The 144,179-nt window shown below is 43.5% G+C and overlaps 4 protein-coding genes across 20 annotated transcripts in view; 2 read left to right on the top strand and 2 right to left on the bottom strand.

Annotated features, from left to right (window-relative positions):
• The window catches only part of LOC129703753 (ubiquitin carboxyl-terminal hydrolase 47-like), a 36,770-nt gene extending 16,396 nt beyond the window's left edge, over positions 1–20,374 (bottom strand). Inside the window, exons 1-12 of one of the 6 annotated variants that reach the window (XM_055646458.1) lie at positions 19,916–20,374; positions 19,629–19,678; positions 17,641–17,740; positions 17,045–17,160; positions 15,752–15,840; positions 13,621–13,752; positions 10,036–10,131; positions 7,261–7,398; positions 5,269–5,310; positions 2,648–2,774; positions 2,050–2,081; positions 204–332 (exon numbers count right to left, since the gene is read on the bottom strand). In XM_055646458.1, the coding sequence (XP_055502433.1) occupies positions 204–332; positions 2,050–2,081; positions 2,648–2,774; positions 5,269–5,310; positions 7,261–7,398; positions 10,036–10,131; positions 13,621–13,752; positions 15,752–15,840; positions 17,045–17,160; positions 17,641–17,740; positions 19,629–19,653 (1,026 nt within the window). In that variant the 5' untranslated portion in view covers positions 19,654–19,678; positions 19,916–20,374. Of the gene's footprint in view, positions 1–203; positions 333–2,049; positions 2,082–2,647; positions 2,775–5,268; positions 5,311–7,260; positions 7,399–10,035; positions 10,132–13,620; positions 13,753–15,751; positions 15,841–17,044; positions 17,161–17,640; positions 17,741–19,628; positions 19,679–19,915 lie in introns of those variants that run through there. The other 5 variants (XM_055646457.1, XM_055646454.1, XM_055646453.1 and 2 more) reach the window with 5 other exon arrangements.
• A 16,797-nt stretch (positions 20,375–37,171) lies between these two features.
• LOC129703752 (ubiquitin carboxyl-terminal hydrolase 47-like) lies at positions 37,172–83,998 on the top strand. Of its 12 annotated transcripts, none has more exons than XM_055646443.1 (28): positions 37,175–37,498; positions 37,841–37,879; positions 38,704–38,818; positions 42,249–42,364; positions 45,398–45,486; positions 47,536–47,667; positions 52,216–52,311; positions 53,626–53,763; positions 59,339–59,462; positions 59,589–59,647; positions 60,100–60,231; positions 60,337–60,463; positions 60,589–60,620; positions 63,233–63,367; positions 63,470–63,596; positions 63,722–63,753; positions 65,084–65,210; positions 65,336–65,367; positions 67,069–67,204; positions 67,311–67,342; positions 68,028–68,151; positions 69,557–69,588; positions 70,292–70,415; positions 71,829–71,860; positions 78,147–78,272; positions 80,254–80,276; positions 81,130–81,185; positions 83,349–83,998. In XM_055646443.1, exons 1-28 carry the CDS (start codon positions 37,378–37,380, stop codon positions 83,486–83,488), a joined length of 2,598 nt encoding a protein of 865 aa, XP_055502418.1. In that variant the 5' UTR covers positions 37,175–37,377; the 3' UTR covers positions 83,489–83,998. The 12 variants fall into 12 exon arrangements, with proteins under 12 accessions (XP_055502420.1, XP_055502421.1, XP_055502418.1 ...); XM_055646442.1 differs by having other exon boundaries at positions 60,097–60,231; positions 63,236–63,367; XM_055646441.1 differs by having other exon boundaries at positions 60,097–60,231.
• Positions 83,999–90,633: 6,635 nt separating this feature from the next.
• Positions 90,634–118,808, bottom strand: LOC129703751 (ubiquitin carboxyl-terminal hydrolase 47-like). The gene is made up of 15 exons (XM_055646440.1): positions 117,178–118,808; positions 117,008–117,098; positions 116,318–116,414; positions 115,987–116,129; positions 113,452–113,543; positions 111,006–111,137; positions 108,944–109,039; positions 105,914–106,051; positions 103,361–103,402; positions 101,116–101,244; positions 100,468–100,554; positions 98,571–98,702; positions 96,412–96,464; positions 95,932–95,987; positions 90,634–91,281 (listed from the first exon to the last, which is right to left on the bottom strand). Exons 2-15 carry the CDS (start codon positions 117,045–117,047, stop codon positions 90,737–90,739), a joined length of 1,782 nt encoding a protein of 593 aa, XP_055502415.1. The 5' UTR covers positions 117,048–117,098; positions 117,178–118,808; the 3' UTR covers positions 90,634–90,736.
• A 7,008-nt stretch (positions 118,809–125,816) lies between these two features.
• LOC129703750 (G-protein coupled receptor 55-like) lies at positions 125,817–133,615 on the top strand. The gene is made up of 2 exons (XM_055646438.1): positions 125,817–126,402; positions 129,555–133,615. Exons 1-2 carry the CDS (start codon positions 126,381–126,383, stop codon positions 130,430–130,432), a joined length of 900 nt encoding a protein of 299 aa, XP_055502413.1. The 5' UTR covers positions 125,817–126,380; the 3' UTR covers positions 130,433–133,615.
• Positions 133,616–144,179: the final 10,564 nt, after the last annotated feature.

Raw genomic sequence — 144,179 nt, 5'->3', positions numbered from 1 at the left:
AGTGCTAGTGTATGCAGTGATCATTGGATGGCGTGGACTAGGTGCACTTAAGGGATATATCTCTAAAGTCTGCAGACTCTAGAAGCTTTGTGCCATTAATCTATTTATTTCCTTTCTCTCTCCATTTTTCACATTCCAGAGCACAAACCAAAACGATAACCGTCATAGAAAATACATCATAACAGCTTTGCTGACATAGTTACCTGCTCAACAGTTCTGTCATTAAAGCAGTACCAGTTACCATCTTCAACTGATTTGATTTCAGCGTAATAGTGTCCACCACAAAATCCCCCAACATGGTGCCAAATTGCAAACAACTCATACTTTTTCTCCTAAAAGAAAGTACGGGAACAAAAGATGTAATTTCTTGTTTTGTGCAAGATGAATTTCCTGAATGTTGATTTTTAACTTTTCTTTGTTTTCATGGCTAGAATTCCTAGATTTACACACTCTAACAGGACAGTTAGTTGTAGGTAGTTGAGGCCAGTTCATTGGCTATATTTAAGGGAGTTAGATGTGGCCCTTGTGGCTAAAGGGATCAGGGGGTATGGAGAGAAGGCAGGTACAGGATACTGAGTTGGATGATCAGCCACGATCATATTGAATGGCGGTGCAGGCTCGAAGGGCCGAATGGCCTACTCTTGCACCTATTTTCTATGTTTCTATGACAGCGACAGACCAGGGATAGTTTTAAACTTTCTAAGAGGATAAGGCATTGACATTACATTATAGCAGTGCAAATGACTCTGCTGCTGCTGCTGCTGCATTGCAGAACACAGCCAAGTCCTGGAAAGTTAGCAATGGATAAGTATCCATTTAAACTCAGATGTTACCTTTGCTAAAAGACACATTATCAAAAACTCCAGCCACTCTCTCGTGAACTGTACATTTCCAACAATTTCTACTTTTATTATGGTATATTTTATTTTTCATTTTCATTTTATCAAATGTTTTAGGCTCACAGTTATTCAACAAAGTTGTCCTCAAACCTTTCCAGACTCTCAGGCACATGTTTCACACAAAAAAAGACTGATTGAGGTTGAGAAATCCCAGTGTAATTCTGAAGTATGATTGGTGTTGGTGGGAAGTTGCTCAGGTGCTGCACAAAGTCAAATAAGTTTTGTAACAGAGAATCAGAGCAGCTAACCTGTTTTATGTGTTAGTTGGAGAATGAAGACGGGCCAGAAACCAACGAAGCTCAATATTCTTCTTAAGATACTGCCAATGGATCACTAATATTCAACAATGATACCTTCAACACGCCTTGGGTGAAATCCTTGGGGACTCAATTTCCAGCAAAGAATAAGCTAATTTATATTTATATTTAGAGTCCTAGAGTCATACAACATGGAAACAGGGTATTCAGCTTATCTCATCCATGCCGACCAAAATGGTGCATCTTCCACCTGCCTATATTTGGCCCATATCCCTCTACCCATGTACCTTTTAAATGCTGTAATAGCACCTGCCTCAACTACCTCCTCTGGCAACTCACCTCCTCTGGCAACTACCTCCTCTGGCAACTACACCCACCACCCTCTGTGTGGAAGAAAACCCTTGCTCCAGGTCCTGCACCCGACACAAATAACCTAACACCACATATATACAACACCACTTACAGATTCACATATTTCTGACCGAGAAATAAATGGGCTCCAAATATTGTCGCAGCTGATAGTAAATTCTGTACCGAGTACCCTGGAGTCTGGGATGCCCTGCACTCTTATTACAGATCTGTACACCCAGAGTCCTGATAATAAATCAAACCTGCCGTGAGTGTCTACACATACAGCCCCATCTGCTACCAAACTCCACATACACAGTTAGTCCAGCATGAATCTATAAATTGATGCTATTTATTCAACCAAATGTGTAAATTTCTATTGACGACCCACAATGTTCAGAAAATGGATGGTGGGGAAAGTATGAACTTTCTGCAAGTAATGTAAAATGCACAATACATTAAGGAGGAGAAAGGACAAGTTATACTAGGAATTATAAGAAGGTAGAAGAGTAATAGCCTGCTTTAAATCTTTTCAGTTTTCATACCTTTTCTTCTGAGGAATCTTGGTCTGATTGATCTTAAGGGACAATAAAAGAAAGATGCAAGATAAATGATAGAATAATAGTGGAAACAGGCCCTTCAGCCCAACTTGCCCATGCCAACCAACATGCCCCATCTACACTAGCCCCATCTGCCTAATTATGGCCCATATCCCTAAAAAACAACCCTATCCATGTACCTGTCTAAATGTTTCTTAAAAGTCACAATAGTACCTGCCTCAAGTACCTCCTCCGGCTGCTCATTCCACACACCCACCACCCTTTGTGCAAGAATGTTATCCTTCAGGTTCCCATTTAATCTTTCCCCCCTCATCTTAAACCTGTGCCCTCTGGTTCTCAATTCCCCCATTCTGGGCAAAAGACTCTGCATTTACCCGATCCATTCCTCTCATGATTTTGTACATGTCTGCAACATCACCCCTCATTCTCCGCGCTCCCAGGAATAAAGCCCTAACCTGGTCAACGTCTCCCTACAGCTCAGTCCCTCGGGTTTTAAAAAGTCAAGAGACCAGCGTTTTTTTTGTAATAGGCGTGCTGGTCCACAAACCAGGCCAATCATTTGCCCCTAATGGTTTCAACAAACCTTGAACAACCTCAACCTTTCTCCCTTCACCATCCACAGCATCTCCGGCTTGCATTGCCTGAGTTGGAGCGAAGGACCGGTCTCTGTCAGTACTCTCCGGGCAATGAGTATTCTGGACATTATTCTCCTGTGTGAGAGGGTTATGGGGAGAAGGCAAGAGAATGGGGTTAGGAGGGAGAGGTAGATCAGCCATGATTGAATGATTGATGGGCCGAATGGCTTAATTCTGTTCCTATCACTCTTGACCTTATGTCAACGGGACCGAGTTTCTGAGCAGAGAGTAGGTATGTTGCAAAACTTACCTTCAGCGGCGCTGCAGTTCTGCCGCTGCCCGTGTGCGTGACTTTGGCGCCTTTGAGAGGGGGGCGGTTTTAAAACGCCGTTTTCTCTCGGCTGTTGAAATAGAGGTTGTTCAGCCTACTTAGTTGCTGATGAAAAATCGCTGCGAAATTCGTTCACTGCAGTTATTTTTAAACTAAATTGGGTTATTTAATTGTTATAGTAGGTTTAAAAATTATTCTCTAGAGCCGTGAACGCCGTCAATAGGACGGATCTTATGTAGGGGACAAGGCAAGGTCTGTTGTTTATTTTTTACATTAAAAAGGGCTTCTTAAGATCCCTTTATTCAAAAAATTAAGTTGCGAATACATGACTTGGGGGCCCCATTCGATCCCGCAGTATCTTTCATGCCGCATATGGGCTTCAAATCCACTGCAATGGCAACGTTCCAAACCATCGCTTTCGAGAAAAACCCACTCGCAAGCTGATTTAAATGGCCATTAATTTACAGCAATTGAACATTAAATCCCTTTCCATTTGGCCTATAAATTAATGTAAATGAGATTTAAAAACCATGTTTTATTGTGAATTCCTGTGTGAATGTTCTTTGGACACTTAGGCTATTTAAAAATGTTAATCTTTTCTTAAGAAATGGATAGATGTTTAGATCTAGTAATTGAATTTTGGAATTAGCTACAATTGGGTAACTAACTAATTATATACTTTAATTTCAGGTAATCCAAGTAAGATTGTTTAATATTTGTTTCAGAATGCTTCTATCTATAATAACTGAAAATGTCTTTTAGTTCTCTTAATTTTTTAATAAAGTTATGGCCATTTCACTGTCCACGATCACAACTTTTGTGTTGTCAATGGAAAATCAACAGGGAACAAGATGCTAATTTCTGAGTATGAAAATGGCCATAACTTTGTTAATACTGAAGATATGAAAGTGAATTTGGTGTCAAATTAAACTTCTGTTTATGTGTTATCTGATGGGATAAATTTCAGACTTGATTTTTAAAATCTCAAAATGTTTTAACATTGCTACATAGAGCTTCTGCTCAGCCTGCAACATGAAGCCTCATTTCAAACAAGGTATTAGTTCATTTATATTGTACTTACATTTCCTATGAAAGGTCCTGCAGTCAGCACAAACACTTAATGCCAGATTTAAAGCGGGCACAATCAAAGTTTATTGTTGACACAAAAGCATTTGACACTATTTCACCCAGATTAGACATGATAAATCTGGTATCTTAATTTCCATTTTACAGGCTGTGATCAGGTGCCCAATAATTTAACCCCCATCTCCACCTTCCCATTGTGTCTATGAATGGCTCCCTTGTCTGACAGTCATACCTCCCACCCACCAAATTGCTCCACTATTTAATAAGATGATGGGTGATCTGATTATAACCTCAACTTATTGTTCCTGTCTACTCATGGTATTCTTTGATCCATCTGTCGATCAAACATTCATCCATCTCCAACCCAGAAATGTTCAAGAATTCTCCCACTATCTCCTGAGGAAGAGACCTCCAAAGACCTGCAATCCAAGTTAGGCTTATCAACTTCTTGACGTGTATGATTCTCTTGCAGATCAGTAGAGGTACAGTGTGTAAACAGGCCCTTCAGACCACCGTGCCTGCACTGACCAATGTTCATCCATGCACAAGTTCTATGTCATTCTAGATTTGCATCCTACTCACAAATTAATCTACAAACCTACACATCTTTGAATCGTAAAACCAAATTGGAGCACCCAGAGAAAACCCTTGTGGTCACAGGGGCCACATTCATACTCTTTACAGACAGCACCCATAGTCAGGATCGAACCCTGGTCTCTGGCGCTTTAAGGCAGCATCTCTGCCGCTGTGCTACAGCATTGTCCTATCTTCAATGAAGTGAACCAAATCATATGTTTTTTATAAGACCACTGTCACACACTTTTAGATGGATATTTAATGATAAAGGGTCAAATGTGTCAGACCCATGAAACTGAGATGAAATATTCTTTAACGAATGTTCTAGCATGCTCAACTTTGGAGGTAACAACCTGTAACTGTCAGGGTTTTAGCTGAAATCCATTTGGATCCATGTTCTAAATACGATGATTAATTATGATAACAATCATGATGTAATTAGCCTCAACGAGAATGAAATAAAAAATATTATACGAGGCATTTTGCATTGTATATTTTATATTGGCCATCTATACAAAGATCAAATCTTTAGAAAGCTAATTTGACTTCATTGATTTGTCTAAACTATATATTGCAAGTTTCAATCACCTACCTATCACACAATTCATATTATTTTTCTTTCTGCTGTTTTCTTACCTTTCCCCTGGTTGCTTTGAGAATCCATTCATTGCAATTCTCCTGTATACACAGTGAAAGAAAAACTACAATGAACTATAAATTTTGGCCATTTTAAATATTGATGTACACCTATTGAGACTGGTGCTAAACAGACATGATGAGCAGGTGCACAAAAAAGCTGGGAGAAACTCAGCGGGTGCAGCAGCATCTATGGAGCAAAGGAAATAGGCAACGTTTCGGGCCGAAACCCTTCTTCAGACTGATCGGGGGCGGTGGTGGGCAGGGACAAGAAAGGAAAAAGGAGGAGGAGCCCGAAGGCTGGGGGATGGGAGGAGACAGCAGGGGGACTGAGGAAGGGGAGGAGACAGCAAGGACTAACAAAATTGGGAGAATTCGATGTTCATGCCCCCGGGATGTAGACTCCCCAAGCGGAATATGAGGTGCTGTTCCTCCAATTTCCTGTGCTGCTCGCTGTGGCCATGGAGGAGACCCAGGACGGAGAGGTCGGAGACGGAGTGGGAGGGGGAGTTGAAGTGCTGAGCCACCGGGAGGTCAGCTTGGTTATTGCGGACCGAGCGGAGGTGTTCGGCGAAATGATCGCCCAACCTCCGCTTGGTCTCACCGATATAGATCTGTTGACATCTAGAGCAGCGGATGCAATAAATGAGGTTGGAAGAGATGCAGGTTAAACACTCTGTCGCACCTGGAACGATTGCTTGGGTCCTTGAACGGTGTCGAGGGGGGAGGTAAAGGGACAAGTGTTGCATCTCTTGCGGTTGCAAGGGAAAGTGCCCGGGGAGGGGGTGGTACGAGAGGGAAGGGAAGAATTGACATATTTGTTGCCAGTATTATTCACATGCTATTGGGTTCAATTGACTCCAAAGGTGAGGAAGCACAACCAGCAGTTACAACCAAAGATGAATTTCTCCTTTAAAATTAATTTCATGTTGTGCAATATAGAACAAGGAATGATTATAATGACATTGTAAACTGCTAGTAGATGCCAACTTATGGCAAATGCACCACATCATGCATCTGAGATAGCTTTGCAATTGACAAAATGATGGAGCACTAAGGTTGTAGCCACATAATCCATTGATGACATTAACTTATTCCTTATCTGACCCAATTTCTCCCACAAGATAGAGTGCATGAGGCAGCATGTGATGCATTAGGCAATGCAGCCAGCTCACACCTCTAGTAATCTGGACAATGCTGGCCTCCAGTGCAGTCACTGTCGAGGATGCAGCTTCTCCATTTATAATGTTGGTTTCTCTCAAATGCTCCCATTTCCTCTCGCATCACAAAGATGACCAGGTGATTGAGTTAATTGACCACCAGTATGGGTGAGTGGTCGGAGAACAGAGGATTGTTAGTGACCAAGCATGAGAGGATACGTTACAGTGCAATAATGAGAAGTATTTAATACACGGGATATCTTTGAGAGGTGATATAAAATCAATGGGCCAAATAACCTCCTCCAATGACAAAAGGATCGATGAAAATGTATGAACTGGGATACGTATTGGTCTGAATTGTGCAGGTTAGTCTCAATGAATCAGTCCCTTGTATAGAAGTAGAAACCATATATAATTACAGAATTATGGAGAAAGTATCACGTGCTAACAGCAAAACTAAGTCAAGTTATAGCTTTCCAAGATGAAACTGAATCTTGTGAGCCAATAATATGTTTCACTGATAAAAAAAGTTAAAACTCCACGTGATGCATCGTAGTAATACCCGATGATAGAGTTTCAGCTGGCCAGAATGGTGGAGGTGAAGAATATGGAACATTTAAAGAATGTATTAAAATGAACAATGACAGACACTGCCAACTATTATATGCAGATGATGCTTCCTATTGCCTCTCCGCCCGATTCAGTCACAATTAAAGTACAAAAGGAGAATAACAATGAACTGAAAGTCACTGTGCATTTCCTCCAGTAAAATAGAAATTTACAAGCGTTTATACTAAACTATTAGCACCAGTAACAACGGCAAATGCCTTACCTGGGATTTATTAAACTCAATACTTAGAGGCAAAGTGACGCTATCGTGAATTTTCTGATATCGCATTCTGTCGCCATCAACGTTAACTCGTTTTAGTTGGAATGTGAGAATCTTTGGCAAATGTTTAAAATAGTATCTCTGTAAAATATATGATGGAATATGTGTAATACACAAGAAAAGAAGTCTCATAAAAGAAAGAGATGATTCTAACTTTTGGAAATCATGAATTTGTTAAGTTGACGCAATACTGAAAGATAGTACAGATTAGTTTAGTTTATTGTCACGTGTACCTAGGTACAGTGAAAAGCTTTTGTTGCTTGTTATTCAGTCAGCAGAAAGACAATACATGATTACAATCGAGCCATTTACAGTGTATAGAGATTTAAGAGTGCGTAGTGATTGTAATATGTGACTGTAGATCTGCTTCTGTGGCTAGCAGTCAACTCGTCACCTAGGTTGGGCATCTTGGAAGCATCTCTTTCAAATTTCTAGCATATTTCAAATACTACATTAGTACGTATGAGGTTCTAAAGAATTATCAGATTCAGATTCAGTTTCAGATTCAATTTTAATTGTCATTGTCAGTGTACAGTACAGAGACAATGAAATGCATTTAGCATCTCCCTGGAAGAGCGACATAGCAAATGATTTGAATAAATAATGAGAGAGAGAGAGTGAGAGAGAGAGTCAATTTAATTGTCATTTGGACCCCTGGAGGTCCAAACGAAATGCCGTTTCTGCAGCCATACATTACACACAAATAGACCCCAGACACAACATAATTACATTTAACATAAACATCCATCACATAGCTGTGATGGAAGGCCAAATAAACTTCTCTCTCCACTGCACTCTCCCCCCCCCCCCCCCCCCCCCGATGTCAGAGTCAAAGTCATAGCCCCCGGCTGGCGATGGCGATTGTCCCGCGGCCATTGAAAGCCACGCCGGGTGGTGCGAGGTCGCACACCGGGTCTTGATGTTGGAGCCCCCGGTGTGCGCTCGCAAAGTCCGCGGCCATTCCAGCCGCGCGGGGCAGTGGTGTCAGGCCCCGCTCCAGGAGCTCTTCGACCCCGCAACTCGGGCGGGAGAAGTCGCCGCCGCAGAAGCCCCGAAAAGCGGTCTCCCTCCAGGGAGCCGCGGGCTCCCGGCGCCGTCGTCCACAGACCCGTAGAGAGCCTCCGACTCTCCGGCAGCAGCAGCAGCAGCAGCAGCAGCAGCAGCATCAGCAGCAGCAGCAGCAGCAGCAGCAACAGCATCAGCAGCAGCAGCGCTCCTCCACCGCTCCGGACTCGGCCTCAACGACGACTGAGACCCGACGAGAAAAGGTCGGGTCTCCAGTGCAGGGAGAGATTCAAAAAGTTTCCCCCCCCCCCTCCCACCCCCCACCCCACCCCCACCCCCCCCCACACACACACCCCAACATAAAATAACAAACACTACATAAAAACACAGACAAAAATAATAAAAACGCGGACAGGCTGCAGAGGCCGCTGCTGGCCAGAGCATCGCCGCCTACCAGAAAATAATAATAAGTGTCGGGGGGGGGGGGGGGTGGTGATTGGCAGTCACCGAGGTACGTTGTTGAGTAGAGTGACAGCCGCCGGGAAGAAGCTGTTCCTCGACCTGCTGGTTCGGCAATGGAGAGACCTGTAGCGCCTCCCGGATGGTAGGAGGGTAAACAGTCCATGGTTGGGGTGAGAGCAGTCCTTGGTGATGCTGAGCGCCCTCCGCAGACAGCGCTTGCTTTGGACAGACTCAATGGAGGGGAGCGAGGAACCGGTGATGCATTGGGCAATTTTCACCACCCTCTGCAATGCCTTCCGGTCGGAGGCAGAGCAGTTGCCATACCATACTGTGATGCAGTTGGTAAGGATGCTCTCGATGGTGCAGCGGTAGAAGTTCACCATGATCTGAGGAGACAGATGGACCTTCTTCAGTCTCCTCAGGAAGAAGAGACGCTGATGAGCCTTCTTGATCAGAGTTGAGGTATTGTGGGTCCAAGAGAGGTCATCGGAGATGTTGACTCCCAGGAACCTGAAGCTAGAAACACGTTCCACCTCCGTCCCGTTAATGTGGATGGGGGTGTGCGCGCCGCCTATCGATATCAATATAAATATCCCCATTTCCTCTGTGAATTTACCACAATAGACAATAGGTGCAGGAGTAGGCCATTCGGCCCTTCGAACCAGCACTGCCATTCAATGTGATCATGGCTGATCATCCACAATCAGTACTCCGTTCCTGCCTTCTCCCCATATCCCCTGACTTCCCCATCTTTAAGAGCCCTATCTAGCTCTCTCTTGAAAGTATCCAGAGAACTGGCCTCTGCTGCCCTCTGAGGCAGAGAATTCCACAGACTCACAACTCTCAGTATGAAAAAGCGTTTTCCTCGTCTCCGTTCTAAATGGCTTACCCCTTATTCTTAAACTGTGGCCCCTGGTTCTGGACTCCCCCAACATCGGGAACATGTTTCCTGCCTCTAGCGTGTCCAAACCCTTAATAATCTTATATGTTTCAATAAGAGACCCTCTCATCCTAAACTCCAGAGTTTACAAGCCCAGTCGCTCCATTCTCTGAGCATTTGATAATAACACACAATATAATAACACACATCCTATGAATGATGTACATGCTTACTAAAGGGCTTAAGGAGATGATTTCACATTGAAATAAAGTTTCCATCCATTTAGTTGCTCCAACTATTTCCTCTTACCCCTAAGAGTTAATGTTATATTGAATGATACAAATGCCTTCACAGCACTATTGGAAGCTTACTGTTTTTGTTTTAGTCTTTGTATTACAGTTGTCACAGTAACATGCATTGTCATCTTCCATAGTTTCTTCCTTCAAAAACTCCCGAAGAGCCATTTCCTTAAAAGGAAAACAAGAATTCAGAAAATTCCCCCTGCATATCTACTATGCTGGTGTTTAGCTATTTACATTGCCTTTAATGCATGCAAGAGCTACAAAATCAGATTGTTGCAGTTCCTCATCATCATTCATCATGATGTATATCTTGGAGTAATGAAGTTAGACCGGTTTACGATCGCTTACCTCTGTACAAAAAATTAAAAACATTTTTTTTTTAAATCTTAAGGGGTTGTACAGGCTAGATGCAGGAAGATAGTTCCCGATGTTGGGGAAGTCCAGGACAAAGGGTCACAGCTTCAGGATAAGGGGGAAATCTTTTAAGACCGAGATGAGAAAAACATTTTTCACACATAGAGTGGAGAATCTGTGGAATTCTCTGCCACAGAAGGTAGTTTGAGGCCAGTTCATTGGCTATATTTAAGAGGGAGTTAGATATGGCCCTTGTGGCTAAAGGGATCAGGGGGTATGGAGAGAAGGCAGGTACAGGATACTGAGTTGGGTGATCAGCCATGATCATATTGAATGGTGGTGCAGGCCGAAGGGCCAAATGGCCTACTCCTGCACCTAATTTCTATGTATCTATGTATTTGTGCCAGATGAACAGGTTAACAATAAACATTCTGCATAAATGAAAATATTAACTGGCTTTATTTCAATTGTTTTATAAAGGGACATCAACATATTAAAGCACTGATTCAAATCAATGAAGTGAAAACGAGAAAAGAACTGCAGTTACTGGAAATGTAAAACAAAAACAGAAAATGCTATAAATCCTCAGCAGGTCAGGCCACAACTGTGGAAAGAGAAACAGAGTTGATGTTTCAGGTTGGGATCTCTTTGCTAATCCTGGCGATCGCTCTTCAATCTGAAATGTGAACCTGTTTCTCTCCCCACAGTTTCCCAAATGCTGAGTATTTACACCATTTATTTGGTTGTGTTTCAGCCCAATTAAAAAGTTGTTACCTTTGTAATATTAAATGACTATTTCATTGGCTGCTTGTGAGAAACATTGGAACTTAGAACTTGGTTTTCAAATTGAAGACATCTGGAGTAAAATACAAGAAGGACTAGAACCTTCAGATCCCTTTGTGTGGCAACATTTTGTAATCTCAATTAATAATTTGCTTTTTTATTTTTTCTCCCAAAGTTAGTAATCTCACATTTTTACATGTGCTGTTCCATTCTGCCAACTTCTTGCCAAATCATCGAGAACCACCAAGGTGCTGCTATTGATTAAGGAGTTCAAAGGTATTGACATGGTGGCAATGGGTGAATGGTGAACTGTAAAATTCCGACCTTTCTTTCTGTCCTAGAAATTAGGTGCCTCCATGGCCATTCGGCCCTTCGAGCCTGCACCGCCAAATATGGATCAGGCTGATCATCCAACTCATTTCCGTACCTGCCTTTTCTCCATACCCTCTGATCCCCTTGGCCACAAGGGCCACAAGGGCCACAAGGGCCACATCTAACTCCCTCTTAAATATAGCCAATGAACTGGCCTCAACTACCCTCTTGGCAGAGAGTTCCTCCCCCACTCTCTGTGTGAAAAAAGTTCTCCTCATCTCAGTTCTAAAGGATTTCCCCCTTATCCTTAAGCTGTGACCCCTTGTCCTGGACTTCCCCAACATCGGGAACAATCTTCCTGCATCTAGCCTGTCCAACCCCTTAAGAATTTTGTAAGTTTCTATAAGATCCCCTATTGACCAAAACTGCATAGATGCAGGTGTGGTCTCACCAAGACCCGTACAACTGCAGTAGAACCTCCCTGCTCCTATACTCAAATCCTCTTGCTATGAAAGCCAACATACCATTTGCTTTCTTTACTGCCTGCTGCACCTGCATGCCTACCTTCAATGACTGGTGTACCATGACACCCAGGTCTCGTTGCATCTCCCCCTTTCCCAATCGGCCACCATTTAGATAATAATCTGCTTTCCCGTTTAAGGGCAAAATGTATAACCTCAATTTACAGGGATTATATTGCTTCAGTTATTTTTTTTTTCTTCAGCCTATCCAAGTTACTGGGCCTCCTCCATGGACAAGTGAGGCCCACCGTAAATTGGAGGAGCAGCACCTCATATTTCCCTTGGGCAGTTTACACCCCAACGGTATGAACATTGACTACTCCAATTCCAGACAGTCCCTACTTTCTCCTCCCCTTCCCAGCTCTCCCTCAGCCCACCGTCTCCGCCTCTTCCTTTCTTCTTCCTGCACCCCCACCCTCACATCAGTCTGAAGAATGGTCTCGACCTGAAACGTCGCCTATTTCCTTTGCTCCATAGATGCTGCCTCACCCGCTGAGTTTCTCCAGCATTTTAGTCTACCTGTAATAAAGTCAAAGTCACTTGGAGGTAACTTGTAGATAGTAGATTTCTCATGCATCTGTTTCCTATGCCCTATTAGACTGGACAAGGTGAGGGTTTGTAAGGGCTGTAGAGAAAGCTACAGGGATTCATTGCTTCAGTTATTGTTTTTTCTTCATTATCCAGTTACAGGGAAAAGTTTACAGTGAGTGAAAGATTTCAGGAAATCAAGAACAGAAAACTGTTCTGAACCCGAGAATGTTATATTTCTTTAAAAAACTAAATTGTACATAAAATGTATTATGAAAATTTATATTAGGCACTTTGGTGCCATATGACTGTACTTACTTCTAATAAAATAATTTAAAAAAAAAAATAAAAAATTGAAAGGACAAATTATTGTATTGTATTGTATTGTATTTTAATGACCACACTCAGATTCAGATTCAGATTCAATTTGGGATTGAAGTGTCCTCTAGACCTGTATAGACTTTCTGACTGTCCCATTATTTAAACACAGCCAAGTCCATTTTTATCTGTACAGCTCCGAAAAAAAAAAGAGACCATTTCATCAACATAATCATATAGGAGATAGGTGAGATGAGAGCATTTGAAGTTCCTCTAACCTAATACTTTCTGACTGTCCATTTAAACACCATCCATTTTAAAAACCGAAAAAAGACCAAGTGTAGATTGGGTGATCTTAACTATTTTCCCATTCAATATAACAAGCATGTAGAGAGTCATATTGTAAATCCCTGCAGTTTCTCAGTATTTTAGTCTATTTGGATCATTTATGCACCATTTCCACTGAACTCCACAACATAGAAACATAGAAAATAGGTGCAGGAGTAGGCCATTCGGCCCTTCGAGCCTGTACCGCCATTCAATATGATCATGGCTGATCATCCAACTCATCAACCACAGAACCAATATAATTGTCTCACACGTGAAAGAATAACTTGAATGCAAAATATATAGGACTAATTTATTGGTAGGACTCGGAAGGAACTGCAGATGTTGGTTTAAATCGAAGATAGACACAAAAAGCTGGAGTAATTCAGTGGGATAGACAGCATGTTTGGAGAGTTTTCTCCAGAGATGCTGTCTGACCCGCTGAGTTACTCCAGAATTTTGTGTCTATTTTCCGACTAATTTATTTGTTTTGTAACTTGTTGCGACTTACCAAATGTTCAATCTTTCGTGAAGAGAAGGCTGAGTGAACGAGTAGAGGTAAATCTAGGAAGGGACAGTCAATCTGAATAAGGTTGTTGCAGCACGAACACTTCAAGGATTGAACCATATTCATCTGATAAAACTGGAACACATTGTCTAATGAGCACCAAGCCAGCGATCAGTTACAAGGTTTCCTGCAATACCGATTCTAAAACAAATTCTAAAGTTCTATCCAATCTTTTATTGAAGGCACTGACAAACATTTGATTTTTCTTGAGATATCGAAACTATTTTGGTTAGTTAAAAGCGCACATTGTATCTGGGCTCCAAAATAACTTGGCCTGCCAGCGTTTTACCTGTAACCAATGGCGGACTGGGTCTAAAAATATTGGTTGCCAGGAGACAAAGGGGGCCCACTTCATCAGGGGCCCACTTGATATAGGGGGCCCACTTCATCAGGGGCCCACTTGCCATCGGGCAAGCTGACACCCCTGGCCAGTCTGCCACTGGCTGTAATTTCACAGAGTTTACACAAGGTTTGGAATGACCCTGCCATTCCTGGCACATCCTACATTGCTTGATACATTGGAGTTTCTGCTGACCCTTTACAAGGACAATGACATGGGCATGGTCAAAGCTGTGGCTTTGCATGTCAGGATGCAGTGTGATATTGGATTTGGTAGCGGTTGAACACACGTGAGAAGGATGGTTTGTCCAGAGTGAAGATCAATGCTAGCCTCTTCCTTGGTAGATAGAAATTAGGTGCAGGAGTAGGCCATTCGGCCCTTCGAGACTGCATCTGTGGCTTCACTGCATTTAAATTGTTGGATCACTGACTTCGGGTAGTAATGTTTTATGCAATTACTTGATGCATTTTTAAAGACATTGGTGACTAACCTTTGGATTGCTTTTACTGGGACTAGCACATGGTGGTCAACTTTCTAACACTTTAGAGACAGACAGGTGCCAAGTGTGATATGGGCTCTTTAGTTGCTTTCCGAGAACACACGTGACTATCAATTCTAATTCACAGAGTGAAGATTAATGCTAGGCTCTTCCTTGGTAGATAGAAATTAGGTGCAGGAGTAGGCCATTCGGCCCTTCGAGACTGCATCTGTGGCTTCACTGCATTTAAATTGTTGGATCACTGCCTTCGGGTAGTAATGTTTTATGCAATTACTCGATGCATTTTTAAAGACGTCGGTGACTAACCTTTGGATTGCTTTTCCTGGAACTAGCACATGTTGTCCAACTTTCTAACACTATAGAGACAGACAGGTGCCAGGGAGCATATCTACTCTTATAATGGTCAATCAAATGAGGTGTCCTCCCCCTGTCAGAATTGGATAGAAATCAATGGCATGTCCAAAGCTGTCAATTGTGCCTGTGATTAGTATCATTTTAGGTGCTGGGTTTTCCTGGGGTGGAAATGTCAAAGACTAGAGGGCATTGCTTTATCGTGAAAGGAGCAATGTGTAAAGGAGATGTGTATAGGGCTGTTTTCTACAAGGAGGGTGCTGGTTGCCTGGAACGTACTGCCAGGGGTGGTGGTGGAGGCAGATACCACAGTGGCATTTCAGAGGTTTTACATTGGAACATGGATATGCAGGGAATGGAGGTGTATGGAGCATATGCAGGCAGATGAGTTTAGTTTAGCTTGGCACCTTGTTCGACAGAGACATTGTCAGCTGAAGGGCCTATTCCTTTGCTGTACTTTTCCGTGCTCTATATCTTTCAAATTTACAACTTCGACAATCCCAAGAAGCAGACACAGTTTCTTGTTTTATAATTAGCATCCTGATCTAATAAACTAAAATACTGTACATAATAACTATAGACCGTTTCAAAGCAAGAAAATCATCTAAAAAACTGTATATTTTAAGTCTAGTTATAAAACTGATCATTGAAAATCAACAATAAAATACCATCTCTCTGGGGTAATTAATAAAATAAAAACTTATTGGAAATCCTTGTGAACTTTCATTTCATGATGTCAATTAATATACTTTGAACATTATTAAAAAAGAGTAGTTAAAAATGATTCAAAATTGTGAACATCACAAACATCAGTCCAGATAAATGAAGACTGAGTCAGAAGCTAAAATAATTTGTCTGCAAGCAACTCCACAGATCCATTTTACCTTCAGAATGTTTTGTTCTGGTTCCATTGCTATATGCAGCTTGTTAACCATGTTGCGGAAACATTCCTCAATATCATGCTGTTGATAAACTGAAGAGCAATTGTTAGAAGTGAGCATAGAATTAGGAATCATAGAAATTAGGTGCAGGAGTAGGCCATTCGGCCCTTCGAGCCTGCACCGCCATTCAATATGATCATGGCTGATCATCCAACTCAGTATCCCGTACCTGCCTTCTCTCCATATCCTCTGATCCCCTTAGCCACAAGGGCCACATCTAACTCCCTCTTAAATATAGCCAATGAACTGGCCTCAACTACCCTCTGTGGCAGAGAATTCCACAGATTCACCACTCTCTGTGTGAAAAAAAGTTCTTCTCATCTCGGTTTTAAAGGATTTCCGCCTTATCCTTAAGCTGTGACCCCTTGTCCTGGACTTCCCCAACATCGGGAACAATCTTCCTGCATCTAGCCTGTCCAACCCCTTAAGAATTTTGTAAGTTTCTATAAGATCCCCCCTCAATCTCCTAAATTCTAGAGAGTATAAACCAAGTCTATCCAGTCTTTCTTCATAAGACAGTCCTGACATCCCAGGAATCAGTCTGGTGAACCTTCTCTGCACTCCCTCTATGGCAATAATGTCCTTCCTCAGATTTGGAGACCAAAACTGTACGCAATACTCCAGGAGCAGGCTTCCGAGTCCCAATAGTCAGTTTTTCACTCAGTCAGACCATTCTTGATCTCTGGTTCAACCCCAGGTGTCTGTTTTCTTTTCCTCGTCATCGATTAACATAATTGATTTAAAGATACAACATGGAAACAGGCCCTACAGCACAGTGAATCCACACTGACCACCGATCTCTTGTATACTGGAATAGAGTACACAAAGTCTTTTTCCCAGGGTTGGTATTCACGACCTAATGGGCACAGGTTAAAAATAAGAGGGGACAGTTTTAATAGGATCCTGAAGAGTGAATTTGTTACACAGAGGGTGGTGGGTATATGGAACGAGCTGCCAGACGAAGTGATTAAATAAGGCAGGTAGAATAACAACATTTAAAAGCATTTGGACAGGTAGATCGATTGGATACATAGAGGAATATGGGCCAAATGTGTCTCTTGGTCGGCATGAATAAGTTGAACCAAAGGACTCGTTTCCATGTTGTACGATACTCAGACTCTAACTGACAAATGGGCAACAAACTCCCTGACAAACTAAGAGTTGTAGATTTTTTTTGATATATGATTAATAGATACATTCAGAAATGATAAAGAGATATACATATTTAAAACTTACCATTCATTCTCAAGAGTGTCGTCAACTCATCTGTCCTCAATGAAGTATTCTCACTGTCTCCTAAATTGCTAAATAGGTTTTGTAATGCATGTACAAGCGCGGCATCTGATTTGGCACTAGACAAATATGGAACGTGTGCATTTAAGACAAATAATACTGCTTGCAATTCAAGAACAATCTAATTTATTATTTTCCAATGAAGATATCCCAAGTTCATCAGAGTCTCTGAAGGGTCAACGATCATAATTAAATTGCACTAGGCCATATAAAAAAGGTCAATTTTCTCATCTCAATAAATATTGTGAAAAATGTCATTCAAGTGAAAAAGCACGAAGACCAATTCTATCCTTACTTGTTTCCCCGTAACCTTCTCCTCACTCACTCTATCTATCTATCTATCCTGTTTCTCCTTCCATCCATGAACAATGGTGGTAATGTACAGATACAACTGACCCACACACCTTTGGGATGAGGATAAAAACAGGAGTTCCTATAGGAAATCAAGCATGAGCCAACCACACAGAGAGGACGGGAGGTCAGAGCTGTGTTGCAGCTGCAATTACTGCTTTCAGTTGAAGGATTTGCTTACTACCTACCTGGTAATGCATTCTCTGACCTCTGGTGTCATGAACCATGTTTGAAGCAATGTGTTCAGATAACACGTGGCGCCCTGGTTTTTCAATCCAACAAAGTCCTCTTTTTAAAACAAAATATGGAATTCAAAGGAAAGGTTGATTAGATTCAAAGTATTTCCAAGTCAATATGAATATGGCTGATTTGCTCCAAGCCTCATCTTCATTACGACTCTAGCTCCCCAGGTCGTTATCTTTAAGGATCAGATTTGTTTCCATTGGGTCACCTTTTACGTTAAGATATCGTTTAGTCTTAAATATCAATCTCACCTTAAAAGTCACCAAACCAGCTCCCAAAATAACCATATAACAATTACAGCACGGAAACAGGCCATCTCAGCCCTACAAGTCCGTGCCGAACACTTATTTTCCCCTAGTCCCATCTAACTGCACTCAGACCATAACCCTTGATTCCTTTCCCATCCATATACCTATCCAATTTATTTTTAAATGATAAAATCGAACCTGCCTCCACCACTTCCACTGGAAGCTCATTCCACACCGCTACCACAGCTAATGTCCTGCCAATTATGGTTAAAATTAAACTCTGAATATCAACAACCAAATATGACTCATCTGCAGTTGATGGGTGAAGATATTGTATTCCCCAAGACACCCACCCTCATTTCCTTTACGTAGTAGACACAATAAATGCTGGAAAATCTCAGTAAAGACCCAGACAAAGTATCTCGGACCTGATTATTTAACGGTTTCTCTTTCTGCCAATGCTGCTTGACCTGTTGTGTTTTATCAATATTTGCTGTATTCATTCCAATTGCCACAATTTGGAGTGTTTGTTATTCCCATTTTGCTTATCCCTCCCAAGTCCATTTCCCGGGGGGTTGGTGATGCAGAGGAGAGCATACTGCGTTTGTACGTTCTCCCCGTGACCTGCGTGGGTTTTTCCGGGTTTCCTCCTACACTCCAAAGATGTACAGGTGTGTTGATTAATTTGCTTTGGTAAAATTGTAAATGGTCTCTAGTGCGTGTAGAATAGTGTTAGTGTGGGGGATCGGTGGTCGGCACGGACTCGGTGGGCCAAAGGGCCTGTTTCCGCGCTGTATCTCTAAACTAAAGAATAGACACCAGATTTAGATGAAGAGAGGCCACTCCCAATCCCTCACCCCCACGACTAGAGGAAGATGGTCCACCAGATTTACACCAATTTGCAGCCGAGCGTAGCCAATGAGATAAGGGGATGGAAAGCCATGCGTTTATTTATTTATTTATTGCCAGTGCTAGTGTCGAGTTATCGGCTTAAAACACTATTACTCTGAAATGGAGGGCAAGGAAAATGACTGAAGGGTTGTTTAGGGACTACAGTGCGTTGTGGCAGCATATGAGACACAAATATGCCTTGCTCTGTGAAATCCTTGCTGGTCAGAAGCCTCCTTGCAATAGTTTGGGGATATAGACACTGACAAGTCCAGAAAGTATAAAATGTGTGTGGAGTTTCTAGCTTTGATAGAGATCCTGGAGACTTATAACATCATAAGTGATGAGAGAAGAATTAGGCCATTTGGCCCATCAAGTCTACTTTGCAATTCAATCATGGTTAGATGTGTAGGAAGGAACTGCAGATGCTGGTTTAAACCGAAGAAAGACACAGAACACTGGAGTAACTCAGCGGGACAGGCAGCATCTCTGGAGAGAGGGAATGGGACCGTACTAATCAGATTAGTCAGATAGCATGTTGGCACACTGAAGATCAGGGAGCGCCTTAATAGCAGGGGAGAGGGGAGGAGAGGGGGGAGGAGAGGAGGGGAAGGGAGGGGAGAAGGGGGGAGGGGAGGGGGAGGGGAGGGGAGGGGAGGGGGGAGTTTTGGGGGATGTATATTTGCACTTTCCATGAACCGTGTGGACCTGAGATGTTGTTTCCTCTCTCTCCCCGCATCTGCTGCTTGCTTGCTTGTCGCGTTTATGAGTTTAACCCGCTGCTTTTCACAACTTACCTGATTTATCCGAGATGTTGCCCATCGTTTTTTTTAAAAGTTTTCTGCAGCTGTAAAACATTACCGGCATAGTTGTAATAGCTGCGCAATGCCACGACAGAGAGAGAACGAACACAATATATATACATATATATATATATATATATATATATACACACACACACATACACGGCAGGGTCGGCTCGCGTTTATTCACACAGTTACACTCAATCGGAGCCAGGACTCCCGCGATTGTTAACTCGGCGTTAAAATGATTTCTCTGGAGAGGTGACAGTGGAGTTGTTTACCTGTATCAGCGAGAAACATCTACAGTTCGTAAACTCGTTTAAATCAACTGAATCAAGCAAATATATTTGGAAAATTCGAGCCACGTCGACTCGTAGTAATCTGGTCTAATTCCACACTCATAGAGCAGACATTTATTTTTCTCTCTCGTCATAAAGAAATCGCCCTTCAAATGTAGCTTTCTGTTTCCACCAGGATCGTGATGGAATTTGTTTCTAAATGAACAACAGGGCGTTTGTTGTCGAAGTGAATTTAAGTTTCAGTTTCCTGGAAAAACACAATTATTCAGGTCCAGGTTCAAAGTGGAGAGAAATCTTGTAAACTGCCGCGCTGTTAGCATAGACCGTAGAACAGTACATCAGAGGACGAGGCCCTTCGGCCCACAATGTCTGTGCCGAACAATGCCAAGACCATAATCCACACCCCTCCATATCCAGGTGCCTATGCAAACATCTCTTAGATGGCACCATGGTATCTGCCCCCTGACAGCACATTCCAGCTGCCCACCGCCCTGTACAAACTGTGTAAAAAAACTTGCCCTGTACTTCTCCTTTAAATTCTCCCCCTCTCACCTTAAAGCTATGCCCGTTATTTTGATATTTCCATCCTGGGAAATAGTTTCTGACTGTTTACCCTATCATTATCACTCATCATTTCACAAACATCTATCAGGTCTCTGTCCTGAATAGTAAAACGTTTTCAATGGTTGTCAAGATAGATAGGGCTGTTAAAAATAGCGGAGTCAGGGGCTATGGGGAGAAGGCAGGAACGGGGTACTGATTGGGGATGATCACATTGAATGGCGGTGCTGGCTCGAAGGGCCGAATGGCCTACTCCTGCGCCTATAATCACATCAATACACCACCACTGAGACGCCAGATATCTCCAAAATTAATTGACCTGGTATCATTTTGTGTTTGTGATTGCAGTTCCAAACTACTGCATAGAAATATTTCTCCCAAATATCAGAAAGGAAGCAGGACTATGGAGAGCAGCACAGTGTGGCAGTTGTACAGTTGCTGCCATACAGCTCCAGAGACCTGGGTTCAATCCTGACGACCACTGCTGTTTATACCCAGTTTGTATTGTATTCAAATTTATTGTCATTGTCTCAATTTGAGACAACGAAATGAATTTCCCTTACAGCAGTATCATAAAAAAAAAATCATAAGAAAATAAATAAATAAAAAATAAATAAAACATATTAAAAATAAAATTGAAATTGAATTAAAAAAAAGCACAAACACAGAAAGTCCACGACGCAACATAACATAAATGGCAGCAAGGTGAGGATGGCACCATAGTCCAGCCAGCCTCCCCTCCGTGTTCATCCGTGGTCGGGGCATTCCGAGCACCCGCAGTCGCCGCCCCGGGTACTTTCTCTCTGTGACCTCGTGGGTTTTCTCCAGGTGCTCCGGTTCCCTCCCATACCTCCAAAGATGCGCAGGTTTGTAGGTTAATTGACTTCTATAAATTGTCCCTACTGTAGGAAAGTATGGGTGATTGATGGTTGGCATCGACTTGGTGGACCAAAGGGCTTGTTTTGGAACTGGAGCTCTAAATTAAACTAAGCCAGGCTATTTAGATCCTGGAGTCCGAGACTGACGGGGCTGGGGAGATCATTCCACTGCCTTTCTCTTCAAAAAGGACAGAGAAAGCGTTGAGTTGTTAGGGAGTGATGCGTCTGTGCCAACAACACTGCCTGGCCTCACTTTGTAGCTCACTACAGCATTTATGCTTTGCCACAACTGATGGACATCTTATTGTGGGATTCTTGCTTGAATCAGAATTTCCTCTTTGGTTTCTTCGATGGCTTTGCGAAGACTGCCTGTGGATTTATATTATAGGTCTGGATTACTTACATGGCTTGAACACCACAGACTCGCTCTTCACCAGGGTCTGGATCTCATGATGCATCCATGATTTCTGGTTGGGTACTCTTGGATTGTCTTCTTTCACAGGCGGTTCTCAACATACTTACTGATGATGTCTGTGATGGCAGTGAGGGAGCAGAGAATTGTGGCAGGAGAGAAGGGCACAATTTAGTTTAGTTTAGTGATACGGCATGGAAACAGGCCCTTCAGCCCATTGACTTTGCACCGGCCAGCGATTAATTCTCACTACTTCACACTAATTCTATCCAACATACTAGGGACAATTTACAAAAGTGTATTCATCTACAGACCTGAACGTCTTTGGAATGTGGGTGGAAACCGGAGCGCCCGGAGAAATCGCACGCGGTCACTGGGAGAACGCACAAACTCTGTACTGAAAGTATCCGTGGTCAGGATCAAACTCGGCTCTCTGGCGCTGTAAGGCACCAACTCTGCCGCTAGACCATGGTGCCGCTCGCAATTAATGACAGAAGTGAAGCTCCTAAAATGTTGCAGCGCTACAAAACGTTCTAATGCCACATAAACATGGCTTGGTTTTTGCTCTGACATGCACTGTCAACTGCTGACCTTATATAGACAGGAGTGTGCCTTTCCAAATCATGTACACTCTATTTAATTTACCACTGGTGGATTCCAATCAAGTTGTCGAAACATCTCAAGGATAATCAATCGAAACAGGATGAACCTAAGCTCAATTTTGAGTGTCGTAGTAAAGGGTCTGAATACTTACGTCAATGTGATATTTCAGTTATTTATTTTCAATTACTTTGCAAAAATTTCTAAACACCTGTTTTCGCTTCTTCATTCTGGGGTATTGTGTGTAGATTGATTAAAAAAATGAATTTAATCCATTTTAAAATAAGGCTAATGTAACAAAATGTGGAAAAAGTGAAGGGGTCCGCATACTTTCTGAATGCACTGTACCTATTCAAATTGCCAACGCACCATTTTTCTCATTTTTCAAAACCCAAGAGAATCCACTCCCTCGAAACGTTTCTGCCCATGGTCATGATTCTAATTTAATAATAATAATAATAATAATATATTTTATTGTCATTGCACGTTAGTGCAACGAGATTTAGTTTGCAGCTCCAACCGATGAAAAAGAAAAGTAAAATAAATAAATAAGTCGCTGCTGTGCCTTCTTGACCAGCGCAGCGGTGTTGGTGGACCATGTGAGGTCCTCCGAAATGTGAGTGCCCAGAAACTTAAAGCTGGACACTCTCTCCACACTGTCCCCGTAAATGGAGATTGGGGCGTATTCTCCATTATGGGACCTCCTGAAGTCAATAATCAGCTCCTTGGTCTTGGAGGTGTTTAGTGACAAGTTGTTACGTGCGCACCAGTCCGCCAGGTTCTGCACCTCCGCCCTGTATTTTGTTTCATCAACGTTGGTGATCAGCCCAATCACTGTTGTGTCGTCTGCAAACTTCACGATGGTGTTGGTGTCGAATGCAGAAACACAGTCGTGAGTGAAGAGGGAGTAGAGCATGGGGCTTAGTACACGGCCCTGTGGTGTGCCGGTGCTCAGGGTGATAGTGGAGGACAGGTGCGGGCCCAGTCTCACTGCCTGCGGTCGCTCCGTCAGAAAGTTCAGGATCCAATCGCATATCGGCGATTTTTAGCTAAGGGTTGGCTCATGGAAAGATTTAAAGAACTTGCAGGAGTCTTTAAGCTGTAAACTAATTGCATTTCTCAATCACATCAGATATACGGTGTGGAATTTACAGAACAAATGAAGAGCGAGTGCCTGGGGCTGTTTTGGCAGTCAGTCATCCATGCAATGAGTTTACATCACGCAATACAAATTTTTATTACGTAGCCTGATCAATATTTTTGCTTCTGTTTCCAGCTCAACCTAAGGAGACCGACTGATTGAACTTACTGAACTTTCAATAGAAATTATTTACCCCTAGCATGCAGGCAGTGGATGGGAAAGTGGGTTAACACAGAACTAGTGTGAGCAGGACATCAATGTTCATTGTGGACTTCGTGGGCTGGAGAGACTGTTTCCACGTTGTATCTCTCAATTAAAACTAAGTTAACACTAAATATTTTAGGCAGGTTCAGCCTCTCTATCCAGTAGTATATAATGTAGTGTATATAGTAGTATCTACCATTGTTAGAAAACATAAAGAGAAAAAGCAATATTCAATAGTGAGTACATGAAAGAAATAGGTATTCAAATTGTAATCGATGTTCTTATACATGGATCACTTTACATTCTACAGGTGCACAGTAGAGAGCATGCTGACCGGTTGCATCGTCTCCTGGTTCTGCATCTTGAGCGTCCAGGAGCGGAAAAGGCTGCAAAAAGTTGTAAACACTGCCCAGTCCATCATTGGCTCTGATCTCCCCACCATCGAGGGGATCTATCGCAGTCGCTGCCTCAAAAAGGCAGCCAACATCATCAAGGACCCACACCATCCTGGCCACACACTCATCTCTCTGCTGCCATCAGGTAGAAGGTACAGGAGCCTGAAATCTGCAACATTCAAGTTCAGGAATAGCTGCTTCCCCACAGCCATCAGATTATTAAACACAACTTCAAACAAACTCTGAACTATAACAGCCTATTGCACTTTATCTGTTTATTTATGTATATCTGAGTATAGAAGTTGGGATGTAATGTTAAAATTGTACAAGGCATTGGTGAGGCCAATTCTGGAGTATGGTGTACAATTTTGGTTGCCTAATTATAGGAAGGACGTCAACAAAATAGAGAGAGTACAGAGGAGATTTACTAGAATGTTGCCTGGGTTTCAGCAACTAAGTTACAGAGAAAGTTTGAACAAGTTTGGGCTTTATTCTCTGGAGCGCAGAAGGTTAAGGGGGGACTTGATAGAGGTCTTTAAAATGATGAGAGGGATAGACAGAGTTGACGTGGATAAGCTTTTCCCACTGAGAGTAGAGAAGATTCAAACAAGGGGACATGACTTGAGAATTAAGGGACTGAAGTTTAGGGGTAACATGAGAGGGAACTTCTTTACTCAGAGAGTGGTGGCTGTGTGGAATGAGCTTCCAGTGAAGGTGGTGGAGGCAGGTTCGTTTTTATCATTTAAAAATAAATTGGATAGTTATATGGACGGGAAAGGAATGGAGGGTTATGGTCTGAGCGCAGGTAGATGGGACTAGGGGAGAATACGTGTTCGGCACGGACTAGAAGGGTCGAGATGGCCTGTTTCCGTGCTGTAATTGTTATATGGTTATATGGTTATATATATATTCATTGATACATAGACACACTGCTCTGTTCTGTATTTATGCCTACAATATTCTGTTGTGCTGCAGCAAGCAAGAATGTCATTGTCCTATCTGGGACACACGACAATAAATTCTCTTGACTAGACTTGACGTTCAGCAAGTAGTGAGGAATACTGTCCTTTTTGGCAAGGTCATTAGAGCAAGAGATAGCTTGCTCAAATTGTAAAGGGCATATCAGATTTGGAATGCTGTGCACAAGTTTGGCCTCCCTGTCCAAACACAGATATACTTGTGAAAGAAGCATGCAGCAAACATGATCTAGTTTGCTTCATGGGAAAATAAAGACAAAATGCTGGAATAACTCAGCAGATTAAGCCGCATTTCTGGAGAAAACGGATAGATGATGTTTTGGGGCGAGACCCTTCTTCACGCTTCCCAATAATGACCCCCTGCTCCTGACACCAACATTCCTCATCTCCACCTCTGGGTCTTTATCTCTGGCAAGGAATCCCCACCTTGCAGCCGTTACCTCTTCTCTCAACACCAACATTTCTCCTCAACACTCTCTTGTTTTGTGTAAACCAGTATTTGCAGTTCCATGCATTTTTCTTTCTCTCTTGCTTCATAAGGTCAGAAGTGATAGGTGTAGATTTAGGCCATTTTGAGCATCAAGTCTACTCTGCCATTCATTCGTGACTGATCTATCTCTCCATCCTAACCCTATTAGAAACATAGAAAATAGGTGCAGGAGTAGGCCATTCGGCCCTTCGAGCCTGCACCGCCATTCAATATGATCATGGTTGATCATCCAACTCAGTATCCCGTACCTGCCTTCTCTCCATATCCTCTGATCCCCTTAGCCACAAGGGCCACATCTAACTCCCTCTTAAATATAGCCAATGAACTGGCCTCGACTACCCTCTGTGGCAGAGAGTTCCACAGATTCACCACTCTCTGTGTGAAAAAAGTTCTTCTCATCTCGGTTTTAAAGGATTTCCCCCTTATTCTCCCACCTTCTCCCTACGACACCTGTACGAATCAAAAATCTATCTATCTTTGCCTCAAAAATGTCCACTGACAGCCTCCACAACCTTCTGTGGCAAAGAATTACACAGACCCTCTGACTAAAGACATTTCTCCTCATCTCCTTCCTAAAAGAACGTCCGTTTCATAAGTTTGTCCTACAAGGAGCGATTGAGCAGATGTTTTAATCTCTGCTTTCCTGCATTTAGAAGGATAAGAGGTGATCCCATGAAATCATCAACCTCTTTTTAGGGTTTGACACAGGGTGCCCTGAATGCAAGAACGGCCATTCTGGTGACGTTGTCTAGAACCATGAGTCTAGAATCAAAATAAAAACAGAGGTGACATTTAGGTGCCATTTGAGACAAAAGTGACATTTCTTCTCCCAGCAGAGAGAGAACATTTGGAATTTTCCATCCAGGTGGGCTGTGGAGCCTTGGTTTCAAAGACAGAGAAGGACCAATTTTGAGATATTAAAGGATCGTGTGCAAGTCGGCATGGTGACACAGTGGTAGAGTTGCTGCCTTACAGTGCCAGGGACCCAGACTATCCTGACTATGAATACTTGGCTGGACAGAGTTTGTAAGTTCGCCCCATGACCTGTGTGGGTTTTCCTCCTACAGGTTTGTATAAGATAGTGTTAGTGTGTGGAGATCGCTGGTTGGCATGGACTCAGTGGGCTGAAGGGCCTGTTTCCGTGCTGTATCTCTTAATTAACCCAAATTAATAAGGGTTAACACAGTCAATAAAAGATCAGCCATAATAGTACTGAACTATAGAGCTGGCAGAAAGGGCCAAATAGCCCACATCGCCTTCCATTTCTTAGCTTTTGTTTGTACATTCAAAGAAAGAAATGCAAATATTCGCTTCAGAGTTTCCTTTGGAATCCTGATTGAGATTTCTACCAAAATCCCCCTTCTAGATATATTTCAAACTGTGCATTAATAATCAATGCTTCACTTGGGGAACAGTATATATCAGTAGGCACCTGTCACCTGCAGGGATATCAGTTCACAATCAAATGAAGACAAACCACATTCTGGAAGCACAAATACCTGTACAACATTTATCAGAACAATGAAGGAACTGGAAAATCTTGCTAATGTGTAAGCATGATGATTGTACATACAGTAACTACCAAAATGTTGATGCAAATGCCAGTAAGTTACAGATAGTATAGATAAGCATTTGCCCAAGATTACAATCTGATCCAAAATGTAATCTTTCTCTGTTAGAAACATCGAAAATAGGTGCAGGAGTAGGCCATTCGGCCCTTCGAGCCTGCACCGCCATTTGATATTCCGCTGTTCTTTCCAATACCAACTACAAAGGCTTATGTCCCCCTCAGCATTAACTCGCAAGTCTCTGCAACACAATGCCTGAACTTAACAATTGTTCTCACCAATGACATGTGAGCCGACTTTGTTAATGCAAAGACCAGCAAATAATGATGATGTTGATTATAAAGCACAGATGATCTCTTTTGATACAGTGCTGGGAATTTTATTATGTAAAAGTACATAGTTGGGTATATCAGGGAATGTACAAAATATATCAATGACCTGTTTCCCACATGCCTGCTTCTGGTCTTATTGGGATTGAGATAATTGGATTTGGGTCGACTAATATGTGCCTTTGTGCTTGATTAAGAAATTATAATGTGACTGCTTACTTAGGAATGAATGCTGTTTCATACAGACTAGCTTGTTATGTGACAGACACTCACTTACTGCAGCATTCCTGCCTCACAGTCAAAACCTGTTTGAGCAATGATTTTGTACAAATCGAGTCAGTCGTACAGCCCTACAGCCTAACTTGCCCACGCCAACCAATATGACCCAACCACACTAGTCCCACTGCCTGCCTTTGGCCCATATCCCTCTAAACCTAAGATAGACACAAAAAGCTGGGAGTAACTCAACTGGTCAGGCAGCATTTCCGGAGAAAAGGAATAGGTGACATTTCAGGTCGAGACCCTTTTTCAGAGACTTGTTTACTATGAAGAATGGTCTCAACCCAAAATGTAACCTATTTCTTTTCTCCAGGGATGCTCCCTGACCCGCTGAGCTACAGCGTTTTGTATCTATTTTCAGTTTAAACCAGCATCTGCAGTTCCTTTCTACACATTCCCGATAAACCTATCCTATCCATGTACTTGTCCAAATGCTATTTTTCGCACTGTTGTGGTAATACCTGCCTAAGCTATCTCCTCCGGCAGCTTGTTCCAAATACCTACCACCCTTTGCATACAATCAGATGCCCCTCAGGTTCCTATTCTCCCTCACCTTAACCCTACATCCTCTGTTTTTTGATTCCCCTACTCTGGGTACAAGACTGTGCATTCACCCCATCTACTCCTCTCATGATCTCAAACACTTCTATATGATCATCTCTCACCCTCCTGCTCTGTGCATTTGCCCTATCACATTTTAGCACCAACAGAAAATCTAGCAACCTTACCTTCATCCAAATAATGATTACAAATTATAAAAGTCCTTGTGGTACACCTTTCGTTACATCATTGCCAATCAGAAAATGACAGATTCACCTACTCTGTTATTTCTTGTCACCGACCAATGTGTCAACAACAATCTGTTACCTTCACCGCCATCTTTTATCTTCTGCGATAACTTTGAATGTGGCATCTTCTTAAATGGCATCTGGAAACAAACTCTCTGGAGCCAAACCAATCACCGACAGCTACCACAAAGCCAATGACTCCCACGTGGACCTTCTTCCCACCATCTCCCCCAGCTGCCTCTGGTCCTGTTTATCTCCCAGTGTAGTGTGAGTGACCAAGCAGGCAGAGCAAAATGTTCTTTATTCACTACACCAGCACCCCACCTGTTCATCTCCACACACTCCTCCCACTAGACCCCCTCCCCACCCGCTCACCCCCCCTCACCCCCTCCCCACCCCCACCTCTGTTCCACCCATTGCTCCTTCTTCTTCTTCCATGTAGTGTTTTTTGGTGGTTGGCAAACAACTTTTTTGGTGCATTACCACCACCAATTGGCATGGAGTGTGGATCAAACAACACCCTTACATATACTAATATCCTATATCCTTCCGAACAAATTGGTTACCCTGAGAAAAAGCAACAGGATTTGATAGCACTTCTATGAACTCCCTTGCAAAATATCTATCAAATCAAATTGTACTCTTTATTTTCTGAACTGCTCACTCATCCGTCCTCTCTCCTCCTCATACCTCTCACAATGTACAATAACATGCTCTATTGTCTCTTCTTGCCCACAGTATTCACATCTGCCTGTATTATGCTTGTCTATTATAAAAAGTGTACTGTTCAGACCAGTGTGTCCAAATCTAATTCTTGAAATCACTGTCTCCTCTTCTCTGTTCTTTCCCGCACATCTCATCTCTCCCACTTTCCTCTGGACTCTGTAGAACCACTGTCCTTTCCGCTCTTCCTCCCATTGCTTTTGCCATCTTTCCTTCAGTCTTTGTTTAATAATGTCTTTGATTTCAGTTTTACCTATGTTAATACTTAAATCAATCTTACTTCTTTTTGCTACCTTATCTGCCATTCCACCCATTGCTACCACCTCTGCCTTATTTTTGTTTCATCCTTTGCCTTCCTGGCTACGAGATCGCAGAGACTGTAGCATTTGTGCCCCCAGCTGATCATCTCAGCCTCTGTCCGACACCTTTCTCCGCCTGATCCTTATTTACCAATCAACCCCTCCACTGATTGATCCACCTCCTGCTTCTCACATCTCGCCCCACCCCACCCCACCTCTTCATATGGGGCAAACACCTCTCTCCCCTTTCTATTTGTCTCCACAGGTGCTGCCCGACCTCCCCGAGATTCTCTCTTTTATTTTGCTCCACATTCCCGCATCTGCCACCTCTCTTGCGGGTTTCTGATAAACTGAGCGTTGCGAGCGGCGCCGCAGTGACAGCGAAATGGGAAAAACCTATCAACTAATCGTGATTGGAATCAACGACGAAAGAAGAATTATTGATATATCGGAGTCTGAACGTGAATTCAAGGGGCTGAAGATCGTCACGTTAAAGAAACTGCTGATAACGAGACTACCTTCTCTCACGGGTAAACATAGAAATAGGTGCAGGAGTAGGCCATTCGGCCCTTCCCTCAGGGTACATGAATAACATGTATCATACAAGTTCCCGAAACGACTAAGATGAAAATCGGTTAACACTTTGGTTCGTTGAGGGCTGGGAGTTGAACCTGGGCTTCGGGTGAACTGACTGATAAATAACTGCGCGCTTTTGTTGCTGATATTACATTCGTTATTTTTTTACATGCCGTTCATTCATTGTTGCCTATCTCTCGTTTTCCCTTATCCCTGAAGAATCAGTCTGAAGAAGGGTCTCGACCCGAAACGTTCACCCCTTCCTTCTCTCCAGAGATGCTGCCTGTCCCGCTGAGTTACTCCAGCACTTTGTGTCTATCTTCGGTTTAAACCAGCATCTGCAGTTCCTTCCGACACATTACAATATTTGAATTCGGTTTTCTCGATGCGACGCTGGGTTTAAGCATTTTTTATTTTATTTTTTAAATCAGACGAATTACCAACCAAAGTGTCTAAAATACTATTGGGGCTTCTGTAGTTCTTTCTTAAACAAAATAGTATCAGGTTGTGTTTAGCTTTCTTTCTTCCGTTCTCTCTGTTACAGGACTCGCGGGTATAGATTATCTGAGACTACTTTTCTCCATCCAGGAATTGGAAAACGAAAAAACATTATCAGATTACGGGATCGAGCACCGATCCACAATAGGCATCGTTTGCAAGCTACTTGGAGGAGGATTGGAAATGGAGATTTGAAGAACCTTTCTGAAGTAATCTCACATGCCACACCACTTAACTGTATTAGTCTCCGCTGTTATTACCGATAAATGATATTATTTTTCATTACATATATTATTCAGAGATGTTAGCCACAATCGTGGTTTTATATATATATATATATATATATGTACATAGCAATATACATGTATGTACATTGCTCTCTAAAGTAGATGCAGTGTATACTTGGTGTCAGGAGATATGGGGAGAAGGCAGGAGAATGGGGCTGAGAGGGATCAGCCGTGATTGAATGGCGAAGTAGACTAGAAGGGCCGAATGGGCTAATTCTGCTCCTATCACTTATCAACATGATTGCCTATGCCCATTTCAAATCTTGCCCATCATAGAAACATAGAAAATAGCTGCAGGAGTAGGCCATTCGGCCCTTCGAGCCTGCACCGCCATTCAATATGATCATGGCTGATCATCCAACTCAGTATCCCGTACCTGCCTTCTCTCCATACCCCCTGATCCCTTTAGCCACAAGGGCCACATCTAACTCCCTCTTAAATATAGCCAATGAACTGTGGCCTCAACTACCCTCTGTGGCAGAGAGTTCCAGAGATTCACCACTCTGTGTGTGAAAAAAGTTCTCCTCATCTCAGTCCTAAAAGATTTCCCCCTTACCCTTAAACTGTGACCCCTTGTTTGGACTTCCCCAACATCGGGAACAATCTTCCTGCATCTAGCCTGTCCAACCCCTTAAGAATTTTGTAAATTTCTGTAAGATCCCCCTCAATCTCCTAAATTCTAGCGAGTACTATGAACATAGGAAGTATCCTTTCTATACAAGCATTGGCATTTGCAATGAGCTATTGCCATCAATTGAAATTGAACAAGTGTAGAACGTGTTCATGATGACGTGTTCTATTTCCCCTCGGGCAAATCACTGTGTAGTTAATGCAAAAATGTACATTTTCCTTATTATTTGATTATTTTCTCCCAACTGTCGGCATATTTAAAAAATATGATATCAATTTTTAAATAAAGATATATGTGCAAAAATGTAATTCATGAGTATTGTGTTTAAGTGGGTCAAGCAAATGGAGGAGGGGTGGGTGGGGGTGGGGGTGTCGGCCCGAAACGTTACCCATTCCTTCTCCATTCCAGAGATGCTGCCAGTCCCGCTGAGTTACTCCAGCATTTTGTGTCTATCTTCGGTGTAAACCAGCATCAGCAGTTCCTTCCTACACAAGAAGACATTACAGAATGGACCCAGTGGGGTTATTTTGGGCCCTACCTTCCTGGACTGAAATTGATTGAAGTCTCTGATCTTGGTCCAATTCTCATCAGGTTTGGGTTCAACGGCAGCAGTTCCCCGAATGCAACGCTGGGGGAAATTCGAACAGGGCAGGTTCTGCCGCTGCTTTCCACGGCGAATTGTACAGAAGGGGCATCGACAGACGGCTTGCCTGCTCAAGGCGGTAAGATGCAAGCAACGGGAACAGAAATATCCCCAACAGATGCAGTGAACAATGTAGGCCGAGCACAAGTGGTAAATGTATCCACGTACTGAACCGGGAATGTATTTATGTATGCCAATCATCTTACTGATCTGCATGCAAAAAAACCAAACTCACTCCAACTTGGTACATATGATAACAAAGGAACACTTGATCCGTTTGAGGCAAACTTAACAAGTTGATCCTGTTTAACAAAACCTTTCATGGTAATTGTTTACACTTCAAATTGATCACTCCTGCAGTCACACAGAGCATTTGCATGCAACATAGGACAGAGTAGCACAAGAATAGGCCATTCCGCATGTAATGTCTGTGCCAAGCATGATGCCAAGATAAACATCTCATCTGCCTGCAAGTGATCCATAGCAATAGACAATAGGTACAGGAGCAGGCCATTCAGCCCTTCAAGCCATTCACTGTGATCATTGCTGATCAATCACAATCGGTACCCCTTTCCTACCTTCTCCCCATATCTCTTGACCCTGCTATCTCTCTTGAAAGCATCCAGGGAATTGGCCTCCACTGCCTTCTGAGGCAGAGAATACCACAGATTCACAATTCTCTGGGTGAAAAAGTTGTTCCTCTTCGCCGTTCTAAATGTCCTACCCCTTATTCTTAAACTGTGGCCCCTGGTTCTGGACTCCCCCAACATTGAGAACATGTTGTTTAAGAAGGAACTGCAGATGCTGGAGAATCGAAGGTACACAAAAAAGCTGGAGAAACTCAGCGGGTGCAGCAGCATCTATGGAGCGAAGGAAATAGGCAACGTTTCGGGCCAAAACCCTTCTTCAGACTGATCGGGGGCAGGGGTGGGCGGGGACAAGAAAGGAAAAAGGAGGAGGAGCCCGAAGGCTGGGGGATGGGAGGAGACAGCAGGGGGGTTGAGGAAGGGGAGGAGACAGCAAGGACTAACAAAATTGGGAGAATTCGATGTTCATGCCCCCAGGGTGCAGACTCCCCAAACGGAATATGAGGTGCTGTTCCTCCAATTCCTGGTGCTGCTCGCTGTGGCCATGGAGGAGACCCAGGACAGAGAGGTCGGAGATGGAATGGGAGGGGGAGTTGAAGTGCTGAGCCACCGGGAGGTCAGCTTAGTTATTGCGGACCGAGCGGAGGTGTTCGGCGAAACGATCGCCCAACCTCCGCTTGGTCTCACCGATATAGATCTGCTGACATTGAGAACATGTTTCCTGCCTCTAATGTGTCCAATCCCTTAATAATCTTATATGTTTCAATAAGATATCCTCTTACCCTTCTAAATTCCAGTGTATGCAATCATAGTCACTCCATTCTTTCAACATGTGACAGTCCCGCCATCCCGGGAATTAACCTTGTGAACCTACGCTGCACTCCCTCAAAAGTAAGAATGTCCTTCCTCAAATTTGGAGACCAAAACTGCATGCAATACTCCAGGTATGGTCTCACTAGGGCCCAGTACAACTGTAGAAGGGCCTCTTTATTCCCATACTCAACTCCTCTTGTTATGAAGACCAACATGCCATTCGCTTTCTTCACTGCCTGCTGCACCTGCATGCTTACTTTCAGTGACTGCTGAACAAGGGCACCCAGATCTCGTTGTACTTCCCCTTTTCCTAACTTGACACCATTCAGATAATAATCTGCCGTCCTGTTCTTGCCACCAAAGTGGACAACCTCACATTTATCTGCATTCATCTTCATCTGCCATGAATCTGCCCACTCCCCCAACCTGTCCAAGTCACCCTGCATTCTCATAGCATCCTCCTCACAGTTCACACTGCCACACAGCTTTGTGTCATCTGCAAATTTGCTAATGTTACTTTGAATCCCTTCATCCAAATCATTAATGTATATTGTAAATAGCTGCGGTCCCAGCACCGAACCTTGCGGTACCCCACTAGTCACTGCCTGCCATTCTGAAAGGGACCCGTTAATCCCTACTCTTTGTTTCCAGTCTGCGACCAATTTTTGATTCATGTCAGCACCTACCTCCAATACCATGTGCTCTAATTTTGCCCACTAATCTCCAAGTGGGACTTTATCAAAGGCTTACTGAAAGTCCAGGTACACTACATCCACTGGCTCTCCCTTGTCCATTTTCCTAGTTACATTCTGAAAAAATTCTAGAAGATTCGTCAAGCATAATTTCCCCTTCGTAAATCCATGCTGACTTGGACCAATCCTGTCACTGCTATCCAAATGTGCCGCTATTTCATCTTTTTTAATTGACTCCAGCATCTTCCCCTCCACTGATGTCAGGCTAACGTCTATAATTCCCTGTTTTCTCTCTCCCCCCTTTCTTAAAAAGTGGGATAACATTAGCTGCCCTCCAATCCACAGGAACTGATTCTGAATTTATAGAACATTGGAAAATAATCACCAATGTGTCGACGATTTCTTGAGCAACTTCCTTAAGTACCCTGGGATGCAGACCATCAGGCCCTGGGGATTTATCAGCCTTCAGTCTCATCAGTCTACCCAACACCATTTCCTGCCTAATGTGAATTTCCTTCAGTTACTCCATCACCTCGGGTCCTCTGGCACTAGTGCATCTGGGAGATTGTTTGTGTCTTCCTTAGTGAAGTAAAACATGGTTGTTGTTGGTGGTGGTAACTGCTTTGAAAGGCTGCGTGGCAAAAAAAAAAGACTTTTCTTGGTGGAAACTTGACAACTTCCTGTTTGCACTGAATATTAATTTTAGATAAAACGCCATACCACATACGGCTGTGATTTTTGGCTATCTTACTCAGTTCCTCGCCACTCATCAAGTGCAGAGGATTCTTCCCATCAATGAAAAATAAAAGTGTTATTAGTGTTTAAAAAAAATATTGAGGTTCTCTCTCCTGTCAATCACGCCATGAAGGCCACGCCCCTTCCAGTTGGAGAGGGAGGGATTATAAAACCTGTAAATGTGGGTGTGGCACAGTCTCTGCAAGATGGGGGAGAGATGATGGGGGGGGGGGGGGTGGGGAGGGATCGGGGTGGGGGGTGTTGTTACCGAACTGAACTCACTGCAATGAATGCATTAACAGAGCCACTCTGCTGCTGGATCCGAAGTTGTCCGTGCCGCTGACAGTAGAGTCTTTGAAAGCGGCCCCATCAGGGACTGTGAGGCCTCGCATCCTCGGTGCTTCTGACACGGCAGCTCTGTCACGCTGGCTGTTCCCCCGCTGCTTTTTGGCCGAGGGCGAAAAGCAACGGTTGAAGATCCGATGTTTGGCTTGAGGCAGCGTGACAGAGCCGGGCCGGGCACCAGCGGTTGGGAAAAGTGTCGGCAGAGCCGGGCGTCAGCAGCCATTATGGTCGCTGGCCAGCCAGGCGGTGGGGGGGGGGGGGGGGGGAGGGAGTGGTGGAGGATTTTATTTAAAAAGTGTACCTAAAAATGTCCAAATGTTTTGAGGAGTGCATGAGTGAATGTAAAAGTGAATTAGCTAGTGAAATGGAAAAAATAACGGAGTTTCAGCATGTGGTACTGGCGTACCAAGGAATCAAAGGCCGAATCTGACATTCACCCACACACACAGAGTTTTAATAATAATAGATAGATAGATAGATAAATATACACACACACACACCTATATATATCTATATTACTAAAAGTCTGATCTTGACCGCTTTTGGCCCACTGTGCTGCGATTTCCTAGAGAACGCCGCCACCTACGGCCGTCATTTTTGGCCACCTCGCTCCCCCCCCCCCCCCCCCCCCCCCCCCCCCCCCCCCCCCCCCCCCCCCCCCCCCCCCGCCTTCCGGGACCAGTGGATTTCACACATCGATGAAAAATCGTAGACATATTAATGTTTTTTAAAAATTCCCCATTCTCGCTGCTGCCCCCACTGGCAGCAGGGGGAGGGACTATAAAACCCTGAAGTGTCAAGCCTCACTCAGTCTCTCTGCCAGACCCAGGAAGCGAGAGGGTCACGGCTCTCTTAGCCTTGAATAACACTGAATGCACGTCTACTCCACGCTGAGTCCCCTCGATGTGGCTGCTGCCAAATTGTTTGCCTTTTTATTTAAAGTTTGTGTTCATAATATAAATTTTGGTTGCCAGGTGGCAGCTGCCCAATTGTTTGCCTTGGCTTGGCTTTTAAAATCATTGCAACAGTTGGCTGCCAGCCCAAGAGTCCATTTGGCCCTCTGGAAACCAGTACCTTCGGCCCGCAACACCCATACTAGCGCAACAGAAAAGCCCCCCCCCCCCCCCCCCACCACTGGCGAGCAATATTGGAATTGTTGGAGAGGTGGAATATTGCATTGGTAACCAACCCTCCCGTGTGATGCTGGGACCCAACGGGTCCCACTTAGTCTAGTATAACATAAAAAACAACCAATTACAGTGCAAAAAGACAAAACCAATGCCCCCAAGTCTGTGCAGTTCAGACCTTATTGGAAGTTGTGTCGGAAGGAACTGTAGATGTTGGTTTAAACCGAAGATAGACACAAAAAACTGGAGTAACTCAGTGGGACAGGCAGCATCTATGGAGAGAAGGAATGGGTGATGTTTTGGGTCAAGCCAATACAAGTTAGGGATAAGGGAAACGAGAGATATAGATGATGATGTAGAGAGATAGAGAACAAAGAATGAAAGACATGCAAAAAATAACGATAGTTAAGGATGTTCTGACAGGTTCTTGATTAGTAGGGTATGTGGGAAAGGCAGGAGAACGGGGTTGAGATGGAAAGGTAGATCAGTTAGGATTGAATGGCAGAGTAAACGCGATGGGTTGAATGGCCTAATTCTGCTCATATCACTTATGAACAAATGAACTTATAAGAATAATAAACTCAAATCAAACCTAGAGGATCCAATAACATAATCGATGACAACAGACAGACAGGGAACCAGCCTCTGAAATCTACATTTTAATGGAAGCAGGTTGGTTTTAAATCTCCAAACAAAACTCTGCTGTTCCCCTTGCTTGTAACACGGGGCCAATGACAGTAAATTAAAACTGGAACTGCCTTCTCCTTCTGCTCCGTGTGGCCAATCTTCTGATTCGGAGAATAAACGAAACCGAAAGTTGAGAGCGGTCGTCTTTCGTAGAAATAAAAACGACCGTAGTTTTACTGATGTTGTTTTTGAAAGTTTACGGAACTATCGTGTGGACGCTATCATGGCTTTATCGCTGGGGGTTTGGCCCGTTCATCTCCTGGCTGTACCGGTGGTCTGCCATTAATATGAGATGGAAGCGTAAGTTGTTCCTCGGTTATAGCAGCGCTACGGTAAAGACAAATATTTGAGCATTCAACCAACGATCAGGCGAATTGAGGCACTTTTGTAAACGTGTGCGGCATTTCACTAATGCTGTGGAGGCCAATTCTCTCTTTCCATTGCCCACCGTTGTATGTGGCGAACTTCACGCTTCCGAATGTGTGAAGAAGGGTCCCGACTCTAGAAATGCTCGCCTGTTCGTGATGCTCTCCACAGATGCTGCCTAATCCGCCGTCACTCCAGCAGTGTGTGACTTTCTCTCTCTCTCTCCCTCTTTGTTCTATGTTCTCACTTCATAACATTTTTGATAATGTTTTGCAGGAGGTAAGAGAATAATGCCCGCGACTGACAAGAATCGAGGTAAAGTAGTCTCATTGCTGGCAAACCCTCACAACAGAGTCAGAAACGCGCAGAAACCCAGTTCGCATCTGTGGGGCGGGGGGAGAGAATGTGTTTGAAACCTACAGGCTTTCATAGGAAGAGCAAAGCTTTGGATGGATATACTCACCCTCATGGGACAACGCTAAACGTGACCCCCGACCAAGGCCTCCACCTCCAATCCTCCACGGTTCCATGTGTCTGAAATGTTTATTTTTCTCAATGTTTTGGCAAAGGGTAATTAGTCTAAGATTCAATTCAATTTAAAATGAGATATCACTACCCGAGGTTTAGCGTTAGACCCGGCCCTCTATGCTTGCAGCTGTTTGCAGTCACGTTCGTAAGTTATAGGAGCAGAATGAGGCCATGAGGCCCACCAAGTCTACCCCGCCACTCAATCATGGCTGATCTATCTTTCACTCTCCTGCCTTCTCCCCATAACCCCTGACACCAGTCTCTACTTGAGTAACACTGGACCTCTTCCTACCCTCATTTCACAATGCTCTCTGAGGTGACAATTCAGTCAACAATTACACCCCTGGTCCTTAGCATTTCCTGAATAATTCTCTAATGCTCTATATTCGTTTTTTTTTTCAAAAACCTGTTTTTTTTTTTTCTCAAGTCTGCTGGGCAGATTACTGGGCAAAGCTGCATCTCAATTAATCCTCATCCCCTTTGGCCCAAGCAAACCTTTTTTGCTTTCTTGCATTGTGACAATTTTGTTGGTTATAGCAATGAAAAACCTTGAACCGAATAGATACTATTGGGATTTTAAACAACTTTTCCTTTCAATTCAAATTATTCAGGATCAAAATCAGAAATGAATTTTGTTGGATTGAATAATCAGGGATCCACATGTTATCTGAACACATTACTTCAAACCTGGTTCATGACTCCAGAATTTAAAGATTGCATTCGCAGGTAAGATGGTCACTCTATGTGTAGCATTTTTATGTAATAAATATTGTTTCTGGTCACTGCTCTATTTATATAGAATTAATGTTTCTGTTGACTACTATATTTGTAGTAATTATAGAAATCTTTCTGGAAACTGAATATCCTGTTTGACAAAAAAGTCAAAATGTATAAATTGATGGTGAACTCGTATTTGGAAAAGAGAATGCAACCCAGAAAATTGCAAGTGAGATATTGTTAGGGTGAGGGAATGTCATGGAGATTCCCACAACTCAAGCTGTGTATTATTCAATACAATGGTGGGTCTGATCTCAGACAACGACGAGAAGGCCTACCGGGAGGAGGTGGCTGGTCTAGCACTCTGGTGCCAGGAGAACAGCCTCCTCTTGAACATCAAAAAAACAAAGGAGCTGATCATGGACTCTAGGAGGGCACATCATCCGAGGACGTACACTCCATTGAGGATAAATGGGGATCCTGTGGATAGGGTGAACTGTTTTAAATATCTGGGAGTCCACATCTCAGAGGATATGACATTGGCATCACACGCCTCAGATGTGAGTAAGGCAAGGCCTCCCACAGTACCAACTCAGGCAATTGAGGTTAATTAGAGTTCTCCGAGGATCCTAAGTGCTTCTACTAGCGGCGGTGGAAAGGATGGTGCCGGGATTTGAAAAAATGGGGGTGGGTACAGTGCGCAGGCGTAGACTTGGCTCACTGCGCCAGAGAACCTGTTCGATACTGGCTACGGGTGCTAAAGTATTGATCATGTACGCTCTCCCTGTGTTTTTTTGTGGGTTTTTCAATCCAGATGTTTGGTTTCCTCCCACAGTCCAAACATACAGGTTTGTAGGTTAATTATCTTCTGGAAAATTGTAAATTGTCCCTAGTGTGTAGGATGGTGCCAGTGTATGGGGTTGATTGCTGGTTGGCGTAGACTTGGCAGACTCAAGAACCTGTCACTCTATAAAGTCTAAAGAATTGATCATTTACAACAGCTGTGTTATTTTGCTTGTTCATTATTCAATCCTGTTAAAACCAAACAAACTTTTGTGCAAAAGATGTAAATAATTATGGAAATCGGGAAATTAATTGAGAGACATCACGATTCAGATTGAAATTTTAATATGTATAGGGAGGTTGCACGGCAGTCGGGTCACGACCCATGACCCGTACTGTTGCTACGCAATGCCAACTGGAGTACATGCGATGAACTGCAGGTAAACACTGGTCATTGTTTCCAGTGTAGAGCCAGAGTGCTTGGTGAACATTGGCCGTTTGCTCACTGCATTTCATCAACGGTAAGGCATTATTTGTGTTTTTTCTTGATTCCTTTGGCATCTCAAAAGTTTCAGAAGTGATAAATCTGTCTGTAACATTTTTAATTCGCTCATGGTTCCCAAGTGGGTTTTTACATACAAAAAGAAAACGCCTCTGAAGCTAAATTTACCATTAAAAAAAAATCACAAACCATACGTGGGTTTTGAATTACATTTTACTCAGATGCAAGCCAAGGAATGGCATCAATGTTAGCTGTTAATTGGACATAATCAACCTCAGCAAATTGACAATATCCTATTGAAAGGGAGTGGCTGTTTAAGCTGTCAGGCCATTTTATTATTTGCCAAAATATACATCTCAATAGCATAATGATAGAAAACGTACTTTTCCACACAACACTCGTAAGTTTGGAGATTTTTTTAATGATAAATTTTGCTTCAGAAGCTTTTTTTTAAATGTAAAAACCCACTTCAGAACCATGGGCGATTTAAAAATTTACAGCCAGATTTATCACTTCTAAAACTTTTTGGATACCAAAGGAATGAAGAAAAAACACAAATAATGCCTTACTGCTGATGAAATGCAGTGAGCAAACGCAATAATTCCCAATATTTTCAATTTCGATATCTGCACGGCCAATGTTCGCCAAGCACTTTAGCCGTTGTAGTCTCTTCAGCTCTCACTTCTCTTTACCTTCATTTTGCTTCACTTCTGGAATTCTGAAGTTGGGTACATGTCTCTCACGCTTACTCTGACTTCCACAATTATTTACAGCGCAAAAATTCAACATTTTGGCGGTTTTTAACAGGTAGGAAAGTGCGCGTTTCGTGTATTAACAACATATACCGGAAGCTGTGATGTCCTCCAGATGGATTGACTGGCTCCATACGTCAAGCCCTATGACCTGGTGACCTTACGTGCAACCCCCCCCATTGGATAGATATTCTGAGTTTAGTTCTTTTCGCAGAAGGAACAATTTATTCAAAGGTTAAGGGTGGGGATTTCTACTTGTTACTGAACTCCAGGTTTCCAAGTCTGAGGAAGGATCTCGACCCAAAACATCACCCATTCCTTCTGTCCAGAGATGTTGCCTGTCCCGCTGAGTTACTCCAGCATTTTGTGTCTATCTTCAATGTAAACCAGCATCTGCAGTTCCCTCCTACACACTTCAGGTTTTCGATGTGAGGTTAATATTTAGTGTTAGCTGAATCGGGTTTTACAGATTTTTGGTTTCAGGGGAAAAGATTTAATAGGAATCTGAGGGTAACTTTTTCACACTAAGAGTGGTGGGTGTATGGAACGAGCTGCCTGTGGAGGTAGTTAGGCAGATATTATAGCAACATTTAAGAAACAATTAGACAGGTAAATGGATAGGACAGGTTTGGAGGGGTATGGGCCAAACACAGACAGGTGGGACGTATAGACGGGACATGTTGGCCAGTGTGGGGAAGCTGGGCTGAGGGGCATGTTTCTAAGCTCTATGACTCTAAACCAGTGTGGGACTTGATGTACAAACTACTCTGCATATGCCTGAAACACACTTGCAATTTTCTGAATATGGCAGGCATGCCAAAAATGTGCGTGTACACGTGTTGGAAGTAATTAAAAACAAATCAATGCCTGTGGCTTTGAAACCAAGGGTCCATTGCAACTCAGTGTCATGGGACCAAGCTGCACTGTTAAAGTGTTCACATTTAAACATGTAAAATGTGGTTTTCACTTTATGGAATTATGCGTTAGAAAATTAGAATGCCATTTTCAAACTGTAACAAAAGAGAATCAATATCCGTGAGGATGTACAAAGTGGAAACCATCCAAAAACATTCGCCAGTTCCATTAAAGTCTGAAGAAGGATCTGGAGCCGAGACATCGCCTATCCATTCCCATCACAGTAGGTACCTGACCCCTTGAGTTCCTCCAGCACTTGGGTTTTGCTCCAAATTCCAGCATCTGCAGTTCCTTGTGTCTTTATTAAAGATGTTTTTCTACCTACATAGCAGTATCTTAACCATCTTTAGTCTGGAAGCTCATATAACAGGTGTTGTTTTAATTCCTTCAAGTTTTATGTGCCCAACTAGTTATTCCTGTTTTAAAGATGATTGCTATTTATTCGGAGGCTAAAAGCAATTTAGAATTTACCTTTTTTTCCCCCCAGATCACAAACTCAAGATTGTTTAATAGATAAACTGAAAAACCTGTTTGAACGATTAGAAAGTGAAAATTATCAATCCGTGTGTACAAAAAGCTTGACTTCCTACTTGGGATTAAATGGTAAGCAAGAGAGATGTCAATGCTTTCATCAGTTAGCAGCTTTGTTATATTAAAAAAATGTTTCTCCAATTGTTAGAATTCTGTCTATTGATCTATTTACGATTAAGTTGGTCCATGAGTGGAACCAGTATTATAGAGTCACAAAGGAAGGGCAAATCCAAAGGCTAAAAGTTATATCATATATTATCAATATTTTATGGGTGTACATGTTTATGGGTGTGGATTATTTTACAACTGCCATGGTAGCACAGTAGTTAAAACATTGGACATGTAATTCAGACACCTGCGTTCAAATTCCAAAATGCAGAATTTAAATTGTTTCATGTGGAAGAAAAACCCAGCCAGTTTCATGAATAATATCCACAAAAGCTACTGGTTGTCTTAAAAATTCCACCCAGATTACTAATAGAAACATAGAAATTGGGTAGAGGAGTAGGCCACTGCCATTCTGGCTGCACCATTCTCCATTATGACACCCAAAACCCATCTTATGTGATTCGGTTTCTGCCAGCATTTTTTGGCTGATCATACCTCAGTTCCCGTACCTGCCTTCTCTGGTCCCTTGTTGCCACAAGGGCCACATCTAACTCCCTCTTAAAGGTGCAATGTACTGGCCTCACTACCCTCTGTGGCCTTCAGAGATGCACCCTCCTGCGTTCAAAATGATCATCGGTTTTAAAGGATCATCCAACTTAGTATCCTGTGACCCCCTTGTCCTGGACTTCCCTAACATCGGGAACATCTTCCTGCATCTAGCCTGTCCAACCCCATTTTGTAACTCCCTATAAATCCCCTCTAGCCAATGTTCTTTAGGGAAGAATACTGCCATTCTGGCTTACATATGACCCCAGAACCATCTTATGTGATGAGTTTCTCCAGCTTTTTTGTGTACTTTTGGGATTGGTCCCTTGTTGGAACAGAAAATAGGTGCAGGAGTAGGCCATTCGGCCCTTCGAGCCTGCACCGCCATTCCATATGATCATGGCTGATCACCCAACTCAGTATCCCGTACCTGCCTTCTCTCCATCGGGAACCTGGACTTCCTTAACATCGGGAACAATCTTCCTGCATCTAGCCTGCCCAACCCCTTAAGAATTTTGTAAGTTTCGATAATATCCCCCTCAATCTTCTAAATTCTAGCGAGTATAAGCCGAGTCTATCCAGTCTTTCTTCATATGAAAGTCCTGACATCCCAGGAATGGTATTACCAAAAAAAAACTTTAGGTAATACCATTGCTCTGCAAAGCTGATTTGATGCTCACCTAGGTGTATTATAGATAGCAATGATGGTTATGAACATTTACTGCAGTGCAAGTTGATGGTTAATGCAGGCACAATGGGGCAAGAGAGATTTCTGCAAAAATTCTGCAAAAGTAGTTCAAGTTTATTGTCATGTGTCCCTGATAGGACAATGAAATTCTTGCTTTGCTTCAGCACAACAGAACATAGTCGGCATTGACTTACAAAATTCTTAAGGGGTTGGACAGGCTAGATGCAGGAAGATTGTTCCCGATGTTGGGGAAGTCCAGGACAAGGGGTCACAGCTTAAGGATAAAGGGGAAATCCTTTAAAACCGAGATGAGAAGAACTTTTTTCACGCAGAGAGTGGTGAATCTCTGGAACTCTCTGCCACAGAGGGCAGTTGAGGCCAGTTCATTGGCTATATTTAAGAGGGAGTTAGATGTGGCCCTTGTGGCTAAGGGGATCAGGGGGTATGGAGAGAAGGCAGGTACGGGATACTGAGTTGGATGATCAGCCATGATCATATTGAATGGCGGTGCAGGCTAGGGGGCCGAATGGCCTACTCCTGCACCTAATTTCTATGTTTCTAAAACACATGATAAATAAACTCATAAATTGCAAATAACAAATAATGGGTTATTAATGTTCAGAGTTTTGTCCGAGCCAAGTTTAATAGCCTGATGGCTGTGGGGAAGTAGCTATTCCTGAACCTGGTCGTTACAGTCTTCAGGCTCCTGTACCTTCTACGTGAAGGTAGCAGGGAGATGAGTGTGTGGCCAGGATGGTGTGGGTCTTTGATGATACTGCCAGCCTTTTTGAGGCAGCGACTGCGATAAATCCCCTCGATGGAAGGAAGGTCAGAGCCGATGATGGACTGGGCAGTGTTTACTACTTTTTGTAGTTTCTTCCTCTCCAGGGCGCTCAAGTTGCTGAACCAAGCCACGATGCAACCGGTCAGCATGCTCTCTACTGTGCACCTGTAGAAGTTAGAGAGAGTCCTCCTTGACAAACCGACTCTCCGTAATCTTCTCAGGCAGTAGAGGGGCTGATGAACTTTCTTGATAATTGCATCAGTAAACATTTGAGGTTGACAATCTTCCATCAAAATTTGATGAAAGATCATCAACGAGAAATGTCACCTCTATTTTTCTATCTCCACAGAGGTTGTTTGACCTGTTGAGTATTCCCAGCATTGTTTTGTTTATTTATGCAATTCATATTTTACAATGAATCTTCAAGAAAATATAAACTACTGATACAAGCCCTAACTTGAACAAGTTAGGGCTTTATTCTTTGGAGTGCAGAAGGTTTAGGGGGGGACTTGATAGAGGTTTTTAAAATGATGAGAGGGATAGACAGAGTTGATGTGGAAAAGCTTTTCCCACTGAGAGTAGGGAAGATTCAAACAAGGGGACATGACTTGAGAATTAAGGGACTGAAGTTTAGGGGTAACATGAGGGGGAATTTCTTTACTCAGAGAGTGGTGGCTGTGTGGAATGAGCTTCCAGTGAAGGTGGTGGAGGCAGGTTCGTTTTTATCATTTAAAAATAAAAATGGATAGTTATATGGATGGGAAGGGAATGGAGGGTTATGGTCTGAGCGCAGGTATATGGGACTAGGAGAGATTATGTGTTCGGCACGGACTAGAAGGGTCGAGATGGCCTGTTTCCGTGCTGTAATTGTTATATGGTTATATGATACCTGCACTTACCAGGAAATTGATGCTAATATTTTTAAGGTATTATTTAAACTTGCATGCTCACTTAAACATTTTTGAACAATTTTGTTAAGTTTACAAACAGTGCGATATCGAAGTATGTTTTCGCAGTCTGATGAGCAAACTGAGCACCACAATGGACAAAGAGAACAATATTCTGAAGGTAAGATTGTACCTGGTTGTACTCGACATAATTAGCTTTTAAATGGTGCCTCTGTTAAAGTCATAGTGATACAGTGTGGAAACAGGCCCATCGGCCCAACATGCCCACACCTACCAACATGTCCCAGCTACATTAGTCTGACCTGGTTGTGTTTGGTCCATATCCCTCCAAACCATGTACCTGTCCAACTGTTTCTTAAACATTGAGATAGTCACAGCCTCAATTACCTCCTCTGGCAGCTTGTTCCATACACCCACCACCCTCTGTGTGAAAAAGTTACTCATCAGATTCCTATTAATTCTTTTCCCCTTCGCCTTAAACCTATGTCCTCTGGTCGTCGATTCGCCAACTCTGGGCAAGAGACTCTGCAACTGACTGTCATTTTCAACTTCTTAATTATCCTGTTCCGTTCTCTTGCATAAAAGCAACTTTCCCCAGGAACTTCATGAGTTGAGTTGCATGTGCGGAGGAGAATTGACTTGTCGATGTTTTGGATCAAGAACCTGAACCAGTCTTGATGCAGGGCTTCAGCCTGAAATTTCACCAAATATTTTCCTTCCACAGATGAAGCTTTTCCACTGCGTTTCTCCAAAGATTTTTTTGTTGTTGTTGTTTTTTTGCTCAAATCCCAGCCTCTGCAGTCTCTAGAGTCTCCCCTTTGGATTATTTCTCCACGTGCCAGTTACACGTCACCTATTCTTTTTCTTCAGAGTTGCTGCCTGATCTGCTGAGTTACTCCAGCATTTTGTGTCTATCTTGGGTGTAAACCAGCAGTTCCTTCCTACACATGTTGTCATTCTTTGCAACCTGCATTCTTACACATTCCTTCACCTATTTCTTCTTTCTTCAATATAGCCAGTGCTTGGCGCTCAGCGCTACTCGGCGCTACTCGATGGCCCAGCCATTGTGGCCGCTAGCGCAGACCGTCTCCCATCCCTGTGTCACCGCGCCTGGGCAACGCAGCTTCGGGCCCAGGAGGTACCGGTGATGACGGAAGTCTGTGGGCTGGATAATTACAGGGAAAAAATACACCTGCGGGCCGGATTATTTCGGGTTACGGGCCGCATTTGGCCCGGGTGCCGTAGGTTGCCCATACCTGATGAAAAATTAGCCTCTGCATCAAACAATTAGTTCATTTCCATGTGCCCGAACCCTGAAAAACGCCTCCAGTATATCCCATCCCATCAGTCACTTTTGTAATTGTCACAAGAATTTTTTCAACATTAGGCAATGGTTGAAGCTTTGAAGTGTAGGTAGGTTCAGAGTGATCTAGACAATAGGGTGATGATTCTCCCTCTCCTAGTGTAACAATGTTCTGACTTCCTTGGTGAGCAATATGCTAATATGTGGATTCCTTAACCTAACCCTGGCTCTCTACATCACTGGCCTTGCAAAGAGAGCAACTGAGATTGCAGAGTCCCAGGGAGAACAATAACAGCCCACTTTCCACCTTTGTGCCAAACTCCATGTGAAATTCCATATGGGGATAAATAAGATTGAAAGGTGTAGCAGGGAAACAGGCCCTTCGGCCCACCGAGTTCACACTGACCATTGATCACCCGTTCGTGCTAGTTCTATGTTATCCCACTTTCGCGGCCACTCCACTACACGCTTGGGTTAAATTACAGAGGCCAATTAACCTACAAACCCGCATGTCTTTGGGGTGTGGGAGGAAACGGGAGCACCCGGAGGAAACCACGGTGTCACAGGGAGAACTCGCAAACTCCACACAGACAACACTCGGGATCAGGATCAAACTGGGGGTCTTTGGTGCTGTGAGGCTCTACAGCTGCGCCACTGTGCCACAAGCGCGGACAAGGAGTTTTGTTCCCAAGTAATTTTATTCCTTAATAAATTATATTGTACACCTTGAAGAAATAAAATTGATCAATTGCTTTTTTTTATAATGTGATTTTTTTAAATTTTTATTTTAATATTGTTTTTCTTTTTTGTATTATTTAATTGGATGGATTGTATTCTGTTCAGTATTATTATATTCCTACTCATGGATCATAAGCTCAATTTTCTTCATTGTCTTGTGTCTTTCAGATTTATCAGGTCACAATGGTTCACTCAATGATATGTTCAAAATGCAACATACCGTTGGACAAGGAGAATTTTTTCCTGGATATACCTCTATCTATGTGTTCAGCTAATTCGTTGGTGAAGTTTAACTGTATTGTAAGTTAAACAGTGCAAGACAAATGTGTTAAACATTTGGAGTTTCCCAGCAGTTATGTTTGAAAATGTAATCACTGATCTGCATGAGGTTAGACTTGGCAACAATCCAATTAGAGTGAGTCACATTGTAATGCAAAGGAACAGATCAGAGATCAGTAGGTAAACACAATATGCTGGAGTAACTCAGCTGGACAGGAGGCATCTGTGGAGAGATGATTCGGGTCGAGACCCTTCTTCAGACTGATGTCAGGGGAGTAGGTGAGACAGGGATGGAACGTAGTCGGAGACAGTAAGACTGGGAAGGGGAACGGGATGGAGAGAGAGGGAAAGCAAGGACCATTTGAAGTTAGAGAGGTCAATGTTCATACCGCTGGGGTGTAAGCTACCCAAGCGAAATATGAGGTTCTGTTCCTCCAATTTCTGCTGGGCATCACTCTGACAATGGAGGAGGCCCAGGACAGAAAGGTCAGTGGGACTGGGAGGGGGAGTTAAAGTGCTGAGCAACTGGGAGATCAGGTCGGTTTAGGTGGACTGAGCGGAGGCGATCGTCGAGCCTGCGCTTGGTCTCGCGATCGTTTTGCTGAACACCTTCGCTCAGTCTGCCTTAACCTACATGATCTCCCAGTTGCCCATGTAAGATGAGAACTATTTGCAATTTCTCACAACTTAATGTGTCTTTAAACACCATCTATAGCATGTTTTAGACACCAGTTACAGCATGTTTTAGACACCAGTTACAGCATGTTTTAGACACCAGCTATAGCATGTTTTAGACACCAGTTACAGCATGTTTTAGACACCAGCTATAGCATGTTTTAGACACCAGTTATAGCATGTTTTAGACACCAGTTACAGCATGTTTTAGACACCAGCTATAGCATGTTTTAGACACCAGCTACAGCATGTTTTAGACACCAGCTACAGCATGTTTTAGACACCAGCTACAGCATGTTTTAGACACCAGTTACAGCATGTTTTAGACACCAGTTACAGCATGTTTTAGACACCAGCTATAGCATGTTTTAGACACCAGTTATAGCATGTTTTAGACACCAGCTACAGCATGTTTTAGACACCAGCTATAGCATGTTTTAGACACCAGCTATAGCATGTTTTAGACACCAGCTACAGCATGTTTTAAACACCAGCTTTAGCATGTTTTAGACACCAGCTATAGAGATAGAGATATAAGATAAGAGATATGCCATTTATTGTCACTATACATGTACAGTGAAACTGAAAGCTGCTAGTACTCGGTGCATACATACAATTTAGCACAAAAAACAAGAGACAGAAAAAAAAAAAAAAAAACAGAAGGGAGATGGGGGGGGGGGGGGGAAATAGGTGCACACATTCTGCGGCGCTACATACATATATACATATATACAGATGGAAGTCCGTGGTGTTGGGCGGTGTAGTCAGTGCATGTGTGAATTAGAATTAAGAGTAGTTATAATTCTTGGAAAGCAACTATTTCTGAGTCTATTTGTCCTGGATTTGATACACCTATAGCGCCTTCCAGAGGGCAGCAGGTCGAACAGTCCAAACGCAGGATGGGAGCTGTCTTTGATGATATTCTTTGCCCTGCTAAGGCAGCGGGAGGTGTAGATGTCCATCAGGGAGGGGAGAGGGCAGCCAATGATCCTCTGCGCTGTCCTGGTTACCCTCTGAAGCCTCTCCCTGTCTGCCATGGTGCAGCTGCCATACCATGCTGTAATGCAGTATGTCAGCAGGCTCTCGATGGACGAGCGGTAGAAGGTCAGCAGCAGGTTAGAGTCCAGGTTGTGCTTCCTGAGGACCCTCAGGAAGTGCAGCCGCTGCTGAGCCTTCTTGATGACCGCTGTCGTGTTGTCCGTCCAGGAGATGTCAGCAGCGATATGGATGCCGAGAAACCGGAAGGTGTTGACCCTCTCCACACACTCGCCGTTGATGTGTAGGGGGGCTAAGTCGGTGCTGTGCCTCCTGAAGTCGACAATGAGCTCTTTTGTTTTCCTGGTGTTCAGAGCCAGATTGTTTTCTGAGCACCAGGTTGTCAACTTCAGGACTTCCTCTCTGTAGGCTGCCTCGTCTCCCTTCGAAATAAGTCCGACCACAGTAGTGTCGTCAGCAAATTTGACGATGCGGTTGTTGTTGTGGGCCGGACTACAGTCGTAGGTGTAGAGACAGTATAAGAGGGGGCTTAGCACACAGCCCTGTGGGGAACCGGTACTCAACCTGCGAGTGGAGGAGAGGTGGGGGCCGAGTCTCACAGTCTGGGGCCGGTTAGTGAGGAAATCCTTTATCCAGGCACATGTGACAGTGGGGAGGCCGAGAGTGACCAGTTTACCAATGAGAATGTCCGGAATGATTGTATTAAAAGCTGAGCTATAATCCACAAAGAGCATCCGGACGTAGCTCTGCCCCTGCTCCAGGTGGCTCAGCACAGAATGGAGAGCTACGGTGATGGCGTCTTCTGTGGATCTGTTTTGGCGATAAACGAATTGGTGGGGGTCGAAGACTGGTGGTAGATAGTCCATGATGTGCTGGAGGACCAATCTCTCGAAGCACTTCGTGATTACCGGAGTGAGGGCCACAGGACGGTAGTCATTAAGGCTGGTGATGGTGGTGATAGCATGTTTTAGACACCAGCTACAGCATGTTTTAGACACCAGCTACAGCATGTTTTAGACACCAGCTACAGCATGTTTTAGCTACAGCATGTTTTAGACACCAGCTACAGCATGTTTTAGACACCAGCTACAGCATGTTTTAGACACCAGCTACAGCATGTTTTAGACACCAGTTACAGCATGTTTTAGACACCAGCTACAGCATGTTTTAGACACCAGCTACAGCATGTTTTAGACACCAGCTACAGCATGCTACAGCATGTTTTAGACACCAGCTACAGCATGTTTTAGACACCAGCTACAGCATGTTTTAGACACCAGCTACAGCATGTTTTAGACACCAGCTACAGCATGTTTTAGACAATACAAATATCTAAGGCATAGGGTTATACTGTATGTTTTACAGGAAGATCCTTCAACCTGCTGTAACTCATCAACGTGGACCAATGTGCCTGTCTGAGATGGTTGCATTTATTTGTGGTTTGCTCATATCCTTCAAAACATTTCCAATACACATACCTGAACAAATGCCATTAGTTCCCATTAGTTCCAATAGTTCCCATTTCTCCAACTTTCCCCAACAGCTCGTGCTGTATTCCACCACATGCCCCTCAGGTTCTATTTAAATCTAATCCCTCCTGTCTAAAACCTATATACTCTAGTTTTAGACTCCCCTACCCTGGGAAGAAGACTGTGACTCTCTACCTTTCCATGCCCCTCATAATTTTCTAAATCTCTCTAAGGCCAGCCCTTAGCCTCCTTTACTCCAGGGAAGACAATCCCATCCTTTTCCCCTGACTCTCAGTCTGAAGAAAAGGGTCACGGCCCGAAATGTCACCTATTCCTTTTCTCCAGAGATGCTGTCTGACCCGCTGAGTTACTCCAGCTTTTTGTGTCTATCTAGAATCCCATCCCCTCTTGTCTCCCCTTATAATTCCAGCCCTCATCCCTGCAACGCCCTTTACTGCACCACCTCTGGCTAAATAACAATCTTCCCATATTATGGCAACCAAAACTACACACAATACTGTAGCTGTAGTAAACATAGAAACATAGAAATTAGGTGCAGGAGTAGGCCATTCGGCCCTTCGAGCCTGCACCGCCATTCAATATAATCATGGCTGATCATCCAACTCAGTATCCCATACCTGCCTTCTCTCCATACCCTCTGATCCCCTTAGCCACAAGGGCCACATCTAACTCCCTCTTAAATATAGCCAATGAACTGGCCTCGACTACCCTCTGCGGCAGAGTTCCAGAGATTCACCACTCTCTGTGTGAAAAAAGTTCTTCTCATCTCGGTTTTAAAGGATTTCCCCCTAATCCTTAAGCTGTGACCCCTTGTCCTGGACTTCCCCAACATCGGGAGCAATCTTCCAGCATCTAGCCTGCCCAACCCCTTAAGAATTTTGTAAGTTTCTATAAGATCCCCTCTCAATCTCCTAAATTCTAGAGAGTATAAACCAAGTCTATCCAGTCTTTCTTCATAAGACAGTCCTGACATCCCAGGAATCAGTCTGGTGAACCGTCTCTGCACTCCCTCTATGGCAATAATGTCCTTCCTCAGATTTGGAGACCAAAACTGTACGCAATACTCCAGGTGTGGTCTCACCAAGACCCTGTACAACTGCAGTAGAACCTCCCTGCTCCTATACTCAAATCCTTTTGCTATGAAAGCCAACATACCATTCGCTTTCTTTACTGCCTGCTGCACCTGCATGCCTACCTTCAATGACTGGTGTACCATGACACCCAGGTCTCGCTGCATCTCCCCTTTTCCCAATCGGCCACCATTTAGATAATAGTCTGCTTTCCCGTTCTCGTTCCCGTAGTCTCAGCAACTTGTACACCTGAGGCATAATACCCACATCTTGTACTCCACGCCTCATGTTTTACACATGTACAGGGACATTTCTATTTTGTTTCTTTCTTGGTAAAGGAAGATTCTCTTCGAGAGTTTTTGGGCAAGGAAAAGATGGAAGGCGACAACAAATGTTATTGTGACGTCTGTGGGAAAAAGACTGAATCAACATCTGTACGTTTTTCAAATTGATCATCCTGGTATTTGTAATTCTTCATTAGCTGTTAAAGGGAGAAGTAATAGAAGCGAGTGACTGGCAGAAAATTATATTAGTTCAATGTGAAATCAGTTCTTAGCCCTTATTTATTGTTGGTTGTGAACACATGTCTTCACTGGCAGGGTCTGTGCAACTATAGCATGTAGGTTCATTCATAATATATTCACATAAGTTCATAAGTTATAGGAGCAGCATTAGGCCATTCGGCCCATCAAGTCTACTCCACCATTCAATCTTGACTAATCTATCTCTCAATCCCATTCTCCTGCCTTTTTAACACCCGCTCTAATCAAGAATCTATCAATCTCTGCCTTATAAATCAACAAAATAGAGAGAGTACAGAGGAGATTTACTAGAATGTTGGCTGAGTTTCAGCAACTAAGTTACAGAGAAAGGTTGAACAAGTTGGGTCTTTATTCTTTGGGGCGCAGAAGGTTAAGGGGGGACTTGATAGAGGTCTTTAAAATGATGAGAGAGATAGACAGAGTTGACGTGGAAAAGCTTTTCCCACTGAGAGTAGGGAAGATTCAAACAAGAGGACATGATTTGAGAATTAAGGGACAGAAGTTTAGGGGTAACATGAGGGGGAACTTCTTTACTCAGAGAGTGGTGGCTGTGTGGAATGAGCTTCCAGTGAAGGTGATGGAGGCAGGTTCATTTTTATCATTTAAAAATAAATTGGATAGTTATATGGACGGGAAAGGAATGGAGGGTTATGGTCTGAGCGCAGGTATATGGGACTAGGGGAGAATACGTGTTCGGCACGGACTAGAAGGGTCGAGATGGCCTGTTTCCGTGCTGTAATTGTTATATGGTTATATATGGTTATAAATATCCATTGACTTGACCTCCACGGCCTTCTGTGGCAATTAATTCCTCGGATTCACCACCTTCTGACTAAAGGAATTCAATAGACAATAGGTGCAGGAGTAGGCCAGTCGGCCCTTTTAGCCAGCACTGCCATTCAATGTGATCATGGCTGATTATCCCCAATCAGTACCCCTGTTCCTGCCTTCTCCCCACATACCCTGACTCCACTATCTTTAAGCCCTATCTAGCTCTCCATTTCTCTTCATTTCCTTCCTAAAGGTCTGTCCTTTTATACTGAGGCGACTAGACTCTCCCACTAGTGGAAATATCCTCTCCACACCCACTCTATCTAGGCCAAGGATGTATAATACAAAGCAGTGGGTGGTTGTGTCATTTGAAATGCAAATATTTATGCAAATTAAGAAATAAATGAAGATTAATCTCCACCTTGCATTTTGCAGAGATATTATTTTAAGAATTTGCCACAAATTCTTACATTTCAACTAAAACGATTTGAATTTGACTACTACTGTATGCGATATAGGAAAATTGAAGATTACATTAGACTTCCATCAGATTTGGTATTTAAGAAATCCAAGGTAAGATGCTTGTCATTAGTGCTTATATTTTAGTTCCAATGAGTTTTAATTTATGGTGCATTCCGCAATGCTGCCATTTACACTAGACATTTTTGCTGTGATTTACAAAACCGAAGGAGATTAAAATCATTCCCTGTAGTAACTATTAGCAACATTCATTTGTTTAAAACACAAACTTTAAATTTTCCACATTATACAATACAATACAATTTATTTGTCACTTGAACCTCATAGAGGCTCAAGTGAAATGTTGTTTCTGCAGTCAAACATACAAGAAAAAAAAGACCCAAGACACAACACAATTTACACAGACATCCATCACAGCGCATCTCCTCCTCGCTGTGATGGAAGGCAAAAAAACTTATCTCTCCCCTGCACTCCCCTCTCCCCCCGATGTCAGAGTCAAAGTCAGAGCCAGAGCCCCCGGCGGGCGATTATTCACTGAGGTCGCTAACTCTCACTCAATTTCTGTTGCTCTTCCATTCCTTGTTTTTGCTTTATTTGAGATTTTAGCGTGTAATATATTATGCAGAAACAAGCTTCAATATTATGCCAAAACGTTCCAGCTTGCAGGTCTTTTGAGTTTTCACTGGGTTTGTAGTTTCGGCATGTTTGTTTGGCACGATGCTTGAACTGGGGTCATGTCTGTGGCTCTGATGCATCGAGTGGTAGATAGCTCTAGATACTCTGATCAATCCAGTCTGGTTCCCACAATGATGATACCTAGTCACCACAGTCATTATATTCTTCATTTTCACTAAAGCCATGCCAGTCGACAATAGGCAATAGGTGCAGGAGTAGGCCATTTGGCCCTTGCCCTTCGAGCCAGCACCACAAACTCTGGGAGAGGTGATAAAGAACTGACTAGCGTCACCAATGGATTGTGTGGTTACAGGTTTTGGACTCTGCAGTCTGTGCCTGTGTCAAGGAGTGTTAAAACAGCAAATATATGGAACTGTGACTTCAAGTAGGCACTTCCCAGCATTAGGCAGCCTAATTCCACGATTAACATATATTTGTGTTGTAATACTATTGGCATAGTGTTGGAATCTGTTATACAATGTGCATCTGTTTATCCTTTCTAAAGGGAAAAGGATCAAACTGACAGCATGGTAGCACAGTGGTGGAGTGGAGTTGCTGCCTTATAGTGCCAGGGTCCTAGGTGTGTCCCTAACTATAGGTGCTGTCTGTCTGTAGTTTGTACGTTCTCGCCCAGTGACCTGCGTGGGTTTTCTCCAGGAGTTCCGATTTCCTCCCACACTCCAAAAATGTATGGGTTTATAGGTTAATTGGTTTGGTAAAATTGTACAGGTGCACAACCTTTTATCCGACGATCCAAATAACGAAAAGCTCTGAATAGCGACATTTTTTTTCGGTCCTTGAAGAAAGGTCCTTGAAGACGTTCACCGAGGGCGGCCCGCAGAGGTGACAGCGGAACCTCCGGTCGGTCCTCGAAGAAAGGGGAACTAAATCCCCATTCATAAAAGAGAAGGTGAGGGTATATTGCGCGGGAGGGTTAATAATTGACAATCTGCTGCTACCTGCCCGCTGAGTTAAAAAGTTCCCACAGTAGACTCACGATACACAGTGTATCGTGAGTCTTGCGTGGGAACTTTTTAACTCAGCGGGCAGGCAGCAGCAGATTGTCGCTCCCTTCAGTTTCACCCCACCTACACCCCTCTGCTTCCCGGCCATGTGTGTGACCCCTTCCCTCCCCTCTCCAGCTCCCCGCCCATTGCACCGGCGCGGGGGTTTTGCACTGTCTTCACGTTCGAGCCAGTGCCAGTCACCGGATACGTCAGGACCAACGGGACACCGACCCCCAGGCCCACTGCAAGCACAGAGAACCCAGAGACCCACAGCCAGCAGCAGCCCAGCCCCGTTCCAACTCCAGAGGAACACGCTCCCCGTAGGGACAGAAGCTGATGGTGTGCAAGGTGCGTCTTGGTCTTGAGGTTGCGGATGAGGGGGCGCAGCTCGGGCTGTGACGTCTCCGGCCACCCCCCTGTACAGGAGCTGAGACTGGGAACTGTGGGGTTGTTTGCAGTTGCAGAGGGAGGGGGCAAGGGCGGTACAGTTCCCAGTCTCAGCTCCATTCTAGGGGGTGACCGGAGACGTCAGGACCAACGGGACACCGACTGCAAGCACGGAGATCCCAGAGACTCACAGCCAGCAACAACTCTAGCCCAGTCCCGCTCCAACTCCAGAGGAACCCGGGTTGCGGATGAGGGGGCGCAGCTCGGGCTGTGGGCGAACTGCCACTTGTCGCCGTAGCGGCGCATCGGGGAGCGGATTCCTCTGGAGTTGGAGGGACAGGGAGACACAGCGGCTTTTGAGAATGGTGGGCAATCACTTCCAAAGTTCTGCCCACACAGTCAGTACACTTCTCCTACACTTGTCTCCCGCACTAAGATTATCTCGCAGAGAATGATCCCAGCCTAACCCTCCCTATTCTCTCCTATTCTGCAAGAAAAAACTACATTGAAGACTCAAACTCGCGATCAAGTAACTGCCGGGATCGAGGCGCAAACTCGCGACCTTGCGGATATGAGCCGAGCACTCTACCACTGAGCCAGTCTACGCTAAAAACTTCCATTCTGAAAGCCGAAAAATTCTGAATTACGAAAAGTGTCTGGTCCCAAGGCTTTCGGATAAAAGGTTGTGCACCTGTAACTTGTCCCTAGTGTGTGTAGGATAGTGTTAGTGTGCGGGGAATCGCTGGTCGGCACTGATTCGGTGGGCCGAAGGGCCTGTTTCCGCATTGTTTCTCTAAACTAAACTAAACAAAACTGCTTTCAAAATCATATTCTATCAAAGACAAAACTGTGTTGAGTTGCTCGTATTAAACTCATGCAAGATCAGTAACTGCTGACTGCATCCATCTAAACATTGAAGACAACATAGAAACAGAGAAAATAGGTGCAGGAGTAGGCCATTCGGCCCTTCGAGCCTGCACCGCCATTCAATATGATCATGGCTGATCATCCAACTCAGTATCCCGTACCTGCCTTCTCTCCATACCCCCTGATCCCTTTAGCCACAAGGGCCACATCTAACTCCCTCTTAAATATAGCCAATGAACTGTGGCCTCAACTACCTTCTGTGGCAGAGAGTTCCAGAGATTCACCACTCTCTGTGTGAAAAATGTTCTCCTCATCTCGGTCCCAAAAGATTTCACCCTTATCCTTAAGCTGTGACCCCTTGTTCTGGACTTCCCCAACATCGGGAACAATCTTCCTGCATCTAGCCTGTCCAACCCCTTAAGAATTTTGTAAGTTTCTATAAGATCCCCCCTCAATCTTCTAAATTCTAGTGAGTACAAACCGAGTCTATCCTGTCTTTCTTCATATGAAAGTCCTGACATCCCAGGAATCAGTCCGGTGAACCTTCTCTGCACTTCCTCTATGGCAAGAATGTCTTTCCTCAGATTAGGAGACCAAAACTGTACGCAATACTCCAGGTGTGGTCTCACCAAGACCCTGTACAACTGCAGTAGAACCTCCCTGCTCCTATACGCAAATCCTTTTGCTATGAATGCTAACATACCATTCGCTTTCTTCACTGCCTGCTGCACCTGCATGCCTACTTTCAATGACTGGTGTACCATGACACCCAGGTCTCGCTGCATCTCCCCTTTTCCTAATCGGCCACCATTCATATAATAGTCTACTTTCCTGTTTTTGCCACCAAAGTGGATAACCTCACATTTATCCACATTATACTGCATCTGCTAAACATTTGCCCACTCACCCAGCCTATCCAAGTCACCTTGCAGCTTCCTAGCATCCTCCTCACAGCTAACACTGCCCCCCAGCTTCGTGTCATCCGCAAACTTGGAGATGTTGCATTCAATTCCCTCGTCCAAATCATTAATATATATCGTAAATAGCTGGGGTCCCAACACTGAGCCTTGCGGTACCCCACTAGTCACTGCCTGCCATTGTGAAAAGTACCCGTTTACTCCTACTCTTTGCTTCCTGTTTGCCAGCCAGTTCTCTATCCACATCAATACTGAACCCCCAATTCCGTGTGCTTTATGTTTGTATACTAATCTCTTATGTGGGACCTTGTCGAAAGCCTTCTGGAAGTCCAGATATAACCACATCCACTGGTTCTCCCCTATCCACTCTACTAGTTACATCCTCGAAAATTCTATAAGATTCGTCAGACATGATTTACCTTTCATAAATCCATGCTGACTTTGTCCAATGATTTCATGGAAATACATGGAATGAAACGTATAACATCCTATTTAGCACAGTGTCTTTGAGATTTAATCTTTACATAGCCTATTCAGATCTTGTAGCTACAAGTTGGCACAGGAACAGTTTATGTAGAAAAAGGTCAAAGCATAACCATAAAGGGACATAAAATAAGGACACAGAAAACAAGTTTGAAAAGAGGTGAGGTGTTGACTGATGGGCTTCAAGAAGTGTGGGAATTGGAAACGTTTAATAAGAAAGCTGTGGTTCTGTTGTGGCGCACATCTACGATAGTTACTAGGGCAACCAGCTAGTTGGCATCCAGCCCAGGGAATTACTTCCTATTTGTTGCTGGTGCTGGGCCCATGAGCTGGTTGGTTAATTGGGCAAAGGCTGGCTACCAGCTGAGTTTTAGTGAAGCTGACTAGTGGAGACCTGCCTTAGTAACTGGTTATTTGCCTGTGGCCCTCATCTCCCTTTCTGGTTCCCCTCTGATCCCAAGGGGTAGTCAGTTGGTATATGGCACGTGGAGGAAGGGTGCCACCTGAATTGGCAACAAGTTGTCCTTTGCTCCAAGTACAACAATGGTGGCTCTATCGAGTTGTCTATCCAGGGGACCAATTGTCCAACATTGATGTCATCATTCTGTTGAACCAAGATTGACAGTGTAAGGAATGACTAAAAGGTGAATTTGTCTCTGGAAATGGCCCCTAAAGTGTAGGGAGTGAATATGTATGTGGGGTAATGTAGAACTGGTGTGGACAGGTTACCAATGGTCAGCATGGACTCAATGGTGGCCAAAACACCACAGCCACTCCAGCATCTTCTACATATGTTTTCTGAATTCAACAGAAGCTAATCCAGTACAGGTTGAAGATAGTCAGATGTATTTAGGAAAAACAACTTGCATTAATCTTGAAGTGCAGCACAGATTTCTTCCACAAACAGCAATATCATAATCATAAAAACTATGTGTGACTGCGCAAGGCTGGTTTATTAGTGAGTGTACATGGTGTCAGGGAAATGGTTTAACAGAATGTCAATGAATGTAACAAGGCAATTTGCGTTTTGGTTTTGAGACATTATTAGTTAATTTGCAGATGACATCAAATTATAAAAAGAATATGATTAATCTGGAAAGGAAGAAGAAGGGATTCACCAGGATGTTATCTGGGCTTGCAATCTTGAACAATGTTCAGAAACATTATGCCCCAGTTAAACAACTGATCTTTTTCAGACACATCAGATGCTGGAAGCTTACATGGAGCACAAGTTGCTGGAGTAATTGTGGATTAGGCAGCATCTCTGGAGGACATGGATAGGCGATGTTTTGTGTCGGGATCCTTCCTCAGTGATATCCTGCTCTCTTTCAGGAGCAACTTGGTTCGCATAAACGGCGTCATGATGATATGGAAGAAGGACAAGGTTCCGTTCCAACCCAGCAGTTCCAGGGAGGAACATCTAAGGATTGTGGAGGGAGATCAGAGGAAGCTCAAGGTTTGTTGAAACCATGAGGGACAATTCACCCACACGGGACAAGGAACGTGGTTGATCTCTTGTGATTACAATTCTGCGACTTTCAAAAACACTTCTGATGGGTTTTGTTTTCATTCTCTCCCTTAGATCAGTCGGAACAAGATTCTACACAGCAAAAGTTGAAGAAGCGGAAAATGCTGAACATGGTCTCCAGTTCTATTACCTTTACCTTGAAATCACGTGTAATGCCTTGTCCTTCCCACTGAAATCACTAGTAGTACCTCGTCCTTTTCCCCACAGTAACTAGATCATGTTTGCTGGTTTAATTCAATAAGCTTTCAGGAAATATACCCTAGAAATTATAATACAAATAAATCAGTGCAGATACAAAATGTAAAGATTCTTCCCTGACAATATCCCACGTTGTTTCAAAGCTAATATACACTAAAGTGGATTAAGACTTGTATCAGCCCAGTCTCAAGCAAATTGCATATCTGGGATAATAGGGATAATGTCCCTATTATCCTCTTCATCATTGTCCAGAGAAACCAGGGAGAAGGTAGGACCACTCAAGGGTAAAGGACAGAATTAGTGCTTGGAGTCTGGGGATGTATCGAGGTACAAAACAGGTTTTTTGTATCTGTTTTTCACCAAGAAGAAGGACATGGAGAACAGAGAGATCAATGTGGACAATATTGATCTGCAAGGGCAGTTGAAGATTGAGGAGATGAGCATTCAGGGGGATAAATCCCCAGGACACCCAGGGATCTATCCCAGTCTACCGAGAGAGGTAAGAGAGGAGATTGCGGGAGCATTGATCTTTGCATCTTCTCCAGCCACAGGCAACAGCAACACTATTCCCTTGTTAAACAACTGATGTCCTGCTTTCTTACAGGAGAGTAACGCCCAGAATAACCACAGTTTAGAGGCCATGGAACGAGGGCAAAGTAAGACTTCACCTCTGCAAGGGCAGGAAGAATCTTCTGTGAATGGTGAAGGGAGAATGACTGAGGCAGCTCCAGGTTTGTTAGAATAATCAGGGACAAATCATCTGCATCAATGCAAGAGACTTGCTTGATTTCATGTGAATGCAATTATGGGGCTTTCATCAACTCTTTTGATGTGTTTATTTCATTTTATTTTTCAGGTCAGTCAGAGCAAGACTCAACAGTGGACAAGGTATGGAGGCAGAAAATGCTGACCAAGATTCAGGGCCCTTTTACCTTTTTGAAATCCTTTATAGTTCCTGGTCTAATTCATTCTGTCTCCCACAGTAACCTGTTGAATGAAATCCACCTGTGTCTAACTAATTAAATAAGCCTTGTGGAAATTCCCACCTGAGAAGTGATACCATCAAAAATCATTGCAGATACACAATGAAAGGAATCTTGACTGTTGACATCCTGGGCATCATAGTGGCACAGGTGGTAGAGCTGCTGCCTCACAGCATCAGACACAGGGTTGATCAGTCCTTGGTTGCTGTCTGTATACAGTTTGTACATTCCCCCTGTGACCTTGTGGGTTCCTGCAGGTGCTCTGGCTTCCTCCCACATCCCAAAGACATGTGGGTCTGTAGGTTAATTAGCATCTGTAAATTGCCCCTAAACTGTAAGTAGTGAATGTTTATACAGGATAACACAACACTGGCGTAAATGGGTGACCAACATTCAGCATGGACTCGGTGTACCAAAGGCCCGTGTCTGCGCTGCATATTTCAATTCCACAATCAATCAATCCCATGCTTGCTTCATAGTCAATGGCACTAAAGTGGATTAAAACTCTCAGCCCACTCTCATGCATATTAGAAACATAGAAATTAGGTGCAGGAGTAGGCCATTCGGCCCTTCGAGCCTGCACCGCCATTCAATGTGATCATGGCTGATCATCCAACTCGGTATCCTGTACCTGCCTTCTCTCCATACCCCCTGATCCCTTTCGCCACAAGGGCCACATCTAACTCCCTCTTAAGTATAGCCAATGAACTGCATTCAATTACATTCTGTGGCAGAGAATTCCACAGATTCACCACTCGCTGTGTGAAAAATGTTTTCCTCATCTCGGTCCTAAAGGAATTCCCCCTTATCCTTAAACTGTGACCCCTTGTTCTGGACCTGCCCAACATCAGGAAAAATCTTCCTGCATCTAGCCTGTCCAGCCCCTTAAGAATTTTGTAAGTTTCTATAAGATCCCCCCTCAATCTTCTAAATTCTAGCGAGTACAAGCCGAGTCTATCCAGTCTTTCTTTATATTAAAGTCCTGACATCCCAGGAATCAGTCTGGTGAACCTTCTCTGCACTCCTTCTATGGCAAGAATGTCTTTCCTCAGATTTGGAGACCAAAACCGTACGCAATACTCCAGGTGTGGTTTCACCAAGACCCTGTACAACTGCAGTAGAACCTCCCTGCCACTATACTCAAATCCTTTTGATATGAATGTTAACATACCATTCGCTTTCTTCACTGCCTGCTGCACCTGCATGCCTACTTTTAATGACTGGTGTACCATGACACCCAGGTCTCGTTGCATCTCCCCTTTTCCTAATTGGCCACCATTCAGATAATAGTCTACTCTCCTGTTTTTGCCACCAAAGTGGATAAACATTTATCCACATTATACTGCATCAGCCATGCATTTGCCCACTCACCCAGCCTATCCAAGTCACCTTGCATCCTCCTAGCATCCTCCTCACAGCTAACACTGCCCCCCAGCTTCGTGTCATCTGCAAACTTGGAGATGTTGCATTCAATTCCCTCGTCCAAATCATTAATATATATTGTAAATACCTGGGGTCCCAGCACTGAGCCTTGCGGTACCCCACTAGTCACTGCCTGCCATTCTGATAAGGACCCTACTCCTACTCTTTGTTCCTGTCTGTCAGCCAGTTCTCTATCCACATCAATACTGAACCCCCAATGCCGTGTGCTTTAAGTTTGTATACTAATCTCTTATGTGGGACCTTGTCGAAAGCCTTCTCAAAGTTCAGATATAACACATCCACTGGTTCTCCCTTATCCACTCTACTAGTTACATCCTCGAAAAATTCTATAAGATTCGTCAAACATGATTTACCTTTCATGACTTTGTCCAATGATTGCACCACTTTCCAAATGTGCTGCTATCCCATCTTTAATAACTGATTCTAGCAGTTTCCCTGACCAGATATTGCTGATCTGATGCCGGGCTCCTTCAGTTTTTGTTAACGTTCTTTCCCAAACAATAACTTATTACATCTTGTATTTGAATCCTTGCAACCAAACTTTGTCTTGCCTGGTTCCGTTTTACTAATCCAGTTCTATCGGGAGCAACATCTCCATCACTGGATCAGCTTCCTCTAGAATCTCAAAGATGTATTCTTGATCTTGTTCATTGTCTATAGGCATGATCATGTTTAACATGTCCAAGTCTCTGCGTGTGCTCTAATGCTCAATTTCCAATTCCTTTCTGAATGACAATTCTCCAATTGCCTCTGAAGGACCTTATATCTGACACACACACAGTAGCAAACTGAACCACAATTTCCCTCAGCTAAGCATTACTGACAATGTGAGCAAGCACATATCTGACAATGTAAATGGTAAATTAAGTGAATAGTTTTGTCAATTACATTTTTTACTTGGGCTTCAATTATGCTTCAGCAATGTGCACAATGTCCTTATTATTCTCGTCATCATTGTCCAGAGAAACCAGGGAGAAGGTAGGACCACTCAAGGGTAAAGGACAGAATTAGTGCTTGGAGTCTGGGGATGTATCGAGGTACTAAACATGTTTTTTGTATCTGTTTTTCACCAAGAAGAAGGACATGGAGAACAGAGAGATCAGTGTGGACAATATTGATGTGCAAGGGCAGTTGAAGATTGAGGAGATGAGCATTCAGGAGGATGAATCCCCAGGTCACCCAGGGATCTATCCCAAGCTACCGAGCGAGGTAAGAGAGGAGATTGCGGGAGCATTGATCTTTGCATCTTCAGCCACAGGCAACAGCAACACTATTCCCTTGTTAAACAACTGATATCCTGCTTTCTTACAGGAGAATAACGCCCAGAATAACCACAGTTTAGAGGCCATGGAACGAGGGCAAAGTAAGACTTCACCTCTGCAAGGGCAGGAAGAATCTTCTGTGAATGGTGAAGGGAGAATGACTGAGGCAGCTCCAGGTTTGTTAGAATAATCAGGGACAAATCATCTGCGTCAATGCAAGAGACTTGCTTGATTTCATGTGAATGCAATTATGGGGCTTTCATCAACTCTTTTGATGTGTTTATTTCATTTTATTTTTCAGGTCAGTCAGAGCAAGACTCAACAGTGGACAAGGTATGGAGGCAGAAAATCGTGGCTGATCATCTAACTCATTATCCTGTACCTGCCTTCTCTCCATACCCCCTGATCCCTTTCGCCACAAGGGCCACATCTAACTCCCTCTTAAATATAGCCAATGAACTGCATTCAATTACATTCTGTGGCAGAGAATTCCACAGATTCACCACTCTCTGTGTGAAAAATGTTTTCCTGATCTCGGTCCTAAAGGAATTCCCCCTTATCCTTAAGCTGTGAACCCTTGTCCTGGACTTCCCCAACATCGGGAACAATCTTCCTGCATCTAGCCTGTTCAACCCCTTAAGAATTTTGTAAGTTTCTATAAGATCCCCCCTTAATCTTCTAAATTCTTGCGAGTACAAGCCGAGTCTATCCAGTCTTTCTTTATATGAAAGTCCTGACATCACAGGAATCAGTCTGGTGAACCTTCTCTGTACTCACTCTATCGCAAGAATTTCTTTCCTCAGATTTGGAGACCTGAACTGTACGCAATACTCCAGGTGTGGTCTCACCAAGACCCTGTACAACTGCAGTAGAACCTCCCTGCTCCTATACTCAAATCCTTTTGATATGAGTGCTAACATACCATTCGCTTTCTTCACTGCCTGCTGCACCTGAATGCCTACCTTTAATGACTGGTGGACCATGTCACCCAGGTCTCATTGCATCTCCCCTTTTCCTAATTGGCCACCATTTAGATAATAGTCTACTCTCCTGTTTTTGCCACCAAAATGGATAACCTCACATTTATCCACATTATACTGCATCTGCCATGCATTTGCCCACTCACCCAGCCTATCCAAGTCACCTTGCAGCCTCCTAGCATCCTCCTCACAGCTAACACTGCCCCCCAGCTTAGTGTCATCCGCAAACTTGGAGATGTTGCATTCAATTCCCTCATCCAGATCATTAATATATATTGTAAATAGCTGGGGTCCCAGCACTGAGCCTTGCGGTACCCCACTAGTCACTGCCTGCCATTCTGAAAAGGACCCGTTTACTCCTACTCTTTGCTTCCTGTCTGTCAGCCAGTTCTCTATCCACATCAATACTGAACTCCCTATACCATGTGCTTTAAGTTTGTATACTAATCTCTTATGTGGGACCTTGTTGAAAGCCTTCTCAAAGTCCAGATATAACACATCCACTGGTTCTCCCTTATCCACTAGTTACATCCTCGAAAAATTCTATAAGATTCGTCAGACATGATTTACCTTTCATAAATCAATGCTGACTTTGTCCAATGATTTCACCACTTTCCAAATGTCCTTATTATTCTCTTCATCATTGTCCCTTGTTAAACAACTGATATCCTGCTTTCTTACAGGAGCGTAACGCCCAGAATAACCACAGTTTAGAGGCCATGGAACGAGGGCAAAGTAAGACTTCACCTCTGCAAGGGCAGGAAGAATCTTCTGTGAATGGTGAAGGGAGAATGACTGAGGCAGCTCCAGGTTTGTTAGAATAATCGGGGACAAATCATCTGCGTCAATGCAAGAGACTTGCTTGATTTCATGTGAATGCAATTATGGGGCTTTCATCAACTCTTTTGATGTGTTTATTTCATTTTATTTTTCAGGTCAGTCAGAGCAAGACTCAACAGTGGACAAGGTATGGAGGCAGAAAATGCTGACCAAGATTCAGGGCCCTTTTACCTTTTTGAAATCCTTTATAGTTCCTGGTCTAATTCATTCTGTCTCCCACAGTAACCTGTTGAATGAAATCCACCTGTGTCTAACTAATTAAATAAGTCTTGTGGAAATTCCCACCTGAGAGGTGATACCATCAAAAATCATTGCAGATACACAATGAAAGGAATCTTGACTGTTGACATCCTGGGCATCATAGTGGCACAGGTGGTAGAGCTGCTGCCTCACAGCATCAGACACAGGGTTGATCAGTCCTTGGTTGCTGTCTGTATACAGTTTGTACATTCCCCCTGTGACCTTGTGGGTTCCTGCAGGTGCTCTGGCTTCCTCCCACATCCCAAAGACATGTGGGTCTGTAGGTTAATTAGCATCTGTAAATTGCCCCTAAACTGTAAGTAGTGAATGTTTATACAGGATAACACAAGACTGGTGTAAATGGGTGACCAACGGTCAGCATGGACTCGGTGTACCAAAGGCCCGTGTCTGTGCTGCATATTTCAATTCCACAATCAATCAATCCCATGCTTGCTTCATAGTCAATGGCACTAAAGTGGATTAAGACTTCTCTCAGCCCACAGTATATTGCTGATCTACTGCCGGGCTCCTTCAGTTTTTGTTAACGTTCTTTCCCAAACAATGACTTATTGCATCTTGTATTTGAATCTCTGCAACCAAACTTTGTCTTGCCTGGTTCCGTTTTACTAATCCAGTTCTATCGGGAGCAACATCTCCATCACTGGATCAGCTTCCTCTAGAATCTCAAAGACGTATTATTAATCTTCTTCCTTGTCTATAGGCATGATCATGCCTGTTGGTTCTGCATGCATGTTAATGCTCAATTTCTACCTCTCCTGGAGTGCCTCTGATGGGCCACATGTGTGAAATACAATGGCAAGATGAACCACAATTTCCTTCAGCTAAGCATTAGGGCCCGATCTGAGGATATGAATGGTAAATTAAATGAATGGCTTTGACACATTTCAATGTTGACAGGGTTCAAGTATGCTACAGCAATGTGCATAATGTGCCTATAACCCTCTTGTTCATAGTCCTGGGAAACCAGGGAGAAGATAGGACCACTCCATGATAAAGGAAGTAATTAGTGTTTGGAGTCTGGGGATGTAGGTGTGGTACAAGTATTTTGCATTTGTTTTCACCAAGGAGAAGGCCACGGAGGACAGGGAGATCAGTGTTGACAATTCTGATGTGCAAGAGCAGTTTGAGATTAAGAAGGAGGAGGTGTTGGTGAGCATTAAGGTGGAGAAATCCCCAGGTCCTGATGGGATCCATCCCAGGCTATTACGAGAGGGAAGAGAGGAGTTTGCGGGAACATTGATCTTTGCATCTTCTCTAGCCGCTCCCAACAGCAACACTGGTTCAGGAATAGCTGCTTCCCCACAGCCATCAGGCTATTAAACCTGGCTCGGACAAAACTCTGATTATTAACAACCACTTTCTGTTATTTGCACTTTACCAGTTTATTTATTCATGTGTGTATATATTTATATCATGGTATATGGACACATTTATCTGTTTTGTTGTAAATGCCTACTATGTTCTGTGTGCTTAAGCAAAGCAAGAATTTCATTGTCCTATACAGGGACACATGACAATAAACTCACTTGAACTTGAACTATTCCTTTGATATCCTGCTCTTTTACAGGAGAATAATTCTGGGAATAACCACATTATTACGGCCGTGGAATGTGGGCAAGGTGATCTTTCAACTCTGCAAGTGAAAGTTATTCTTAAGGAAGAATATTCTGTGAATGATGAAGAGAGACCAACTGAAGCTCAAGGTTTGTTGGAATCACCTCGGTACAAGGGGCTTGCTTGATCTCATGTGAATGTAATTATGGGGGTATCAAAAACTCTCTGATGTGTTAATTTCATTCTCTCTTTTAGGTCAGTCAGAACAAGATTCTACAGAGGACAAGGTAAGGAAGCAGACCTGTGGGTCAAATCCCAAAGACATGCGGGGTTTGGCGTTCCTATGTAAATTGTTCTTAAACTGTCGGGAGTTAATATTAGTGTGGGATAACATGGAACTGGTGCAAATGGCTGATCAACAGTCAGCATGGACTCTGTGCCAAAGGGGCTGTTTCCATGATGTATCTTTGAATCCAACAAGCAATCAATCAATCCCATGTTTGCCTCATAGTTAATGGCACTGAAGTGGATTAGATTTCTATTAGCCCACTCATGTAAATTGCTGATCTGCCTCCAGCCTCCGTCAGCTTTCCCTGTCAATGACATTGCAATATGTATTTAACCAAATGCAACCAAATTCTGTCTTGCCTGGTTCCATAATTTCAAATGCAACTGTACTGAGAATATCTCCAGCACTGGATCAGTTTGCTCTGGTCTGATCTGTATGATTTTGTTTATTATCCATCAGTGTGAATGTGTGTTGACGTGCTTATTGTTACTGCAAGCGCACTAATGCAATATTTCCACCTCCTCTCAGATTGAAAACTCCTCAATTGCATCTGATAGATCACATGTCTGACACACAATGGCAACTTGAGCTACAATTTTCCTTCAGCTAAATATGACTCCATGATCTGGCAATGAGAAAGATTAAGTAAATTAATGTCCTTTGCACATTCTGTTCTCTTTCAGGAGAATCATTCCCCAAGTGAAGGCCCTGCTGTGGTGACGGGAGAACAAAGTTCCACTCCAACCCGTCAAGGGCAGAATGGAAATCCTGAGAATTGTGAAGTGGGAACATCTTGGACACCTCAAGGTTTGTTGGAACCATCAGGGATAATCATCCACATCAGAGCGAGACACTTGACTGATCTCATGTGATTACAATTATACGACTATTATCTTACATAGAAACATAGACAATGGGTGCAGGAGTAGGCCATTCAGCCCTTCGAGCCAGCACCGTCATTCAATGTGATCATGGATGATCATCCAAAATCAGTACCCTGTTCCTGCTTTCTCCCCATATCCCTTGATTCCGTTAGCCCTAAGAGCCATAACTAACTCTCTCTTGAAAACATCTAGTGAATTGGACTCCACTGCCTACTGTGGCAGAGAATTCCACAGATTCACAACTCTTTGGGTGAAAATGTTTTTCCCCAACTCAGTCCTAAATGGTCTACCCCTGATTCTTAAACTGTGACCCCTGGTTCTGGACACCCTCAACATCGAGAACATTTTTGCTGCATCTAGCCTGTCCATTCCTTTAAGAATGTAATATGTTTCTATAAGATCACATGCTTCTAAATTCCAGTGAATATAAGCCCAGTTGATTCGTTCCTTCATTATATGTGAGTCCTGCCACTCTGGGAATTAACCTGGTGAACCTACGCTGAACTCCCTGAATAGCAAGAACGTCTTTCCTCAAATTAGGAGACCAAAACTGCACACAATACGCTAGGTATGGTCTCTCCAGGGCCCTGTACAACTGCAGTAGGACCTCCTGGCTCCTCTACTCTAATCCTCTCGCTATGAAGGCCAACATGCCTGTAGCTTTTTTCACTGCCTGCTGTACCTGCAGGCTACCTTCAATGACTGATGTACATGATCACCCAGGTCTTGTTGCATCTCCCCTTGTTCTAATCAAACACCATTCGGATAATAATCTGTCGTCTTGTTCTTGACACCAAAGTGGATAACCTCCCATTTATCAGCATTATACTGCATCAGCCATGCATCTGCCCACTCACTCAACCTATCCAAATCACCCTGCAGCCTCATAGCATCCACCTCATAGTTCACACTGCCACCCAGCTTTGTGTCAACCGCAAACTTGGAGATTTTACATTTAATTCCTTCGTCTAAATTTTCCTCTCAGTTTAGTTTAGTTTAGAGATACAATGTGGTCTACCGAGTCTACACCGACCAGCGATCCCCGTCCACCAGCTTATTCTACACACCAGGTACAATTTATAACCTTTACCGAAAGCCAATTGACCCACAAACCTGTACATCTGGAGTGTGGGAGGAAACTAGAGCACACAGTGAAAACCCACGTGGTCACGGGGAGAACGTACAAACTCCGTAGTACAGACAGCACACGAGGTCAGGATCGAACCCGGGTCTCTGGCACTGTACGGCAGCAACTGTATCGCTGCACCACTGTGCTGTGCTCCCCCTGTGCCCCTCTTCTGATGTGTTTATTTTATTCTCTCCATTAGATCAGTCAGAGCAAGTTTCCCCAGAGGACAAGGTAAGGAAGCAACAAATACTGAACATGGCCCAGTGCCCTTTTACCTTTTCTTTACAATCGCACATAGTCCCTGGTATAATTCATCCTTTCTCCCACAGTAACCAGGTCAATGGAATCCACCTGTGCCCAATTAATTCAATGTGCTTTGTAGAAATACACCCTGGAAGTGGTACTACAAGGAGATCATTGCACATACCAAATGAAAAGAATCTTTCCTGCCAACATTTAACGATTGCCTCAAAGTCAATAACAGTTCTAGCAGCCCAGTCTCACACAAATTGCTGATCTGCCTCCAGACTACTACAATTTTTTTTCTTCCCAGATAATAACTTCTTGCAACTTCTATTTGAATCTGCAACCAAATTGTGTCTTGCCTGGTTCCAGTCTTATTAATCCATTTGTATTGAGAGCATCTTCATCACTGGATTAGCTTGCTCTCGTATCTTAAAGATGCATTCTTGATCTTGTTTGTAGTCCATTGGTGTGATCATCTGTTGACATGTCTGTACATGCGTGTGCGCTAATGTCCAATTTCCACCTCCTCTCAGATTGAAAATTCCTCAATTGCATCTGATAGATCACATGTCTGACACACAATGGCAACTTGAGCTACAATGTTCCTTCAGCTAAATATGACTCCATGATCTGGCAATGAGAAAGATTAAGTAAATGGATGTCCTTTGCACATTCTGTTCTCTTTCAGGAGAATCATTCCCCAAGTGAAGGCCCTGCTGTGGTGACGGAAGAACAAAGTTCCACTCCAACCCGTCAAGGGCAGAATGGAAATCCTGAGAATTGTGAAGTGGGAACATCTTGGACACCTCAAGGTTTGTTGGAACCATAAGGGATAATCATCCACATCAGAGCGAGACACTTGACTGATCTCATGTGATTACAATTATACGACTATCTTCTTACATAGAAACATAGACAATGGGAGCAGGAGTAGGCCATTCAGCCCTTCGAGCTAGCACCACCATTCAATATGATCATGGCTGATCATCCCAGATCAATATCCCATTCATGCTTTCTCCCCATATCCCCTGATTCCGTTAGCCCTAAAAGCTAAATCTAATTCCCACTTGAAAACATCCAGTGAATTGGCTTCCACTGCCTTCTGTGGCAGAGAATTCCACAGATTCACAAACTCTGGGTCAAAAAGTTTTTCCTCATCTCAGTCTTAAATGGCTTGCCCCTTATTCTTAAACTGTGATCCTTGGTTCTGGACTCCCACAACATAGGTAACATTTTTCCTGCATCTACCCTGTCTAATCCGTTAAGAATTGTATACATTTCTATAAGATCCCCTCTCATTCTTCTCAATTCCAGTGGATATAAGCCCAGTCGATCTATTCTTTCATCATATGTCAGTCCCGCCATCCCAGGAATTAACCTGGTGAACCTACGATGCACTCCCTCAACGGCAAGAATGTCCTTCCACAAATTAGGAGACCAAACCTGCACACAATATTCTAGGTGTGGTCTCACCAGGGCCCTGTACAACTGCAGTAGAACCTCCTTGCTCTTGTACTCTAATCCTCTTGCTATGAAGTCCAACATGCCATTTGCGTTCTTCACTGCCTGTTGTACCAGCATGCTTAATTTCAGTGACTGATGTACAAGAACTCCCAGGTCTCGTTGCACCTCCCCTTTTCCTAACCTGACACCATTCAGATAATCTGCCTTCTTGTTCTTGCCACCAAAGTGGATAACCTCACGTTTATTAACATTGTACTGCATCTGCCATGCATCTGCCCACTCACCCAACCAAGTCCCCCTGCAGCCTAATAGCATCCTCCTCGCAGCACAGTGCCACCCAGCTTTGTGTCATCTGCAAACTTGGAGATTATACACTTAATTCCTTTGCCTAAATTCTTAGTTTACAAATCTCTTCTTAGTTAGTTTAGTTTAGAGATACAATGCGGCTCACCGTATCTGTGCCAACCAGCGATCCCCGTCCACCAGCTTATCCAACACACCAGGTACAATTTATAACCTTTACCGAAAGCCAATTGACCCACAAACCTGTACATCTGGAGTGTGGGAGGAAACTAGAGCACACAGTGAAAACCCACGCGGTCACGGGGAGAACGTACAAACTCCGTAGTACAGACAGCACACGAGGTCAGGATCGAACCCGGGTCTCTGGCACTGTACGGCAGCAACTGTATCGCTGCACCACTGTGCTGTGCTCCCCCTGTGCCCCTCTTCTGATGTGTTTATTTTATTCTCTCCATTAGGTCAGTCAGAGCAAGTTTCCCCAGAGGACAAGGTAAGGAAGCAACAAATACTGAACATGGCCCAGTGCCCTTTTACCTTTTCTTTACAATCGCACATAGTCCCTGGTATAATAGTAAGATTAAACGGGAACTTACCAGTTTGAAGTTTGATCTGTATTTTATGAGGAGGAACGTTGAGGGAATACATGAAAGAAACCCGCTACGACGCATGCGTATCATCCTTCAAAGCAGCGGTGTGAGGTCACAGATACCCTATATTGACCTAAAATAGCAAGATTATCAAAGAGATACCAGCTTAAGATTTGACCCTATGAGGGTGGGAGCGGAGGGCATGTATTCCCTCAACGTTCCTCCTCATAAAATACAGATCAAACTTCAAACTGGTAAGTTCTCGTTTAATCTTACTATTTTACTTCGGAGTCACGTGAGGGACTCCATGAAAGATTTCAAAGCTCTGTGACCTCATGCCGTGGAAACGAGTCCATGCTTCACAACTGCCTTGGTAGTTAGAGAGAAATTGTTAATTATATTCAAAGCATTCATACCAATTATTTAATGGAAATGATAAATAATATCGAATTAATTCAAATCATAACCCTGTATTCTTCAGGGATAAATTATCATACAGAACTTAAAATTGTTCCCCGAAAAAACGTTCCCATACTGCTAACTGGTTTGTTAACATTTCTGAAACGTATTCTCCAACAACCATCCTGCATCCTGAGGATTTGGTCCATGGATACATCAAGGCGTTTTGCTGCAGATGTAGCTGCAGCCCTGGTGGGGTGAGAATTAAATATGTTATTGTCCACTCCCGCCTATCATATCCCATATTTCAGCCACCGCGAAATGGTCTGAGTTACACTCTATGGTACAGTATCTTATAGCTGATTAAACGCCAATTCCTTGCCTCTGATAGCCTTTTTTCTTACTGTATAACAAAACCGTACTTTACTATACAGAGGCATTGTCTATACAGAGGTAGACCATCAATTCTATGACCTGCCCCGCTAATCCTGGCCTATTTTGTTTAATAATACGGTCCTGGATCACAAACCTCAATCTTCGTGCCGCAATAGTGAAGCCATCCAGTCATACTTTTAGCAATAACTGGAGCTTATACACTGTGACTAGCGCTATCAGCATACCATTTCTAGTTAGTTATCCAGATTTAATGCTGTAGCCGGCGACCAATTCCTTAGCAACATCAAAGCCACACTTACATTCCAAATATAGTTATCTTACTGTTTCTTGCCATTAATAACTTGACAATGCACTTTCGGCATTATTCACAGTGCTGAAACACAGTCCTCCATATTGCAGGCTGGTAAGCAACTGTAGCACCCCCGGAACATCCTTATTTCTGTGGTCCAGAAAGTTATCATGGCAGTAATTAGTCCATTTTAATATGACCTAAATACTGTTATAGAGTAGACCTTCTTCGTGCTGCCGTGATCATGTCCACAGTTCTATCGATAGCCCCATGTCCCATAGCGGTGTTATAGAGTCTACAACCTACTAAATCAATATTTTCTATGACATGGATAGCTATCCTCAGTTACTGGATGCACCAGTAACCTAGGACTACGGCTATCGTTATACATAGTTCCAGCACCATGTCCTGTACCCCGGAAAAACCATAGTTGGGTAAGCCAATCAGGTACTAAGACATCCCCAATGCCGATTCCTGTTGAATGTCCCTTCGTACCCCGAATTTATAATTAGACAAGGAGGTAATACATAAATGAAAAACCCCTCCCCTAGTGCAGTGAAACAGCATCTGTAGCCTCTGCCTCAGGATCTGGTATCAATGATACATACCTCGGTAACTGGTGATTTAACCCCGGATGCAATTCTAATATCCGGCCTTACCTACTTTACTGATTTTAGCAAATACCATCTATCCAACATCCATTTAGTACTTCCAATAATTTTTCGTGGCCTGGTGTCTGCCACTGATTTAGTATCCCTGGTAGATACGTAGCCCATAACCAAATATTCCTTTGGACACACCATTCCCAAGTTTAATTTGCCAATTCATCACAAGCTGGTGATATCTTTCCACCCATATGACTTAAATATGCCATCACCGAGGTATTATCTATCTACCATCTACCATGCTGCAGTTACATTCCTGAGCAATAAGATTTTTGCCCATGAAATGCACTTAACATTTCTAACCCTTAGTGTTATGTAGGTTAGCTTCTTATATATTCCATCTCCCCCATAGCTCGAGATGGTATCAGTTGTACCATAACCAATTGCACTGGCATCTGTTTGTAATAGCACAGCCGAGTTGACCTCTGTGGCTTTCCATATTAGTAAGTCATTAACATATTAAATGTGTTAATGGTGTCAATTTTGACTTAAGTGGATGGACAATGCATCCCAGCTGCACAAACAATTGATTAGTGGCAACCACTGCCTAACATGCCGATTCCTAAGTTATTCCCACAATAAGGATATCATCCAACTATACCCTAATTCTATGATTTTGGTGTTGCAGCAGTCCCAACACTGGTTTAAAATTTTTCACCCAGTTTGATATTGAATAGCAAGGATCTTAAATTAATACTTCCCATAGACTAGCGTGCTGCACACTAAATCTTTGCACTGCTAAACATATCCATTTTTAAAATGAATATATTGCACAACATTGTGAAGTATTGATAATCCATAATAATACGGCATCCCCCATCTTTCTTATTTCTAATAAAGATGTTTGAGACAAATCCTGTTGTTCAGGTTTATTTCATACCAGCATGTATATCTATCCGGTTATGTACTGGAGGGTTTTGTTCGTGTAGAACTCTATCAGATATCCCTTAAAACTGCTAAGGATATATCTGTCCATGGATATATTACACCAAGCATCAACATGAAGTTGCAATATCCCCCCAACTTCCGTGCTCCCTATTAATACTGGAGCCCCAAATTCACCTACCTCCATGGTTATTGGCGGTAACCAAGTTATTTTCCTTGGTTTCATATGCAGTTGTGGAGAGCCTAAAGGTTAATGTTAGTTTGCATCTCCACAGTGGTCGTCCCGGCCAAACCCTAAACAGGACGCTGCTGCTGGGTACCTCTGCCCAATTCTTTGTAGTATAATTACAAAAACACACTACCTCTCTTAGGATGCACATGAGGTTAATGTCTTCCCCAGATAACCTTTGGATGCTTTAATCAGCCCCAAAGTCAAGCCTCCTCGCCAATTCTATACCTGTTTAGACAGGTCTCCCCCCCCAAATAACGGGGTCTATAGCCCTTTGCTTACATAGTATAGCGAACTAGGGTCTAGAGCTGGCTTAATGGCCCTTCAAACTGCACATTGCAAAAAAATAGTGCTAATGGCATCCTTGTGGTCACTAATTTTGTACACCTTATTTAACATGCGGGCCAAGCTGTTATGCCCGCCATGAGACCTTTCAGAGTATTACGGATTTTCCCAACTCCTAACGGCCTTCCCAACATGTCTGCAAATGCACCTGTAACAATGGCTACATTAAGAGCACCACAATATTCCGGGGTATAGAAGCCTTGCCAACACTTCAGCAAAAATATTAGCTTGAAGTTGATGGGTGGACTCACAGTCCTTCAATACTCACAGCCATCCTCTCGCAATCATTCTCCGTGAGTTCTGCTGGCAGTACTGCTCATCATGTTCATCAGCAGGTTGTTTTCCCCCCCCTTCAATAGGGGACAGTGGCTCCATCACCTGCTCAGGCTTTACCCCGTCAGACCTTCCATACCCTCCTCAGAGGCGTCCGACATTTCATGCAGCCCATATGGGAAACTGCTGTGGGACTTATATTATTATTTGCCCACTGTGGCTATCCTCCAATCCCGGAGCCTGCCAATATGGAGAATTTTACTCCAGCAAACCGCTCCAGCCGACTTACATGCTCTCGGGCACTAGTCGTCGCGGGTGCTTAATATATGGGACCGCTCCTGCCGACCTCGGTGCTCTCGGGCACTAGTCGCACGCGGTATTTCCCACAGCCCGTCCCCATGCCTACGGGCACTGGTTGTTCCCCATGGTCCTGGTACTCACGGGCACCTCTACCCATTTAGGGTGAAGTTTGGCACTCGCTCCCATCTGGGAGATGCTGGTGCCGACATTTATTGCTGGCTGCTGCTGGTCATTAAACAACAGCCCTTCAGCACTTCAGCTCTATACTGACATCAGTCGCTGGCTCCCTGCTGTTCAGCATCCCACCAGTAACGACCTGTGGCTGTGCCCTGACGTCCTTAGCTGGCTCCCTGCTGTTCAGCAACACACCAGTCTCTTCAGAATACAGCAAGCACTCTGGAAAAAGCACCAAAAAAGGTAAGGGAAATTTGTTCTTACCTGTACTGGTTTTCAGCCTGCCGTTTTCGGAGGAACGTCCTTCCTCCCGCAGCCCCACGGACCCCGTAGCGCAGGTCCATGGGCTGCTGTTCCCGATGTCTGCTCTCTCTCTCTTTCCGGGTGGTGCAGCTGCTTTAATCAGCTGCGGAGCGCCGAACGACTGCATCTAAAAATAGACCCGACTTGGTCTAGAAACTCCCCGGGCCGTGTAGCTTTGTTTCCCGCCCGGCAGCAGTCTCTTTGCCGGTGCGGGGAGCGACGTCGGGCACAGCTGTTCTGTGCTAAAAATAGCCATTTGGGAATCCTCTCAGGAGGGTTCGCGCTAACGGCTGCTGCTGCTGGTCTGGCTGCAATATTTCTGCAGTCTCCTCTCCAGCTCCTGCAGCTTCTTGTATTTCCTACCTGCAAGGTAAGTGGAAACATTTTTGCAGTCTCTTACCTGCTTCTTTGCCTTTCTCTCTAGGGAGACGTCGTCTCCCACTTCTGACTCGTTCAATGCGTGTATGCGATATGACACGCATGCGTCGTAGCGGGTTTCTTTCATGGAGTCCCTCACGTGACTCCGAAGTAAAATTCATCCTTTCTCCCACAGTAACCAGGTCAATGGAATCCACCTGTGCCCAATTAATTCAATGTGCTTTGTAGCAATACACCCTGGAAGTGGTACTACAAGGAGATCATTGCAGATACCAAATGTAAAGAATGGCTTTGACATATATAAATGTTGACAGTGTTCAGTTAGCCCGCAGCAAGTAACTTGCTCCTTGACACACACACAGTCTTCCTGTCATGGTTTCAATTTCAACAGTGAAGGCAACAAAAATGGTTTTGAGGCATTAAGGTGACGTTCAAAATTCTAAAAGCACAGCTGAATGGCGTGCGATTGGTAACGTTACTTTCCTGCATTAGAAGTTAGCGTACACAACTGCTCCAAGATATATTGAGCTGAATTTCATCAATGTGTCTTTTACATCATTGCAATCTAGTCATTGAATTGAAAATTGAATTGAATATTTATTACATGTTATTTAAACCTCAGTGAGGCTCAAACAAAACTTTGTTTCCACAACCATACAAACAGAGACAATTCCTACAAGACACACACACACACAATTCAATTTACACAGACATCCATCACAGTAAATCTGCTCCTCACTGTGATGGAAGGCAAAGTCTTTTCTCTCCCCTGTGCACCATTTTTCTCCCGATGTTGAAGCCCCAGGCGGGCGATGGTAAGTCCCACGGCCATTAAAGCCGCGCCGGGCGATGTACGGCTTCGCTCCAGGTCTAAAAGTCACAACGTTGGAGCCCCCAGCGGGCGCTGGAATGTCCCGCGGCCATTGAAGCCGTGCCGGGCGATGTACGTCCCCGCTCCGGTTCGTTCCAACCCCGCGACACGGGCTGGAGAAGTTGGGTTGCGGGAGCTCCGGGAAGCGGTCTCCCACCAGGACCCGCGAGCTCCCGATATCCCAGTCCACCGGACCTGCAGCTGCAGCTGGAGCCTCCAATGCTCCTCACTCCCCGAGGCCGGCCAGCCCCACGATGGTGGGTAAGTCCACAGGCTCTGCGACTGGAGCTCCCAGGTTGTTCCGGCTGCAGGCCGCTCCACGGTGCTAGGCCCCAACGACAATGGAGACCCAACAGGAAAAAGGTCGGTTCTCCCGTGCAGGGAAGAGACCCGACCTTTACGCCTCTACAGCCTTCTGTGGCAATGAGTTCCACAGATCAACTACCCTGACTAAAGAAGTTCCTCCTCGCCTCCTTTCTAAACGAATGCCCTATAACTCTGAGGCTGTGACCTCTGGTCCTCTAGACTGTCCCACCAGTGGACACATGCTTTCCACACCCACCCTGTCTATGTCTTTTATTACTCTGTAAGTATCAATGAGGTCCCCCTTCAACCTTCTAAACTATTGATAAGAAATGTATATAGCATGAAATAATAACACTGTCTCATTTCTCTACTTTAGGTGAAAGAGTATGAACTATTTGCAATCTGGCACCACTTTGGAAGTTATGGAAGCGGACATTATATTGCTGAAATAAAAGCAGACTCTGGTGACTGGTACTCCTTTGATGATACATTTGTTAAAAAGGTAAAAATTGTTGATGGAATGATCAATTCTCCAAAGCACGAATGGGAAGTCCGTTTGTCGATTCCTGGAAAGGACAGCATAGAATCCAAGAGTCAGGCCATTTTCTTAGTTTATTTCTGCAATAAAATTGTTCCTTGAAAAAGGATGAAAGAAACAGCTAAATATGAATGTGATTCAGTGCAGGAAGTGAGTTAGCTGAGGTGGAATATTTGTCACGGTTTTCAAAGCTGACCCCCACCCATTTTTCAGGTACAAGTTACAGCCAAGAGGCAAGAGTGTTTAATAGTCATATTACCCAACCACGGAACAATGAAATTCTTACATTCAGCATTATAACAGCCCTGTATCACAATACAGATCAATAATATATAATAAATAAAAAATATCTATCAATTAATAACCCCATACCAGTACACAACTAAAGCCCGAAGCAACCCAAGACAGTTCACAGTTCCACACAAAACGCTGGAGTAACTCAGCTGGTCAGGCAGCATCTCTGGAGATATTGGATAGGTGACGTTACAGGTCGGGACCTTCTTCAGTCACATGAAGAATCTTCTTCAGTCCTGACCCGAAACGTCACCTATTCACTTTCTCCGTAGATGCTACCTGGCCCGCTGAGTTACTCCAACATTTTGTCTCTACCTTTGGAATAAACCAACATCTCAGTTCCTATTTATTACGGTCCATAGTTCATCGGTGAGTATGGTGTAGTCTTCAAGAACCTGTGGTTGTTAGGAATAAGCTATTCATATGTGTTGGGGAGCAGAATAAGGCCATTTGGCCCATCAAGTCTACTCCACCATTCAATCGTAGCTGATCTATCTTTCCCTCTCAACCCCATTCTCCGACCTTCTCTCTACAACACCTGACTCCCGTGCTAATCAAGAATCTATCAATCTTTGTCTTAAAAATATCTATAGACTGGCTCCACAGCCTTCTGTGACAATGAATTCCATGGAATCAGCACCTTCTGACTAAAGATATTCCACCTCATCTCCTTCCTATAGCTATGACCTTTTATTCTGACGCTGTGGCCACTGGTCCTAGATTGTCCCACTAGTGGAAACATCCTCTCTACATCCACTCTTTCCAGGCTTTGCACTATTCTGGAAGCTAAGTGATCTCCCAACCAAAAGGTCACTCCAAGACCACCAAGTCTGCATCGACCAGTGATCCCCGCACACTAACACTATCCTATACAAACTAGAGATCATTTTTACAATTCCACCAAACCAATTAACCAACAAACCTGTACATCTTTGGATTGTGGGAGGAAAGCAGAGATCCCTCATGCTGGGCTGCACTTTCCCAGATGTTCTTGTAGTCTCTTCTCCCTGTTAGCTGTTTTACTGTCCACCACCATTCATCACTAGATGTTTCACGACCATAAATCATTGAACCAATCTAATGGTTGGGAGATCACTTGGCTTAAAGAATAGTTAATTCCCAACAACGAACTGTGAGGTGGAGGAGAATAAACGCACTCTAGTTCATGGAAGGACCTTTGAGGAGTCTGATGACAGAGGGGGAGAAACTGTTCCTGAGTCTGATAGTGTTCCAGCCTTGTGTTTAGCCCTCCTACTGTGGACTGCAAGCAGATGTAAGTGTGGACATCCCCGTGTGCTTGCTGTACTTTTCACTTGTAAAGAATATACAAATAATCTTACCCTGAGCTAAGATGGCTCACTAACTACTGCACTGAAAGTGTTGTTCTTCTTCTTGGACAGCCTAAAGTTGTCGGACAACTTGTTCTATTTGATTGTGCACGCCGGGTTGATTGCATTCGTCAAAACAGGGCGGACCCCGTGAATGTTGCAATCTCCCACCACCACCACTGAATTTGTTAACAATTATGTTTTAGTATTGTCTACATTATGTTTTTGGTTTCTGAATTGCTTCACATAACAACCTCCTGCCAGCTAATGACATGTTTATATTCTCCTTTTCATGTCTTCAATGAATATTCATCATCATGAAGATCGGGAAAAATATCAATCTAAGGTAAAGAGCAAATTTAACACATAATCCCTTTTCTAAGAAATGTTTGCGTTAACATGTATTGGTACAAATTACTTTTGCAAGATACTTGTAGGAAATCACCCAATGAACTTGTAGCCTTGTCCGTTGGATAGATTCATAATGTAATCAAAGATCACCTCCCATCACAGTGAGGAGGTGCCTGGTGAACTCACTGTGGTGGATGTTAAATTTGTGTTTATTGTGTGTTTTGTTATTTTTTATTATATGTATGACTGCAAAGCAACGAAATTTCGTTCAGACCGAGCGGTCTGAATGACAATAAAGGATACTTTGACTTTTGACATTGACGCAATGTTCTGGAGTAACACAGCGGGTCTGGTAGCAACTCTGGAGAAAATGAATGTGTGATGTTTTGGGTTGAGATCTTTCTTCAGACTGAGAGTCGGGGGAGAGGGAAACTAGAGGTATGAAAACGTACAGAAAAAATAAGGATAGGTGGAGCCAACAATGGTTCATTGTTGGTTGTGGAAGAGGTGATAATGAAGGGGAACTAACAGTGCAACTAGGGTGGGGAGCGTTGGAGAGAGAGGGAATGCAAGGGTTAGTTGAAATTGGAGAAGTCAATATTCATACCGCTGGGTTGTAAGGTGCCCAAGCAAAATATAAGGTGTTGTTACTCCAATAATGTAATCAGTTACTTAGTGTTGGAGAAATTGCAAAATCGTTAAATTCACTTGCAAACCAAATCGAAGGGCAGGGAAAAGGGTGAATAACGAACCCGATGGGAACAATGTTCATATTGATATATATTGGGATAAGACATGACATATATTCTGCTCTTTTTTTAAAAACGTAATTGTTTGATATTTTCTAGGTCCACAAGTGCCTACATGGTTATGTACAGACTGGTAGACACAAACAAGGAAGCAGGTATGATGATTTGTGAAATCCAACAGTAATCCCTTTATTTCACCAAATCATTGACTTACATACACGATGCAATGGCTTTATTAGGCTACGTTAATTACAAATATCTTATTGCTGGATGCATGAAAAAGACTTTTGAGACACAGCTGACTACCTTATGCATATCATCAATCTTTGAATACTCTTTGAGCATTTATGTTGTAAAATTCTCTTGAGGGCTTCCATAAAAAGAGAGTCCAGTGTTTATCTTATTGGACACACTGCAGAGCTCAACTGGCGAAAGAAGATGTCTGTTAATGGGCATCACACTCATAGTTTCAGTCAACAGGAGGAGTAGATGGATCCATGCAGATCAGCGCTAGTTTCAACAGCTGAGTGAGAGAGATGGGGAATAAAGTGGACTGCTTCCTTTCTGAGACCAGAAGTCATTTTTGGATCTTGTTCACAAGAACAGAATATGTAGTACTTGTACTATAACGACATTTAAAAAACATTTGAACAGGTACATGTGTAGGAAAGGTTTAGAGGGACATGGGCCAAAAGCAGGCAGGTGGATTAGTGTAGATGGGGCATCTTGGTCGGCAGGTGCAAGTTGGGCTGAAGCATTCATTTCGACTAGAAATTAAAACTAAGGATGTAATGCTGAGGCTTTGCAGCCTTAAATGTGGCCAGACCACATTTGGAATATTTTGAGGTCATTTCATTAGAAGCAAGGTACTAGCATAGATAGATAGCTGACTGGTAAAAGGCAAAGAGTGGGAATAAAGGGGGCTTCTTCTGCTTGTGACTCATGGTGTTATACAGGGATCGGTGTTGGGTCTGCTACTTTTCACATTATATGTTAATATAATGATGATGACATTTGATGGTTTTGTGGCCAAGTTTGCGGATGATACGAAGATAGCTGGAGGGGCAGGTAGTGTGAATAAAGCAGGGAGTCTGCAGAAGGACTTGAACAGGTTGGCAGAGTGGGCAAAGAAGTGGCAGAGGGACTACAGTGTTGCAAATTATATGATCATGCACTTCAATAGAGGAATAAATGTGTAGAGTATTTTCTATATGGGGAGAGGATTCGGTAATTAAATGGCTAAATGACTGGTGCAGAATTCCCAGAAGATTAATTTACAGGTTGCGTCTGTAGTCAGGAGAACAAATGCAATGATAGAGGACTAGAATATAATAGCAAGGATATAATGCTGAGGATAGAATGCCCCATTACTAAAGAGCTGCACTAGTGACAGAGAGGGTCCCAAGGAGATTTATGAGAATGATCCTGGGGATGATTGGGTTAATGTATGAGGAACGTTTGATGGCTCTGGGACTGCGCTCGCTGGAGTTTAGATGGGTGATCTTATTGAAACCTAGCGAATAATGAAAGGCTGAGACAGAGGTGACCAGGAGAGGGTTTTCATTCATGTTAGAGTTCGGGACCAGAAGGTACAGCTCAGGATAAAAGGACATACCATTAAAATGGAACCAGGAAGAATTTCTTTAGCCAGAGGGTGGTGAATCTGTGGAATTCATTGCCACAGACCGGTATGGAGGATATCATTGGGTATTTTTAAAGTGGAGATTGGTAGGTTTTGATTAGTAAGGGCTTTAGCGTGGAAACAGGCACTTACCCCACCGAGTCCCTGCCGACCAGCAATCATCCCGTACACTAGCGCTATCCTACACACTATAGACAATTTACAGAAGACAATTGACCTACAAACCTGTAGCGTGTGGGCGAAAATCAAAGCACCTGGAGCAAACCCACATGGTCACAGGGGAACGTACAAACTCCATACAGACAGCACCGTAGTCAGGATGGAACCGCAGTCCCTGGCACTATAAGGCAGCGACTCTACTGCTGCGCCACTGTGGTTACAGGGGGAAGGCAGGAGAATGTGGTTGAGAGGAAAAAATAGATCAGCCATGATCGAATGGCTGAGCAGAGTTGATGGGCCTAATTCGCCTCCTACATCTTATGATCATATGACAACAGGGGCGTTTAGGAGACAAGGAAATGGAGAGACATGGATCACATCACGGCCGTACAGTTTAGTTTAACATGGCATCATGTTCAGCAAGAACTTTGTGGGCTGAAGGACCTGATACTATTCTGTACACTTCCATGTTCTATGTCATTTATTTGAATTAATATTCATGTTTTTTAACTGCCAGGGTCTGATGCCACAACACCCGAGCAGTGTCAAACACAAGACCCAGAATACCAGGAATATCAGGAATACCAGGAATACCAGGAATACCCGGATACAGGAGTCAAAGAATTGTTGAACACAACGACGTCACAAACAGTGTGACAGACGTGGTCAATTGTTCATCTTCTGAATTTATTTTGATATTATCTTAAAACTCATAGGAATAAAACTCATAGGAATCGAATGCATTTCGTTGTCTCTGTACTGTACACTGACAATGGCAATTAAAATTGAATCCGAATCTGAATAATAGGTAGTTGTAATGAACTGGCTGAAAATTCTTGTTGCATTTAAGATGAAGTATGGCTCTACTACCTGCAATAATGTTAATGTTGTTCTATTAAAGCAAGAATTGTATCTGTTATAAAATGTTTAGTATTACTTACGGACATCCATGGGAGATGAGTATTAGGCCTCGCAGATTAAAAATTATCTTCAAGCGAAACATAAGTCAAATGCGGTGCACTCCTTTTGTAAGGAGGATATAAGTCACCATTTTTTAAACATTTCCTGTTCCTTATGGATAATGTTTCTATATGGTGTTTCCACAATGCTTTTTATGCGCTTATTCTAAAATGTATTTTTAAAAATAAAAATATTTGTGTTCAGAAATATTCTCAAATCTAATTTAATTAAGTTGGAAAGGGTGCAGGAAAGATTCACAAGGATGTTACTGGGAGTGGAGGGTGGGATTTATAATGAGAGACAGTGTAAGTTGTGGTCATTTTCTCTCCAGTGAAGTGAACTGAGGAGTGACCTTATCGAGGTACTATATATATAGAAAATGATGAGGGGCATAGATAGGGTGAATTGTTTTTCCCAGGGTAGCAGTCTCTTAAACTAAAGGCATAGATTAAATTGTGGAATGAAAGATTGAAATGGGTGCAGATGGGGAATTTATTTTCACCGACGTTGGTTGGTTTGTGGATCACAATGCCAATGGAAGTGGCAGAGTTGGGTTCAATTACAACACTTCAAATACATTGGGCAGCTGCGTGGACAGAAAAGGTTCAGAGGGACATGGGTCAAATGCAGACAAATGGGACTAGCTCAGATTGACAACTTGATTGTATAAACGAGATGGACCGAAGGGTCTGTTTCTCTGCTGCATAGCTGTATGTCTCGAATGAAATATAATGGTAGGTATGTTGCAAAACCTACCTTCAGTGGGGCTGCAGATCTGTCCCAGCCGGTGTGCGTGATTTTGGCGCCGTTGAGAGGGGGGCTGGTTTAAAAAGCGATTTCCCCATGGCTATTCAAATCGAGGTAGTTCAGCCTACTTAGTTGCTAATGAAAAATCGCTGTGAGGTTCATTTGCTGCAGCTATTTTTAAACTTAATTTGTTAATTTAATTGTTATAGTAGGTTAAAAATGATCCTCTAAACCCGCGACTGCCGACAACGGGACGGATCTCATACAGGGGACAACGGAAGGTAGGTTGTTTATTTTTACATTAAAAAGCGCTTCTTAAGATCCCTTTATACAAAGTTTTATGTTGCAAGTAGCTAATTTGGGGCCCCATTAAATCCCGCAGTATTTTTCTGGGCATATGGGGTACAAATCTACCGCAATGGGAACATTCCAAACCAGCGCGATCCACAGAGTTCCACAGGATCCCACTCGAAAGCTGATTTAAATGGCCATTACTTTACAGCAATTGAACACTAAATTCCTTCCATTTGGCCTATAAATTAATATAAATGAGATTTAAAAATCATGTTTTATTGTGAATTCTTTGTGAATATTATTTGGACACTTCGGCTATCTAAAAATGTTAATCTTTTCTTAAGAAATGGATAGATGTTTAGATCTAGTAATTGAAGTTTGGAATTAGCTACAATTGGGTAACTAACTAATTATATGCTTTAATTTCAGGTCATCCAAGTAAGATTGTTTCATATTTGTTTCAGAATGCTTCAATCTATAATAACTGAAAATGTATTTCCGTTCTCTTAATTTTTAAGAAAGTTGTGGCCATTTCACTGTCCTCGATCACAGCTTTTGTGTTAAGTCAATGGAAAAGCAATAGGGAACAAGATGCTAATTTCCGAGTATGAAAATGGCCATAACTTTTTTTTAATGCTTAAGATATAAAAGTGAATTGGGTGTCAAATTAAACTTATTTTTGTGCTTTATCTGATGGGATAAATTGCAGACTTGATTTTTAAAATATCAAAATGTTGTAACATTGCTACTAATGGAAGATGTGAGATTCAAGATATGGATGGTAAAGTGAAAATTATCCTCTAGATCCTCCATGCATTGTATCTCATAATGTATGAGAACATTTGAATAGAAAGAGTAGAAGCTTATACTTGGACACATCTTGTTTAAGTAGTTCCGAGCATGAATACCTTGCACCATCCATTCACCATACCTGTTGATGAAAATCAGCCTATGTTGAGAACTTACCTCTGATAGGTCTCCTTTAAGTAATTTACCTACCCAGCCCTCCCTAGTGCATGCAACCCCACCTCCATTGTGGACCGTCCCATTCCCCAACTCATGAATTTAATCCAGCAAAGGTCCCCACGGATAAATATTGTACATTCATTCAATCAAATTATGCAAAACCACAAGCCAAAATTCACTGAGTTTCAGATAAGGAAATACTGTTGACTTACTGTTGCTTGATAACAATCTGCACAGAAACTAGTTTGTTAATAGTTCTGGTACAGGTGCACAACCTTTTATCCGAAAGCCTTGGGACCAGACACTTGTCGGATTTCGGACATTTTCGGATTTCAGAATGGAAGATTTTTAGCGTAGATTAGGTAGGTAGCGCGGGCGGCTTGAAAAGTCTGGAGCGACTGCCTCCTCCCTGGAGACCGGGAGAATCATTGCATAAATGTTAGTCAGTTAGTTTGGAGGGATTTTATGTGGTGGTGGTGGAGTAGGGTGAAGGGGGAAACTTTAATTCTTAGTCCCCTACCTACCTGGTCGGCGACTCCCAACCTCGCGGAGCTGGGGGCTCCGTCCGGCCGCGGGCGGCGCCGGTTGTAGCTCCGACCCCGGCAACTCTACCCCTGGCTGCAAGGCGCTCCAAATCCAGCGCGGCCCGCGGCCGGACGCCCCAGCTCCGGGAAATGTCGGGAGTCGGCGGCGTCGCAGCGCTGGGATACCAGCGGGGAGCGGGCAATGCCTTACCGGGTCGCCGTGCGGCAAGCTCCGGAGCGCTGTGGCCGCCGACCCAACATTCGCGGAGCGTCGCTGGATTTGGAGCCGCGGAGCTGGGGGCTCCGTCCGGCCGCGGGCGGCGCCGGTTGGAGCTCCGACCCCGGCAACTCTACCCCCTGGCTGCGCGGCTCCAAATCCAGCGACGCTCCGCGAACGTTGGGTCGGCGGCCACAGCGCTGCGGAGCTTACTGCACGGCGACCCGGTAAGGCATTGACCGCTCCCCGCCTCTCCGACCAGGTAGGGGACTAAGAATTAAAGTTTACCCCTTCACCCCCCTTCACATAAAAGCCCTCCAAACTAACTGACTAACATTTAAGCAATGATTTACAGATGTTTAAGCGTCTCCCGGTCTCCGGGGAGGAGGCAGCCGCTACAGTAGTACAGACCTGGGTTGACCGTGGGTCGTTTTGGGTCAAGTTTGGCGCCAAACGCGAGCTTTGGTGCGCAGACGACATCTGGAAAAAATGGCCGGTTTTCGGAGCTTTTCGGTTTCTGGAACTCCGGATAAAAGGTTGTGCACCTGTATGTGTATCTGCAAAAGTGCAACTAAAAATATCCACACCCGGTTAAAAAATGTTCCAATGTTATGTTAAGCTTGTCTCACAACTGATTTGAAGTGACAATCTTCCTCTCATCTCTTAAAGTTTTGCAACTTTATGTTGCAGCCTCAAATGTAACATAAATTTGAGGTTCCCCATCACATGCCTTTTACAGATACGCATGTACTAGATCCTCATGCTCCCATTATCCACTCAGCCAGTGACATCCTCAAATGCCTGGTTACGTTTAGTTTATTGTCACGTGTAGTGAGGTACAGTGAAAAGCTTGTGTTGTGGGCTAACCAAACATTCAATAATGGACGATAAGGAATTCTCTCCAAATATATGGGGGAAGATTGAAACCACTGGACCCCAGTTTCAGCTGCAATTACTGTTTTCCAACCATTTCTCTCCCCAGAAACAATCTGAAAATGAACTAGATAATCCACATCACTAAGGTCTCTGTTGATATTAAAATGAGAACCTGGTCTACATTATGAGCACCTTTAAGGTAGTGGGGACAAGAGACTGCAGATGCTGGTATCTGGAATTTATTTTAAATCAGCAGGTCAAGTGGCAGCTGTGGAGGCAAAAGACATGTCAACACTTCTGGACGAGACTCTGCCATATCAGGACTGACAGGGAAGGGGAAGGATGGCCAGGCTGGAGCAGTGTGGAGGGAAGGTGGACAGAGGCTGCTAGGTGATAAGTGGAGCTACATGGGGAGTGGATGAGGAGTAGATGGAACCAGGTGAGGGAGGGGGAGGAGGGAGGAAGTGGTGGAAATGAACAAAGGGAAAAGAAAACTGGATGGGCAGCTGAGTGTGGGCGGAAGTAGAATCTGGGGGATGAGTTTTCAGAAATTGGAAATTTTCTGTGTTTATATCATTGTGTTCTACGTTATCCAGGCGGAATATGAAATGTTATTCTTCCAGTTTGCATTTGCTCTCTTTGTAACAATAAAGAAGGCAAAGGATAGTCAGAAATGGGAGCGGAGAGGAATTAAAAATGTATACAGCTAGATGTAATGTTGTAATGGACATAACAAGTGCCTCACAAAATGGTCGCCTAGTCTATGGTTGGATTCCTCACTAGAGCAAGCCATTTGTGAGCACTGAATGCAGTGAACTAAGTTAGTGTTAGTGTGCGGGGATCGCTGGTCGGTACAGACTCGGTGGGCTGAAGGGCCTGTTTCCATGCTGTATCTCTAAACTAAACTACAATGACACATACAAGCTTAAGACAAAATGACCACGCATTCATTTATTTGTAAATATATTTTATATCAATAAAATGAAAGATTTACATGCAGCTCAACAGTTCAATTTGTAAAATATGTGCAGTTTGGATTATTACAAGAAAGGACACAGCTCAACATGATCTCCTTCATGAGATAGCAAAGGTTATTTGAGCAGCTATTTTAACATCTCTGTTCTTGATTCACAGGATGATGTAGTGTCAGGAATATGATTTTAGAGTCACAGATTCATACAACAATGAAACAGGCCCTTCGGCCCGACTTGCCTATGCTGACCAAGATGCCCCATCTGCACTAGTCCCACCTGCACATGTTTGACCCATATCACTCTAGATCTTTCCTCATCCAAATGGCTTTTAAAAGTTGTTGTAGTACCAGTCCCAACTATTTCCTTGTTCCCCAACTATGGGGACACGATAATGGTAGACGGGTTGAACAGGTACGTTCGATCTGTATTCACTAAGGAACTCACACACAATCTTACAGATGTACTAGTGGCCAGCAGACCAATTCACATTGAAGGAAATTCACATTGGGCAGGAAATGTTGTTGGGTGGACTGATGGGACTGAAGACTGATGAATCCCCACGACCTGATGGTCTGCATCCCAGGGTACTTAAGGAGGGGGTTATAAATCGTGGGTGCATTGGTGGTCATGTTCCAATGTTTTATAGATTCAGGATCAGTTCCTGTGAATTGGAGTGTAGCTAATGTTATCCTACTTTTTAAGACAGAAGGGCGAGGGAAAACAGGGAATTATAGATCAGTTAGCCTGACATCGGTGGTGGGAAAGATGCTGGAGTCAATTATAAAAGATGAAATTGAGGCTCATTTGGATAGCAGCAACAAGATCTGTCCGAGTCAGCATGGGAAAATCATGCTCGACTAATCTTCTGGAATTTTTTAAGGTTGTAACTAGGAAAATGGACAAGGGAGAGCCAGTGGATGTAGTGTACCTGGACTTTCAGAAAGCCTTTGATAAAGTCCCACATGGGAGATTAGTGGGCAAAATTAGAGAACATGGTAATAGTGGTAGGGTACAGACATGGATAGAAAATTGGTTGGGTGACGGGAAACAAAGAGTAGGGATTAACGGTCCCTTTCAGAATGGCAGGCAGTGACTAGTGGGGTACCGCAAGGCTGGGTGCTGGGACCGCAGCTATTTACATTGTACATTAATGATTTAGATGAAGGGATTGAGAGTAACGTTAGCAAATTTGCAGATGACACAAATCTTTCCCCTCTAATCTTGAAAACTTCTGGTTTTGTGCATTATGCAAGAGAATATGGAAGAAACACATTGTTAAATAACGTGACTTATTCAAGCGTATTTTACAATTATATTTTCAAAAAGGAGGGGGGCGGGAGGTGTCTGTCAATTCCCCACAACCAATAACTACACCACTAATTCCGTAATGTGCAAAACATGATAATATTTCACAGGATACCCTCAAACATTATATTCACACTGTACCATCCAAGGAGATATCTGGCCAAAAGTTCAGCAGCTTTGTCATTGATAATAGAGGCTGCACCTTAAAAATAGCCCATGAAAATTATATTCTGCCAAACCAGTAAATTGTATGTGAAAGATAAGGAGCAGCATAAATTAATTATGGTGGCGCGGTGACGTAGCGGGAGAGATGCTTCCTTACAGCGTCAGCGACCCGGGTTTGATCCTGACTATGGGTGCTGTCTGTATGGAGTTTGCATGTTCTCCCCGTAACCTGCATGGGGTTTCTCCAATATCTTCGGTCTCCTCCCACATTTTAAAGATGTACGTTAATTAGGTTTGTAGGTTAATTGGCTTGGTGTAAATGTAAAATTGTCCCTAGTGTGTGTGCGTGCGTGCGTGTGTATGTGTGCGTGTGCATGTGCGAATACGCGTGTGTGGGTATGTGTGTGTATAGTGTGTGTGTGTGTGTGTGTGTATGTATGGTGTGTGTGTTTGTGTGCGTGTGTGTGTATGCGTGCGTGTGTGTGTGTGTATGTGGAATGTGTGTTTGTGTGCATGCGTGTGTGTGTGTGTGCGTGTGTGTGCGCGTGTGTGCGCGCGTGTGTAGGATAGTGTTAGTGTGCAGGGATCGCTGTGCGGTGCAGACTTGGTGGGCCAAAGGGCCTGTTTCCGCACTGTATCACAAAAACTAAAAACTGAAACTAAAATTATGAATAAACCCGAATAAAATGCACAGATCTGACTTGACAATCCACATTGCAGATATGCAAATAATGTGTTTCTGAATTCACAAAAACTAATTTATAACCAAACTAATTTTAGAAAACTGAATGAAAGGGTTTTATTTTGCTTAATTGGTTGGTACTAATTTCATCTTCCCTTCAGATATTATTTGCCCGACAGAAGCAAAACAAAAAAGTTAGTTCAGTAAATTTCGGAAACTTTGGACCATAGGTGCAAAGTTAAGCTGGAAACATCCACAGTTACACATGTAGTCGCCTGCTTCTGGGCTGTTGATAACTGATAATTCTTCTACCGATTTCCCAGATTCTACCTCAATGCAGGTTTCCTTTGCTGGATTTGGTATCAATCGAATATTTTCATTATCATTCCTTTCACTTATTACATCGGTCAGTTCTGCTTGTTCTAATTTCACTTCGTTGTTACTCTGACTTATTGTGTTCTCTGCTCTTGTTTCTTTGCTGCTTTTAATATTTTTTTCACCTGACTTGTCACCTACAGTTGGTTTGGCCCTATTATCTACCACAGTTTCAGTCTGGTTTCTGCCATCTCTTGTTCTCATCATTTCATCTCTGTTTTTTGCCCGTGTACAATTCTTGCCTGGAGGACCTTGTAAATTTGGATAGAAAGTTTCATCGCTCTGTTGGCCTCTGTTGACCTCATGTAGTCGTTGCGTCTTGATCCTGTGAGCTTTAGCATCTGTATCAGTGTCCCCAACACATTCTAGAAATATAATAGTGAATGGCATAAATAAACCTTTACATAATAATTACATGGCTAAACAGTAATTAAACTACATAACACAAAGGCTGGTAATTCTAAACTAGGCACTGCATCCCTGCCCCACTATTCATCCCTCTCTTCCCTGTTTCCCACCTACATACACACCCATTTCTTCCTTTCCCCTTCTTCCCGCCCCCTTCCATCTATATTTTGAGTCTCGAACTGAACTGTCACTCCAGAGATGTTGTCTGTCCCGCTGAGTTACTCCAGCTTTGTGTCTATATATTTATACATTTCTTCCACTAGATTCACATTTCTAGCCGTTTCTATTTATCTCACGCTTTTTGTCATTTCATCTCTGGTCTTTGTCTGACCGACTCCCTATCGAAACCCCCCCCCCCCCCCCCCCCCCCCCCCCACCTCATCTGCATCCACCAGTCACTTGCCAGACTTTGCCCTGCCCCCACCTCTCCTGCATCTTACTCCCCCTCTACTACAAATAGTCTGAATAAGGTTCCCGGCCTGAAACATCACCTATCCATATTCCCCAGTGACCTACTGAGTTACGCCTCCACTGTGTGTCTTTTTAAAAAATTGTTAATTATCTTACCTTGCAAGGTGGAAGAGATTAATAGGAGATTAATTTTAATATTACCTCACACACATTAGTTTAGCTGCACAGCATAGTAACTGGCCCTTCGGCCCATCGAGTCTGTGCCGTCCAGTAATCCCCGCACAATAACACTATCCTACACACACTAGTCACATTTTACATTTATACCAAGTCAATTAGCCTACAAACTGTCTGGAGTTACACAGTGGGACAGGCACCATCTCTGGAGAGAAAGGAAGCTTTCATAAAACTGTGCGAATGTGAACTCAAATTAACTCAATGGGGATGTGACTGCATTTAACGAGTGAAGAACTGCTAGTACTGGGACCCCAGCTATTTACAATATATATTAATGATCTGGATGAGGGAATTGAAGGCAATATCTCCAGGTTTGCGGATGACACTAAGCTGGGGGGCAGTGTTAGCTGTGAGGAGGATGCTAGGAGACTGCAGGGTGACTTGGATAGGCTGGGTGAGTGGGCAAATGTTTGGCAGATGCAGTATAATGTGGATAAATGTGAGGTTATCCATTTTGGTGGCAAAAACAGGAAAGCAGACTATTATCTAAATGGTGGCCGATTGGGAAAGGGGGAGATGCAGCGAGACCTGGGTGTCATGGTACACCAGTCATTGAAGGTAGGCATGCAGGTGCAGCAGGCAGTAAAGAAAGCAAATGGTATGTTAGCTTTCATTGCAAAAGGATTTGAGTATAGGAGCAGAGAGGTTCTACTGCAGTTGTACAGGGTCTTGGTGAGACCACACCTGGAGTATTGCGTACAGTTTTGGTCTCCAAATCTGAGGAAGGACATTATTGCCATAGAGGGAGTGCAGAGACGGTTCACCAGACTGATTCCTGGGATGTCAGGACTGTCTTATGAAGAAAGACTGGATAGACTTGGTTTATACTCTCTAGAATTTAGAAGATTGAGAGGGGATCTTATAGAAACTTACAAAATTCTTAAGGGGTTGGACAGGCTAGATGCAGGAAGATTGTTCCCGATGTTAGGGAAGTCCAGGACAAGGGGTCACAGCTTAAGGATAAAGGGGAAATCCTTTAAAACCGAGATGAGAAGAACTTTTTCACACACACAGAGAGTGGTGAATCTCTGGAACTCTCTGCCACAGAGGGTAGTTGAGGCCACTTCATTGGCTATATTTAAGAGGGAGTTAGATGTGGCCCTTGTGGCTAAGGGGATCAGGGGGTATGGAGAGAAGGCAGGTACGGGATACTGAGTTGGATGATCAGCCATGATCATATTGAATGGCGGTGCAGGCTCGAAGGGCCGAATGGCCTACTCCTGCACCTAATTTCTATGTTTCTATCCCATCTAGCTTTTTTATCAAAACCAAATGAATCTGTGGTGGATCTGTGGAATTCATTGCCACAGAAGACTGTGGACATTAAAGCAGGGTGTCAAGGGTTATAGGGAGCAGGAAGCAGAGGGAAAGATAGATCAGCTACAGTTGAATGGCAGAGTAGACCTGATGGGCCAAATGGCCTAATTCTACTCCTAGCACTTGTAAACTTATGCTGGAACAACTAAATGACGGGTCCCAGACCTGACATATTGAATGCCGCCTAATGCCGCCTAATCTGCTGAATTTTCCAACTGGCTCTGTTTTTATTTTCAGATTTCCTGTACCAGCAGTTTAAAAACATGTGCATACTTGTATCTGCGAGGAAGAGCAAAGAGACATCCTTAATGCAAGTAAAGAAAAAGCTTTGGGCTGAGAAGACAAGACATAAAAATTAAACTACTTGGTGTTGAACTTCCTTCAGTAGTATCTAGCAGAATCTATCCACCCCCCAAACCCCTCTCCAGACATTTTCCTCGTTGTGTTATGGATGGGGCAACTGAGCAGCTGCATGGGTGTCAGGGGCTATGCACACAAGGCAGGAGAATGGGGTTAAAAGGGAAACGATAGATCAGCCATCGTTGAATGGCAGAGTAGACCTGATGGGCCGAATGGCCTAATTCCGCTCCTATAATGATGAACACATGTCGAGGAAGTCATAGAATGAATGGATTCTGCATTTTCTCCAAATTTCAATGGGTCCCCTATTGCTTTCCTAACTCTCTTATTCCATCTACTCCAGCCAGGGTAGAATTGGTGTGGTCCTCAAATGCTGCCCCACTTGCCTCCACGTTCAAGGAATCACCCTCCGTACCCCTTCACCACATTGGACATGACGCCAACAACATACAAACCGTGCCTTCTTCAAGCAGTCTACTCTCCCTGGATTAGTTTTCTGTTTACACCAACATGCACTCTCCCTGTGAAATCTTCCAACGCAACCTCAAGGGGATGCAACACCTGCCCTTCAACGCCACCCCTTCCAACCATCCCCAGATTCAAACCCTCCACGCTGCTGAACCAGCAATTCACGTATCATTTCCACTCTGTCGATTGTAGTCACTTCTCATGATATGAACTTGTCTATGTTTGAGAAGCCATGTGGAGACTGGGTGGAACCATCAGGTGTTGAACAGTGCAGTCCCCGACAGTGGCCCTGAGTTTCCCCATTGTCTCTCACTGCATCGATTCGTCCCATTCAGTTTCTGACTTCAATAACACACCGTTCCAATACCACACAACATAAACTCAGAGAACAGTCTCTCATCTTCCGATGCGGCATTCTGCAGCCCCAGGATTTAACACAGATACAACAGTTCAGATATGCAGAAACAAAGAACTGCAGGTGCTGGTTAATACACTAAATGGAGTAACTCAGCAGATCAGGCAGCATCCCTGTTGAACATGGATAGGTGACATTCCTGGTTGAGACCCTTCTTCAGATAGCTACAGTATGTAAGGGAATGGGCGAAAAGGCCAATAAGATGAAACATTGGTTTGGGCACAGCACGGTTTGGGAACGGCTTCATCCAAGTTCACAAGGAATTGCAGAGAATTGTGGACGCAGTCCAGACCATCACACAAACCAACCTCCCTTCCATCGACTCCATTTACACCTCATGCTGCCTCTGCAAGGCTACCAGCATTATCATGGACTAGTCTCACCCTGGTCACTCCCTCTTCTCCCTTCCATCAGGCAAGAGCAACAGGAGAAAAAACACAAACCTCAAGATTCAGGAACAGCTTCTTCCCAGCTGCTATCAGGCAACGGAACCATTCTATCAACAGCTAGAGAGCGGTCCCGAGCTACTATCTACCTCATTAAAGACCCTCGGACTCTTTAATTGAACTTTCCTGGACTTCATCTAGCACCAAATGTTATTCCCTTTGTTATGTATCTGTACACTATGGATGGCTTGATTGTAATCATGTATTTCTGCTGACTGGTTAGCACATAACAAAAGCTTTTCACTGTACCTCACGCTTGTGATCTCATATCTACAAATCTGTTAGTGAGGGAGTTCCAGGGTTTTGATCCAACAGCTGGGAAGGGGCAACGATATATTTCCAAATCAGAATGGTGTGTGGCTTGCAAGGAATTCCAATTGATGGGATTCCCACCCTTTTGCTATCCTTGCCCTTCTAGCTGGTAGAGGTCAAGGATTGGGAAGGTGCTGACCAACAGACTCTCGGCAAGTTGCTGCAATGCAACCCTAGATGATACAAAGTGCTGCAACTGGGCACTGGTGGTGGAGTGAGTGAATGGTTTGCATGGGGTTGAGTGTTGTTGAAGCTGCACTCTTCCAGGCAAATGGAGAGTAGGCCATCACATTTCTGACTTGAGCCTTGTCGATGGTGAACAGGTTTTGTTGAGTTTGGAGGTGGATTATTCACCACAGGATTCCTAGACATAGTGTATGCCGTAAACTAATCCCGCTTACTTGCCTGCTCAATGGTACTCTCCAGCATATTGATAGCGGGGGATTTGGTGATGGGAATGACTCTGAATGTCAGGGGTGAGAGTTGAACATTCTCTTGTTGAATATCATCATTGCCCGTCATTAGTTTTGCAGTAATGTTACCTGCCTAGATAGTGTCCAGGTGTTGCTGCATTTAGAATGTGACCAGCTTCATTATTGCTGAATAAAAACTTCTCAATGGCATTGTGAAAAAACACTTACCTTCCATGATGTTGGCTTTCTCCTTTCTGTACATTAACAAATATGCTGTCGATGATCTGTAGTTAAAATACATAAATGGTTCGTTAGATCTTAGTATATTCTATTCTGCAGAGATCTGGCATACATCACAAGAAACTCAGCGAGCAACTGAGTGTACAGTGGTAGAGATACTGCCTCACAGCACTAAAGGCCCGGGTTCGATCCTAACTTTGGGTGTTGTCTGTGCCAAGTTTGCACATTCTCCACATGATCCTGTGGGTTTTCTGTAGGTGTTCCAGTTTCCTCCCACATCCCAAAGCCATGCAGTTTTGTCTGTTCATTGACATCTGTTAATTGCCTTCCGCACGTGGTGAGTGGATACAAACGTGGGATAGCATGGACCTAGTGTGAATGGGTGACTGATGGCTGGCGAGGACTGTGTGGGCCAAATGGCCTATCCCTGTAACTCTAAATTAAACAACATCAAAACTGCACCTGTACCTTATGCAGGGCACCCCATTGCCACGGCATGCTTCAGAAACAAAGTCTTCCACCTGTAAAAGTATTAGTCCATTAATTTCACAGCTAATGTCAGGTAAAGTATTTTGGTTTAAACAATCCAAAGACAGAACATTGTTGAAATTTAAAAAAAAATGTTAAACTGCACAAAAGTACCAGAAATCTTTGGTGTAGACGGAGAAAAAGTCCGAGGAAACTCACACAAAATGTGACTCAATCAGAGACATAGATTTGGATCAAAACACTAAATGCAGAAGGAACTCAATGGGTGTCGCAACACCTGTGGCAGGGTCGGGGAACCTTCTTCAAACTAATTGAAGGAGGAAGAAGCTGGAAGGTGGGGGTAGGACAAAGCCTGGCGATTGATTGTAGAATCTGAAGAAGGGTCTCAATCCGAAACATCACCCATTCCTTCTCTCCAGAGATGCTGCCTGTCCCACTGAATTACTCCAGTTTTTTGTGTCTATCTTCAGTTTAAACCAGCATCTGCAGTTCCTTCCTACACAATAGATAGGTAGATGCAGGTGAAGAAAGTTTGATTGGCAGATAGATGAACAAAAGGCTAGATATGAAAAGGCGACAAAAGGGTGTCAGATAAGCATAGAAGAGGAGAGAAATATAAATAGGTGGAGATTTGTTGATTTACCCCCGCACTTTGTATTAACCATATAACCATATAACAATTACAGCACGGAAACAGGCCATCTCGGCCCTACAAGTCCGTGCCGAACAACTTTTTTTCCCTTAGTCCCACCTGCCTGCACTCATACCATAACCCTCCATTCCCTTCTCATCCATATGCCTATCCAATTTAGTTTTTAAATGATACCAACGAACCTGCCTCCACCACTTCCACTGGAAGCTCATTCCACACCGCTACCACTATCTGAGTAAAGAAGTTCCCCCTCATGTTACCCCTACACTTCTGTCTCTTAATTCTGAAGTCATGTCCTCTTGTTTGAATCTTCCCTATTCTCAAAGGGAAAAGCTTGTCCACATCAACTCTGTCTATCCCTCTCATCATTTTAAAGACCTCTATCAAGTCCCCCCTTAACCTTCTGCGCTCTAACTTATTCAACCTATCTCTGTATTCAATGCAAGATTGCCACATCTGTAGTTCATGGTGTCCAATTGAGAGAGTTGGTACAGCCATAATAAGTGGAGACTGCAACATTATTGGATGTCCCACAATTTCACATTTACGAAAACAATAGTAAAAAGCTTGGATAGAGTGGATGTGGAGAGGATGTTCCCGCTAATGGGCAAGTCCAGGACTAGAGGCCATAGCCTTAGAATAAAAGGATGTACTTTTAGAAAGGAAATGAGGAAAAAGTTTCTTTTGTCAGAGGGTGGTGAATCTGTGGAATTGTCACAGGCAGCTGTGGAGGCCAAGTCAATGGATATTTTTAAGGGGGAGATTGACAGGTTCTCGATTAGTAAGGGTGTCAGGGGACTTGGAGCAAAGACAGGAGAATGGGGTTGATAGGGAAAAATAAATCAGACATGATTGAATTGCGGAGCTGACAATGGGCCAGTAGGCTTAATTTTGTTCCTATAACATGAACTACACAGAGAATGTCTCAGACAAATACAACTTTTGATATCTGTGGCCCAACTCACTGCCTCTTACAGTGGAATAATGGCACTACAAGATTCCACTGCATCTCCACTGCATCTGCAGCCCACTATGTTCATTTAGAGTCAAATAGGTGCCAAGTAGCATATAGATATTACAGAATGACAACTAGTTAACTTTTAACCTTCTCATCATACTTCTTAGAATTGGTGCAGTATAATCAAAATAAATTCTGTAACTTCATCCTATGCAATATGTACAAAATAATGTAGAAACAAATAGCTGCAAATGCTGGCTTATGCCAAAGGGGAAAAGGATAAGGTGGTGCTTTAGGTTGGGACCCTTCCTCAGACTGAAGAAGGGCCCCGACCCAAACCATCACCTATCCTTCTCCTCCCGAGTTGTTGCCTGACCCGCTGAGTTACTCCAGCACTTTGGGTCTAATTTTGCCAGAAATGATTGTCAACTATTAATTTTTGGATGCATTTTGGAATACCTAAATGGACTGATAATTTGTTCTAAAAATCACGACACTTTTCTCAACAAAAGGCAAAATAAGACTTACCTCAGCGACATGTGAATCGTCAAAGCAGTACCATTTACTGGAGGATTCTGGTCTAATGTGAGCAACATAATGGCCACCACCAAACTCTCCAGCGTGGTTGCAGATTGCAAACAGGTTGTACGTTGTGTCATTCTGAAGGGAGATTGGCAACAATTTAAGAAAGCAAAATATGTCACACTTTAAAATTAAAAACATATTTTCACCAATGTATTCCTGTGCGATGTTACAATATCTGCCTTCAGCGGCACTGCAGTTCTGCCACTGGTCGTGTGCGCAACTTTAGCGCCTTTGTGGGGGGGGGGGGTGGGGCAGGATTATAGATGAGGCTCTCACTAGGGTCTCCTCAATATCCCACAGCTCCGTTCTTACTCCCCCCCCCCCCCCCCCCTCTCATAACAAGGACAGTCCCCCTTGTCCTCACCTTCCATCCCCTCACCTGTCGTATATAACTCCAATATTTTCGCCACCTGTAATGGAATCCCACTACTGACCATATCTTACCATCTCCACCCCTTTCCGCTTTCCACAGAGACTGTTCCCTCTGTAACTCCCTGGTCAACTTGTCCCTTCCCACCCAAACCACCCTCTCCCAGGTACTTTCCCCTGCAACTGCAAGAGATGCAACACCTGTCTCTTTTCCTCCCCCTGGACTCCATCCAAGGACCCAAACCGTCTTTCCAAATGAGGCAGAGGTTCACCTGCACCTCCTCTAACCTCATCTACTGTATCCGCTGCTCCAGGTGTCAACTTCTCTACATCGGTGAGACCGAGAGCAGGCTCGATGATCGTTTTGCTGAACACCTCCGCTCAGTCTGTCTTGACCAAGCTGATCTCCCGGTTGCCCAGAACTTCAACTCCCTCTCCCATTCCCAATCTGCCCTGGGCCTCCTCCATTGTCAGAATGAGGCCCAGCGCAAATTGGAGGAACAGCACCTCATATTTTGCTTGGGTTGTTTACACCCCAGTGGTATGAACATTGACTTGTCTAACTTCAGATAGCCCTTGCTCTCTCACTTCATCCCCCCCCCCCCACTTTCCCAGTCCTCCCACTAGTCCCAATGTCTCTGCCTACATTCTTTCTTTGTCCACCCCCCTCCCTGACATCAGCCTGAAGAAGGGTCACGACCCGAAACGGCGTCAATTAGTTTTGTAATAATTTGCCCACCTGACCACCCTGTAATTATTTGGGCTACATCCCTCTTTCTAAAGAACAATACCATGTTGGCACTCCTCTAGTTCTCCAATTACAGATAAGTAACCAAAGATGATCAGAAAATAATAGTTAGACCTCATACACTCTTTACCAAGCTCTGCTCTAAGGTCTTTGCTCTTTACTGCTGTCCCACTTACTTCTCCCCTCCCCCTACAACCCTTTTGTCTCACACCATCTGTGTCAATCTCTGGCCATTGTTCCAACCATCTGACTATTACAAGAAACCCCTTGCCTAAACTCCCCCATTACCTGCGTCTCCTTCCTCCCAAAATTCTCCCCCCTCTCCCCCCCCATCATATTCAGTTTGAAGAAGAGTGCTGACCTGAAATGCCAACTATCCATGTTCTCCATGATGCTGCCTCACCCGTTGAGTTACTCCAGCACATTCTGTCTTTCTTTGTATTCTTGGCATTTCCATTTATAAGATGATGGACGTGTTAATATGTTTTCTCTTTATGTGTATTATATCCACTACCTCATTCTCTTTCTCCATAATGTTGATGCAATGTCACCCATCGCTGTTGGAGACAGCCACAAGGTTCTCATTTAGAATTGTATGCAAGACTCTAGGTTACCTTATCGGCCTCTTATAGATCATTATTTTTCCCTTTGAATCCTCCTTCCTTTTAAATATCTGAACTCATCTTAGGGCATTCTCGATTCATCGTGTTTCGACCACCTTACCTCAGGGTTTACTCTGGGTTCTGAGCTTCTGCCTCGTTTCAATCCCCCCAAAGACTGTTGCCTTGAGAAATTTGCCTCTTTGGATTCCTATAAAGAAAATGTTATACAGATCAGTTCATTAAATAGTAATAACATTTCACATTCTATTTGTTAGGATGAAAAATCCCATGAAATATCTCTGAATATTGTGCAACGTTACAAAATGTCAAACTGACCGCTCGAGAAAATATATTTTTTCTCCCAACTCTGTATTTTCTAACTTTCTATTTTCATTCGGCTGCATTTTCCGTCCTCCTCTCTAGGCTTCTCATTACATTCAGCTCAAAGTATTGGTGGCTGGCTTACATTATTTGTCTTATCCTATCCTGTATGTTCCTTGACATTCTAGGTCCAACTCATGAAACCGATGAGAAATGTTGAAAGGAGTGCACTGCCTTCAAAATCTACCCCCCATCAATCACTGTCTGCCACAATGAGAATGAATTTAAATACCTCACATTGACGTCAGCAGGCAATTTCATAATCGACAGAACTGGAGCAGAAGAAATGATTCTCAATCCTAATGGACTGCTGAAGGGAATATCAAGAGGTGACTTTGTAGATTTCCTCATGAGCAAAGCGGCCACAAGCCAAGCTCACCAACCCTACCTGCAAATTCTTATTCCTCTGTAATTTCAGGCTTTCTTCAGATTCATGACTTCTAGATCTTCCAGATCTTCCAGATCTTCCAGATCGTGGTGAACAAGATCGTTGTCTCTCCACTGCTTCGTTGGATCCCTATTTAAAAAATATTCAAAGTTGTGTTGAGGATTATAACAGCATTTTACATTGTCCGCTTGTGTGAATAATATTCATCAAATCATTTATCATTTAATCTTTGTTGGGCTTTAAGAAGGAACTGCAGATTCTGGAAAATCGAAGGTAGACAAAAGTACTGGAGAAACTCAGCAGGTGCAGCAGCATCTATGGAGCGAAGGAAATAGGCAACGTTTCGGGTTGAAACCCTCCTTCAGACCTAATCTTTGTTGGGTCATGGCACAAATATTCTAAAAATCACTTGAAATTTAAAAAAATAATAATAATAATAAACATATTGCTAATTCATCAACTTGTTTGTCAAATCAGCTTTGGTCCAAAGGTTGATGGGAAAAGTCTGGGGAGCAAGTGGTGAGATGTCTCACGTAGCAAATTGTGGGCTCCAGGTTTGGGTTGAGAACCACCCAGTGAATGTGGTGAATATAGTTAGGTTTAATTTAGAGATACAGCTCAGAAACAGGCCCTTTGGCCCACTAAGTTTATGCCGACCAGCGATCCCCATACCCTAACACTATCCTACACACTAGGGGCAATTTACAACCTTTAGCAAAGCCAGTTAACCTATAAACCTATATGTCTTTGTAGTGTGGGAGGAAACCGCAGATCCTGGAGAAAACCCATGCAGTTCACGGGAGAACATGCAAACTCTATACAGACAGCACCCGTGGTCAGGATTGAACCCAGGTCTCTGGCGCTGTGAGGCAGTAACTCTATGGCTGTGCCACCATGCTGCCCCAAACTCTACAATATTATTTAGTAGGCCAGCTCTTTAATTCTTAGAAAGCTAGAAATATGTTTCATACAGAGCAGTGAGTCCGTTGCAGAGAGATCGTTGAAGATTGGGGTGAAACCAAGGGTCGCTGGTGATCTAACAGCTACAATCCAACATGTGAGGAATCAGCGCTTTCAAACAAACTGATTGATAGACACCATCCTCCTAGAAAGAGAGTTGAGGTGAACCCTGGTGAGAATAATGGGAGAGCTGGGAGAAGACGGGGTGGGTTAAAGGGGAAATTCTAAGGCACATTGGGGCAGCAACTGTGGCGGAAGAGAGATTGCAAACATATCATGTTGACAACGTTTCATCAGAGCCAAAAACTAGCGCTGGGGAAGAGGTTCATGGGAAAGAAGCAGGGGAATAATTCATGGGCTAGAATGAGTGGAAGGTCAATGAGAGGGAAGGAAGTGATCCAGGAGCCTGAGAGGACCGCAGCAGGGGCACCACTAGGTAGAATCTGTTCTGTCTCCCCCCCCCCGCAGTGCTTCAGACATGGGCAGTGTAAACTAATCAAACAATGTGATCATTTATTGCCCATCTCAATAGCACTCAAAAACCAGCTATTGAGTCATATTCTTGACCACTTCACATGCTAGATATTTGCTGAATACATTAACATGGGCCTGTAGTCTAGAGGCACACACACCCGGACTAGGTCATGTTAACACATTTTATTCCTCAAAACATAATAGTGAACCAGATGGATCTGTTTTAACTTGTACCAGCTTTGGTCCAAAGGTTGTTGGGAAAAGTCAGGGGAGCAAGTGGTGAGATGTCTCACTTAGCAAACTGTGGGCTCCAGGTTTGGGTTGAGAACCACCCAGTGAATGTGGTGAATGTAGTTTGGTTTAATTTAGAGATATAGCCCGGAAACAGGTCCTTTGGCTCACTAGGTTCGTGTCGACCAGCGATCCTCATACTCTAACACTATCCTACACACTAGGGGCGATGATACAGGCATGAATGATAGTACTTACATATAAATGTAAATAAATGTAACAAATGTAAAAGTAAGTAAATGCTAAATAAATGGAAATGTACCTAAAGAGTCAGTCAGCTTGTGAGATCATGGACTCAACAACATAGAAGGATGAGTTTCACAGCCTAACAACATTTATTCTTGTTCTATGGTGTACAAAACTATTACACACTTACTTTGAAACTATCCTTATTATTGGTTCAATCTGCCTAGGATTATACAATGGCTCTGCATGTAGTAATATAGTCTCCTAATGTCAAAGCAACAGAAATATTGTCTCATATTCACAGAGACAATTAGAAAATAATAAAATATCTTACCGAGGAACTCAGGCACCACTCTGTTTTGTCATTGTTTTTGTTCTGCAAATTAAAATACAAAGCTTGAATCTTATACAACTTGTTTTTCCTCTTAGAATTTCAATACAATCACATGTTTTACAGTGAACTATTTATTTATACCTTTATAAATATATATATATATATATATATTTATAAAGATATCAAATTATATATATATATATATTTATTGATGTACCTCATGTCTCATTTGATACATAATTGGCACAATCTTACTGAAGCCAATCAATGCAAGATTCCTTCAGCTCATGAACATATTTTACATTGTAACTTGTTGAACTGGTCGAACATGGTACAGGATGTCTAGAGGGCCGTGACGCGCAAGTGGGCCAAGTGAGACAGGCCCTTAAGATGACAGTGACCAGCAAGAACACATTTAAAGGCACAAACGGGCAAAGGAAGAAACGGCAATAACAAAAGATAGCATGTGAATCAAATTAGCTACAAGAGGAGTAACAGGTAGAAGAGGCATGAGTCAAGAGTCAAGAGTCAAGAGTCAATTTAATTGTCATTTGGACCCCTGGAGGTCCAAACGAAATGCCGTTTCTGCAGCCATACATTACACACAAATAGACCCCAGACACAACATAATTACATTTAACATAAACATCCATCACATAACTGTGATGGAAGGCCAAAAAAACTTATCTCTCCACTGCACTCTCCCCCCCCCCCCGATGTCAGAGTCAAAGTCAAAGCCCCCGGCTGGCGATGGCGATTGTCCCGCGGCCATTGAAGCCACGCCGGGTGGTGCGAGGTCGCACACCGGGTCTTGGTGTTGGAGCCCCCGGTGTGCGCTCGCAAAGTCCCGCGGCCGTTCCAGCCGCGCGGGGCAATGGTGTTAGGCCCCGCTCCAGGAGCTCTTCGACCCCGCAACACGGGCGGGAGAATTCGCCGTTGCAGGAGCCCCGAAAAGCAGTCTCCCTCCAGGGAGCCGCGCGGGGTCGTCCGAGCCGTCCGCAGACCCGCAGTAGCAGCCTCCGACTCAGCAGCAGCAGCAGCGGCGGCAGCAGCAGCAGCAGCAGCAGCGGCAGCGGCAGCGCTCCTCCACCGCTCCACCCGCTCCGGTCTCGGCCAGCTCCGCGACGGCAACGGTGAGTCGGCACCAGAGTCCCCGGCTTCTTCCCGTTGGAGGCCGCTCCTCGTTGCGGCCTCAACGACACCTGAGACCCGACGAGAAAAGGTCGGGTCTCCAGTGCAGGGAGAGATTCAAAAGTTTCCCCCACCCCCCCCATCCCCCCACACACACACCCCAACATAAAATAACAAAAACTACATAAAAACACAGACAAAAAATAATAAAAACGCGGACAGGCTGCAGAGGCCGCTGCTGGCCAGAGCCGCGCCGCCTACCGAGATTTGAGAAGGCGGGAGCCCGAGAGGGGGAGGGTAGAGAAAGAGGAGAAAAGAGGTGGAAATAAATAAAGGGTCGTTTAAAAAATATGATACAAAAACTCACTGCCTGGAAGCGTGGCATTTCATAGCATGAGTACCTTAGCAATTATTTGGCATTCAATTAACAATTATACCTTGGTTAAGATCATTTTTACACTTTCCTTGCCAGTTGCAAATTTTCTCAACCAGTTTAATGGATAATTAAACAGTGTTCCATCCTGACTACGGGAGCTGGCTGTGCGGAGTTTGTACTTTCTCCCCGTGACTCGCGTGGGTTTACTCCGGGTGCTCCGGTTTCCTCCCACACTTCAAAGACGTACAGGTTTGTTGGCGAACTGGCTTGGTAAAATTGTAATTTGTCCCTAGTGTATAGGATAGTTAGAGTGCAGCCGTAGGGCTTGTTTCTGCACTCTCTCCCAAAACCCATAAAAACTAAATGCATCAGATGTATATTTTTTTCTTTCTAGCCAAAGGGGTCGATGATTTAGACAGGGTGTAACTAACATATTCCTCTCAGAGAGGGCAATTTTAGCAAGCAGTAAAAGATGGCACATTTGGCCCCCATTCTTAGTCACGTGTGTGACCAAACACTATGAAAAGCTGTGGCATTCTCTGAAGGCATTACAGGTATATTGTTTTGTACTGTATGTACGATTCATATTGTTTTTTTGAAGTTTATCAAGTGAAATATTTATGTTATGCCGACAATGTTTGTTTAGGGTCAGAGGTCAAACTGGTCACGTGTGTGATCTCACACGGTCACATTTCCTTCATAACTGGGTTTTATCTTACAAACTCGTGAATTTTAAACAGCTAGAATGTTCATATCTTCAGCAGTCATGTAGGCAGGAAAATAGCAATGAATAAGATTAATCTCTGACTATAATTTTTTGATGTATTACTTCGTGTGATGCCTTTATGGTAACGTGTGTGACATTTTGGGTTCACTTTCCAAAGAATGGCCCATTTGCGGGTTTCCTCTCTGTACTGCAGGGAGCAAATCTTTATTTGGGGGATTATTACAGGAGAAAATCCATTCTGATTCCATTCAAATAAAAAAATCCATGGGAAGACAACATTCGAAAATAGCTTAAAGTGTAATGTACTGTAAATATATACCCGCTTCTTCTGAAATGTCATCTTCAGTGGAATCTCTATATTGTCGTGCATCTTCTTCATGGACATTGTGAAATGATCAATTTCAAATCTTTTCAACTGCAGAACAAATATCTGTGGCAGCTTTTCAAAATAGTATCTCTGAAATAAAAGAAAGGCAAACTATCATTAATATAAATGTCAACACAAAATTAGTTCCATCAAGGACCAATGTGTGTCTGCAGTGTCTCTAAAGTTTGTCTGATCTCTACTGCCTTCATATGTATCATTTGGACAGAGAAACTACATATCTAAAAGTAGTGGGTCTTATTCTAACACTCAGATAACAATGTTACCTGCATTCATTTCTTTGTCCATCTGGACAAATATCACATTTTCAAGATTCTCTGATGTAAATGAAAGAGTGGTTGAAGAAACTAATAAGGCAAGTTCAATACTTCAGTAAAGGCCCACTTGCATCAATGGACACGAGGGGGCAGGCAATTAGTGTACATGGATGATCTGGTATTAAATTAGGACTAGAGGTATCAGTAGGTGCGAAGTTCTGGCCCACGATTACACTGGTGACTTTTCTGATGCATTGTTTCACGGAATTACGTGTTGGGTGATACTGCATAACTAAAACACACATCAGATGGCCAGGGCGGTCACGGTGGCACAGCGGTAAAACTGCTGCCTTCCAGCGAATGCAGCGCCGGAGACTCAGGTTCGATCCCGACTATGGGTGCTGTCTGTACGGAGTATGTACCTTCTCCCCATGACCTGCGTGGGTTTTCGCCAAGATTTTTGGTTTCCTCCCACACTCCAAAGACATACAGGGTTGTAGGTTAAATAGTTTGGTAAATGTAAAAATAATTGTCCCAAGTGGGTGTAGGATAGTGTTAATCACTGGTCGGCACGGACCCAGTGGGTCGAAGGGCCTGTTTCCGTGCTGTACCTCTAAACTAATCAGCAATTCTTGATGGACCTCAACAGCCAAACTGTTATTGGCACCACTTTAGAAAAATATCAAAGTACGGAGAAGTAGAGATGAGAGTAGGTATGTTACAAAACTTACCTTCAGCGGCGCTGTAATTCTGCCACTGGTCGTGTGCGCGATTTTGGCGCGTTTGAGGGGGGGGGGCGGGGTTTAAATGTTTTTTTTTCACCCGACAAGTTAATCGCTGGAATGATTTTAAAAGCAGCTTCTGAAGCCGTCAATGCCGTCAACTGGGACGGATTTTATGCAGGCCCAGGTAAAAGAAAGTAGTTTCTTTTTATGTATAAAAGTGTTGCTTAAGATGTATTTAATTCACATTTTACATTGCAAAACGGTGATTTTTCCCCCCCGAAGAACGAGCAGTGTAATTGCTTCAGATATGGGGGTATAAATTCACCGCATCTGAACGTTCTAAATGGTCCCGTTCCAGTAAAACCCACTCGCAAGCTGATTTAAATGGCCATTAATTTACAGGTATTAAACATTAAATTCCTTCCATTTGGCCTATAAACCCATGACAATGAGATTTAAAAATTATGTTATATTCTGAATTCTTGTGTGAATGTTATTTGGACACTTAGGCTATTTAAAAATGTTAATCTATTCTTAAGAAATGGATAGATGTTTAGATCTAGTAATTGAATTTTGTAATTAGCTACAATTAGGTAACTAACTGACTAACGCTTTAATTTCAAGTCATCTAAGTAAGATTGTTTCATTTTTGTTTCAGAATGCTTCAATCTATAATAACTGAAAATTTCTTTCAGTTCTCTTAAATTTTAAGAAAGTTATCGGCTTTTAAATGTTCTCGATCACAGCTTTTGTGTTAAGTCAATGAAAAAGCAATAGGGAACAAGATGCCAATTTCCGAGTATGAAAATGGCCATAACGTTTTTAATACTGAAGATGAAAGTTAATTAGGTGCCAAATTCAATTTCTTTTTGTGCTTTATCTGATGGGATAAATTAAAGACTTGATTTTTTAAATCTCAAAATGTTGTAAGATTGCTACTGAGAGTTAGACAAATGGTCATATTTGTGATTTGGTAGATAGTGAGAGAGGGGGCAGTGAGGTGGAATTGGGAGCAAGCAGCAATGGACAGATGTTACGAAGGTGACAGATTGGAAGTTGCCTCAGAATCCTCAACAACATCTTACATAAGGTGGACCTTTTAACCAATTCTGAAGCAGGTCCAAAGTCCAGCTTCAGTGTTCTTGCAAAAGTACACACCCAGCAGCAGTAACATCTGCCCTTGCACATCCTCCTTAGAACAGCGGGTATCTTGAGGCACTGGATAAATACCACCAAACTTGACTCCATCTAGAACAATATACAGTTCCCACATTGGCCTCATTAGTTATCTCAGAATCCACAAAACCAGAGGGAACCAAGTCATCCTCACTCCCATGGGACTGATGCAAAGTTTAGTTTATTGTCACGTGTACCATGGTACAGTTGAAAGCTTTTGTTGTTTGCTAACCAGTCAGAGGAGACAAAAGCTTTTCACTGTACCTCGAGTAAGATGCCCAGGAGAATTATGCTCATGTGACTTTAAACACAGATTGAATTATATTTGACAACACTGCCCATCTCAAGCAACGGCAATAATAAAGGCTGAATTTGGAATTACTGACAAATTAGATACATGAGGAGTAACAGGGAGAGGAACAAGAGAAGAGGATGGGGGAGCCCGAGGGGGGAAGAGAGAGAGAGAGAGGAGAAAAGACATCAAAGAAAAACAGGCCATTGGGTATTGGTAATGATTCTGGTCTTTATCTTCTGACCATCATGAAAAACTGGCCACCAAGAGCAGGACAAAATGTGTAGGAAGGAACTGCAGGTGCTGGCTTGCATTGAAGATAACACAAAATGCTGGAGTAACTCAGCAGGACAGGCAGTATTTCTGGATAGAAGTTAATGGGTTATGTTTCGGGTTGAGACCCCTTCTTCAGACTGGGGTCTTGACCCAAAACATCACCCACTCCAGCATTTTATGTCTACCACCAAGAGCAGGAATTGGATGGCTGGAACAAAGGAACGAAGAATTAACTCACAATCTCCAATTCTGTTTTCTTATCACACCTGTCACAATAACACAAGTTATCTCCATCCAAAATTGAACTTTTCAAGAAGTCTTGAAAGGCGGCATTCTGTAAAGAAAGGTTAAAATTGCATTATAAATGTGATTTAATTCAATAAATTCATAATGAAAAACTGGTTGCTAAGACTACAAAACAGTTCTTCAGCAAGTTCATCAGCAGCAATGTAACATTATTAACATTTCCACTTAAGGAACAACAATTATTTCAGTTGCCCAGAATACTTGACAAGACTGCAGAGAGAGGGAACCTGGGATGGCCGGTTAAATTATCAATCGAGTAATGCTGGAATCATGAGTTCAATTCCCAAAAAGAGCGGGGGAATTTAAATTTGATTGGCCAAAGAAATCGGAAATCAAAGGTGACCAAGTAACTGGTGGATTGTCAAAAAGATAAACTCAAATTTGGTGAAGGTTTCAAATTCATAGTAATGCAATGATTGATTTATTGATATTCCCAACGCTATTATCACATGTGACAGGTCCCAGTGAAATTCTTTGTTTTGCAGACCGTACGCAAGGCCTGCAAAGATTATTCATTACAGTCTCCAATAATCCCTCTTCATTTGTGGCAGTCCCATCCCCCCACATACACCAGGTCCCCATTTGTTCCCTTGGCAGCTCCCTCCATGCTGGGTCCCCATTGTGAAAAGTCCTCTGTAGCATTAGTCAATACGAGTTGCAATAATAACAATGAATGGATCACTTGGTATCCACTGGGGCATCAAAGGCAGAGTGAGCTCAGTTAACCCCACAAACCTCTCAGTAAGGTGTGATTCCTTGCGCTAAAACTGGGTAAACTGTTCCACTGATTAATAACTAACCATGTCATCTCTGGGTGCCCGCTCTACCACCCACCAAATGGTGCTCAGGGCCTGGCAGACATTGACACAGAGACACAACCTGGCTGCTCAACACCCGGCTTGAGATCTAACTATTCCTTTGGTTTGTGTTTCATTCGCAAGAAGATGACCTACCACAAATCATACCTGTAGAACTGGTTCTGTAACAACCCATGTTCTCTTGTTACCCATTAAAAAAAAACATTCTTGGTATCTGCAAGCTGCTGGCAAAGTCATTGTTTATTGCCCATTACTTATTGCCCTTCAGATGGCCCTGGTAACCTGCCAACGTGAGTGAATTGCTGCAGTCTTTCGGGTGAAGGTTCTTCCATTGTGCTGTTGGGATGTGAGTTCTAGATTGGGGATTAGACTTAGAAACCAAGGACCAGGGATAATGTTCAAATTTAGTTTAGTTCAGTTTAGCGATACAGCGCGGAAACAGGCCCTTCGGCCCACCGGGTCAGCTCCAACCAGCAGGCCCCCGTACACTAGCACTATCCTACACACACTCGGGACAATTTACAATTGTTACTGAAGCCAATTAACCTACAAACCAGGATGTCTTTGGAATGTGGAAGAAAACCGGATCACCCAGAGAAAACCCACGCAGTCGCTGGGAGAACGTCCAAACTTCGTACAGAAAGCGCCTGTAGTCAGGATCGAACCCGGATCTCTCGTGCTGTGAGGCAGCGACTCTACCGTTGCACCACCGTGCCACACCAAGGCAATAGGAGGGCAAACCATGGGATGTCGTTTTCCCATACACCTTTATCCTCTTGTTGAAAGTCACCAAGTAGATCCTGTCTCATTGGCAGATCAACCCATTGGAAGTGACAGTGCGGCAGCAACAGTCTCTCACTGCTTCAGTATATTCCCTGCAGCTTAACATTGGCTTGGTATCTGGTTCACTACTGGCAAGGTAAACCATCTGATGCTCATCTTCCAAAACAAATGAGCCCTTCACAACTAGGATCAGTGGTTCTTTCATTGGATACCACTGGAAAGAATCCTTATTGAAGACTATTGCATGAAATCCTTATCTGCCAACAGAAGGACTCCATGGTTTTCTGTGACCAATGTGTTTTTTTATTTCTAGGCTCTGCTTTGACCTTCCTTGCAATCCTATTCTAACGCATGCTTTGTCGGAACATGTAAAAATATTTACGTGCCACTTACCACATTTTGGATGTGGGTACCTCTATCATTTGAGCGAACTGGCAAAGGAATATCCAAAAAATCACATTGTGTTGTGGCTTCAACCTTGCATTCCAAACACATCTGGCTATTAATCATTTTGCTTTGGAAGATCTGGGTGGAAAATTTTATAATTTTCATTTTTACATTATTTATTTCTTCACAATCATTGTCCCATTACAGATCCCACTAACCTTCTCATGTCTTTAGCTCGATATATCTACAAGTAAAAAGATTCTTAGTTCATCTTCTGAAGATCTTCTGAAACCAATCTGTTAGTGATTCCCAGAGTTAATACAAAACATGGGAAAGCAGGATTTAGTTACTATGCAACAAATAGCTGGAATAAACTTCCTGAAGATTTAAGACTTGCCTCAACTTTGACCACTTTTAAAACAAGACTGAAAACTTTTATGTTTACTTTAGCTTTCAGCTAAATCTTAACTACATTGCACTTTTAACTTTTGCACTTTTTATAATGTATTTTTAATTTTGCTTTTCTTTTCTTTTAGTTCTATTTTATTTCATTTTATTATTTCATTTTATTGTATGACATGTTTTTATGTGAAGCACTTTGAGTCTGCCTCGTGTATGAAATGTGCTATATAAATAAAGTTGCCTTGCCTTGCCTTCATCAACATTTTCTTCTTCTTTCAGACGCCAAAAGTCTTTTTTTTTTCATGCAAACAATTGCCTTGTGGTACAGTGAACACAGATTCTTACAGACAGGAAGTGACACAGCTGGCGTCCTGGTGCCTTCGTAATAACCTGGAGCTCAATACTCTTAGGACAGTGGGATTGATAGTAGACTTTAGGAGAGCTCCCCCTCCCCTCACCCCACTCACCATCAACAACACCACAGTCACATCTGTGGAGTCTTTTAAGTTCCTGGGAACCATCATCTCCAAGGACCTTAAATGGGGGGGGCTAACATCGACTCCACGGTCAAAAAGGCCCAACAGAGGATGTACTTCCTGCGGCAGCTGAGGAAGCACAATCTGCCACAGGCAATGATGGTCTAATTCTACACGGCCATCGTAGAGTCTGTCCTCACCGTGTCCATCGTGGTCTGGTTTGGCTCAGCCACCAAGCACGACACCTGGAGGCTGCAGCGAATTGTTTGATCAGCAGAGAAGATTGTTGGCTGCAACCTTCCCCCCACTGATGACCTGTACACTGCAAGGGCCAGGAAGTGAGCGGGCAAGATCATCTCTGACCCCTCTCACCCTGGCCACAAACTCTGTGAATCACTTCCTTCTGGAAGGCAACTCCGGACTGTCAAACCTGCCACAGCTAGACATAAAAACAGTTTTTTTCCATGAGTAGTAGCTCTTCTCAATAACCAAAAATCTGTAGCCTCCTTTTACTCTGGTATTTTATTTAATTCACATGTTTAAACTATAATATTTTATTATTAATATTTAATGTTTTATGTGTTAATTGTTACTGTATGTCGTGTTACTTGCGAGCGGAGCACCAAGGCAAATTCCTTGTATGTGAATACATACTTGGCCAATAAACTTATTCATTAGTGAGAAGGAACAAAGTTAGCTAAATCCTACCTGTTGTTTTCTCACCATAAAATTCACACTCGTGCTGGAGTTACTCAGCGAGACAGGCAGCATCTCTGGAGAGAAAGAATGGGTGACGTTTCGGGTCGAGACCCTTCAGAAGGGTTTGGACCAGAAACGTCAACCATTCCTTCTCTCCAGAGATGCTGCCTGTCCCGCTGAGTTACTCCAGCATGTTGTGTCTATCTTCGATTTAAACCAGCATCTGCAGTTCTTTCCTACACATAAAATTCACACTGATCCTTTATCAATCAATAAAACTGGGATCCTTCAATTAATTTTATTTTCCTATTGCTCATCCCATTTATATTAAAGAAATTTCTCAACTCCTCTTACAGGGATGTTAGAAATGGAATCTCTCTGTGTCAAGTTGGATACTAGGTCGGGCAGTTGTTCCTTTAAATGCAGGCTCACCCCAGCCAGTGTGGGATTATTGAATTTGTTTAATGATGTATTGTTTTCTTATCTACCAGCAATGATAATGTGCAGCCCTGTTACAAGTCATTCCCTTCAATACAGAATCACTGTGTAAATGTTGGCATCTTCACAATATGGAGGGACTGGATGGTAGGGAAGTCAATTGGAATTTATTAACTTATTGACTAATGCCTCATCTTTTGCCTCAGATGATAAGATCAATGACAACAATTTTCAAGCTCTACTTTATTGTAACATGTAAAACCTGATATGGTAAAGGTACATTCATAATCCAAATTCTATGTGCCAGCCTTCCTCAAATTTGCTCAGGCATCATAAACTATTTGCATACGAACCAAAGAGATAAATCAGTATCAGATCCCACACAGATTGGTTTTATTGCATGCCTGAATAAGTGTTTGAAATCTATTACATCTTACCTGCAATATGTTACAGGTCTCCCCTTCAGTTTCTTTGCTAACCTTGTTCACTAACCGTCTGAAATATTCTTCTGCATCTTGTTGTTTGTAAACTTAAAGATAAAACAAAATTATCTTTTGGTGCTTAATTCTGAATAATAAAAAGTTATTAATTGTTATAAGCTATAGGAAGTGACACCAATGTTGGAAACAGATAGATAGATAGATAGATAGATAGATAGATAGATAGATAGATAGATAGATAGATAGCCTTTATTGTCATTCAGACCAAATTCTGAACGAAATTGCAGCAGTCATACATATAATACAATAAAAAACAACAATAAACACATATTAACATCCACCACAGTGAGTCCACCCAGCATCTCCTCACTGTGATGGAGGCAAAAGTCTTAGGTCTGCAGTCTCTTCCCTCCATAGAGCATTGGGAATGCCATTGGAAACGCTAAACACCAGCCTGAGATCCCGTCAGAGTTCAGCGAAGGAACACTCAAAGGGGACAGGGAGAAGAAATAACGAAAACCATGTTTGTAAAAGAAAAGAAAATTCTACCATCAACTCTGAAGAGGAGAGGGATGTCGGTTCGCTGAATGATCCAGGTGAAGGCTGGAGGCCCGGCAGCAGCCTGGGACTCGCCTGGATCAGGCTCCGCTCCATAAGACCTAGTGCACAGTCCAGACACTAGAAATGGCCCCAAATCTGGCGACTCAAAAAATAATTTCACTGTGTTTCGTACGTGTGACAATAAAGCACCGTTGGACTATTGAAGAATTTCTAGCAGTAAGTTCTCAATCTGGCATGTATGGTGTATCTTGCATTCTGCTGACATTGTTTAAATGTTATGATTCATGTTTTAAATGTTTTTCTCTGAATAATGAGCTGCAGAATCTCTGTTACAATTAGCAGACTTTCAATTAGCCTTCTATGGCCTTCAATTTATCTTATCGAACATTGGCATAAAAATGTTGACTGCAATGGCCTGAGATGCATAATTATACTGCCAAAATAGTACAAATTAAAGTTCAAATTAACATTTTAAAAAGTCTCATGTATTCACATGTTCTAACACACGACACCTTTCTGGCCACTGATAAAAAAGGTTTTCAATTAAATTAAAATAGAAAATATTCAGAAAATTATGCAGCCTCTGTGCAGGAAGAAAAAAGGTGTTTCAGATTAGTTCAATTTTACCATAAAATCTGCCTGTCCTTCTAAATATTTCAGACATTTTCTGTTTCAGATTTTCAATGCCTGCAACATTTTGAGATTAAGAAGTGATTTATTGGAATGTATAACATTCTTGTTGGGCACAACAGGATAAATCTGAACCTAAGATAGTCACAAAATGCCAGAATAACTCAGCGGATCTGGTAACATCTCTGGAGAAAAGGAGTAGGTGACATTTTGGGTCAAAACCCTTCTACAGACTGGATCTGAAGATTTGACCCTGGTGCTTTTTTTTCTCTTCACTCTGGTGTCCAAAACCAAGAGCCAGTTATGAAGTAAGCGGGTCAGCAAATTAGGGCTGAGATGAGAAGAGATTTCTTCAGACAAAGGGTAGCAAGTATTTGGAAATATTTTAAGTTTAGTTTCAAGATACAGCGCGGAAACAGGCCCTTTGACCCACCGAGTCTGCGACGGCCAGTGATCCCCGCACACTAACACTGTCATACACACACACGAGGGACAATTTACAATTTTACTCAACCAATCAACCCACAAACCTGTTCATCCCTGGAGTGTGGGAGGAAACCAGAGCTTCTGTGGAAAACTCACACAGGTCATGGGGAGAACATACAAATGCAATATAGAGTACCCGTAGTCAGGATGAAACCCCTGTCTCTAGCACTGTAAGGCAGCAATTCTACCACCGTGCCCAAGAGGACTCCTGAAGCAGAGTTCCTAGGTTTATTCATGACAGATTAATGGATTTTTATATTGTAAAATAATCAATGAAATGGAGTTGGTACAGAAAGATTGGTTGTGTGGTCAGTTCAGTCAGTTTAGTTTATTGTCACATGTACCGAGGTACAGTGAAAAGCTTTTGTTGCGTGCTAACCAGCCAGTGGAAAAACAATACATGATTACAATTGGGCCATTCGCAGTGTATAGATACATGATAATAGAATAACTTTTAGTGCAAGGTAAAGCAATAAAGCCTGATCAAGGATAGTCCGAGGGTTCCCAATGAGACAGATAGTCGTTCAGGACTGCTCTCTGATAACAGCTGGGAAGAAACTGTCCCTGAATCTAGACGTGTGCGTTTTCACACTTCTATACATTTTGCCAAATGGGAGAGGGGAGAAGAGGGAGTGGCCAGGGTGTGATTCATCCTTGATGATGCTGCTGGCCTTGCAGAGGCAGCGTGAGGTATAACTGAGGGCATAATATCACTGAATGCCAGAGAAGACACGAGGGGCTGAATATCCATTCTTGTTAATGACCAATGTTGACGCTGGACATGTCATTGTCACATAATTTACACACTGTATTCCAGTCAGGAATTTGCAGAATTATTTTCACATTCTTACGTACCATCATCTCTGCTCATGCCTAGATTTCTTGTAATCAAATTTGTCCTTGGTGTTTCTCTTGCATCGAGCTTCGCAAACAGCTCCTTAAGTTGATAAGTGATGCTGGCTTCCTTATTGGTCTTTTTAAACCGTTGTTCATTTAATCTAAGGGAAGGGACATCAAATGGTCAATTTCCACGTCACCCCCTGTAGATTTTAATGTGAATCTGACATTACACAGCATCTGCATTTTGTACATAACCAGCTAACACACACACACACACGAGACATCAGAGTAATTGAATGCAATGTGGCTGGCATATTGATTCTTATTTATTACTGAGTGTACAAACCTGATGATAGTATCCTTCACTTCAGGAGACATGTAGAAAGTCTGAAGCAACGTGTTCAGGTAGCATGTGGCCCCCTGGTTATGTATCCCGACAAATCCTAATCAACAATAAGAGCGTTGTTAACACCGATCATATATAGGATGCAGCAGAAACAATAAGCTGTGTGTGTGTCGGGGGTAGACACTAGAAATAATATGGTGCTCCAGTTTCCTCCCACACCCCAGGCTCTGCAGGTTAATTCGCCTCTGGAAGTTGGTCCTGATGTGTAGGGAGCGGATGAGAACGCGGGCAACATAGAACTAGGGTGCACAGGTCGGCGTGGACTCGGTGGGACGAAGGACCTGTTCCCAAACCACAATTAAACAGATGGTCAAGATGTTTGTTGTAAATTGAATGGAGGATTATAAGAATAATTGTGAGAATTATTATTTTATCAAATAAGTAGCTGACCAGCTGGATGGGGGCTGTTTCCACCCTAAACGGAATGTCTCCAGGAGATTAGTGCATTCATGGTGCAGGTATGTGGACTTTGTGGTCGAAGAGGCTTTTCATTAACTCCGGCCCGTTTATATTATTTGCCATTCGGTGCAAGTGCATATGGGGATAGACCAATAGTAGAATCATCGTTGCCCCGCGATTAACACTGAAGTACTGGATAATACACTATAGCGTTGCTGTCCTGTCGCTTACCTGTGGGATTTGCATTGTTTCGTATTCCGCTGTTCCTCATTTCTTTCCTTTTACGTTTTCCCCCCCTCTTAGTCCGACACTTGTTGTCAGTCTGAAATTAAACAAAGCGAGTGAATGGGCAGTGGTTTTAGCCACGCTCCGGGTGTTGAGAGTTCAACTCACACACTCACGCCTTCCTCTGCTGAGATTCGCAGTGTCTGAGACCAGACACAACCGCAGCGCTCGGTCACTCCTGCAGGAAATGCAACCCGATCAGGAGTTAGTTTCCGTTTCGTTTCCTCATTGTTATTGCTGGGAATCTGTGCTACTTAGCGAGCCAATGTGGTTAGAAAGCTCTGTGATGGAAAAAGACCCAATGTGCTGGAGTAACTCAACGGGTCAGGCAGCATCTCTGGAGAACTTCGCAGATACAGTCTAAAGTCCTCCCTCCACCACCTCCAGTTTAAATTCCATTTGGAATATTTTGGAGGACCAAGAAACCAAGAAGGATTCCGACCGAAAACGTCACCTATCCCTGTTCTCCAAAAAATGCCGCCTGACCTGCTGGGTTACTCCAGCACTTTGTCTCTTTTCCTTTGCAAGGCCGCATCTGCAGTTCCTTGTTTGTTGGCTCCATAATATATAAGATTCCATTCGCATCTGTTCTTTCTTTAATCAGAATGCACATGTTGCTTCAATTTATAATATAACCATTTCATGTTTCATCCCGAGGGTTAAATTCATTGCCCAGTGGAATAAACGAGAAGTACTTGCAAAGTTTTGCAGCACAGTGGGTTTAAGCTGCCCTCTATTGGAGACCTGAGAGTGGTGAAACACAGGGCAAGGGATGACTGCTGGTGGAGATTTGGGGATTAAAAACAAGACACAATGTGAACCAGCATCTGCCGTTTTTGGTTCTAGAAAAACCCGAGGATGTTAGAAATTAGATATAACAGCAGAAAATGTAGGAAAAGCTCAGCAGTCAGTCTGAAGAAGGGTCTCGTCCCGAAACGTCACACATTGCTTCTACCCAGAGATGCTGCCTGAGGTACTCCAGCATTTCGTGTCTATCAGCAAGTCACTTAAAGTCCGTGCAAAAAGAAAAGGAGTTTCAGATTCTGATAGATGCTCCAATGATCTCCTGGTGTTTGCATCAGCGGGCATCAGCTGTCATTCTTCACCCCACTTCTGCCGATCTTTCATATGTTCATAGGTGATGGAAGCAGAATTAGGCCTTTTGGCCCATCAAGTCTACTTTTTTTTTGTTAGTTTAGCGATACAGCGCAGAAACAGGCCCTTCGGCCCAACGAGTTCGCACTGGCAAGCAATCTCTACGAACACTAGAGTCAATTTAACTTGATACCAAGCTGATTAATCTACAAACCAGTATGCCTTTGCAGTATGGGAGGAGACTGAAGATGTCGGAGAAAGCCCAGGCGGACACGGGGAGAACGTACAAACTTTGTACCGACAGCACCCATAGTCAGGATCGAACCTGTAATGTAGCAACTGTACTGCCACACCATCTTGCCGCCCTTCAATCCACTCCACCATTTAATCATGGCTGATCAACCTCTCCCTCTCAATCCCATTCTCCTGCCTTTTCCTCATAACCCCTGACACCCATAATCATTCATCACAAATCTATCTATCTCTGCCTTGAACATATCCATTGACTTGGCTTCCACAGCAATGAATTCCACAGATTCACCATCCTCTCTGACTAAAGAAATCCCTCCTCATCTCCTTCCTTATGGATTGGCAAGAGTTTTGGATTGTTAGCACAACAAATCACCACTGCAGTGTGTCTACTTACTCCAAATGGAAAACAAATCTGGTGCTTTTGTATATTCCAGAAAACATTAAAAAAAAAACTATCACAATGAATGCAGATTCTCGACACCAAGATATCCCTGAAGAGCAGGGCCGGCCTTAAGCTGATTGGGCAATTTGCTCTCAATTGGGTCCCGCATCTAAGGGGGCCCCGCGTTAGAGTAATCTACTCTCAGCTCAGGTAGATCTACCCCGGGTGGAGGGGGGAAGAATAGAGGGATAGAGGGGAAAGAAAGGGGTAGATGGGGACGGGGGTGTGAGGAAGAATGGAGAAGGGGGAGGTGGGTTGTTCCCTCACGGTCCCGGGGCAGCGCTCCCGCCCCTCCAGTCGCCGTGCTTCACGCACACAGCCCCAGCTCCACCCCCCTCTCTCCCCGGGAGACGTGGTGAACAATACAGGAGGGGCTGGGCCGGGGGTTGGTGCAACGTTTACAAACCTCGGCCTCAGCTCACACCCGTCCGCCCAGACCCCGGCATCTGTTCCCCTCCTTCTCTCCTTCTCTCCCTCCTTCCTTCCCTTCTTCCCTCCCTCCCTTCTCTCCTTCTCTCCCTCCTTCCTTTCTCTTTTTGTTGATGGCCTTCCACTGGATGTTGATGGCCTTCCTGAGGCACCGTATGTGGTAGATGCCCTCCAAGGCTGGTAGCTGTGTCCCAATGATCCTCTGCGCTCTGTGGACGACGCGCTGAAGAGCTCTCCTCTCCGCCTCCGTGCAGCTGAGATACCACACAGAGATGCCATACGTTAATATGCTCTCTGTGGTGCAGCGGTAGAAGGTTGACAGCAGCTGGCTGAAGCTGAGGAGGAAAGTCTATCCTGATGGGCTGAAGGGGCTCTTTTAAAACAAATCTGAGTGAAATCTCAGTGAAAGGTCCATTTTCTGGATTTTTCCTGGCAGGGCGCGGGCCTTTTCAGCCAAAATGCTCCTCCTGGGATAATACGGGCATTTTGGGCAAAAGAGACTGGTTTCTTGGCTAATAAGGGTGTTGTGGGCTGAAATTAGTGGTTTCAGGCAGGCCAAACAACTCATTTCATTTCATTTCCAATTGCATTGCAGTTTCAAGCACAGGGCAGGATGAATAGCTAATTGCATTTTCATTTCACTTCCACTACCATTGCAGTTTCAAGCACAGGGCAGGCCAAACAACTAATTTCATTTTCATGAAGGGCTAACAAATCATTTATTCAAGTACATTGCATACTCACAGTGTTCTGTGGTTTCTCAGCTCAGACAGAGAGTCGTGACCTCTCCCTCACCATCTTGCAGACAGACTGAGCCACGCCCACACTTCCGGGTTTTATAGTCCCTCCCCGTGGCTTTCATGGCGGTGATTGACAGGAGATGAAATCTCAAGATTTTTTAAACACTAATAAATCTTTTATTTTTCATCAATGGGAGAAATCCTCAGGGCCTGCACAGTGGAGGAGGGCTCTGAGTAAGATGGCCAAAAATCACAGCCATATGTGGTAGCGTTTTTTCTAAAAATCAAAGCACAGTGCAACAGGAAGTGGTCAAGATGAAACTTTTAATTATATTGATAATAGACTTCATTTGCATTTCTATGATTCTACAGACCTTGGCTGGGACCCTGGGCCTCACCAAAATTGTTCCCAATTGGGCCTCACACCTCCCAAGGCTGGTCCAGCTGAAGAGTCTTGCAACTTCTGAAGTGTTTGCTGTAGAGAAATGAAAACTCCAATCTCGAGTGACCATCCATCCTAATAAATTAGAGAAAAATGCCATTCAAAAGCAGTTTGGGAACAAAAGCTACAATACAAAATACATGCATCATATCTCATTGACAATAGCAGAAGGAACCTGGTCAGAATTACAGCAAGCTTCATGCACTTGATACACTTCATGCACTGGGATGGCACGGTGGTGCAGCAGTAGAGTTACTGCCTTAAGTAAATAAGTAAGTACGTTTATTGGCCAAGTATTCACATACAAGGAATTTACCTTGGTGCTCTGCCCGCAAGTAACAACATGACATACAGTGACAGTGACGAATGACTCAGAAAACACTAAACATTAATAATAATAAAACATTAATGGTAAAACACCATTGATCAAGCATGTGAACCAACAAAATACCAGATCAAAGGGAGGCTATAGCCTTCTGTGGCAACGAGTTCCACAGATTCACCAGCCTTTTCTCGCACTACCCTGCCCCCCTTCCATCCGCCTGTATATATCCCTCCCTCTGACTTTGCATTGTGTTAAAGTTCGCCCGCGCTCTGGAATAACACCACCATCAGACACTGATGCTCATAGTAAAGACACAACTTTATTACGTTAGCGGGAGTGGGAGAGTCGCTGCATTTATGGTCACGTACCTGCCAGCTCCTCGCGGTCCCACTGAATTATTCTGTGCACAGCCAGTATATTTATACGTGAGTAGTCACGGGTCCAGCTAATCACACAAGCAACACATTTCTGCACCGGTTCTTATTGTCTAGAACAGACTTATTTCTCTCGGAGGTACTACTTGGTACTGGGCCTCTTCCCTTTTTAGTCACAATCTACAAAATCACCTGTTACTCATTGGCTAGCAATACTAAGTAAAGTAAAGCAGGTTCACCACACGCAACATGCAATCTGTCATGTACACATTAACTCTTTAAACCCCATTCTCCTCTACAATTGGACTCGTCTTCTCTCCTTATTTGACACCTTCATGACTCCTTTTTGTCACCTTTTGTCACCCTTTCATCTCCTCTTCAGCTGTGGCCATTTCTCACCCCCCTCACCTGTATCCACCTATCACTTGCCTGGCTTTGTTCCGCTCCTCACCTCTTTGCCAGCTTTGTCCCCCTGCAAACAGTCTGAAGAATGGCTCCAAACTCAAATGTTCACTGTCCATGTCCTCCAGAGATGGTGCCTGACCTGTTGAGTTACTCCAGTGCTTTGTGTTCTATTGATTATAGAAGTTGTTGGCCTGTGTGGGCAAGTTGGACTGAAGGGCCTGTTTCCACACTGTATCACTCTATGAATCTTAAGGGCTTGTCGCACGAGCGTGCGACTCCATGCGGCGAGCGTGACCTAACGTGGTCGCTTGAGCCGTACGGCCTCGCGGGGCCGGTCCCACTTCGATCGCCGGAGCCATGTGGAGTTGGTCCTGACATCACGCGGGGCTCCGAAAAACGGACCGTGTACAAAAATTCCGTGCAGCAACGGCGTGCCGCCCCAACGCCGTACGCACCACCTCGATGGGCGTGCGCAGCTGCCTTGACGGGCGTGCGCAGCGTCTCGACGCCATACGTCACGGGCGAGCCTCACGCGGACTTCGCTTGAACTGCACGTCACTCACTCGACCTCCACGCGGCCTCCGCTTCCGGTTTGGTCGCGCTTGCCGCATGCAGGTCGCATGCTCGTGGGACAGGCCCTTAAGTTGGAACATTTAAGCAAAGTTGTGCATGTTGGTGAGTCTCCATTTGTGGTGTTGTGTTCACTTTTGGTCACCTTGCTGTCAACTCGGAAAATACACCATTAAGCTGGAAAGAATGCGGGGAAGATTTACTGCTTCATTCACCAACCCCCACAGCACATTGCAGGCACGCACCATCTTCTGTGTAAAAGTAAAGGTTGCTCCAGGCATCTCCATTAAACTTTGCCCCGCCCACCTTAAAGCTATTCCCCCTAGTATTTGAGTTTTCCATCCTGGGATAATGTTCCTAGGTCAGTCTCTCCATTGTCAGAGGGAGGGAGGCTAAAAACAAATTGGAGGAAGCGCATCTCATATTTAGCATTTGTAGCTTACAGCCCAGTGGTATGAATATTGATTTCTCTCACTTCAGGTAGCCACGGCATTCCTTCTCTCTATCCCTTCCCCTCCCAAGTCGCACCAGCTTCTCTTTTTCACCCTACAAACAGCTAACAATGGCCTGTTTCCTTGTTCATTGTTACTTTTTTGCATATCTTTTATTCATTGTTCTTTATCTCTCCACATCATCTTCTATATCTATAGGCAACGACGCATGCTGTATGTACAGGCAAATATCCTCTTGCGTAAATTTGGTGCGTGTTCAGATGTGGTGAAGATGTCGCTATTTAGAGCATACTGCACACCACTCTACACTGCACACCTGTGGTCGAACTATTTAAAGACAAGTTTGCAGAGACTAAAGGTGGCATATAACGATGCCATGAGAACACTGCCAAGGAAACCTAGATGGTGTAGTGCTTGTAATAGAAACATAGAAATTAGGTGCAGGAGTAGGCCATTCGGCCCTTCGAGCCTGCACCGCCATTCAATATGATCATGGCTGATCATCCAACTCAATATCCCGTACCTGCCTTCTCTCCATACCCTCTGATCCCCTTAGCCACAAGGGCCACATCTAACTCCCTCTTAAATATAGCCAGTGAACTGGCCTCGACTACCCTCTGCGGCAGAGAGTTCCAGAGATTCACCACTCTCTGTGTGAAAAAAGTTCTTCTCATCTCGGTTTTAAAGGATTTCCCCCTTATCCTTAAGCTGTGACCCCTTGTCCTGGACTTCCCCAACATCGGGAACAATCTTCCTGCATCTAGCCTGTCCAACCCCTTAAGAATTTTGTAAGTTTCTATAAGATCCCCTCTCAATCTCCTAAATTCTAGAGAGTATAAACCAAGTCTATCCAGTCTTTCTTCAGAAGACAGTCCTGACATCCCAGGAATCAGTCTGGTGAACCTTCTCTGCACTCCCTCTATGGCAATAATGTCCTTCCTCAGATTTGGAGACCAAAACTGTACGCAATACTCCAGGTGTGGTCTCACCAAGACCCTGTACAACTGCAGTAGAACCTCCCTGCTCCTATACTCAAATCCTTTTGCTATGAAAGCTAACATACCATTGGCTTTCTTCACTGCCTGCTGCACCTGCATGCCTACCTTCAATGACTGGTGTACCATGACACCCAGGTCTCGCTGCATCTCCCCCTTGCCTAGTCGGCCACCATTTAGATAATAGTCTGCTTTCCTGTTTTTGCCACCAAAATGGATAACCTCACATTTATCCACATTATACTGCATCTGCCAAACATTTGCCCACTCACCTAGCCTATCCAAGTCACCTTGCAGTCTCCTAGCATCCTCCTCACAGCTAACACTGCCCCCCAGCTTAGTGTCATCCGCAAACTTGGAGATATTGCCTTCAATTCCCTCATCCAGATCATTTATATATATTGTAAATAGCTGGGGTCCCAGCACTGAGCCTTGCGGTACCCCACTAGTCACTGCCTGCCATTGTGAAAAGGACCTGTTTACTCCTACTCTTTGCTTCCTGTTTGCCAGCCAGTTCTCTATCCACATCAATACTGAACCCCCAATGCCATGTGCTTTAAGTTTGTATACTAATCTCTTATGTGGGACCTTGTCAAAAGCCTTCTGGAAGTCCAGATACACCACATCCACTGGTTCTCCCCTATCCACGCTACTAGCTACATCCTCGAATCTAAAGAGTTTTGAAAGATTATTACTAATGCATCCACTATTCTCTGGAGCTACTTCCTTAAGTACTCTGGGATGCAGCCTATCTGGCCCTGGGGATTTATCGGCCTTTAATCCATTCAATTTACCCAACACCACTTCCCGGCTAACCTGGATTTCACTCAATTCCTCCAACTACTTTGACCCGCGGTCCCCTGCTATTTCCATCAGATTATTTCTGTCTTCCTTAGTGAAGACGGAACCAAAGTAGTTATTCAATTGGTCCGCCATATCCTTGTTCCCCATGATCAACTCACCTGTTTCTGACTGCAAGGGACCTACATTTGTTTTAACTAATCTCTTTCTTTTCACATATCTATAAAAACTTTTGCAGTCAGTTTTTATGTTCCCTGCCAGTTTTATTTCATAATCTATTTTTCCTTTCCTAATGAAGCCCTTTGTCCTCCTCTGCTGGTCTCTGAATTTCTCCCAGTCCTCCGGTATGCTGCTTTTTCTGGCTAATTTGTACGCATCATCCTTCACTTTGATACTATCCCTGATTTCCCTTGTTATCCATGGATGTACTACCTTCCCTGATTTATTTTTTTGCCAAACTGGGATGAACAATTTTTGTAGTTCATCCATGCAGTCTTTAAATGTCTTCCATTGCATATCCACCATCAACCCTTTTAGAATTAATTGCCAGTCAATCTTGGCCAATTCACGTCTCATACCCTCAAAGTTACCTTTCTTTAAGTTCAGAACCATTGTTTCTGAATTAACAATGTCACTCTCCATCCTAATGAAGAACTCAACCATATTATGGTCACTCTTGCCCAAGGGGGCACGTACAACAAGACTGCTAACTAACCCTTCCTCATTACTCAATACCCAGTCTAAAATAGCCTGCTCTCTCGTTGGTTCCTCTACATGTTGATTTAGATAACTATCCCGCATACATTCCAAGAAATCCTCTTCCTCAGCACCCCTGCCAATTTGATTCACCCAATCTATATGTAGATTGAAGTCACCCATTATAACTGTTTTGCCTTTGTCGCACGCATTTCTAATTTCCTGTTTGATACCATCTCCAACCACTACTACTGTTAGGTGGCCTGTACACAAAACATGTTTGTGGCTGCAGGAGTCAGTACTTTAGAAGCTATCCTAAGACACCACATGTATAAATTCATTTGCAGGATAAATGACTCTAAAAATGTGCTTATTGTGGCCTTGACAAACATAAGGGTTAGCACTACACGCTACGTATCCCAGTTGTGGAGACACTGGTATCGTTGTCTCGTTGTAGGTCATTGATCATCTTTTAATCTGGATTTTTAACTTAAGTATTGTGGGTTTTTGTTAAATATAAATTATGATGTTTTTATGTGATATACCATGATTTTATATATATTTATGATATTTAATATGCAATGCATTTTTAATGTAAAGTTGCCCCTTGTCTGGACCTTGAGTCCGAAATAAAGTTTATTATTATTATTATTATTATTATTATATCTCTTGTTTCCCTTATCCCTAAACAGCCCGAGGAAGGGTCTCGACCCGAAACCCATTCCTTTGTTCCAGAGATGCTGCCTGTCCCGCTGAGTTACTCCAGTTTTTGTGTCTATAATGATTCTGACTGTCTACCTTATCTATTCCTCATGTAACTTTGTATACTTCTATCAGGTCTCCTCGTGGCCCCCAGCATTCCAGCCTGCTTAACTCTCCCTGTAAATGACATTGCCTAATCTGGGCATCATTCTGATCATTTTTAAAACATACAAATATATGTTAATTAATGTATGTATATTATGCAGTGTCACTTTTTCTCTATAAGTTGCTGATTAATATACAGTTAATAATGATGTGTGTTTTTCAAGCACTTACTTTTCAGCTATTGTCTATTAATGTTAATCGAGGACAAAACATTTTGAACGAGATGAACGTTGGAACAACCGTTTTGCTGAATAGTGTCGGTTTTGCTTTGAGTATAAACTCGGTTTTCAGTCAGTTGTCAGCTCATTTCTGTGGTGGGGTTACAGTTTGTCAAAAAGGGAAAGCAAGCTTCTACTAATGTAAAGCCTGCGTGCATTTCACTTACAGAGCACATTGAGCAGGAAGCCGTCTGAGGTTGTTACCACGGAGCAAAAATGAACCAAACCGTCGCAAGTGGTAGGTTTATTCTGCATTGTTTTAAGAGACAGATTTTGCAGGTGCGAGGGGTGAGTTAGTTATAAGGGGAGTGGGTTTTTTGGCTAATTTATCGACCCCCCTTACTAAGCACAATGGGCAAATTTATTTACTCCAGAACTGTTACTGTATACAGCGTGACTGGGTAGAACAAAGGAGGTTTCCAGTGTGAAACAGGCTTGCCTAATATAGCCTTGTCCCACGGTGCGAGTTCATTCCAAGAGCTCTCCCGAGTTAAAAAAAACTCGTGGTAAGCACGGAGAATGAACGTAGCGGGTACGTCGGAGCTCGGGACGTCTCTTAGCGCTAACAACAGGTACTCGGGAAGACTCGCTAATGGCAGGTAAGCACGGGAGGACTCATGAAGATTTTTCAACATGATGAAAAATGTCCACGAGAGCCCCGAGTACCGACGAGTGGCCATTACCGTAACTCTCCGAGTTCGAATCAGGGCAAACTGGGGAGAACTCTTGGAATGAACTCGTACCGTGGGACAGGGGTTTTACAGGAGAGAGAACTAGGAACAAGAACTCGTACACAAGTAATTCCAAAAATCTACACAATGGCTAACAAACCTCACAATATCTGGTAATGACAACATGTATACCTGTTTGTAATAACCGATCATACAGATTCATATCTAGATATCAGTTTATCTAAGTCAGATTCATAACATTGGCACTTCATTCCTTTAGAATTGATGGGGATTTCAGAAATCTTCCATTTATTTTTTTATTTTATTTTATCAACCTGAAATTTTTGTCACCAATGTTAGGCATTTTCAGCCTATTGATAGAGAGGAGAATCATACTGGCCCAAACGCAAATACAAAATAATTTGCAAGATGAATTAGTAGTAAGGGGGGAAAATTAAATGTTAGAATTTACATCTCCGAATAAAGATTTGAAAAATTCTCTTTTAAGGGGCTTTCTCTTCTATTTCTACTTCCCACTTTTTCTTTTTTTTTATATATACACACACTTCACGTTTTTCTACTCTCTACCATCTATTTTTCCACTTTTTCCCCTTTCTATTGTTTTCTTTTTCTTGTCTTGCTTACTTCCTTCTCAAAACATAAAACTCGAGGTTGTACATAGAATGGATTACGGTATGACGTAGTTGCCACCTAAAATTAGGTTCCACTGTACTGTTTTGTGCTGTGTTAACTTCTAATAAAATAAACAAAACAAAAGAAAAGAATTTATTTTGAGAGGACTCTAGTGTAAAAACAAGAATGTAATGCTGCGGCTTTATAGAGCACTGGTCAGACTGCATTTTGAGTATCGTGAGCAGTTTGGGGCCACCTATCTGGATCTGGATCTGGATGTAATACGCTGAAACGCTGTAGGTAGAGCATCACTCAGCACCATGATGGCAGTGGACGCGCTAGTCAAGATGGAGATGAGTCTGGAGATGTATCTTTGTACGTGTTGATGTTTTGGAGATCTCTGATGCTGGCTGGTAGGGTATTCCAATTCCTTGCTGTCTTGAAGAAAAACGAGTTAGAAAGTGCTAATGAAGTGCCGTGTGGAATAAAATAATGTCCAGGTTGGTCGCTTCTGGTTGACGTGTCTAAGGGTGCTGGATTAACTGGATGTGGTCCTTCACCTTTAAATCAATGGTGGTATTCTTGATCTTGTGGAATGTTGTCAGTCTGATGAACTTGCGATGAGTAGTAGGTGGATGAAGTTGAAGGTCCTTTATCATGCTGGAGACTGAGCTCTGCCACGTGTACTTGTTAGATATGAACCTTGCTGCTCTGTTTTGCACTGCCTGGATCTTATTGATGTTCCCTTGAGTGAAAGGATCTCACATGGAGCAGCAATATGCAACATGTGGACATACCAGGCTTTTAAATGCTTGGATCTTAAGCTAATGGAATGTTGGCCTTCATAACAAGAGGAATTCAGTATAGGAGTAAAGAGGTTCTTCTGCAGTTGTATAGGGCTCTGGTAAGGCCACATCTGGAGTATTGTGTACAGTTTTGGTCTCCTAATTTGAGGAAGGACATCCTTGCGATTGAGGCAGTGCAGCGTAGGTTCACGAGATTGATCCCTGGGATGGCGGGACTGTCATATGAGGGAAGATTGAAAAGACTAGGCTCGTATCCACTGGAGTTTAGAAGGATGAGGGAGATCTTCTAGAAACATATAAAATTATAAAAGGACTGGACAAGCTAGATGCAGGAAAAATGTTCCCAATGTTGGGCGAGTCCAGAACCAGGGGCCACAGTCTTAGAATAAAGGGGAGGCCATTTAAGACTGAGGTGAGAAAAAACTTTTTCACCCAGAGAGTTGTGAATTTGTGGAATTCCCTGCCACAGAGGGCAGTGGAGGCCATGTCACTGGATGGATTTAAGAGAGAGTTAGATAGAACTCTAGGGGCTAGTGTAGTCAAGGGATATGGGGAGAAGGCAGGCACGGGTTATTGATAGGGGACGATGAGCCATGATCACAATGAATGGCGGTGCTGGCTCGAAGGGCCGAATGGCCTCCTCCTGCACCTATTTTCTATGTTTCTATGTTTAACTTCTTTTGGTGTGTTTTGGAAATTGCGATGTAGTGATCTGTGGACGGATGTGCTGGGGTTGGAGGGTCCCAAGGAGGTTTACTAGAGCAATCCAGGGGATGATTAGGTTAACATTAGATTGGCATTGACAGCATTGGGCCTATACATGCTGGAGTTTAGAAGGATGAGAGGGCCCTCATAGAAACTTACCAAATAGGGAAATGTTGGATGTGGAGAGGATGTTTCCACTAGTGGGAGAGTCACCCCACACACACTGGGCACAGCCTCAGAATAAAAGGACATACTTTTACAGAGGAGATGAGGAGGAAATAATTGTGTCAGATGGTGGTGAATCTGTTCCATTCACTGCCACAGGCAGCTGTGGAGGCTGTTATTCAGGTGAAGATTGTGTGTCAAGAGTTATGGGGAGAAGGCAGGAGAATGTAGTTGGGGGAAAGATAAATCAGTCATGATTGAATGATGGAGTAGCATCGATGGGCCGAATAGACCAATTCTGCACCTGTGACTGATGGTGTGATTTTTGTTGTTGTTTTACTGTGGGCTTGGGCGTGTGTTTATCTTGTTAACAAATCACTTTGTCATTGCCTTTCTCTCCCCACGACTAGGGCCAGCGAACATAACAGTGGATGAGTTTGTGAGGCGTTTCCAGCTGTTCGTCAACGTCCCCACGTTTATTTTGGGCCTGGTTTTCAACGCCTTTGCCCTGTGGAGCCTGTGCTTTCGGTTCAGAAGAAGCAACGTGTCTGTGATCTACATGATGAATCTGATTATGGCGGACATCCTACTGCTTTTCTCGCTGCCTTTCAAAATCTACGCGTACCAGACGCCCGAGTGGTCCCTGGGGCCAGCGTTCTGCATGTTTCTGGAGTGCCTGTACTATGTGAATACCTATGCCAGCATCCTGATGACTGTGCTGATTTGCCTCGATCGTTACATCTCCATCAAACACCCATTTTTGGCCAGGAGTTTCAGGTCGCCCCGGAAAACAGCCGCTGCCTGCGCCACGGTTTGGATCGGGGTCTGGTCTTGCAGCGCCTGTATTTACTTCATCAAAACCGCCAAGCCCGTTTGCTTTTTCAACCACAACCCGTCCTTCTGGAAATCACCGGTGGTTTTAATCCTCCAGTCCCTGTTTGTGCTCTCGGCTCTCGTCATGGTCTTCTGCTCCGTGCAGATCGTCAGGGCTCTGCGGAGAATAAGCGGGGCGAAAGAGGGGTGCAGGGACAACAGCAAGTCCGTCAACATTGTCCTCTCAAACCTGTCCACTTTCCTGGTCTGTTTCACGCCCTACCACCTGGCAATGCTGCTGTATTTCCTGGCGCGGAACTCGCTGATACCCGCAAAATACCTGACGACTCTGCGCAACGCGCTGCAGATCTGCCTATGTTTGGCAAACATTAACTGTGTCCTGGATGCCATATATTACTATTTTGTATTCAAAGAGTTTCGGAAGTCCCATAAACATTCTCCAACTGACCGATGAAGGAGCAACAGCAGAGAGCAGTGTACATGATAAATCGGGCATCAGGGGTTACGGGGAGAAGGCAGGGGTTAGGAAGGAGAGAGGGATCAACCATTGTAGATGCCATGTGCATGTACCTTTAATATAGTGACCTCACCACTACTAACCACTCCCCATATCAGAAGTATAATTGCAACCTCCCCACCCATTGATCTCTCTAGCTCCGGTGACAGACCACGTACAGCTAGGGCAGCAACGGTTATGTGATATCAATAAAAGTAGTAAAGACACAGTGTGTTCATCACTCCACTTTACAACCATGATTGAAGGAACTGCAGTAGTGGCTTAAACCGAAGATAGACACAAAATGCTGGAGTAACAGCGGGACAGGCGACATCTCTGGAGTTTCGAGTCAAGACCCTTCTTCTGTCTGAAGAGTGGGGCTCGACCCAAAATGTCACCCATTCCTTCTCTCCGGAGATGTTGCCTGTCCCGCTGAGTTAAGGGAGTGTCCCACTTAGGAGACCTAAACAGCAACCTGTGGTGACCTTGCCCACCACCCAAAAAAAAAAAATCAAGGTCAAGGTGACCTGCAACCTCCTACCACCTCCCACGCATATGTTGAAAACCTTCCTCAACTATGAAGAAAACCTCCTTCAACTAAAAAATGATTGATTTTTATCACGGGCAACCTAATTTTAGTCGAGGCCGGTTTTAATCATGATGAAAAAATAGCAGCAACCTAGATGAAGCCTCAACCATGCGGAAACCACTTTCGACCATTAGGAAGAGTGACCAAAACCTCCGATGACCTCATGGAAACCTTGGGTGGCGGGCAAGGTCACCAGAGGTTGCTCTTTAGCTCTCCTAAGTGGGACAGGCCCTTTACTCCAACAGTTTGTGCCTATAATCTGTCATGATTGAACGGCGAGTAGACTTGATGGGCCGAATGGCTTAATTCTGTTCCTATCACTTCTGACCACAGACACAGAGTGCTGGAGTAAATCAGCGGGTCTGGCAGCATCTCTGGAGTACACGGATAGGTGACATTTCTTCAGATGGTGTGAAGAAAGGTCCTGACCCAAAACGTCAGCTATCCTCCGCCTTTCTTTCCCTCTCCCCCAACTCTCAGTCTGAAGGGTCTCGACTCGAAACATCACCTATTCCTTAGAGATGCTGCCCAACCCGCTGAGTTATTCCAGCACTGTGTGCCTTTCCTTGGTAAACCAGCATCTGCGGTTCCGTGTCTCTACCGAGAGCAGTACAAGTGCGGGAACAGGCCCTTCAGCCCATCACATCTGTGCTGACCTTAATGGCATTTTGTTGTCTCTGTACTGTACACTGACAATGACAATTAAAATTGAATCTGAATCTGGCGATTGAAACTGCATATCTGCCTTGTCCTGGTCTATAGCTCTCAATTCCCTACCTGTTTGTGTGACTGTCCAAATGAATTTTAGTAGGGTATAGTATAGTATAGTATAGTATAGTATATCTTTATTGTCATTTTCCTGAGTACTCACATACCCAGAGGAAACAGAAAAACATTGCTCAACCAGTGTCCATTCAGTGTGCAGTAAAAAATAAATAGAAATAAAAATACATATATCATCATGAACAAATTAAACACTCTACTCTCTACTAAACATCAACAGGCGTTCCGATCGGCTGCGGCACAACAGTGGCACTGCTGCAGTGTGTCCAGGTTGGTGGTTGGTGCGCGATATTTTGGCAGGGGGCAAAGTCCGTTTTAAACACTGCTATTGTATCTGCTCCCCTTACACCCTGGACAATGGGTTCCAGGCATTCACCACTTGCCTCCTGTATCGCCTTTAAACTTTCTCCTTCTCACCTTAAAGCTATGCCCTCTGGTATTTGTCAGTTCTACCCTAGGGGAAAAGACTCTGAATCTTTACCCTAGCTATGTCTCCCATTATTTTATAAGCTTCTATCTGGTCTCCTCTCAAGCTCCGGCAATCGAGCAAAAAACAAATCCAATAATTGAGCCTTATTCTGAAGTTTTGTTCCCAAGGCTAAAACTGTCACGTAGAGGGCACAGCTATAAGGTTAGAGGGGGAAAAAACTTAAAGGAGATTTAAAAGGCAAGTTATTTTACCCAGAGATTGATTAGGACTCTGTTCCATGAAGCGCAGTGATCTTATAAAAAGTGTACAACATCATGAGAGGAATAGATCGGGTAAATGGACAGAGCCTCTTGCCCAGAGAATGGGAATCAAGAACAGGATGACATGGGTTTAAGATGAGGAGGGAAAGATTTAATAGGAACCTGAGGGTTACCATTTTTACACAAATGGTCGTGGGTATATGGGATGAGCTGCCAGAGGAGGTAGCTGAGGCAGGTGCTATCAAAACATTTAAGAAACATTCAGACAGATAGATGGACAGGATAGGGTTGGAAGGATATGGGCCAAATGCAGGCAGGTGCGACTCGAGTAGATGGGACATGTTGGCCCGTGTGGGCAAGTTGGGACGTTGGGCCTCTTTCCATGCTCTATGACTCAATGAGTGCCTTTGGGAAGGTTTGGATAGTGTGACTTTCTTTGATATGATTGTGAATTTGCTGTATTTTGATTTTAATCATGCTCTTTGATGTAAATTAACATAAAAAATACTATGGGTTTTGGAGGAATAAAATGGCAAAGTTGTGAATAGTCAGCAGATCGGGCAGCATCTACAGAGAAAGGAACATGGTTCATATTTAGGGACTAATGTAGAAACAAAGAACTGCAGATGCTGGTTTCTACCAAAGATGGACACAAAGTGTGGGAATAGTTTAACGGGTTAGGAACATCACTGGAGACAAAGGATAGGTGACATTTGGGGTCTGGGCCCTTCTTCAGACACAGTCCGCCTGGCCTACCTACCCACATGTTTTTGTGATGTGGGAGGAGACTTGAAAAATCCTATATAGTCACAGGGAGAACGTGGGGACTCCACATCGACAGCACAGGAGGTTAGGACTGCAGCAAGGTCGTCAGAGCTCTGAGGCGGCTGTTCTATTAACGGCATCAATTAGGTTGTGTAAAATAAATAAGAACAGCCCATGAGCCATTCCTGTTCCTTCTTTGTCAGGCAGCTTGTTCTACTCCTCGTTTTACCATTCATGCTGCATCCAGTCAGGTAATTGGCAACTCTGAGAAAGAGAAAGCTGCTAACTAAACCGCTGGATGACATGAAGCACAGCTGTATGTCATTGAATGTTCCCGAGTTGGGGAAGTCCTGGACAAGGGGTCACAGCTTAAGGATAAGGGGGAAGTCTTTTAGGACCGAGATGAGAAAATCATTTTTTACGCAGGTGAGTGGTGAATCTCTGGAATTCTCTGCCACAGAAGGTAGTTGAGGCCAGTTCATTGGCTATATTTAAGAGGGAGTTAGATGTGGCCCTTGTGGCTAAAGGGATCAGGGGGGTATGGAGAGAAGGCAGGTACGGGATACTGAGTTGGATTATCAGCCGTGATCATATTGAATGGCGGTGAAGGCTCGAAGGGCCGAATGGCCTACTCCTGCACCTAATTTCTATGTTTCTATGTTTCTATGTGTGGATGGAGTCTTGGGGCTGGACAACATATCTATGGCATGTATCAAGGACAATTGCATTGTAGTGATGTTAACCCATTGAAATACCAGAACCATCTATCCACACAAAGACTAAAGGACATTTTGGTCAAATAGCCAAGGTAGTTATACACTTGAACACCTCGTGAACATTGCCACACTTACTGCAGAAGATTATTTGATGGGCTGATCATGTATTGATCAATAAGGCATTGCCCTCATCAAATCAATCACTTGACTGAGAGTTGTATTGTACAAATAGGCCAATTGTAATAGTGCAGGTAGCATTTGTGCCATGGGTTCTTTCTGTTCAATAAATCCATGTTTGGTTAAAAAACAATGTGGCTGTTAGTTTTCACTCGAACACCAAAGTGAGATGCATGATACTGGGGAAATAAAAACATAAGACGCTGGAGCAAAAGTGAGCCATTGGGTCCTTCAAGTCTGCTCCACCGTTTGTCAACATCAGCACAATTCCTTTATCCCTTCTTTCCCTTAATTGATGGGAATCTATTGATCTCTGTTTTTCAATGAATTCACTGACGGAATCTCCACAGCCTTCCCAAGGCAGAGATTTCCCAATCTCTGAGTGAGGACATTTCTCCTCATCTCTAGGGGAATGCCTTGCTGAAGTCCACATAGACAATGTCAATGGCTTTACCCTCATCTACCTTTTTGGTTACTTTTTCAAAAAGCTCAATCAGATTTGTAAGACATCCACTCAAGTTCGTAATGATGAAACTAATTAAAAATAACATAGTAAATGAACACACACACAGCTGCAGTAGTGATCAGTGTTAGTTAAACATCTGCCTGTATCTCATCCATATCCCTCCATTCCCTTCATATCCATGTGCCTATCTAAAAGCCCCTTAAATGCCACCATCATATCTGCCTCACCCACAGCATCATTCCAAGCACTTGCCCAGCTAAAGAATATGTGTGTTATGATTGTGTTTATAGTTTGTTTGGTTGTTTTGTTGTTTGTCTTTTGCATAAAAGTCCGCGAGCATTGCCACTGTCATTTCACTGCACATCTCGTATGTGTATGTGACAAATAAACTTGACTTGACTTGACTTGAACTTCTTTAAATCCTGCTCCTCTCATCTTAAAGCCATGGATTATCACAGTGAAGTCTGTTTCGCCAACCTCCTTGTCAAGGGCAATAACACGTGGACAATTCATGCTGACCTTCCCATTCATATTCCATCACAGACCAGAAAAATATATGATGTGTCCCTGTACATTGATATAAAGTAACAAACTATATCCATCTTAAGATAGCATTTCTATTCGACTTTCAGAAAATGATTAATGATTTTTGTGAGGCAGCCCAAATCACCTGGTTTACGTTTTCATATGTCGTTGCCCGTGGTTGCTTGTCCAAGAGTATCGTTTGCTCACAACCAAAATGGAAGACCTGACAGACCACCCCTGCCAAATGCTCGGGACGAGAGATAGCACATCCCAGTCTGAGTGTGGAATTGAGCAGTGAATTAGGTGGCAGAATAGTTCACAGCTTACAGTCTTGTTGAACAACACTGAAGCCACTTGTATCATCTTTCATCTCAGTGCCAATACCCTACATTTAAAAGTATATGGATCCCAAAACAGCCAAAAAGAAAAAATACTTTCCCTTCAGACACAATCGTGTTGCATTATTTCTATGTAACCTCTCCACTGCCTGCAACCTAGTGGAATGTAGCATCTTCAGCTCCTTGAGACAGTTCTCTCTTGCTTCTACTCGTGCCCATGCTATTCCATTAACAGTATTCTTTCTGTAACCACTCTAAAACATGTAGAAATTGTATTTGAGCAATATGCAGTATCATGGATCCTAGTTCTGCTTTTTATCCAGTCGTAATACCAGGTTTTCTAAGAAGAGATGGAGTCATTCTTGTTCATAAGCATTTCTAGTAACAGTTCACCTTTACACACTTAGTTACTTCTACAGTGGCAGGAGCCATGACTGCTGAACTAACTACATCTCCCATTAAATTGTCAGTTATGATTAGAGTCTAACGCTCCTCTGCCACAATCAAGGGCAGCCATTTCCTGGTATTGGTATTGGTTTATTTTTTGCCACATACTGAGATACAGTGAGAAACTTTGTTAGTCTGCCATCCAGTTGAATAATAATCAGACACGAGTACAATTAAACCACACCCCAGCACAACAGTTTGTACAAAGATCCAAATACTACAGTGCAAAATATTGAGATACAGTGTTACAGCTACATAGAAAGTGCAGATGTTTTAAAAGGTGCAAGGGCCGCAATGAGGTAGGTTGGGAGATCGGAATTACATCCTTAGCTTATGAGAGGACTGTTTCCTAATCTAATAACAGTTGGCACAAAGCTGTTTCTTAGTCTGGTGGTAAATGCTTTCAGGGTTTTGTATTTTCAGACAGGAGAGAGGTGAGAGAATGATTGGGTGTAAGTGGCCATTTGTTATGCTGGGTGCTTTCCCAAGGCAGAGGGACGTGTAGATGGCGTTGATTGGGAAGGCGTGAGTGGGGAGAGGGTGGGTATGGCTAGTATGTTTGAGGAACTTCCACACAACTATCAGTAATATAAAAGATTGCCTTAGGTTACACATTTCACGTTGCACGTGCAGAATTCAGCAAATCGCCTGCGTTCTCTCCCCACTCTCCTTCCATATCTATTCTATTGTCCCAGTATCCTGTAGCAAATTGCCCACTGCATTTTTCTATATTTATATTTAAATTCTGCTCCTCCTGAAACTAATGATCTGGACAAAGTTAGCATGAAATGCAAATGATTGACTTGGAGTGTGTGTGCATTTCAGCGTGTTGTTGAGTCTTGTCTCAGTACTTCCCTAAATCAGTGCACCCTGTATTGCTCTCATTTCCTAATTTTTCTTACCGAAAGACTACCATGGCTGCTTGGAAAAGTAAGTGTTGTGGCTGGTTGCTCAGTCTTGTAGTAAGTTATTTTGGTTTAAAACCGCCCTGTTGCAGTTACTGACATTGAAAGCATTGGAGCAGTTAGTCACCTCTTCTGCTTTCTGGCAACCCTGATGTCATTTGTATGTCTGCGGTGGATTATTTTGAGAGAAAGAAGCTTGACATTTCAACATTTCAAGACACGATGAGGCCAGTGAAGTGCTGTTTTATGTCCATTGCCATCACATTAGCCTTGTTTGTACGGAGTTTGTACGTTCTTCCCGTGACCTGCGTAGGTTTTGCCCTCGATCTCCAGTTTCCCCCCACACTCCAAAGACATACAGGTTCGTAGGCTAGTTGGCTTGGTATAAATGTAAATTGTCCCTAGTGTGTGTAGGATAATGTTGCATCACTGGTGTGTGGACTCAGTGGGCTGAAGGGCCTGTTTCCACGCTGTTTCTCAAAACTAAACTAAACTAAGCTAAAATTAAGCATTATATGAAAGCAAGATAGAGACATATCTTGCTCATGTTGGGCATTATGTGGCATTTAGCTTCAGCTAGACATGTTCCTGTATCCTTTTGATGTATAATTTGGTAGTTGAAGGATAGGTAGGTAATGCCTTAAAAGCTCAAGTATTCAGCTCAATGGTTGAATGGGCTCATTCTAAGCTTTAAAATTCCACGATTCTACAAATTCTCTATGAAACAATTTGACCCGAGAAGGCAATTTTAAATTAAAATCTATTTCTCACATTGTTTGATTACATTAATGTAAAAATTGAGTTAATTGATAATTGCTCGTTTATAAGCTTCCACCCAGTCTAGTTTCAGTAAAAACACTGAACAAGCACTTGAATCAACTACATTTTATTTTACCAAAAGCGGGTCACAGATCACACACTGTATCTATCCCACCGCAGGTTCGATCCTTGCGTCTGCCTGTTCAAGCCCTCGAGGCCTCGCTCAGACAGCGGCACTCCAGAAGGGTACACGGTCCTGAGCGCTCTTCCAGAAGATCGACGCTGAGCCTCGTGGTCGTGGACTTTTATAGGTCCCGGGACCTCGAGGGCCGAACCACATGGGGGTGGTCTCTTAATCACCCAATTACAGATATTGATTAACCCCATACATAGCAGGCATTTCCCTAACCCAATGATACAACAGTTCAATACATTGTTTTCACAACGGACTTCGAGACGAAGTCAACTTGGAAACATTTACCCTGATTAACAGAAAACTCAGACAAGGCTCCACACCTCATCCAATCAACACTTATGCAACATTATTTACAACTATTTACAAGATGTATGTCTGGTGTGCAGCCATCCAATCCATTCTATGGATTTTGCACCAGATCGACAGGGTTTGCAGGGCTTCCCATTCTTTGCTTGCAAATTGTATCTAAGCTCCAGACACTCTGGCACCTTTTCGCAGTCTGTCCCAGCTCTGCAGAGGTTAATTCCAATTTGACCAAATCTCCCAGCAACCCTGAAACCTAACCCCATTTTGAAGTCCTAGCTGGTCCAATTTAGCCAGGATTAACACAACTATTAGATATCCCAACAAACTGTTCCCCAAGGAATGGAATGAAATGAACTTTGAAGTTCAGTGCCAACTACGGGCATTAGTTTTATTTTGCTGTTTGTTTCCCCTTTTCTTTTCCAACCTTTCCTGGAAGCTCTAGTTCTTCCTACAATGAGAAATTCTAGGATGCCAACAGATCTTTGGTTAACAGTGGCCATCTGGGCAAAGCTGCCACTATTAAGACCCTGTCCCACTGTACGAGGTAATTCAAGAGCTCTGCCGAGTTTAAAAAAAAAATCAAACTCGTGGTCAGTACGTAGAATATACGTTGCGGGTACGTCGGAGCTCGGGGACGTCTCTTAGCGGCTCGTAACGCTAATGGCAGGTACACGGGAAAGGCGGTAAGCTCGTGAAGATTTTTCACCATGTTGAAAAATGTCCACTGGGGCCCCGAGTACCTACGAGCAGCTATTACCATAAATCTCTGCGTTCGAATCAGGGGAAACTCGGGAGAACTCTTGAATGAGCTTGTAAAGTGGGACAGGCCCTTTAGCCAAATTTGATCCCGTTCTTGTACAGCCGACATTCTGGGAGATGTTGATATGTTGGGTACTACTGTAGTGTAACGTACAAATATCCTTCCTTTGTGGGGTCGAGTATCGAGTCCGGGTAGGCTGATGGAAGGCAGTGATTCTCTCCAAATCACTGATTCACTTACTCGAACTTCCCAGCAAAAGTCTCCCTCCCACCTCTACCTTCGCCAAAACCTCCAGTGGTGTCAACAATTCTCCGCTTGGATTACCATGACAATAAACCCATCACCAGCTTGATTGGGGTCTGTATGTGCCCGTGAGAATTTCATGTATGTGGTTGTGATTATTTCTCGTGCAGCCATTTTTGGAGTTCAGCACATTATTTATGCAATTATCTTGCGATTTGGATAACATTGTCACTGTCAGGGGTCGTGAAGAAAAGCCCGTATTAGTTTAAGAAATTAGTTTAGAATTTCCTTCATAGTTTTCAGCCTGTTTGGAAATTCATCCATGACATTGAGTTTGATTGAATTGAATACGTGATTGATCATTTTATAATTGATCCATGGGATGGAGGGACTGTCATATGAGGAAAGAATGAAAAGACTAGGCTTGTATTCACTGGAGTTTAGAAGGATGAGGGGAGATCTTATAGAAACATATAAAATCATAAACGGACTGGACAAGCTAGATGCTGGAAAAATGTTCCCAATGTTGGGTGAGTCCAGAACCAGGGGCCACAGTCTTAGAATAAAGGGGAGGTCATTTAAGACTGACATGAGAAAAAACGTTTTCACCCAGAGAGTTGTGAATTTATGGAATTCCCTGCCACTGAGGTCAGTGGAAGCCAAATCACTGGATGGATTTAAGAGAGAGTTAGATAGAGCTCTAGGGGCTAGTGGAGTCAAGGGATATGGGGAGAAGGCAGGCACGGGTTATTGATAGGGGACGATCAGCCATGATCACAATGAATGGCGGTGCTAGCTCGAAGGGCCGAATGGCCTCCTCCTGCACCTAGTTTCTATGCTACTATGAATTCCTCAAAATACCCCGAGATGGGAATGACAGCCAGTTCTTGTGGACAGTTTTTGGGTTCTCCTCGAGTCATGCGTTCTTGCTGAAGGCATCTGACCGCATGGATCAGCACCACACTGAACGCTAGAGTCACGTGCTGTACCGCTGGGTGAACATAGTGGATATCCCCACACGGTGCCCTTGACAAAAAGCAAAAGTGGTTGGTTTGACCTCTCAAACCCTGAACCGCTGAAACCATCTGCAGTAGTTGGGCTGAGGGGGTCAAACACAGAACACGTATACTTCCCCCCCCCCCCCCTCTTTACTGCTCTCCACGTTATCAAACTGCAACAAATGCAGAGCTTTCAAATTGCTGCAAAGTTCAAATGGTCCTGTTAATAACATTTTGTCTGTGCACTTAAACCAGAGGTGAACCAGGAAACATATGCAGCCAGGAAGAATAGACAATGTTAGTGTGGGAGTGATTGGATTAGTGTGATAACTTGGGTGTTATATCTACCTTATAGTTACCAGCATCATCTAAACTCAGCACAATTATGTTCAATTTTTTTGTAAGATCTCCCATAAACATAGAAATTAGGTGCAGGAGTAGGCCATTCGGCCCTTCGAGCCTGCACCGAGACAGTTCTATTTCTGTTATTTAAGGATGTTTTTTTAACAACTCCTTCCTCTTCCAATAGCTTGGGAATGTAACAAAAAGAGAAATGCTGGAAGAACCAGTTAGCCAAGCAGCATCTGTGGAAAATAGTGTAGGTCGGGGACTCTTCCCCTGAATGGAGGTCAGGTCTCTGAGGTAGAGTTCTTGACCTAGAGTTCCTTTCCACAAATGCTGCTTGACTGGCTGAGTTCTTCCAGCATTTCTGTTTTTTTTGTTGCAGATTCCAGCATCTACCGTTTCAATTGTTGGGTTTGTATCTTTCCTCTCTGTTCTAGGTTTTTTATTGCAGTTCGTCAACTGCATCCAAGATCCATTTACTTTTAAATGTGTCATTAATGGCCTTCTCAGTAGAAGGGAGGATATTTGCTGATGATTGCACAGTTTACTTCCCTTCAATGTACTTTGGATTATGAAACAAAGTCTGAACATTCTAGGTTTGACCTTTGATGGTAGTAACATTTGCTCCATTTAGCTGCCATACCCATAAGGATCTATCACCTCTTAGTGGCTTCTCCATCACTGAATTTCTCCCCATCAACAAAGTGGGTTCAACATAGTGGTGAAAGTTAACTGAATTGGTCACATACATTTTTATAGCCACCTCATACTCTGCTTGGATAAACAGCACCTCATATACTGCTTGGATAAACAGCACCCCATATACTGCTTGGATAAACAGCACCTCATATACTGCTTGGATAAACAGCACCTCATATACTGCTTGGGTAGCTTACAACCCAACAGGATGAACATTGAGTGTAGCAAGGAACTGCAGATGCTGGCTTACACCGAAGATAAACACAAAATGCTGGAGTAACTCAGCGGGTCAGTAAGCATCAATGGAAAAAAAGGAATGGGTGGCTGAGATCGCTCTGAGGTCTGAGGCAGAACTGAGATCATTCAATTCCATCCAGTACAGTGGACTGGTACCTCTAGTATTTTCTTGCATATTTGTGTTCTGTAACATTTGCACAGCATAGCTGCTGTGTGTGTCGGCTACAAAATGCACGGCTGTTATTTGCCTGGCCTGTTGCAATAGCCCCTTCCAAACCTGGGACCTCCACCACTGAGAAATAAAAAAGCACAAAAGAAAGTGTGCTATCAAGGATGACCCCCAGACTCTTGACCTGAGGGGAAGGAGCCCCTTAAGAATTTTGTAAGTTTCTATAAGATCCCCCCTCAATCTTCTAAATTCTAGCGAGTACAAGCCGAGTCTATCCAGTCTTTCTTCATATGAAAGTCCTGACATCCCAGGAATCATTCTGGTGAACCTTCTCTGCACTCCCTCTACGGCAAGAATGTATTTCCTCAGATTGTGGGGGGTTGTGATTGGACATTTTAAAGTTGTACAAACTGAGTGTGGCCTGAGTGGTTATTTTACAGTAATTTCTGCAAATGGATATCGAGCTTGTGGTCACAGCTACATTTGGGAAGCACTCACTGCTGGATGGGGAAGTGAGGAAAGTTAACCAGAGTTCTGAAGCAGAAATGTGCTTGCAAGGAGAGGGGTTTAGAAGCCTAAACAATTGGCACAGTTCAGATGGGGAAAGAGGTTATAAATAGAATACAGAGTCACTCCCCAACTTACGCATGGTTGATGTCCTGCAGATCCTTGTGTAAGTCGAATGTTACGTGTCGGAAATGGAAGTGCTACAAATTTGCTGTTAGTGTTAGAGACCATGGTGGAGCTCCGAAGGGGAGACCATGGTGGAGCTCCGTCATGGAGCCCACCAGGAAGCTCTGACAGGGAGACCAGGAGGGAGCTCCGACGCATGGACCGCCTGGGAGCTCCGAGGTGGAGACCACGTGGGAGCTCTGATGCAGAGACCATGTGAAAGCTCCATCGTGGAGACCACCAGGAATCTCCAAGGTGGAGACCATGTGGGAGTTCCAACACAGATACCACATGGGCATCAGTAGCCTTAAAGAATTGCTTATGTAAGTGCGAGTTTATGTAAGTCACCTATTATGTAAGTCAGGGAGTGTCTGGAAAGTCTGACTGTTACAGTAGGTTACAAACTGGAAAGCAGCTAAAAGCATTTCAATGGACAAAAGGAAAAATGATCCTTTATTTTATTTTGTTTGTTTCTTCCAATTTATAACAGAATATGCCTCCGGAATAAGGTGCATGTTACTTTAGAACACTTGGACTTACTATGAGTGTAAAGTATTGTGGATAAATCTTGAAGTATAATTAGAGTGGTACCTATCGCCAACACTGGTAATAACATCAGCGACTATAAAACATATAGTGCATGTGTCACATGATGACAAGAGTTAGAAGGATGAGGGGATATCTTATAGAGACATATAAAATTATAAAAGGACTGGACAAGTTAGATGCAGGAAAAATGTTCCCAATGTTGGGCTAGTCCAGAACCAGGGGCCACAGTCTTAGAATAAAGGGGTGGCCATTTAAACTTTTTCACCCAGAGAGTTGTGAATTTATGGAATTCTCTGCCACAGAGGGCAGTGGAGGCCCAGTTACTGGATGGATTTAAGAGAGAGTTAGATAGAGCTCTAGGGGCTAGTGAAGTCAAGGGATATGGGGAGAAGGCAGGCACGGGTTATTGATAGAGGATGATCAGCCATGATCACAATGAATGGCGGTGCAGGCTCGAAGGGCCGAATGGCCTCCTCCTGCACCTATTGTCTATGTTTCTATGTAATACTTTTAATGCCTACAAGATGTATTGGCATAAATATATGCCACAGAAGGGTGGAATTATGGGGGCATTTTTAGTTGCCCCTCCACTGAAGTTGCAATTCTTCATGCCAAGTTAAATGTATATCTCACTGTGCCTGACAGTTTACTTTCAAAACCTAGTTCATACAGCAACCTGTCGCTTGCTGTGTGATTTCCAGAGTTCCACACTTGTCTGTGTCCCACAGCAACAAGAAGTAAACACACAACATTCAGTTTGAGGGCACCACACTGGTGCAGTGGCAGAGTTGCTGTATCACAGCCCCAGAGACCCAGGTTGAATCCTGACCATGGGTGCTGTCTGCATGGAGTTTGTACGTTTTCCCTATGAACGCGTTAGTTTTCTCCGGGTGCTCCGGTTTTCTCCCACATTCCAAAGACGTACAGGTTCGTAGGTTAATTGACTTTGGTAAAAATTGTACATTGTCCATATTGTGTAGGATAATGCTCGTGTACAGGGATCGCTGGTCGGTGTGGACTGCAGTATAAGTTTAGAACTCTCTACTATCTCAAATCTGTGGGTTAAAATCCTGCTTTAGTTGCTGTAGTATACATTCATTGAGGTGTTACATTTTGGGAGATCGAATTTAAGAGGAACGTATACAATTAATGGTAAGACCTTTAACAACATTGATATACAGAGCGATCTTGGGGTCCAAGTCCATAACTCCCTAAAGATGAAGCAGAAAGAGTGGTAAGAAAGTATGCGATATGCTTGCCTTCATTGGTCGGGGCATCAAGTATACGAGTCAGGAAGCCATCCAGCAGGTTTATAGGAATTTGGTCAGGCTGCATGTGGAGTATTGCTTGTAGTTCTGGTCACCCCATTAC

Source organism: Leucoraja erinacea, chromosome 14 (assembly GCF_028641065.1).
Source record: "Leucoraja erinacea ecotype New England chromosome 14, Leri_hhj_1, whole genome shotgun sequence".
Classification (NCBI taxonomy): domain Eukaryota; kingdom Metazoa; phylum Chordata; class Chondrichthyes; order Rajiformes; family Rajidae; genus Leucoraja; species Leucoraja erinaceus.
Note: the sequence above shows the minus strand (reverse complement) of the source record. Positions and strands in the feature narration are given on the sequence as shown.

Bases quoted from the DNA above. Each gene is read 5' to 3' on its own strand.
- LOC129703751 (XM_055646440.1), bottom strand. From the start codon at position 117,047: ATGAGGAACAGCGGAATACGAAACAATGCAAATCCCACAG. The intron at 116,415-117,007 runs GTAAGCGACAGG...ATTGTTGATTAG, and splicing joins AAACAATGCAAATCCCACAG to GATTTGTCGGGATACATAAC. The intron at 96,465-98,570 runs GTAAGTCTTATT...ATACTTTTACAG, and splicing joins ACGATTCACATGTCGCTGAG to GTGGAAGACTTTGTTTCTGA.
- LOC129703752 (XM_055646441.1), top strand. From the start codon at position 37,378: ATGTTGTTTTTGAAAGTTTACGGAACTATCGTGTGGACGCTATCATGG. The intron at 63,368-63,469 runs GTAAGAGAGGAG...GCTTTCTTACAG, and splicing joins ATCCCAAGCTACCGAGCGAG to GAGAATAACGCCCAGAATAA. The intron at 67,343-68,027 runs GTAAGGAAGCAG...GTTCTCTTTCAG, and splicing joins AAGATTCTACAGAGGACAAG to GAGAATCATTCCCCAAGTGA.
- LOC129703750 (XM_055646438.1), top strand. From the start codon at position 126,381: ATGAACCAAACCGTCGCAAGTG. The intron at 126,403-129,554 runs GTAGGTTTATTC...CCCCACGACTAG, and splicing joins GAACCAAACCGTCGCAAGTG to GGCCAGCGAACATAACAGTG.